The 123,934-nt window shown below is 39.5% G+C and overlaps 1 protein-coding gene and 1 pseudogene across 2 annotated transcripts; one reads left to right on the top strand and one right to left on the bottom strand.

Annotated features, from left to right (window-relative positions):
- Nucleotides 1-16,156: 16,156 nt before the first annotated feature.
- LOC124101594 (small ribosomal subunit protein eS27-like) lies at nucleotides 16,157-24,600 on the bottom strand (annotated as a pseudogene).
- Gpat3 (glycerol-3-phosphate acyltransferase 3) lies at nucleotides 23,677-91,459 on the top strand. 2 transcript variants are annotated; one of them, XM_046457689.2, is made up of 13 exons: nucleotides 23,677-23,873; nucleotides 24,443-24,739; nucleotides 34,394-34,460; nucleotides 68,563-68,833; nucleotides 73,409-73,483; nucleotides 73,912-74,001; nucleotides 75,337-75,430; nucleotides 81,280-81,395; nucleotides 84,749-84,804; nucleotides 85,770-85,855; nucleotides 86,614-86,742; nucleotides 87,485-87,564; nucleotides 90,246-91,459. In XM_046457689.2, exons 2-13 carry the CDS (start codon nucleotides 24,599-24,601, stop codon nucleotides 90,355-90,357), a joined length of 1,317 nt encoding a protein of 438 aa, XP_046313645.1. In that variant the 5' UTR covers nucleotides 23,677-23,873; nucleotides 24,443-24,598; the 3' UTR covers nucleotides 90,358-91,459. The 2 variants fall into 2 exon arrangements, with proteins under 2 accessions (XP_046313645.1, XP_046313644.1); XM_046457688.2 differs by lacking the exon at nucleotides 23,677-23,873 and adding an exon at nucleotides 24,004-24,151.
- Nucleotides 91,460-123,934: the final 32,475 nt, after the last annotated feature.

Below are 123,934 nucleotides of genomic sequence, written 5' to 3'. Positions count from 1 at the left end.
TGTTGTATTTTTCTATGTATGAAAAAAGAATAAATAATAAGGTTAAAAAGTCTGAGGTTTGGGGTTGTGGCTAGAGCACTTGCCTAGCATGTGTGAGGCCCTGGGTTTGAGTCTCAGCACCACATATAAATAAATAAAATAAAGATTCATTTACAACTAAAATAAATATATATATATTTTAAAAAGTCTGTGGTATGACCATTCCTAAGGTTATAGACACAAAGATGACTCTCTGAAATTCCAGGGAAATTTTTAGATGTATCATTATGATGGCATTCATATTTGATATTATTTTATTTCATCTGTTCAATAAATTCAAGGAAAATTGCATGTTTGTGATATACTCCCTGAGGATGCACCTCTGCTTAGTGACCTGCAGGGGGCACTGTGATAGTAGCTGTGAAAGAAAAGGTCTTTGGATGGAGACTGTAAAGGTTATTATTATGTAAAATCAGTTAATAGACCGGAATCTGCTATAATGTACCAAAAAAAGCCTGCTTTGAAAAATCCATTGTGACTGAGTAAAAATGCCTACAAATGATGTAGCTTATCCTGAATAAGTATCACTGGCTTAAAAAAAATAGCCTTGTACATCCACAAATACAAGAAGAATAGAACTCAGGCAAATAAGATAAAATAAATGCAGAAGTAGAGGTGCTGACTAGTGCTTTAAGAATCATTACAAACAGGGTTAATAAACTAATTTGAACTCTAACAGAGTACTGCTTTAGATCAATTCCAAGAGAAAGGGTGTTAGTTTAGTGGTGTTAGTTCAGCTAACCCATTTGGATCCAGAATTCTGAGAGCTATTAGTGTGATCTGAGCCAGTATTAATGACTGTAGGTAAAGGTTGTTTCTAATAGAAAATTCAAAGATGAATTTTCTATTAGAAACAACCTTTACCTATGAATTTCTATAGCTTCAGTGAATGATTTAAGCTATGTTAAATAATAAAAAAAATCATTAGCCTGGGTTAATTAAAAAAAGACTGCATATTCCAATCTTACCCACCAAATCACTTTTGGCAATTCATTGACTCTCTTTTTAGGAACAGCAACCTGTGCAATTGCATGATACCATCTTTGAGAAGGGCTCCATACTTTAATTCTCTGCTGCCCTTTCTTGAAATTCTTAGTAATTTTGAATAGAAGTTTTATATTTTCAGTCTGCTGTAGGGGCTGCAAGTTACACAGCTGGTTCTGTTTTTTTTTTTTTTTGAGCACTTCCTTATTTGATACAAATGGGCTGTATCAGAACTGCAAGGAAGCTTGTGTTGTCAAACCAATCTCAATGTCATGTCAAGGTCTGCCTGCGACATTGTTAGGAAGGATTGTGAGGTCTTATCTGAGAAAGTGTTTTGGCTAATTAGCACGTCAGCTGTAAACTGGAAAGAGGATCCTCATGGGACACATGTGCCATCTCTGAACACATGACCTCTAAAGCCCTTCTAGTCTGAAATTCTATATGATTGTTTAGCAAAGATCACAATAATTTTAAGAAAATGGGAAATTTTGCTCCAATATAATAAGGAAGTGATATAGAGAATTCCTAACTGAATATACATCATGACTGTCACACAGGTGAGGATGTAGAATATAGTACAATATAGAAATAGAGTTAGAAAATACCTTAACTGTGAAATCACAAAATATTTTTATTTCATTTCCTCTTCCTATAAGGACACAATTCATGTGACGTTAGGGTTCATCCTAGTATCCTCATTTGATCTACATTACCTCTTGAAAGGCTCTATCTCCAAATACAGTCACATTTTGAGATACTAGGGGTTAGTATTTCAACATAAGAATTAGAAAAGACATAATTCGGCTCATAGAATTTACTTGAAGTTACCCAAACATCCAGAATGCTTGCTTCTGATGTTATCAAAACTCAAGTGGTAAGCCAGGCATAGTGGCACTGGCCTCTAGTTCCAGCTACTCAAGAGGTTGGGGCAGGAGTATTGCTTGAGCCCAGGAGTTCAAATCCAGCCTGGACAACGTAGATCCTAGTTTGAAAACAAAAACAAAACAAACAACTACAATAAAACCCCAAATTTAAATATTCAGTTCCAGGATGGGATTTAAAAAGCATAATTGAGAACTTTCTTCAGAATTGTTTATACATGTATATGTATTCTTTTGATTTACATTTACTATTACTATGAAAGATTTTTTCATCTTATTTTATGTTTTTATTTTAAATATGTTTTTGCTATTTCCTTTGTTTCACATTTTTCTCTTTTTTAGTTACTTAAGCGAAGCATGAATTAATTCTTGTAAAGTATTGAAGCAAATCATTTAAATATGTAGAATACAATGCAAAAATTCCTTCCTCACTCTTCCTGGCTCCCACTCTTCTTACATTGTTAGTGGTTTGATATATGCCTTCTGGCTCCTTTCCTATGCATATATAATAAAAATCATTAATAAATGTATCATGAAATACAGGTAAGTGCTTCTTAGTAGGCAGTATATCAGTCTCATAAGGAAACACATAAATAAATGGGTTTTGTTTTTGCACAGATGTATATCATAAGTAAGAGTAAATACCTTTGGTGATGGCCACAGTTGATGGGCCCTGCTAGAGACTAATTAGACATACTTGAAACCGCCTCCAGGTCAAGTCTGAAATCAGCATCTCCTAAAGGACATGCTATTTCTTTGAAATTTTGTTGCATTATGTCTAATTTTATGTTTAGCACAGGTCATCCACATAGAAAATGTCTTTCTTTTGGTTAAGTTGCAATGAGATTTTATTTTTACACCTATCTACATCATTGTCATAATAATTTAGATGAATATATAATTTTATAAAGATATTTCAATTCATTTATGTTGAATAAAAAGTTTGTTTTCAGACATTTGCTGGTCTAGATGTAGGAATTAGAGTGTATGTCAAAAGGTATAAACATTATTAATCATAAAATCCTTTTTAAGTGTTTCAATAAAATAAAATATGAGATTAAATGATACCACTAAAAGTCTTTTTCCAAAGGCAGAAAGCACATTTTTTTTTCTTTTACTCTGAGTAAATGCAATTTAACAAGAAATTATTTTAGTTTTCTAAACTTTCCTTGCACACATTGGCTACTAGAAAATTTTATTTGAAAACAAATCACTATCTTCACAAAGTTGTGATAGTTAATTACATTTAGATTGGACAATTAAGAGATATGAAAATACTGATAAATAGAAAATTCAAAATAAAAAACATAAAGCAAAGATATAACAATTTAAGTGAGTAGGTCAAATTTGAAATAGCCCACTCTTATGCAAATAGAGGGGATGATGAAAATAACAAACTTTTGATAGCCTATTAAAGAGATAAAGAGAAAAAATATAAATATATATTATATACATAACGTGATATATATATATATATATATATATATATATATATATATATATATATATATATATATATATTGTTGTTTGGAAACATGGTAACCAACAATTTACTTCACACTATGTATTTATGCAGTTCTCCCATCAACAAATAGAGTATATTAGCTCTTACTTTGAAAGTTGCCTGAACTTTTGGTTTCTTTCAGTCAATAAAATCATCATAAATGATTCAGTGCATTTCATACTGTATTAGTCCATTTTTCATTATGGTAACAAAGTACCTGAGATATGCTACTTAATAAAGTGGTTTATTTTGGTTCTGGAGGTATCAGGTCTAGGGGCTATATCTGTTGATGTCCTACTTCCTGGCAGGGTCCTCAAATGGTACAGGACAACACATGACAAGAGCCAGCCAGTGCATATGTACATGTGTATATGTCTGGTCTCTCTCTTCTTGTAAAGTCATCATGATTCAATTGTGGGTACTCCATTCTAAAGGCCTTGTTTAATCCTAATCAATTCCCAAAGGTCTTACCTCTAAACACCATGGTCAGATTAAGTTTTCATTTCTTAATACCTCCCAATGGGGATTAGATTTCAACACGTGTAGTTTTGGGAGACATTTAGACTTTATCCAAACTGTAGCATACACCTAAGCTTTAAGCCTCCTGACAGCCCCACTTTCCCCATCTTGGGAGTCAGGTACAATGCTGAAGAGTTCAGGCTTGACCACTCAATGATGAGAAGACACGAGGAGGATGAGCTCATCTGGGATGTTTCAGCTGCAGGTATACTTCTGACTGAACACAGCATCACATGTAGCTTCAGATACAATGCCTGCAGCAGAAGAAACATCCAACTGAGTTCAGTTAAGAAACAGTACCATGAGAAATAACAAATCATTTTAATTTAAACCACTAAATTTTAATGTGATTTTTTAAACTAAGCAAGTAATAACTAAAATTTCTTATTTAAATGTTTACATATTAATATTATTTGACTGTCTCATTTAAAAATCAATTGAAATTGCACCAGTGTTAAGAAATGAGACCTCAGAAATGTATTGATGTCCTAACTATGGGAGTGTGTTTGCTATAAAAGTGAGTTGGGAGCCAAATGCAGTGGTGCATGCCTGTATTCCCAGCAGCTCAGGAGGCTGAGGCAGGAGGATTGTGAGTTCAAAGTCAGCCTCGGCAACTTAGTAGGCCCTAAGTAACTACAGAACACCCTGTCTCTAAATAAAATATTATAAAAAGGGCTGGGGATGTGGCTCAGTGGTTAAGCCCTGGTACCTAAAAAAAAACACCAACCAAACAAACAAAAAAGTAACTTGGGTCCTCTCTTGATTACTGTGTCATGCATGCTCACCTGCCCTTCTGCCATGCCAGAGGTAGCATGGTGGCCCTCACCAAGTGCCAGCACCATGCTCTTGGACTTTAGAGCATGAACCAGCCTTTAGAACCGTGAACCAAATTAATTCTGTTATTTAAAAATTAGTCTGTGACATTCTGTTATAGCAGCAGAAAATGGACTAAAACACATATTTTTAAATGAAAAATAAACTTAAGAATATTTTCTTTATTTTGGTCAAATGGGGGATTGAACTCAGGAGCTCATAGTAAGTAAGCAAATGCTCTAACACTGAACTACATCCCCATAGTTTTTTTTTTTTTTTTTTTTTTTGGTACAGAGGATTGAAACCAGGGTGCTTTTACCCCTGAGCCACATCCCAGCCCCTTTTCATTTATTTAAATTATTTTGAGACAAGGTTGTTGCTGAGGTTGGCCTCCAACTAAGGATCTTTCTGCTCTACCTCCTGTGTCTTTGGGATTGTAGGCATGTGCCACCATGTTGACTGTATATGTTTTTCTTTGCTTGTATATTTGCCCTGAAGAGAAAATTTCAGGGAAATAAAATCATAAGAAATTTAATTAATTTGTTTTCTTTATTCTACAAGTACTGTTTCCATTTCATTTCTTGGCATGATTTACAGAGGAAGATAATGCGTTAAATACTCTCATTTTGTTATTATGCAAATGTTCTTTTTTGTAAATCTTTGACTGCAGCATGAAATTTAATTATATCTCTATATGTGACTTTTATTCTGCTACCATACAAAAGCAAAAAATATATATATTTTTTCAGTTCTGGGGATTGAACCCAGGGCCTTGGACATGCTAGGCAAATGCTCTACCATTGAGCTATACCCCTGGCCTTACAAAATCAAATTTAAAAATAGACTTTAAAAATTTAGCTCAAATCTTTGTGGTTTATTAATGTTTTTTCTCTTATTGTTATTATTATTGTTATTTTGCAGTACTGGGAATTGAACTCAGGGCTTTACATATGCTAGTCATATGTACCACTGAGCTACATCCCAAGTCCTTTGTGATGTTTTTAAAAAATGTTTTAACTTCCTATTTTTATGTATAAGAATACAAAAACCTCTATCTAAATAATGATAAAGCAGTTCGGAGTTACAAGAATAGATCTTTCTTTGGAGTTCAGAGCTACTTAAACAGGCAGAAGGCCCCCTGGAGGACATGAAGGTTTAAGTGGCTAAAATTGGAGGATCCTAAATTAAATGACTTTCCCTTTTAATGGTAGTGCTAGAACTGGAGTTCTGGCTCCTTCTCAATCCAGCTACTCTTCCATACTATTGAAGCAATCTAATTTATACATAATCATCCCCCAAGCTAATAGGGTTTTTTGTATATCTCTAGAAAACTTGGTTAAAAATACAATGAAGAAAGCAGAATTACAAATGATTAATGATTTCACAAAGAATTTATGAGAGTAGCTGAAAATACATATGCCACAACTGTTATCTTAATCCGTAGGACTGTGATAATATTTTGGGACACATGGCTTCCACAAGGAGAAAGCTATAGAGCATGGCTCACAGCCTGGCAATTGATACAGTTTTGCTGAAGATTTACAGATATGGAAAGCAGAGAGTAATGTAGAACTACAAAGGCCTAACTGGCCCCAAACCAACACTGCTAGAACTCAAGTCTTAGTCCCCTTATTGTGATGTGTACTTCAAAAAAGTAAAACCCTCAGAGTCTAAGCCTAATGACAGAAGACAAGACATGAAAGATTTTCCTTCTTCCTTGTAATGAAAGGTAATCTTCCCTTTCCTTATTTCCTGTTCCAGTATCTGTCTTATCTCAGGGTGACTGATGGGAGAACATACACATTTTTAAGAGAAAATCTGCATACATCTCTTACATAGAGGGTTTAGTCTTGCTCTCCACAAAGCCTTTAGACCAATGGCTTCAAAACCCATAGAACGTTTTTCTTAAATCATTGGCACTCTTGAAAAAGGTAATAGCATTTGATACCCATTTAAAATAAATTAATAACAAGCTTATACCCAAACTAAAAATAATGTACAAGTGAATGTTGATTTTGTGTAAGCAGCTGAGGAAGAATAGTGGGATTAAGAAGTTGTATAAATAGGAATTGGAAAATTGAGTTTTAGTAGACCAGTAATTCATCTGCTTACAGAAGAATATTATGAGACTTGGCTAAACAGCATGAAATCATTTAGGCATTCCCAGGCAGTGAATGTGCCTGAAGGATAGAGCCTGAGACTATGAATTTAAAAAATATTTAAAGTAGAAAATAAATCAGAATTTCTAGATTTTAAAAAATCTGCCTCTTTACCAAAACTCATTTTCTTCATCCATAATAGAAATATGTCCAGTGGTATATTAGTGGACAAGCTTTTAAGGTTGTGTATGTGCTGTAATATTCTGTCATTCAGTTGGACCTTCCACGATTTTTTCTTAAGAGGGTATAGTTTTCTCCAGTAATGTATTTATTTTCACTCTAATTTCATGCTACTTATCTAGGTTTTTAATTTATGTTTGTTCATTGTTTTATTTATTATTATTATTTTGATACCAAGGATTGAACCCAGGGGCACTCAACCACTGTGACATATTTCCAGCCCTTTTTTTGTATTTTATTTAGAGACAGGGTCTCACTGAATTGCTTAAGGCCTTGCTAAGTTTCTAAGGCTGACTATAAACTTGTGATCTTCTTGCCTCATCTTCCTGAGCTGCTGGGATTACAGGTGTGCACCACCACACCTGGCCTCATTGTTTTATTTTTATTTTATTTATTTATTTTGTGGTGTTGGGGAATCCAACTTGGGTCCTCCCACACATTAGGCAAACCCTCTTCCACTGAACTACATCCCCAACCCCACTCATTGTTTTCACCGTGGTGAATTGCTGTTATGGTTTAGATATTAGGTGTGCCCCAAAACTTATGTGTAAGAAATACAAGAATGTTTAGCCAGGTGAGGTGGCACACACCTGTAATCCCAGTAGCTCGGGAGGCTAAGACAGGAGGATTGCAAGTTCAAAGTCAGCCTCAGCAAAAAGTAAGGCGTTAAGCAACTCAGTGAGACCCTTTCTCTAAATAAAATACAAAAAAATAGGGCTGGGAAAGTGGTCCAATTGTCAAGTGCCCCTGAGTTAAATTCCCGGTATCCCCCCACCAAAAAAAAGAAGAAGAAGAAGAAGAAAAAAGAAATACCAGAATGTTTAAAGATGAGATGATTGGATTATGAGAACTTTAATTTATTTAATTGGTGCCTTAACCTATTGATATGGATTAACCCAATGGTAACTATAGACAGGTGGGAAGTAGTTGGAGGAGATGGACCACTGGAGGTGTGTCTTTAGGGTTTATATATTTTTTTTAAATTTTTTTCTAGTTATAGACAGACACAATACCTTTATTTTATTTATTTGTTTTTATGTGGTCCTGAGACTCGAACCCAGTGCCTCACATGTGCAAGACAAATGCTCTACCAACTGAGCTACAACCCCAGCCCTAGGGTTTATTTTTTGTCCCTGGTGAGCAGAGCTTTTTCTGCTTCCTGATTGCCATGCCCTGAGCTGATTTTCTTCTCCACATCCTTCCACCATGATGTTTTGACTTATTTTGGGCACAGAGCAATGTAGTCAGCTGTTTATAGACTGAGACCTCTAAAACTGTGAACCCCAAATAAAATTTTCCACTTCTAAAATTGTTCTTGTCTTGTCTTTTAGTCATAGTGGTGGAAAAGCTGATTAAAACAATTGCTCTTCAGAGGATTTTGTGAGGGAATTATTATTATTATTATTATTATTATTATTATTATTATTATTATTATTATTATTGGTAGTAGTAGCAGTAGTAGTAGTAGTATTTTTTGTAGCATGAAAATTGTGATTGCCTGGCAGGAAACAAGATGGGAAGTGGGAAACTTCTGCATATGTTGTGTTTGTGAGTTCTTTTATTTTATAACAAGCCACTAGGTAGATTTATATTACATAAAGTCATCCGAGGAAAAAGTTGAGGCTCATAGAAGTTAAATAATTTGCCAAATACCATGCTTACTTTGGATCAGATCCTTTGTATTACACAATTTAATGTTATTAATCCTGTAAGGTACTGTATTTATTCTGTTTAGGGGGAAACCAAGGCTCAATGCTTTTTGTAATTCAAACTCACTGCTACTTAATTTAAGGTCCAGGGCTTCACCTGAACACACTGTGGACAAACTTGTAGACTTGGAGCTGAGATCTTACATAAGTTGGGGACTATACAGACCACTTCCCAATTTAGAGAAGCTCCATTTGTAGCTTTCCACCTTAACACTGCTCTAATGGTAGATTTTAGGTGTCAACTTCATTGAATTAAGGAATACTTAGAAACCTGTTAAGCATTGTTTGTGGTGTATTTGAGGCTGTTGCCAGAGAAGATTAGCATGTGAGTCTAAGTAGACCAGGTAGGAAAGTCTGATAGGCACCATGTAATTGGCTGGGGAGTCGGAGGAAAGAAAAAACAAACCATTAAAAGGTGAATGTTTGCCTACCTATCTGGTAGCTGAGTGCATTCTTTCCGTCTGTCCTTGGATATTAGAACTGTAGGCTCTGGCCTTTTACATGAGGTCTTAGGCCTTTGGCCCCAGACTGAGAGTTGTACCACCAGTTTCCTTTGTTTTGATGTCTTCAAACTTGAACTTAGCCATGCTCCTAGGGTCTCCAGTTTATAGACAAGCTGTCAGGGGACCTCTCAGCCTCCCAAATCATGTGAGCCAATTCCCCTAATAAACCCCCTTTCATATCTGTGCCCCCACCTCTCTTCCATCTCTTTTTAGAACTGTGACTAATACCAACCTCTTACTGCAAGTAAGACTTCTGCAGTAGTGAATACAATGACTCACACCTGTAATCCCAGCTACTCAGGAGGCTGACAAGAGGATTGTAAATTTGAGGCCAGCCTGAGCAACTTAGAGAGACTGTGGTTCAAAATTAAAAAGAGAAAAGGGCGGGCTGGGGATGTGGCTCAAGTGGTAGCACGCTTGCCTCGCATGTGTGAGGCACTGGGTTAGATTCTCAGCACCACATAAAAATAAAATAAAGATGTTGTGTCCACCTAAAAACTAAAAAATAATTATTAAAAAAAGAAAGAAAAGGGCTATAGCTAAATGTAGAACACTTGCCTAGCATACCCACAGCTCTGGGATCAATAGCAAGTACAGAGAGATAGACACACACATACTAACTTCTGCAGTGATAACAAAAATTGGAGAAAGGTTGCCTGAGCTGAGAGAGAAAACTAAAAGTATATATGGAATGTCTTTTTGAGTCGACCATAAACTTCTGGGAAATTAGATGAATGGATCCTTTATACAATGTAAAGCAACTTACCCTTTCTTTTTAGGAGAATCCATGAATAACAAGAATATAGAAGTCTTGCCAGGAGTAGTGATACACATCCTGTAATCCCTGCACCTCAGTAGGCTAAGGAAGGAGGATCACAAGTTTGAGGCCAGTCTTAGCAACTTAGTGAGACCTTGTCTTAAAACAAAAAAATAAAAAAAGGCTGGAAATATAGCTCAGCAGTAAGCATCCCTGGGTTCAATCTCCAATACCACACGCACACATACAAAGATATATATGTATTTGTGTGTGCTTGTGTGTGTGTGTGTGTGTGTGTGTATTGAGGTTGAACCTAATATACATATATTAGACATAAAACATAATCAACATTAAGTTCACTATGCTTAGAGTCTAAATTGTTGTATATGGTTGAATCATTACTAACGCTACCCTGAGACTCATTTGCTTCTATGGTAAATGGATTTCTTGACTTTATTTATACCTAGAATGTGTGTAAGCCAAGAAGACTTACTCTTGCAGAGATGGGAGTTGGTTTATTCAAGAACTGCTTGCAAGGGTTTTTGTAATTCAAACTCACTGCTACTTAATTTAAGGTCCAGGGCTTCACCTGAACACACTGTGGACAGCTTTTGTCCCAGAGCCACAGGAAGGACCCAGAGTCTTCACCTTATGTGAGAAAAGCAGTAAGGATGGGGCTGGGCTTGGCACAACCCACCCTGTATTGGATTGTTTCTACCTTACACGTGACTGCAAACTGAATAACCCAACATACTCTATTTTTTTAAAAAATGACTACCTCAATAGTGGAAAATGGATTGGAAGGGGTAGAAGTGGATTCATTTTAGGTTATTCTGTATTTATGGGCCCTCTTAGTTGATATCTTTACCATGCACTGGATCATTTTACTCTTCTTTAATCCTTAAGATTTATCATAATGTCTGGCACATAAAGAATATGCTTGCCGGGTGCAGTGGCACACACCTGTAATCTCAGCGTCTTGGGAGGCTGAGACAAGAGAATCGTGAATTCAAAGCCAGCCTCAGCATCTTTGAGGCACTAAACAACTCAGTGAGACCCTGTCTCTAAATAAAATACAAAATAGGGCTGGGGATGTGGCTCAGTGGTTGAATACCCCTAAGTACAATTCCTAGCACAAGAAAAAAAAAAGAATATGCTTTATACATTTGCTCACTGAAAATTTGACTTTTCCATTAGAAGGTTAGTAATATAGTCATTATACATAATGTGAAGTAAGACATCCCTTGATCATGAGAGTTTTGACATAAGAACATTCTCTGAGAATGAAAAAATATTTTTCCTTGCTCATCATTTCCCCTCAGTTACTTATTCTGATTTAAGAGGATGAATAAAACTATGCACAATGTGACATTTGTAGCAACGAACTCCATAAGGGGGGAATAAAACACTTGGTAGATGTGTTGCTGCTGAAGAGATCTGAGGAACACCCATGAGGGTGACTCCTATATACTCCCAAAGGAATGACTATAATGTGATTGACACTAATGGAACTTGTTATCTTGCTGACTATCATAACCTGCTTAAAGAAGGAAAGAAGAAAGTCCAGGAAACCAGAGAAGCCAGCTTGAGTGTTGTCCACATAGCTTGGCCAGGAGAGGCACTGGAACGTGGTCATTATCTTTCAGATACCCAGCAGTGGTCCTGCTTCAGGCTTCTCCTCACCTGATGAGGACTGTATATGGGACTTGCTCTCATTTCTTCTGATTGAGAATTTGTCCTTCCATCTCTTTGACACAGTGAAGGAAGAGGTACTATATTTTGAAGATTTTCTGTGCCGCAGTCCGGCTGCAGCAAAATAACCGGGGGGTGACGAACAACTTGTGTACATTGATACAGCAGGAGTGGGAGCCCTTTATTGTAGGACAGGAGGGGTATATATACATTACACACAGCTTATCTTAAAACATAAACTAGATACAGCAGTCAACCAATAAGGAATCTCCACACTTAATGGCTCGCTGGCATTACTTCACAAACCACTCCCTCTGGCAAAATGCCAGGCGCCATCTTGACTTGTTTACAGACCCTAACATTTCCCCCTTTTGTTTAATTTAAATAACAACCATAGTGGTTTTTACACAAAGACCACAAACAATCCGCTAGAAGGGGAGGATACAAAATGTCACAATACCAAGCCAATTGATGGCTCCATGCAAGAAGCCCTTGGAAAAATTATACCAGTGATGACACCCTTAGCAAAGATACCGAGTTACAATTTGTTGTAGATTACAGTTTGTTGTCTCAGTCCAGGTAGAGCAGTGTCTCAATAGATTAACTCACAGTCCAGGTAAATCACAGTCCAGATAAGTTCTGCAGGCAGCTAGCCTAAGCTGTAGCAGCAGGCGCCATCTTGACTTGTTTACAGACCCTAACAGTTCTGGTTACTAGAAAAATACTCATACAGCACCATACATGACTCTTGGCATTCTGAGTAACAGCTCAGTCTCCTGTGAATTTGAAATATGAAATCAAACTCATTATTATGAAGCTGCAAAAACTTGACCAATACAAGGTCAATAGTGACACCAAGGGCTATTGTAGCCTATATGAAATGGAGGTGATTACCCTGAGGTAGTATTGGACTCCTGTTTTTGGTATTATGTCTTGTCAAGTTTATTATGGGTTCATGGTTTCAGTCCATGGTTGACAGACTCCATTGCCCTGGGCCTGAGGTAAGGAGAGCATCATGGAAGAGGGACATAGTGGAGTGCTGCAGGTGGCCAGGAAGGTGGGGTGGGGGGATAGAAAGAGAGAGAGGGAGGAATGGAATGGAGGCAAGGGCCCACAGAGATGATGAATCTTTCCAGAGTATACCCCCAGTAATCTGCCTCTCCAGCCATACCCCCACCTGCCTACGGTTACCGCCCAGTCAGCCATTCCACGGTTATCACCCAGTCAGCCATTCAAACTAGGATGGACTGATTAGGCTACAGCCCTCATAATCTAATAATTTTAACTCTGAATATTCCTGCATTAACAGGAGCTTTTGTGGAACACCTCATATCCAGATCATAACAGTGAATTACTTGCTTTTTAAGATCTTTACTGATCGTTCCATGGGCTGAAGCTAAACTTTGGTGATTCCCAAGGATACCTCCTGTAGCTTCAAGTTCTTCAGGTTCAGAACCCTATCACCCTCCTCCTGGAAAGCTCAAACCAGAGACTTTTTAGATCCAAAAGAAGATATTTACATATTATAATTTAAGGAAAACTGAATTTAAAAAGTAGATTATCACTACTTATTGTCACTTAAGTTCTATGTGCAAATGTGGGAATGCATAGCTGTAAGTGGTTATCCATGTAGCAGGTGCTAAATGGAGGCCACCCTATTGATGAAAACCAAGACAGAAAACTCTCACAGGGGACTATGGACCTGTGAGTGTCTACCTATATCCCCTGTGGGTTGTAGGTACTTCATTTTGAGAAGCACAGGGAGATGATTATCTTCACCTAATTGTTTACTCATGGTCAAAGATGGGTTACCAGTTTTATTTATGTTGAGGCCCTGTCCAAAATGTCATTAGTCTTCTAGTAGAATTTAAATTTTTTGTTAAGATAACTGTTTTAATCAAGTTTTCATCACTGTAACCAAAATACCTGACAAGAACAACTTATAGGAGGAAAGATTTTATTTTGGCTAAGAGTTGCAGAGGTTTTGGTCCATGGTTGGCTGACTGTATCATTCTGCTCTGTGTTCACTCCCCAGTACCATAAATAAATGAATAAATAGACACGTAAATAATGATGAATAGTGGAAGTAACTGAAGCATAGAAGTCATGACAAGAAATTAGGGTCCTTGACACTACTACCTATTTCAAACTTTGTTCTACTGAACTCTGGTTTAAAAAGGATCGCATTTTTCCTTCAGGACGCCAGTTAGATGATACCAGAATGGGACAAATAAAGATTAATGGTTGCAACATTGTAAATAATAGCCGTGTGCTATAACAGTCATGGTGAGTTGAAAAGATTTTATTTTTAACAGAGGCCAGAGTACATTGAAGCTACTACTTAGTCAGCAAGTTGTTTTCTTTTTTAATTGTTGCTATTAGCTAGTTGCTCTCTACTTAAAATGAAGAAGTGAACTTTAGCACAATATATTACAGGGTGGTGACAGCAGTCCATTAGTTAAAGGCAACTGTCATGGCCTGAACATGTTTTTAACTTAGGAACTCTCAGAATGAAAGACTCCAAGACTAATTATGGAGTAAACTTGGTGTCTTTAACTATCAACCCACTTATTTTTATTTTGCTTTTGAAAAGAAAGGGGATGTCCCTAAACAACATTTAAAATGCCAGTTTCCAGTTATTACTACCTTTACAAATATATAATTCAGAGTTTCACTTGGTCTTTTTATTTTTTATTTCTAGTGCTGGGGGCTGCAGCTCAGTAGTAGAAGTACTTAGCATGCATAAGGCCCTGAATCTTATTTTTAACACCACATAATAAATAGATAAGAGTAAATAAAATAAAATAAAATTTTTATTTCTAAAAGTTTTTATTTGCCTTGAACTGGGAATCCTTTAAAGACAGAAGATAGAAAAAAATCAATTTCTATGACAACTTATACAATCATGAATGAATAATTATAAATCACACCAGGCATGTTGGAGCACACCTGTAATCCCAGCTACTCAGGAAGCTGAGGCAGGAACATCACAAGTTCCATGCCAGCTTCAGCATCTTAGCAAGGACCTATGTAATTTAGTGAAACCCTGTTTCAATGAAATAAAAAATAAAAAGAGCTGGGGATGTAGTTCAGAGCATGGTGATTTATTTCTCCATCCTTGTGTGTAAATGCCCAGGATTAGACAAGTATCCCAGCACAGAAACAGAAGTATACAGTAAGGCAGATAGATAGCATTTAAGGCAGGTTTATTGTAAGGCAAGAGAAAGACAAGAAAAAGGGAGATATATCCAGGAGAGAGTCAGAGGTGTGCAGATCACTTAGTGCCTGAACTGCCCTAAAATGATTAAACTTTGGGCTTTTGTTAGGATAGGGGTGGGAATTTGTATTAGTGCAAAACCTTGGCTTTGCCTCTTTGGACCAATGTTTTGTGTATCTGTTGCCATTTAGGGAAGTCATACACTGGCAACAAGGTAAAGTTAAGGGCATACGCCTGCATACTTGGGTCATTTTTATCTTTATGGCTTAGTACCACTGGCAGAAGGTCATATAATGGTCACTGACCCTTGGAGAAGCTTGTGGGTGCATGTGTGACCTTAGGAACATGATATGTGGCCTTAAATTGGGGGAACAAGGACCCGATCCTGATTTCCAAGACAAGTATCATTATGGCCCAGCAAGAAAGCCCTCACGAGGGGGGCCTTCCACATTGGACAATTCCACAATTGTGAGACAAATAAATTTCTGTTCATTATAAATGATCAAGTCTGTGGTTTTCTATTATAGAAGCTAAAACAGACTAAGAAAATTGGTAACAACTGTGGGGTTGTTGCTATAAGAAATACATAAAAAGGTTAAAGAAGCTTTGCAACTGAGTGATGGATAGGGGTTAGAATAGTTTGGAAGAACACATTTAAAAATGTTTATTTTTTTAGTTGTTATTGGACACAATACCTTTAGTTCACTATTAACTTTTATGTGGTGCTGAGGATTGAACCAGGGTTTCACACGTGTGAGGCGAGCACTCTACCACTGAGTCACAACCTCAGCTCCCCATTTGGAACACCTTTTTAAAAAGTCTAGATTTCCATGAACTCAGCATTAAAGGGCAATTCTGATGAGGGCTGAATAAAGGAGAAGATGTATAGGTAATATTTGGATCTTGTTAAACATCACTTGAGTGTTTTGACCAGAACGTTGGTAGAAATATGGGTAGTAAAGGCCATTCTGATGAGGTCTCAGACGGAAATGAGGAATGAAGTATTGGAAACAAGAGGAAAGGCTATCCCTGTCTCAAAGTGGTGATGTCTGAGTTGTATGTTTAACCTTGTGATGAAGTAGAACATCTGGCAGAAGAAATTTCTAAACAAAATGTTTAAAAAGTTATGTGGCAACTTTTTAAAAATATAAAATATGTTTATTGGGTTGCTTTTCCACTCATCTTGATTTGGATTGCTTTTAGTGCTGCTTCCTCCTGAAGGTACATCCTTCTGTAAGCCTTGCTTTTCCTCCTACAGGCAAGGACAGTGGAGCAATCAACACATAAAACTGGTGATTTTTATAGCATCCTGGGCATTTACATCCATAAAATAGGAAGTGGGGCTCTGTACCAGGTACTTCTTGTGTTTCCACTTCTCTTCTGGAGAGGGATGAAGGAGATCTTTTGTGAGTAGCCTATTCTCTTGGGGAGGTCATCACCTCCAGAAAGGTGAGTGTAGCTACTTTAAAACTGCTTATAAAAAGATAGGAGAGGAACAGATTATTTTAAAATTGAATTTATAATTAAAAAGAAGCAGAGTAGAAATGTTTGGAGTATTCACATTCTGACCTTCTACAGAAAAAAAAAAAAAGCATGCAGAGCTTTTGATAAAGGAGTTAACACTGGTAGAAGCCAGCCAGGTGCTATTCACAGAGATAATAGGAGAAACACCCAAAGGCATTTCAGAAATCTTGCAGGCAAGCCAGGGCTTTGAGGGCAAGGACTGTGGAGGTGGACTAAATTGACTTCTGTTCATTATAAATTACTGAGTCTGGGCTAGCATGGCAGTACATTCCTATAATCCCAGCTACTTGGAAGGCTTGTTGCTGAAACCTCAGTACTTGTCCTTGATGCTAATCCAATAATGAGGACACAGTTTTGAGAAAAAGGGGAAAAACAGGTTTATTTCTTTGCTAGCAAAGGAGAAACACAGCGAACTCCTGTCCCAGAGGCTATGATTCTGCCCATCAGAATAGGGAACTTTTAAAGAGATGATTCAAAGGCTATATCCCACCTGTTCTCTGTCTGGAGCTGTAATTCACTTGTTAATTTGAGAGGTAATCATTTCTGTGATCTTCTGGTACCATCCCCAAAGTCCAAATTACTTCTGTCCTATGGTATGTGTGTACTCAAAGACAGATAAATCTGTCTAAAATGGGGGGAAAAGATAATCCTGTTTCCCCTGAGATTAGGGAGGGAAAGAGATTACGTAGGAGCAGGGAGAGAGGAAGAGAAAGAAACATGTTCACCTGAGGCCCTCAGGTTTATGACTGCTGATTTACATGTAACCAGTGTATAAATGGGTTGGGGAGAGGAGAGCCTGGGCTTTCTGGTCAGAATCTTCCCTTTCCCCATACATATGCACTTTGTCAAACTGTATACTCACCCCTTTGAGACATTCCATTCAATTGAGGAGGCATGTACTAAGTATGTCAATGTATGTAAGTTTGCTCTTGGATAAAAATTATTCTCACCACTAGTTCTCAATACTACTTTGAAACTTTTTTTCCCCTTGATGATGTCGGGGATTGAATCCAGGGCCTCATACATGGTAAATATGTGCTCTACCACTGAGCTATACCCTCAGCCTCTCATTACTACTTTGGAAACTTGACACAATAGATTCAGACATCAGATCTTATGCCAGTGGTTCCAATAGGACTGTAGATTAGAATCTGTGAGGTCACATTCTAGATCCAAGGGTGAGGCTCTAAGCCCACCCATGAGGAAAAATTGGATGTGTCATAATTATTCTTGAAAAATTCCCTAGGAATTCTCTGTCATGGAGACCATCAGACCACCTCCCACCAGGTCAGTTTATCTTCCAATAATAGAATAGATTCATTGTTTCTTGGACTGATCACAGAGGAAATAGTTGCCTGACTTTTAGGGCTGAATAGTTTGAAAACACACATGATAGCTTTAAACACTAGACTCACACTCAGTGGAGGAAATGTTCACATTTTGAGAGAATCCCAGGAACTGAAACCTTCAGAAAGAAAAGCAGATTTAGGTTCCCCATCTCAAAATGCGAGCTCAAGGAAATGGTTGCTATTTTAATTCTTACTCTTTCCATTTTTTTGTCATATAATTTAATTTTCTTACATTAAATAAGGCATGGGTCATGATATCTGAGGTACTGGGCAATTCCATATATACAATATGCCCACAGGTACTATTTTTGTTGTTGTTGGACACATATATTTGTCCTTTGGTATCCACAGGGGATTTCATTCCAGGACCCCTGAGGATACCCAAATCTATGGATGCTCTAGTACCTTATATAAAATGAAATAGAATTTATATATATTTTAAATTTATATATACTTTAAATAATTTGTAGACTAATTATAATACCTTAAACAATGTAAATGATATGTAAATAGTTGTTATACTGTATTGTTTAGGGAATAATGATGAAAAAGTCTGAATATGTTCAGAACAGACACAATTTTTTGGTGGGACATTTTCCATCTGGTTGGCTCAACATGCAGATGTGGAGGCTGACTATAGTTTTACATAGGTGAGTAATTCTCTAAGTATGGCCTAGGGATTCCTGGAGGTCCTTCAGAACTTTCAAGGGGCCCACAAAGTCAAAACCATCTTTTAAATAATACTACTTTTTATACTTTTTTTCTCTGACACTTATAATTAATGATCTTTTTTGATGTTAGACCAGTCAGGCCACAGTTGCTAATTATTGAATCAAACACTAATCTAGGTGTTGCTGTGAGATTGTTTTGTAGATACATTGACTCTTGGAGACCCCAAATGTTATCTTGGCTCACAGAGAAAGTAGGAGCTTATGGAGGTCAGGTGATCGATGGACTTTTAGCTCAGCTGCATCTCATATTGCACCTCACAATTCCTTGCACCTGTCCTGTGGTTATTTCTTCAATTCTGGAATGCGTAATTGAAGTGGTTTACTCAGCAACTGGCAGGCCCCCCATGTTGGTTTGCTGACCTGGCGAGTGAGTGAATGAGTAAAAAGGAGACAAGTATATGTGCATATTGGAGGAGGGAGAACTGTGATGTGATCAAAGACCCAGAGAAGAAGAAACCCTAAATAATCCAGGGGAAAGCAAGAAAGGCTTTGTTGGAATGTGTTGGAAGTTATGAAGGGCTCCAGGAGATGTCAACCTAAAATATGCCCCGTGGGCATGCTATTATCTTAATTTCTTTTTCTATAATGTTGAGGATTGAGCTCAGGGCCTTGCACAGGCTAAGCTGTTTTCTTCCACTGAGCAGCACTTCCAGTCCTAATTATTGTCAATTGCAGTTGTTTGGAAATTAGCAGATGCTAGAGGAGGCTTTTCTCTGATGTTTCCTTACTTACCTAAAGACCAGCTCTCTCAAAAGGAAATACAATTGCCTTTTATCCCCTCCTGGTTATTATATTCACCAAGGAAGTTTAAAGGATTAAAACTCATATCACAGAAGAGACTGAAAGTCAAAATATCACACCCAGAACCCAGAGGAACTTTATTCTGAACTGTTGTCTGTTGTTAAGGGTCAGGGAATGAGACCCTTAAAATAGAGGTTTTTTTTTTTTTGGCATGCTGGGCTTCCTTTTTGCAGTACCAGGGATGAAACCCAGGGCCTCGGACATGCCAGATAGACAAACACTTTACTACTGAGCTACATCCCCAGCCTACAGGCATGCTGAGTTTTTGACCTAAAGGAAAACCTTGTACTGCTTCTATCCACCCAAGTATTGGAGAGAATTTCTCTGGAATCCCATTATCTGCATTAAGACCAGACCGCAAAAGGGTACACAACTGTCTTCCCTCTGATCCTTAATTCTCATTGTCCACCAAGAAGACTAAGGGATGGACTTCCCTTTCAAGATGATGTCTATCACTTTGTTTTATTTGAATTCCAAAGAGAATCTTTTTTGCACCATTAATCACCTTTGCTTCCTCCCTTCCCCTATAGAAAAAGGGCTATATAAGCTGCTGGATGATTCAGGACTAGTGGGTAACCACAATAATTATTTCCCTCTTTTGCATGTTAAGAAATGTGTATGCTGTGTGTCCTATTTAATCTTTGTCCATTTATTCCAGCAAGGCTTCAGAGGGCAGAGGAGAATTTTGCCTTTGATTCTATAGTGTTTTTCAGGTCCATTTAACACTCCTAAAATCATTATTCCTCTAAAATTGCCTACAGCTTATACATCCTTACCCCTGTGAAGAAGGACATAGAAGCTTCTAGATCTCATTGGGTTACTGGGAACTCTCCTTCTTGTGATTCCCTGTGTGTGTATGTGTGTGTGATAAATTTGTGTGCCTTTTCTCCTTTTAAACTGTCTATTGTCTCTTTCCTTCCTTCCTTCTTTCTTTCTTTTTTCATACTGGAGATTGAACCTGGGGAGCTCAACCACTAAGCCATATCCCTAGCATTCCCAGCCTTTAAAAAAAATATTTTATGGGCTGGAGTTGTGGCTCAGTGGTAGAGCGCTTGCCTAGCATGTGTGAGGCACTGGGTTCGATTCTCAGCACCAGGTAAACAAATTAAATAAACAAAATAAAGTTATAAAAAATATTTTATTTTGAGACAAAGTCTCACTGAATTGCTTAGGGGTCACTAAATTGCTAAGGCTGGCTTTGAACTTGCCATCCTCCTGCCTCAGCCTCCCAAGCTGCTGGGGTTACAGGCATGTGCCACCACATCTGGCTGTTAGTTCATTTTTAAACTCAACAGAGGGGGGAGAAAGAGTTCTTTTGCCCCTAAAAGTGCTTCAAGATCTAACCTAAAGTGGTCCGTATTTGGCATTTTAACTTGTGGCTATTTGGGAGTTATTGCTGGCTTTGAAAAAGAGTGTGGCATGAAGTGAAACTGTGCAGGTGCAGAAGGGGTGGAACACAGGCAGAAAGGTAGAGAGGAATGATGCAGGTCTGGATACTGAACAGTTCATTATGGGATGACTAAGCAAATATACAAATCAAGGTCAGTTATCATGAAAGCCCAAGAAAGGTATAAAATGAAATCAGAGGAAAAGAAAGTTCTCATAAAGAGACTGGAGACAAGGAATGCAAAACTTGTCTGGTAAATAAAATACTTCAACAATCTGATTTGCCTCCACATGTTTCAGTTTTGTGCTATAATTTGGATCTTGAATATTCCCCAAGACCCATATGTTGAAGGCTTTGTCCTTGTGGCACTACTGGAAAGTGGTAGAACCTTTAGGAGGTAGGCCTGGTGGAAGGAAGTTAAGAAGTTAGGTTTTTGATGCTGGGGATTGAACCCAGGTGTTCTCTACTGCTAAGCTACACCCCTGTCCCCCTTTTATTTTTTATTTTGAGACAGGATCTCACTAAATTGATGAAGCTGGTCTCAAACTCCTCCTGCCTCAGCCTCCCTAGTCACTGGGATTATAGGCATGCACCACCAGCACCTGGTGGATGCAGCAAAATTTAAATATACAGGCCCTGCGTTTGTGGTGCACACCTGTAATCTCAGTGGATCAGGAGGCTGAGGTAGGAGGACTATGAGTTCAAAACCAGCCTCAGCAACATAGTGAGGCCCTAAGCAACTCAGCAAGATCCTATCTCTAAATAAAATATAAAAAAAGAGCTGGGGATATGGCTCAGTGGTTAAGCAACTCTGAGTTCAATCCCTGGTACAAAACAAAACAAAACAAAACACCAAACAATAGCTCTAATCCCAATAACAACCTCTCCAGGGAGGCATTATTATCCCCGTTTTACAGAGATAGAAAGTATGTTGGGTTGAATTCAGACTTCCAAAAGGTATGTCCAAGCCCTAACTCCTAAATTTATGAATGTGAAACTCTTATTTGAAAAAAAGGGTTTTTGAAGATGTGTAATTAAGTGAAGGATCTTGAGATAGCATCATCCTGGGTTAGGACAGGCCTTAAATCCATGATTTATAAAGATTTTATAAAAGATTTATAAAAATTCATCTTTATAAAAGAAGAGAAGAAGGGCAGGGATGTAGCCAGTCATGTAGGGCTTGCCTAGCATGCCCATGTTCAAGGTCCCTAAGTTCAACCTCCATCTACCCCACACTTTAGGGGGTTCTGGAGGGGGAATGCCATGTGAAGATGGGGGCAGAGACAGAGTTGTGTCAAACTAGGAACTCTGGGAGCCACCAGGAGCTAGAAGAGTCAAGGAAAAATTCTCCTCTAGAGCCTTTGGAGGGAACCTGGTCCTGTGAGTTCACACTTCTGTCCTCCATTAAGTGACTAAATCTGTGGCAATTTGTTAATGCACCTCTAAGAAATAAAACACAGTTTATGCAGGATCCTGACTGCAGGAAGGGAGGGAGGTTCCTATGAATGAAAGGGACATAAGGGGAGGGGCAGGTAAGAATCCTCTCCTTCCTTATCATTGCAAGGATGAGCCTTTGTTACCTTTGGGAGCCAGTTGTAGATCCTTTGCATTTTAGGAGAGAAGGAGAACTTTTGTACTTGACCAGGTCACCTTCTGATCTCTGCATAGAGTTTTACTGTAGACACAGAAGTTTCAAAACAAAACCCCAAACCAAAACCGGTTCACAGTGTTGGTTATGAGCAATAAAAATTACACAAGAGCGTGTGCGCTCAGTGCCAGCATATGGCTAAGCTGAAACATAAAGTTACCTGTACTGTTTCCTTTGTTGAGTGGACTTTGGTACAGTTATTCATCATTCCTTAGTCATTTTGGTTTGAGGAAATAAAAGAGGGAAAGAATTTTGCCTGAACATAGCATTAAAATGAGCCAATATAATCTTTGAGATTTTATGTAAAATATGAGGTATATGTATATATACACATATACATGGTATGTATATTATGTGGTGTAGTGCGTATATTATGTGGTAATATATAGACACACACATAATCATTTTCAGCAGGTACCAGACAGCTCTGACAGTTGTGTTTTCCTTGTTTCTGTACTCTGGCAGATGATAGCTGTTTAATTTTGAGAAACCAAGCTCCTGCCACTTTTTCAATCATAACTTGATTTCCCTCCCTTCTCAGTAGCAGAGAGTCTGTGACACCTATCTGGCAGGAGGCACAGAGGACATTTACATTCTTTGCAGAGGCGCTTATCATTCCCTGGCTCTGCACTTCTTCTACACTCTTGGCAGGATCAGTTTTTTTTTTTTTCCTTACAATATTTGTAAGAAGAGAAGAAGGGCAGGGATGTAGCCAGTCATGTAGTGCTTGCCTAGCATGCCCATGTTCAAGGCCCCTAAGTTCAACCTCCAACTAACCCGCACTTTAGGGGGTGGGGGTGGGGGAAGGCCATGTGAAGATGGAGGCAGAGACAGTATTAACACTGACTCAATTCAGTTTGCTGGTCCTCACAGCTTTTCCACCTTAAAACAACACCCTAATGTTACCCGTAAAAGATTTTGTCCCATTAAGAGAGTTAGATCTGATTTCAGTGGTAATCTGTCCCCTGGGCAGCTTGATTTTCTTAGGTACTACGGTAGTGTTCAATATGCCTTCTCATGCTCCTTCTTAAAACCAGTTGGACTGCAGGGGAGTAAATACCATAGCAGTGCGGGGACGGAACCCCGAGGAGACTCTTGTCAGCTTGGTGGAGGCTGGCTCCTGCCTGGCATTTTCTGCAGCGTCGGTGGTGGATGGGTGGGAAGGAAGGTGGGTTGGAATCTTCCCCACCGAGGGAGTGACAGATACTCAGCCGTGGGTGGGGTTTCTGTGCTCCGGAGCAGGCAGCGGAATTAGGCGACTCAAGGAGAAAGCTTTCTACTCTTCGGTTAAGCAAGATTTAGCCCCTCAACTCTGTAGGGAGGGACACGTAAAAGGAGGTGGTGGGGCAAACCCAGAAGCGGCATGTGTGGCTGCTCATCCATACGCTGCCTTTTCCTCTCCTTGAAAACCCTTCCCAAGAGGTCGTTTTACACGAACCCAGACAAGACCTTCGCAAGCGTCCGGGATAGTCAATAGTAGGTTCTGTGTTACAGATGGAAACTCTCCTCCAGAAAGGACCTTTGCTGAGAGCGCTGGGGGAGGTGGGGCGCGGGGGAAGGAGGGAGGCCGCCCTAGAGGCTGCGGCGCTGGGAGCTCATCCTGCCAGGGAGCTCCCCGTTGGGTGGCAGAGGAGGTGGGGCAAGGGCAGCGTGCAGAAATAGGGCTCAGGACGCCCGAGCATAGCCAGGCTCCAGCCAGCTTGTGTGCAGAGGTGTAGGTCGCCCGCAGGGATCCTCGCTCTGGGAGGGCCTCGGTGAGTCACCGCTGAGTTGTCGCAATCGCAACATAGAGGAAATCAGGCACCGGGTGGGGCGCGTTCCTGGCTGCACTCCTGTGCTCTGACCGCACGGCGGTGTCGCTTAGCTAGCCCCAGCTCTCGTCTTCCAGCCTGCGCTACCCGGGTCTGCGCTTGCTACCCGTGGCTTCAGGGTTCGCCCCGGCCTTTAGTGGAGAGTGAACCAGTCGGGACAAGGAGGAGCCGAGGAGGAAGGAAATTACCGACGTTCTCAAAGTTTTTTTTTTCCTTCCTCTCTTTGCCCCGCAGAGGTGAGTGGCAGGAGGCGGCAGCGCTGACCCACCGGAGCCCAGCTCAGGGTTCTGTGCTCTGCTCCCGGAGCTCTGGCCCAATTGCCCGGGGACAAGGACAGCTGTCGCGCCCGAACCTCCTCTGCAGACCTCTTCCGAGTGGGTGCGCTGAGCCATGGAAGGCGCAGACCTGGCAGGGAAGATCCTGTCCACCTGGCTGACGCTGGTGCTGGGCCTCATCCTGCTGCCTTCGGCCTTCGGAGTGTCTCTGGGCATCTCCGAGATCTACATGAAGATCCTGGTGAAAACTTTAGAGGTGAGTGCCAGGAAGGATGCTGTGGCCTCACTGCTCTGAAGACTCTAGAGGGGACCCGGGGCTGTGGGGACTGAGCTTAGGGCTATGAAAGCCAGAGCCAAAATGACTCAGAGTCCAGTCCCCAAGGCCAGTAGTCGGAAATTGTATATTTTCTTTTTTCTTTTTGGTCCTTAGCAGCGTGGAAAACAGTATCTTTGCATCTCCTGCAGAGCTGGAGGAATTCAGGCTGAGATCACTGGACCATCTTATTTTCCCCCTGCTTGAAGATAGAAACACTTTACCTCAGTTCTATCAGTTATTATTTCATAGATTAGAATAACCATGGGGCAGTCTTTTGTATCAGTGAATTTGTGTATGGATATTATTCTGTGCGGCTCTCGCTTCACTCTCAGTTTTTACAGCCTAGTTCCAGAGGTCCTTTGGTGCTCAAAGATATCTTGTCCACAAAGACATTGTGTTCTACTTTATTTCCAAGATAAGAAACCAATTGCTGGATGGCAGAAAGAAATCTGATTTTATTTCCGTGGAGTCATGGAAATTTTATCTAACCAATAGCACTTGAAATGCCATTGCAAAGGTCTATTCTTTGACCTCAGTTCTGCCTACCTAAGGTTTTGTTTCCAAATTTTGCAGAGAAAGGTGTTAGATGCATGTGAGTCCAGTAGGGAATAACAGCAGATTACCCTTATTCAGGGATTTTTTGAGTTTCAAGGGTCTTATCAGGTAGGGAGGACAGGTATATCCACTTTTACAGATAAGGGAACCGAGACTCAGAGTTCAGTGGTTTGTCTGAACTAAGTATTGAAAACAGGAGTCTTACCTGAAGAGAGGCCCTGTAGGCTGTTCAGGTTTGTTTACATTTGGTACCAAAAACCTATTCCGTTTTTTTTTTTTTTTTTTTTTTTAAATAACTTGTATTGAACCCAGGGCCTGCATACTAAGCAAGTACTCTACTACTGAGCTACATCCCTAGTCTCCCAGCTCTGTTTTTCTATATGTGACCTTAGGAAGTCACATACATCTTGTACCTTGTTTAACTCACCTATAAAATAGGAGTAAAAATTGTACCTATTTTGGTACTGTTGCTTTAATGAGTTAAAATATGTCAAGCCCTTAGAAATGTGTCTGCATGTGTTCATTGCTATGTATGTGTGTTGTTATTAAAACAATAATATGATTACTTAGATTCTGTCATCTTTGTTTCTCTAGCTTCTACATTACCTTATAATACGTGTTCCCATTTTTCTGCCTTTATTTTCTGTCCACTGGTAGGACATGGCTTTATTGCTCTTCTTCCTCAGTAAGGATGTGACTCCCAGATATACTATATAACCCATGGGACAGTGACTTATGCATGTTAATATTCTGTTTTACTCCAGGTTTTGGTCTTTATGGCTATTTCTTTGCTGAGCCCTTAAAGTTATATTTGATTACTCATGTCCAGTCCTCATATTTTTATTTACTTATATATTTAGCAGTACTGGGTCTTGAGCTCAGAGGCGCTCTATACCACTGACTCTCACCCTTGGACCTTTTTATTTTTGAGACAGGGCCTCACTAAATAGCCAAGGCTGGCCTGGAACTTTAGATCTTCCTGCCACAGCCTTGCAAGTTGCTGTGATTATAGGTGTGGGCTGCTGGCCTGGCAGCCCTCAATGGTTTTGAAGTTCTACTGTTTCTACTTGGGAGACATTTCTCATTATTGAGCTTTTCTCATTGCCATTACATTCTGAGTGTGGTTGCACTATGCCATGATTTTCCTGGCTGCTTCTTTCTGTTAGAACTTCTTCAGAATTCTCTCCCCACAGAGGATACTCCTTTTCAGCTGTTATTCCCTCATCTTCAGCACTCCGGAATGATTGAACTCTTCTCTTGTACAACAATATCATTTGGAACTCATACCCCAAGTGGGAACTGAGTGAAGGTTTATCATACATGCTGGCTTCCAGTTGCTTACTCCTGTCTATTTTACCTTTGTGTTTTAGGGAATGCTAAAGAGATATCTAAGGGCGAGGCCAGCTACTTGTTCTTAGCTAGGCAAATTTACTATCTTGATGGAATTTTCTCCAATCCAGGGTCTGGCTTTCAGTTTGCGGAGGCCTTGAGTTTTAAGGGAGTGGGGTGGGGTGGGGTGGGTACCAAGGATGGAACTCAGGGCCACTCGACCACTGAGCCACATCCTCAACCCTATTTTGTGTTTTATTTAGAGACAGGGTCTCACTGAGTTGCTTAGTCACCTCCCTTTCCTGATGCTGGCTTTGAACTCTCCATCCTCCTGTCTCAGCCCCCGGAGCCGATGGGATTACAGATGTGCGCCACCATGCTTGGCCTGAGTTTTGATATTTGTCTCTCTGGAGTTGAGAAGACTCTCAGAGATGAACTCCTTGACAACCAAGAACTTTAGTTTTTTCCAGAATGCCAATTTTCTATTCTAGAGTGAGATACACCAAGTAGCTTGGAAACCAGGTAGGTGGCACCACAAGAAACAACCTTTGTTACTAACACCAACTTATTAGGCCAGAGGGATGCTTGGAATTGAACAGAAATTCCTTTTGTAAGTCCACTGATTTGCTGGATATGCTGCCTGAAGCTCCAATGTTGGGGAGCAGTTGGGCTCATTAGGGAAGAGAGGTATGATAGTGATTTCTGCTTCAGGCTCAGAAAGGAAAATAGCAACCCTGGATTTTCCATCCTTTACCTAGAATAGTGTTAGATATTTCAGAGACATTTCTGTTAGGCTGGGGTTAGTATAGTGGATTGCTTTTCCCCACTGTAGGAATAATTCCTTTAAAAATTGTGCCAATTGCTAGCATTAGAACATTATGAGTCCTGGACAATATGCTGCCTTTTTGTAGATTCCACTCAAGACCCAGCCCTTCTGTCACTCATTATTGCTTAGTAAGTTCTCAATTAATTTGATTCTTGTTTTTGTCCCCATCTTTACATTCCAGTCCCAAAAATATTCTTTGGGCTTTTTTGATCAGAATTGGATAGTTCTCTACTCAGCATTATAAGAGAATAAAATTATGGCATTTGAAGATAAATGGATGGAGTTGGAGAATATCATGTGAAGTGAAGTTAGCCAGTCCCAAAAAACCAAAGGCCAAATGTTCTCTCTGATAAGTGGATGCTGATCCATAATGGGGGGGGGGCATGGAAAAAACAAGGAACTTTAGTGGGGCAAATGGGGGGTATGGGGGCAGGAAAGATGGTGGAATGAGATGGACATCATTACCCTAGATACATGTGTGACTGCACATATGGTGTGATGCTATATCATATACAACCAGAGAAATGAAGTTGAGCTGCAATTGTGTACAATGAATCAAAATGCATTCTGTTGTCATATATATCCAATTAAAATAAATAAATTAATTAATTAAAGGAAGAATTGGATAGTTCTCAAGTTTATTGGTTACAATTTACATACTATTTAAAAAGTTCATTTAGTTTTGTCCATATGTATTTACTTCTAGAAATTTAATTAGTAGTGGAGTGTTTTTTATATGACCTTCAACTCAAATTCTGTAGGTTGAATTGTATGTGGAGAACATTCTGAATGTGAAGGTATCCACTGAGCTATATGACTCTTTTCTGACCCCTTCTTAGTTTGCCAATTCATTTAATGTCATTTATTGAGCACCTGCTGCATGCTGCCTTCTGCATTGCTGGTTGTCTCTAGATGTGTGTATAAGTCTCTGACATGGAAAACTATTTGAGGACAAGGCTTGAATGCTTGGCTTAGTATGAGTTTAAAGAGTCCTTAACCAATGATTTCCAAGGGATATATAATAATTTATTGGTCAATATATGTCAATACAATAACTTTATATTGGGGAAAATTCTTTTATTTATTTATTTATTTATTTTTCTGGGTACTGGGGATCGAACTTGGGGCACTTGACCACTGAGCCACATCCCCAACCCTATTTTGCATTTTATTTAGAAACAGGGTTTCACTGAGTTGCTTAGTGCCTCACTTTTTGCTGAGGCTAGCTTCGAACTCACGATCCTCCTGCTCAGCCTCCCAGCTACTGGGATTACAGGTGTGCTCCACCGCACCCAGCAGGGGGAAATTATTTTAGGAATAAGAACTGTGAAAAGTAAAACTTTTATCTGAGAGGATGTGTAGAGGGAAATTGATCCAGATGGTAGTGTGTATGTGTCAGAGTCTGTGGAAGGGTGAGTGTGAAGTTGTATTTATTTAACAGGAGCACGGATTAAACATTGAAATGTGCTGCTCTCAACCGTGAAAGTAAATTGTAAGGTTAATGATTGGGGTGAGAGTGAGGATGGATTGCTACTCATTGACTTAAGGTTCATGTTTAGAGAGAAATAAAGAATGGAAAGAGAATATAGAGTTGATAGAAAGGGAATGATACGTACGATCTAAATTATCTAATCAGATATACAGGCAATGGACATACAATAGGACTAATTTTTCTTCGTGTGTGTGTGTGTGTGTGTGTGTGTCTGGTGCTGGGGATTGAACCCAGGCCCTTGTGCTTGCTAGGTAAGCACTCTAGCATTGAGCTACACCCCTAGCCTTCTTTTTCATTTGGTTTTGAGACAGGGTCTTGCAAAGTTGCCTAAGCTAGTCTCAAACTTGAAATCCTCCCACTTCAGTCTCCCAAGTGGCTGGGATTGCAAGTTTGTGCTACTGTGTTCAGCTTTTCTCCATTTTTCAGGAATAAGATGGAAGTATGAATGAGTTGCTCCAAATTTCTGACTTTGTGGCCTTAGGTCACTTAACATCTCAAGCTTAGTTTGTACATGTGTATGGACAAATATGATGGATTGGATTATTCTGCAAATTAAAGGAGAATAAATTAAAGCATTTGATATACAGTAGATGCTGAACATTTCATGGAGTTTGGATTAGGACATTCTTTGATACTGTTTTAATTCATCTAAAATTAATTAATTATGTACCTATATGAAGCTAAGATTTAATGTATCTTCAGATCTTTGGTGAGTCAACATGTACTCAGAGCAGATTATTCCTTTTTTTTTTGTATATTATTTTTACTCTCTCCTCTCTCCACCAATTAGTTCTACATTTAAAAAAATTATAACTGAAGTTGTAGATAGACACAATATCTTTATTAATTTTTTTATGGTGCTGAGGATTAAACCCAGTCCCTCACATATTCTTGGCAAGTACTTTACCACTGAGCTATATACCCCAGCCCTCTCCATCTTTTTTCTTTTCTTTTTTTGGGGGGGGGTGAGTGGGTACTGGGAATTGAACTCAGGCACTCAACAACTGAGTCACATCCCCAGCCCTATTTTGTGTTTTATTTAGAGACAGGGTCTCACTGAGTTGCTTAGCAACTCACTTTTTCTGAGGCTGGCTTTGAACTCAAGATCCTTCTGCCTCAGCCTCCCAAGCCACTGGGTTTACAGGTATATGCCACTGATCGCGGCTTCTCCGTCGTTTTAAAAAGGCATGTCAAGCTGGGCACAGTGGTACACAGCTGTCATCCCAATGACTCTAGAGCTTGAGGCAGGAGGATTACAAGTTGTGGGCCAGCCTCATAACTTATTGAAACCCTCAGGACTTTAGTGAGATCCAGTCTCAAGCCTAAATGTAAAAGGGGCTGGGAATGTAGCTCAGTGAATTGTTAAAGTTTCCTTGGGTTCAATCTTTAATATTGGGGGTGAAAAAAAAGTACATCAATAATTATCAGATGTTTATTAACACCTGTATAATAGATATTATATCTGATGTTGGAACTTAATAAATGTGCTAGAAGGCCCCGATGTTGATGATAGAAAGTAATATTAAATAAAAGCTGGCCAAGTATTGTGCTTTGCATTTATCTTAATTCCACACAACTCTATCATTACTCTCACTGATAGATCTGAAGGTGGAGGTTCAGAGAGAAAATATGTCTGGGCAGCAACATACAGCTGACAGTGACAGAATGGGATTTTAATTTGGAGGCTGCATTCTTAGTCTATCAAGATGACAGCCTCTGTCAAGAAACTTTCATTTGGCTATAGATGGCAGCCAGCTGTTACTTGAGTGAGCTTCATAATTTGAATTTTTATTCAATTTTATGCACTTTTCTTCTTCCTTTTCCATATCTTTAGTCAATCCCTAAATGTCTTGATAGTTGAAAAATTGGAAGTTGTAATTGTCTAGGTGACAGTGTCACAATATTGCAAGCTTTGGGCTTAAGTTTTAAAGTTAGACTTGAAACTGCTTCTTACTGGTGAATTTTGGATAGCTGCCATTTTTCTCTTAGAAGGTGTGGAAATTAATTGGAGAGAAAGCCTGATTGATAAGTGTCTTAGCTTTCCTTGGGGTGAGACTGAGGTGGGGAACAATAAAGGGTGTTGTTAGATGCCACTTCTTACCTTCAGAAACCTCTTGCCTACAGAGCTGCCTTCTCCTGAAGCTTGGAGGTAGATTTGTTCTGAGATCCTTTAGAAGAGATTCAGAACCTCTAGTAGAGATATTCTGCCTTTATATTTGGGCTTACTCAATTGGTGGAAGAAGCTGGCATGGTGAAAGAAAAATGGGTATCTATTGGGAGACACACTGATAGTTTGAGAAAAAACTGGTCATCTTTGGTAACTTAATAAGGTGTGGGGTGTGGGGAGGAAGAGGAAGCCATTGCTATTCTTTATGGCCTACTATGGCAACAGATATATTGCTCCTTTAATTTTCACAACCACCCTTGGTATTGTCCCCATTTTAGGGATGATGAAATGGATGCTCCAAGGTTAAAGGCTCTTCTCTGAAATAGCTGGAGCCAAGAAATGACAGGACTAAAATTCCAGCATATAGCTGGCTGGCTGCAAAGCACAGGCAGGATTTTACTTTCACTGGAGAGTAAACCTATGGAAGAAAATGGTTTTCTAATACAAATTCTTTTTAGCGTTAAATAGCTGCTTCTCCAACATAACATTTACATGTGTGTGTGTGTGTGTGTGTGTTTGTGTATTACCAGGGATTGAATCCAGGAGTGCTGTACCACTGAGCTATAATCTCCAGCCCTTTCATTTTATTTTGAGACAAAGTCTCTCTCAGTTGTCCAGGCTAACCTTGAATTTGTGATCCTTCTTGCCTCGGCCTCCTGAATAGCTGGGATTATAAGAGCCTGGTCTAACATTTGTTTACATTGAGCACAGTCACTGCAGTTCTTTGGCATTCTGAAACTCTTTCTTGCTCTTTAAGGAATGTCACTCAGTGTTTGAAAAATGTCATTGTATAGTTTGCTAGGGCTGACACAACCAAATACCACAGACTGGGTGGCTTAAACAGCACAAATTTATTTTCTCATGGTTCAGGAAACGAAAAGTCCAAGATCAAGGTGTCGGCAGGCGTGGTTTTGATCTGGGGCCTCTCCTAGTCTTGCAGGGGTTCACCTTCTCACTATGCCCTCACGTGATCTTTTTTCCGTGCACACACATGCTTGGAATTTCTTTGGCTGTCCAATTTCTTCTTATGACACCAGTCAGATAGGAATATGGCCCACTCTAAGGGCTTCATTTTAACTTCATCATCTCTTAAAGACCTCTCTCAGTCACATTCCGAAGTATGGGGTTCGAGCTTCACCATATGAATTTGGGGGCTATAACTCAGCCCTTAACTGCCACAAAATACCAATATTTTCCATCATATGAGCATGGGGTAATTATTCCAACCTATGGAACTACATTTATATAAAATATAAAATCATCTGCATACAATTAAAAAGTCAGTTCTGAGGTTAATAATGCTGGATTGTAAAAAAGTAAACTATTATAAAAACAATATTCTATTTTATCATATCTTTGGCTTATTTTCAAATGATAATGGGGTCCAAAGCTTTAAGTAAGAAACTATGGAAATTAACCTTTATCTCAGTTGAGAAAAGGTAGGAGTCCAGAGTTTGAGAAACCCTGTGCCAAATAAGCAATATCTAAAATGATGTAGCCAGACTAAGACCAAGTCTAATTGTCATCAGTGACTTGCCACTTGAAGCTGGAAGATCAGGCTTCTATTTATAGGTGTTTCCTGAGCGTGCTGGCATGTGCCTTCTTAGCTTTTTAAGTTGTTGTGCAGGGGTCCTGGTGGTCTGTGCCAGAATCCTTGACCTTTGTACTTATGCTTGGGCTATTTATTCTGTCAGTTATTTTCTAATTTATTTTTTTTAAAAAAACTTTCAGTTTCTCTGCTTTACACACCTGTTGAGCCTAGTAATAGGTTTTTGGAAATACTAATAGTAAAGGTTTTTGCCTTTATGGGTACTTATATTCAATTATAATTTTTACATAGCTTTTTGCCTCTTATTTCCCCCCCACTTTGAAATCAAATTGTAATCTTTTAGATGTCATTTGAATTTGCTTTTCTTCTTTTTATTCTGTGTTCTGGGGATTGAACTCAGGGCCTTGCTCATGCTAGACAAGAGCTTTACTGCTGAACTATACCACCAGCCCCTAATTAACTATTTTTATTATTTATTTATTTATTCATTTGTGGTACTGGCGATTGAATCTAGAGGGGCTTTACCACTGAGCCACATCCTTACTCCTTTTTCATTTTTTATTTTGAAACAGGTTCTCACTAGTTTGCTGAGGCTAGCCTTAAACTTGCAATCTTCCTGTCTCTGTTAAATGGGACTGTAGGTATATACCACTGCTCCTGGCTAATTGGCTATTTTAAACTAAAAGACAGCATTTGAGGATTCTCTAGAATACTGAGTTGAAAAAATTCCCTTGTGCTTTTTAAACTATGATATTAAAAGGTAAATTTTAGAAATACATAAGAAATGTATAAAGAAAAAAATTAAAAACACATCTCAGTATATTTAAATAAAGTGAGAGTTGTTTTTCCAATTCTTAAATTCTCCTAAGCCTGTAGATCCTTATAATCATAACATTTTTTTCCTATGCATCTTAATAGGTCAGTAATTAGGTGGACAGATTGTTTTTTATTTAGTTAGTGATTTCACTTACTCTTTGTAGCTTTCCGAGTCTGTGCTGCTTCTTTCTGTAAGCTGTTTTTTTTTTTTCCTCCCTTTTTCTTTTCTCTTTTTTTTTAGTACCAAGGATTGAACCTGGGGCACATAACAACTGAGCCACATCCCCAACCCTTTTTACTGTTTATTTTGAGACAGGGTCTTGCTAAGTTGCTCCAAGCCTTGCTAAGTTTCTGAGGCTGGCTTTGAATTTTCAGTTAAGCCCCCTGGATTACAGGCGAGCACCATCATGCCTAACCTTATTATTATTATGATGATGGTGAACTGGGGATGAACTCAGTGATGCTTTACCAGTGAACTACATCCCTTTTTATTTTGAGGAAGCATCTTGCTAAGTTGCTCAGGGCTTTGTTAAGTTGCTCAGCCTGTCCTTGAACTTATGATCTTCCTATTTAAACCTCCTGAGAAGCCACTGAGCCTGGCTCTGCAAGTTTTTCTGATTCCTCTTTGAACATGTCTTGTACCTGAATGCCTAGTTTATTATGAAAAGAATCATTATACTTTGTGCCCCGTGTTTAGGTCTTTATGCATGTAATGTCAATTAATCTTGACAGCAATCTTATGGGATGGGAATGATAATTCTCATTTTATAATAAGGAAACTGAGGGCTAGAATGAAGGTTTGAGTAGTTTACATTGTGTCTACAGAAGAGTTTACATTAATACTTCTTGTTTTTGAACAGTGGGCCACATTACGAATTGAAAAAGGAGCTGAGAAGGAGTCCGTTCTTAAAAATTCAGCTTCTGTTGGTAAGTCTTTCTTTTCATTATGATCATTAAAATATTCACATTGGGTAGGTTTATATTTTCCCAATTTGAATGTGAAATATACAGAGAGCAGTGCTTTCCTTAGGCCTTGGATTACTTAAAATTCTGTCCTTAATGCAAAACAGCAGATGCCTGAGTTTGGGTTGACTTTATTTAATTTAATTTAATTTATTCTAATTTGTTATATAACTTTTTATCATGAAGGTGGTGATAAGTGTTATAGTTCATTTATATGTTCTTATTACAGGTATTGTATAGGTGGTGTCTTAGTTTCTAAGGGTGTGCATTTGAAGATGGATTCCTATGGTTATAAAGATAGAGTCAATGGTTTAAAAGTGTTGGTGGGGCAGTAGTAGTCAGTTTTCATCACTATTACAAAAGAAATGAGGCAGGCCACTCATGAAAAAAAGAGATTTATTTAACTCACAGTTCTGGAGGCTCAAGGGCATGGCATGGGAAGATCACCTGGTCTCTAATGAGGAACTCATGGTGGATGGTGGAGCTCATGTGGGTAGAAGGATCACATGGTAAGACAGGAAGAAGGGAGAGTGACTCAGGGGTAGGCTTCAAGCTTTTATAACAACTCATACTTGTAAGAAGTATCATGGGGGCGGGGTGCCATGGTGCATGCCTAAAATCCTAGTGACTTGGGAGGTTGGAGCAGAAGGATCCGCAGGTTTGAGGTCAGCCTCAACAATTTATTGAAAAGGAAGGGGAAAAAAAGAACTACTATGGAGTTGCAGAGGATTATCTTAATCTCTTCTGAGGGCAGCACCCTCAGTTGACCTAGGATCTTATAAAGTTATATACCATCTTAGCACTGCCACACTAATGACCAAGTCTCCTGTACATGAAACTTTGAGGGAACACACTTAAGCCGTATCCAAACATAGCAGGGCTTACTGAAGTACCAGGGAGTTAACACTTATAATTGAGGCTTTATTAGCATCTTATTCTAACTTGAGTTCCTCAAAGTACGTTCCTCAAAATAATGCTTTATTGCTAAAGGCTAATGGTAATAGTGTACATGAAATAAATAACTCTCAGCTGCTGGTGTAACTCAGTGGTAAAGTGTGTTTTTAGAATATGCTAAGGCCTTGGGTTCCATCCCCATCACCAAAAAACCCCAAACATGACCTGCCTCATTTCTTTTGTAATAGTGATGAAAACTGACTACTACTGCCCCACCAAAAAACCCCAAACAACAACCAACTCTCCAGAGGGATAAGCTTACTGTCCCTTCCTTTTGGAGAGTACTAGTGCGTAGTGATAAAGGCTCAGAAAAGTCCTGTAATAAAGAAAAGTGTTTAATTTTATTTAACATACCATTTATTAAACTTTTTTGACATGATATCCTTTTCCCCTATATGACTCCTGTTAGCTTCTGGTAGGAGTTAACTAGCAAATCAACTGGGCCAGGCAGTCCCTGTCTTTACCTTTGTCCAAAGAAACCCTTTCATGCAGGGTAAGAATTTTAAGAATTGTTAAAGACACTTGGATCAGAGTGTTACTGGCACAAAGGGAGGGGTTTTTAGGGGGTCCCCAGTACAGGTTCATGGCCTCCTGAGCAAAGAACTGAGCAGGACACAAAAGGTTGGCAGGCAAGGCAGAGGGTTACTGAAAGTGAAGAAAACACTTTGAGAGAGCAGTGTGGGCAGAGCTGTGAAGTAGCTCAAGGCTGTGTGTGTGTGTGTGTGTGTGTGTGTGTGTGTGTGTGTGTGGTCTACACAGTGGAGCTCTCTTTTATTGGGCTTTTCTAGCTCTCCCCTCTCCCCTGGGTGGATCTGGGATTCATGGATACCTTGTTTGACAGCTGAACCTGACATACTTTCTTCTCTCCTGCGCATGTGTAAGTTTCTTTTTCCCCTGGACAGAGGGGTGGAAACTGAAATGCTAATGATATGTTAACTAGCAACAAGTTAACTTTGGGTCAGTACTTGTGGCATTCCCAAGATTCATGACTTTCCCTTTCTGGTCTTGAATTCCCTTTCAAGTCATCTTGCTTCCTCTCTTTAACTGCAAGATGGCCCAGTTTCCCCTCAGGGAAGGGGCTTCAGGTGAAGTGTCATGAGGGCCCCAGGTAGTCTGGAGAGCCCTAAGGGATAGCCCTTTCCCCATGCCTTGCTTCCTACCTAACAATAGTTAAGCAATAAGAAAGAAACAAATCCCCAGATTTAATTATAAAAAGAAGTAAGCCTTTATGTGTTTATAAAAAGTAATGTAGAAAAGTTTGTGCCTCACTGATTTAGGATTAAAAATTATCATGCTTTGTCAGACATTTCACTAGAAGGAATTTATCTTCTGGAGGCTTGGCTAAAAGGAATTGTAGAAAATTGTTGTAACTTGTGGAAATGGCAAAGTATTTGAAAACATTTGAGCCTTTTTTGTGTAATTATTATTCAGATGACTGAAGCAGCTAGTAGAGCTTTAGGAGGGTGTATGCTTAAACACCAAACATTTTATCAACCTGGATCTTTTTGACTATATGTGATCCTCCTTTGGTTCCGTATCTAGTAGTTCTACTGCTAGTCTGTGGGAACACTTTTAAATGTGCATCCTTACTAATAAGGAAAGAACAGCCAGGTGTGGCGGTGTATACCTGTTATCCCAGTGACTCAGTAGGCTGAGGCAGGAGGATTGCAAGTTTGAGGCCAGCCTCAGAACTTAGCAAGGCCCTCAGCAATTTGTCAAGACTCTTTCTCAAAATAAAAAATAAAAAGGACTAGGGATGTATCTCAGTGTTAAAGCATCCCTTGTGTTCAATCCCCAGTACAGGGGAAAAAAAATGTTTAAGGAAAGAACAAACTTTGTTGCTGGTTTTCTGTTGTATTTACTGAGACTTTGGGCCATTATTGATCTTGTGAAATTTTATGGGCCCTATACTTTGGGGTGGTTGTGGTGTATGACTTAGGCCATGAATTTAAAAAGGCACATGGTATTTCAATTTAGTAGGTTAAATGGATTAAAAAAATAACTAGGTGCAGGTATCCAGAAGCATAGGTTTAGAGGTTTTTTTTTTTTTTTTTTTTTGGTTTGTTTGTTTTTTTAATACTAGGGATTGAGCCCAGGGTACTTTACCACTGAGCTATATCTCCAGATCTATTTTTTTTAAATTTTTTATTTTGAGGCAGGGTCTCACTAAGTTGATGAGGCTGAACTTGTACTTGCAATCTTCTTGTCTCAGCCTCTTAAGTTGCTGGGATTATAGGTGTGTGCCACAATGCACACCTGTATTTTTTTTTTTAAAGGCTATGTGGAGGTGAGGACTTCATTCGGACTTTCATCTACTGTGTTATTATTATTCTTATAGTCATACATCTGCCTTATCTATTTTTGGTCTTTGTGTTTTCCAGGAAAGAGTGGACGTGAACAGGAAGAGAAAATATAAATTATAATAAAATATAATGGTTCAGAGTAAGGCCAGTGTCTACAAAATTTGTTATATTTCATTCAGAGTAGCTGCCCTTCTTGTTAGCTGATAAAATTGGGAATTGATTCCCAGTTATTGAGCATCTGGGATATCTAAGGTTGTCACAGGATTCAAAGCCAATTAAGGTAAAGTCCCTGTGGGAAGACAGGCATCTGACCATCCATTGTGATAATGCTAAAATAGGTACATAAACAAAGGACAATGAGATCTAATTTAGGCTCTGATCTGTGCTTCATCCATTTCTGTTAATCCAAGAGCCATTCATGCCATGCATCTCGGCTCCCATGCTGACTCCACACTTGGCCAGCCAGGACTTGTGCCTGTTGATAGCCTGGTATTTAGAGTCAACGGAAAAGTAGTGTCACAATCCTAGACAGACCAATAGAGGGTGATGAAATACTGCACATTTGTGTGCTTGGCTGGTGCAATCTTCCCTCTTGGGAGCATCATGTCTCTGCACCACAGCCAATGATAACACAAGTCAGTGTTGAGCCAGTCAGTTTAGGCAAGGGTCACAGGCTGGCTAGGGGACCCAGGAGCTCAGGGTGTGATTTTGAATGATACAGTCCCAATAATAGTTTCTGAGAGGTAGATCTTGTCTAGACAGGGAAAATCGTTATTTTTATTTTCTACATACACATAAAACATTCCTTCTGCTGCTATTTTACTTAATGAAGCACATATTTTGAAATACATTTCGAGCTTCCCTCCCAAGTCAAATCCCTCTAGCACTATATTTCTTCTGGGCTTATCTGAAGCCAGGCTTGGTGGCACACACCTGTGTTGTACCCTAGATGTGCAAAAGAGCAGCATGGTAAGCTAAGGCAAGGAAAGAGAATGCTGGTGGTTTCTTTGCTGCTTTTCTCGCAACTTTTATTTTAGTCTGCTGTAAATGCTGCAAGAGACTTTTAAGAGCTGCCAGCCTCACTTTTTGGGCACCTAATTCCCAGGATACCAATAAGCTTGAATCAGCACTTTTGATTAAAATTGGAATTAATATAATGAATTATGAAATTTTAGTTAACTTGAATTACTCAGAGAGTCCATCATAATTGTATTATACCAGAACGTTGGAGTTATGACCAACCCAAAGTCAACAAGCATGAATAGGCCTGCATTTTACCCAAGAGTGATTCATAAGAATAGAAATACTGTACATAGGCTGGTGGTGCAGTCATGTTGGCCTTGCTCCCTGGAGTGTGACTCTGGCTCGAGTGGGCACTGTTGGCAATGGGAGGGGCAGGCAGCCTCCAGGAACCCTCCTCCAGCTGCCACTGCTTGTGAAGATTTGGGGTCATGTGGACTGCTGTTAATTTAGCCCTTGTGCTAAATTTCTCCTTCACCTTGTACTTCATGCCTTCAGGCTCTCCCCTTTGCCTACCCAAACACTCAGAAGGAATGAAATACTGAGATGAAACGCTGTTGTTATACCCAAATGTTGTCTAACATTTCCTTCTAATTTTATGTTTGGAATTCTTTCTGTGAGGCATTTTACTAACTCATAGCTAACTGATAGCTTAAATACATTGGTTACAATAACATTAATAAGCTATTTTAGATTCACAGAAAATGTGGGATAATATTTTGGTAATAGACGTTTGAGAGATGTTGTGTTTTTGGTACTAGGGATTGTACCCAGGTGGCTTAACCACTTAGCCACATCCCCATTCCTTTTTATTTTTTTGAGACAGGGCCTCGCTAAGTTACTGAGGCTGGCATGGAACTCAAAATCCTCCAGCCTGAGCCTCCCAAGTCGCTGGGATTACAGGCCTGTAATACTGTGCCTGATATGAGTTGTTTTTTAAAAACACTGTACAGCAGCCAAAATGATTTAATTGAATTTACATGGAGAGAACAAAGTAGATAAATTTAAAACAGTGTTAAAACAGCATAAAAGGAATAATATAACATTTATTTAAAATTTACTACCACAGGATTAGGGGTGTGGCTCAATGGTAGTATGCGTGTCTAAAATGTGTGAGACCCTGGGTTCTATCCCCAGACCACTCCCTTCAAAAATTAAAAATTTACTACCAGAAATGGATTATGCAAATTTTTAGGTAGGTACAGACTATGTATGGAAGTGATATGTGCTACATGAGAGTGGTTATCTTCTAGGAGGAAGAGGAAGAGGTGACAGGGTGGGCTTTAACTGTGTCTATAATTTTTTTCTTTAAAATGACCTAAGCAAACATAGCAATGGGTATCTTTTTTGTTACATTCTTATTCTTTTTTGGTTAATCTTACACTTTAACCATAAAATTAAAAACTCGGCCAAATAAAGTATCAATAATTATTTAAATAGAATATTTAATCTGACAAATGGAACTAGTTTTATATGAGTGGAAAATAGGTGCCTGTCTCAGGGGAATGATTTGATTCTTTTTTTTTTAAATTTTTTTAATTTTTTATTGTTGGCTGTTCAAAACATTACATAGTTCTTGATATGTCATATTTCACACTTTGATTCAAGTGGGTTATGAGCTCCCATTTTTACCCCATATACAGATTGCAGAATCACATCAGTTACACATCCATTGATTTACATATTGCCATACTAGTGTCTGTTGTGTTCTGCTGCCTTTCCTATCCTCTACTATCCCCCCTCCCCTCCCCTCCCCTCCCCTCTTCTCTCTCTGCCCCCTCTACTGACATTCATTTGTCCCCCTTGTATTATTTTTCCCTTTCCCATCACTTCCTCTTGTATGTACTTTTGTATAACTCTGAGGGTCTCCTTCCATTTCCATGCAATTTCCCTTTTCTATCCCTTTCCCTCCCACCTCATGTGTCTGTTTAATGTTAATCTTTTCCTCCTGCTCCTCCTCCCTGCTCTGTTCTTAGTTGCTCTCATTATATCAAAGAAGACATTTGGCATTTGTTTTTTAGGGATTGGCTAGCTTCACTTAGCATAATCTGCTCTAATGCCATCCATTTCCCTGCAAATTCCATGATTTTGTCATTTTTTAGTGCAGAGTAATACTCCATTGTGTATAAATGCCACATTTTTTATCCATTCATCTATTGAAGGGCATCTGGGTTGGTTCCACAGTCTAGCTATTGTGAATTGTGCTGCTATGAACATTGATGTAGCAGTGTCCCTGTAGCATGCTCTTTTTAGGTCTTTAGGGAATAGACCAAGAAGGGGAATAGCTGGGTCAAATGGTGGCTCCATTCCCAGCTTTCCAAGAAATCTCCATACTGCTTTCCAAATTGGCTGCACCAATTTGCAGTCCCACCAGCAATGTACAAGTGTACCCTTTTCCCCACATCCTCGCCAGCACTTGTTGTTGTTTGACTTCATAATGGCTGCCAATCTAACTGGAGTGAGATGGTATCTTAGGGTGGTTTTGATTTGCATTTCTCTGACTGCTAGAGATAGTGAGCATTTTTTCATGTACTTGTTGATTGACTGTATGTCCTCCTCTGAGAAGTGTCTGTTCAGGTCCTTGGCCCATTTGTTGATTGGGTTGTTTGTTCTCTTATTGTCTAATTTTTTTGAGTTCTTTGTATACTCTGGATATTAGGGCTCTATCTGAAGTGTGAGGAGTAAAGATTTGTTCCCAGGATGTAGGCTCTCTATTTACCTCTCTTATTGTTTCTTTTGCTGAGAAAAAACTTTTTAGTTTGAGTAAGTCCCATTTGTTGATTCAAGTTATTAACTCTTGTGCTATGGGTGTCCTATTGAGGAATTTGGAGCCCGACCCTACAGTATGTAGATCGTAGCCAACTTTTTCTTCTATCAGACGGCGTGTCTCTGATTTGATATCAAGCTCCTTGATCCATTTTGAATTCACTTTTGTGCATGGCGAGAGAAAGGGATTCAGTTTCATTTTGTTGCATATGGATTTCCAGTTTTCCAGCACCATTTGTTGAAGATGCTATCCTTCCTCCATTGCATGCTTTTAGCCCCTTTATCAAATATAAGGTAGTTGTAGTTTTGTGGATTGGTTTCTGTGTCCTCTATTCTGTACCATTGGTCCACCCGCCTGTTTTGGTACCAGTACCATGCTGTTTTTGTTACTATTGCTCTGTAGTATAGTTTGAAGTCTGGTATCGCTATACCGCCTGATTCACACTTCCTGCTTAGCATTGTTTTTGCTATTCTGGGTCGTTTATTTTTCCATATGAATTTCATGATTGCTTTCTCTATTTCTACAAGAAATGCCGTTGGGATTTTGATTGGCATTGCATTAAACCTATAGAGAACTTTTGGTAATATCGCCATTTTGATGATGTTAGTTCTGCCTATCCATGAACAGGGTATATTTTTCCATCTTCTAAGATCTTCTTCTATTTCTCTCTTTAGGGTTCTGTAGTTTTCATTGTATAAGTCTTTCACCTCTTTTGTTAGGTGGATTCCCAAGTATTTTATTTTTTTTGAAGATATTGTGAATGGAGTGGTTGTCCTCATTTCCATTTCAGAGGATTTGTTGCTGATATACAGGAATGCCTTTGATTTATGCGTGTTGATTTTATATCCTGCCACTTTGCTGAATTCATTTATTAGCTCTAATAGTTTCTTTGTAGACCCTTTTGGGTCTGCTAGGTATAGAATCATGTCATCTGCAAATAGTGATAATTTAAGTTCTTCTTTTCCTATTTTGATGCCTTTAATTTCTTTCGTCTGTCTAATTGCTCTGGCCAGTGTTTCGAGAACTATGTTGAACGGAAGTGGAGAGAGAGGGCATCCCTGTCTTGTTCCAGATTTTAGAGGGAATGCCTTCAGTTTTTCTCCATTCAGAATGATGCTAGCCTGAGGCTTAGCATAGATTGCTTTTACAATATTGAGGTATGTTCCTGTTATCCCTAGTTTTTCTAGAGTTTTGAACATAAAGGGATGCTGTACTTTGTCGAATGCTTTTTCCGCATCTATCGAGATGATCATATGGTTCTTATTTTTAAGTCTATTGATGTGGTGAATAACATTTATTGATTTCTGTATATTGAACCAGCCTTGCATCCCAGGGATGAATCCTACTTGATCATGGTGCACAATTTTTTTGATATGTTTTTGTATCCGATTCGCCAGAATTTTATTGAGGATTTTTGCATCTAGGTTCATTAGAGATATTGGTCTGTAGTTTTCTTTCTTTGAAGTGTCTTTGTCTGGTTTAGGTATCAGGGTGATGTTGGCCTCGTAGAATGAATTTGGAAGTTCTCCCTCTTTTTCTATTTCCTGAAGTAGCTTGAAAAGTATTGGTATTAGTTCCTCTTTAAAGGTTTTGTAAAACTCTGCTGTATACCCATTTGGTCCTGGGCTTTTCTTAGTTGGTAGTGTTTTGATGGTTTCTTCTATTTCCTCAATTGATATTGGTCTGTTTAGGTTGTCTATATCCTCCTGACTCAATCTGGGCAGATCATATGACTTAAGAAATTTATCGATGCCTTCACTATCTTCTAATTTATTGGAGTATAAGGATTCAAAATAATTTTTGATTATCTTCTGTATATCTGAAGTGTCTGTTGTGATATTGCCTTTTTCATCCCGTATGCTAGTAATTTGAGTTCTCTCTCTCCTTCTCTTCGCTAGCATGGCTAAGGGTCTGTCGATTTTGTTTATTTTTTCAAAGAACCAACTTTTAGTTTTGTCAATTTTTTCAATTGTTTCTTTTGTTTCAATTTCATTAATTTCAGCTCTGATTTTAATTATTTCTTGCCTTCTACTTCTTTTGCTGTTGTTTTGCTCTTCTTTTTCTAGGATTTTGAGATGAAGTATGAGATCATTTATTTGTTGGTTTTTTCTTTTTTTAAGGAATGAACTCCAAGCAATGAATTTTCCTCTTAGAACTGCTTTCAATGTGTCCCATAGATTCCGATATGTTGTGTCTGTGTTTTCATTTATCTCTAAGAATTTTTTAATTTCCTCCTTGATGTCTTCTATAACCCATTGATCATTCAGTAACCTATTGTTCATTCTCCAAGTGATGTATGCTTTTTCCTTCCTTCTTTTATCGTTGATTTTCAGTTCCATTCCATTATGATCAGATAGGATGCATGGTATTATCTCTACTCCTTTATATTGTCTAAGAGTTGCCCTGTGACATAATATATGATCTATTTTTGAGAAGCATCCATGTGCTGCTGAGAAAAAAGTGTAACTGCTTGATGTTGGGTGGTATATTCTATATATGTCAATTAAGTCTAGGTTATTAATTGTGTTATTGAGTTCTATAGTTTCCTTATTCAACTTTTGTTTGGAAGATCTGTCCAGTGGCGAGAGAGGTGTGTTGAAGTCTCCCATGATTATTGTATGGTGGTCTATTAGACTCTTGAACTTGAGAAGAGTTTGTTTGAGGAACATAGCTGCACCATTGTTTGGGGCATAAATATTTATGATTGTTATGTCTTGTTGGTGTATGGTTCCCTTAAGCAGTATGTAGTGTCCCTCTTTATCCCTTTTGATTAACTTTGGCTTGAAATCTATTTTATTTGATATGAGTATGGACACTCCTGCTTGTTTCCGAAGTCCATATGAGTGATATGATTTTTCCCAACCTTTCACCTTCAGCCTATGTATGTCTTTTCCTATCAAATGCGTCTCCTGTAGGCAGCATATTGTTGGGTCTTGTTTTGTGATCCATTCTACTAGCCTGTGTCTCTTGATTGGTGAGTTTAAGCCATTAACATTTAGGGTTATTATTGAGATATGGGTTGTTCTTCCAGCCATATTTGTTTATTTATGTTACTAAACATGGTTTGTGTTCCTCTCTGATTATTTTCCCCCCTTTACTGTCCTACCTCCCACTGTTGGTTTTCATTGTTATTTTCCATTTCCTCTTCCTGTAATGTTTTGCCAAGGATGTTTTGAAGAGATGGTTTTCTAGCTGCAAATTCTTTTAACTTTTGTTTATCGTGGAAGGTTTTAATTTCATCTTCCATCCTGAAGCTTAATTTCGCTGGAAACACAATTCTTGGTTGGAACCCATTTTCTTTCAGTGTTTGAAATATGTTATTCCAGGATCTTCTAGCTTTCAGAGTCTGTGTTGAAAGATCAGCTGTTATCCTGATTGGCTTACCCCTAAATGTGATCTGCTTCCTTTCTCTTGTAGCTTTTAAAATTCTCTCCTTATTCTGTATGTTGGGCATCTTCATTATAATGTGTCTAGGTGTGGGTCTCTTATGATTTTGCACATTTGGCATCCTGTAGGCTTCTAGAATTTGGGATTCTGTCTCATTCTTCATGTCTGGGAAGTTTTCTCGTATTATTTCATTGAATAGATTGCTCATTCCTTTGGTTTGGAACTCTGTCCCTTCCTGTATCCCAATGACTCTTAAATTTGGTCTCTTGATGTTATCCCATTTTTCTTGGATGTTCTGCTCATGGTTTCTTAACAGTCTTGCTGAGCTGTCTATGTTCTTTTCAAGTTGAAATACTTTATCTTCATTGTCTGATGTTCTATCTTCTAAGTGTTCTACTCTGCTGGTAGTATTCTCCATTGAGTTTTTAAGTTGGTTTATTGCTTCCTGCATTTCTAGGATTTCTTGTTTGTTTGTTTTTTATAACCTCTATCTCCCTGTATAGTTGATCTTTTGCTTCTTGGATTTGTTTATGTAATTCATTGTTGAAGTGATCTTTCATTGTCTGATTTTGCTGTCTGATGTCTTCCTTGAGACTCCAGACCATCTGAAGCATGTATATCCTGAATTCTTTATCTGACATTCCATCTGCTGCAGCTGTTACCTCTTCTAAAGTTGCGTTGACCTGCATTGCTTGTGGTCCTTTCTTTCCTTGTCTCTTCATACTGTTCGCGTTCCTTTCTACTTGGTGAAACTGTTGTGCTATTGAATTTTCCCCCTATATATTTATATTGGTCTTGTATAGTTGCAAAGTCTCCCACGCAGGCGCGGGCGGCGGCTCTGCCCCTCCTCCAATTGGGGCAATGTGCCTACCACGCCGGCAGGCTGCTGGGCCTGCTCTGCCGGTCGGTAGCAGGTCCGCCTACCTTGCAGGCGCGGGCAGCGGCTCTGTCCCTCTTCGGCCCGCTAGGCTTGTTCTGTCGGTGGTCGCAGTTCTGCCTACTTTGCAGGCGCAGGCAGCGGCACTGCCCCTCTGCAGGCCTCTGGGGCTGCTCTGCCAGTGGGTCGCAGGTCCGCCTACCTTGCAGGCGCGGGGGGGGGGGGGCGGCTCTACCCTTCCTCAGGCCACTGGGCCTGTTCTGTCTGTCGGTTGCAGGTGTGGCCTGTTCTGATGGTGGTCACAGTTCTGTCTACCTTGCAGGCGCGGGGGGAGGTGGCGGCTCTGCCTCTCAGCAGGCCGCTGCTCCTCTTCTGCCGGTGGGTCGCAGGCCTGCCTACCTTGCAGGAGTGATTGGAAGCTCTGCCCCTCCGCAGGCCACTGGGCCTTTTCTGTTGGTGGTCACAGTTCCGCCTACCTTGCAGGCGCGGGGGGTGGGGGGCGGCTCTGCCCCTCAGCAGGCCGCTGGGCCTGCTCTGTGGGTGGTCACAGTTCTGTCTACCTTACCGGCGCAGGTGGAGGGGGCGGCTCTGCCTCTCAGCAGGCCGCTGCTCCTCTTCTGCCAGGTGGGTCGCATGCCCGCCTACCTTGCAGGAGTGATTGGAAGCTCTCATGATTTGATTCTTACCTGCTCCAAAAACATACCTTATTCAGTCTTGGCAGTGCCTGGAATTTAAACCTAAAGAACAAAGCAGTTCTTAGTGGAAATATATTACCTCTTAGAACTAGATGTTTCTACCTCAACACTACAGACATTTTGGACTGGAGGGTTCCTGGTTGTAGGGAGAAATCCTCTATGTTGTAAGGTGTTTAGCAATATTCCTGGCCTCTGCCCACTTGATGACAGTAGCACTGCCACTATGACCCCCTGGGGTCCAATCTTCCTCTCTGTTCTTCACCCACCTTTCATACAGATGTGAGCTACTCCTCTTAGAATACATATTTATCAAGTGGTGCCCACTATAATTTTAGGATGATTCATTTTCTCTTTTTTATTATTATTTTATTGAGAGACAGAGCTCGCTGAGTTGCTTAGGGCCTTGCTAAGTTGCTGAGGCTGGCTTTGAACTTGATCTTCGGCTCAGCCTCCTGAGCTGCTGGGATCACAGGTGTGGGCCACTTCACCCAGCTCTAATATGATTCATTTTCTAGCAGAATGGGATTTCTGGTTTTTGGTGGCTGGTTTGGGGAAGGAAGGAAGTTGTGGGTGGAGGGGCTGTGTGAATAGCAGGTAAGCAGAGAATGCTAGACAGTATACAGGAGGTGTGTTCCTTAAGGACCTGAAAAGCTTGGGTGGAGGTTCTAGCAGGGGAGTCAGCTCTCAATATCCTTGATGGAAGAACAGTCCTCCTCTGTTGGGGAAGGTCATCCTCTTTGACCTGGTGCGCAGCCTCTGGAGGGATGTAATGGAGTAGTGACAGAGGGAGGGAACACTCACCTAGCCAGCCAGATCAACCCTGGCGGTCAATGGGGTGACGGGCATCACAGCCAGATCACCTTCACATTCGGTATGTTCCTTAAGAAAAGGTGGAGACAGGCAAAGAAATCTTTCAAACTGTACCTCCTAATCCATTAAGAATATATCATCTGTGTCTAGGTCACATCCTCATCCAAGAGACTTTCTTTACTTATATGTACTCTGTGCTTGTTATGGACTAAAATCTGTGCCCCTCCCCCACCCCAACTGGATATATCTGAAATCTTTACTCCCAACATAATGGTATTAGATGTTGGGTCCTTTGGGAGGAAATTAAACCATGAAAATGAAGCCCTAGTAAATGAGGTTAGCCCTTATAAATAGAGCCCAGAGAATTTTCTAGCTCCTTTTTTTCTCCACTATGTGAGAGCAGTGACAATACTCAGAGCTATGAGAAATAAGTGTCTACTCTTTATAAGCCACTCAGTCTATGTCTCTTTATTATAGCAGCCTGAACTAAGATGCTGCTCTAAGCCTTGGTTAAGTAAGTGGTAGCATTTGCCTCTGACCAATGATGAGTAAGCAGGATGGAGTGGTTCCAGTAGGAAAGAAGGTGAAAGGTCAGGTCAGTGTAATGGTATTACAGCTGCATTGTGAAGGGATGGGTAGGAAGAGAGTGAATGAAGCCCTAAATCACAGAATGGAAGTCTCCCATCCTGGAAGAACAATTAGGAAGTCCATAAAAGGTACTCTGTATTATTTTTTAGATTGTTTAACCTTTCATAGAAGAGCAACATGGATGGCATACCCTCTCCTCATCCCTATTTTCAATGAAATTAATTAAATAAATATAACTAATATAAGCAGGTTTTAAATCTTTGGTCTATAAGGGGGCCCATTTAAAATCAGAAGGCCACAAATGTTTTCTATTCTGATTCCTGCTGGCTTGTTAAGCTATTTCCTCCACTCCAGCTTCCTACAAGTCATCATCTCATGCTGATAATGGAAGGTGAAACTGCCACCAAAGGCCTGGAGCCAAAAATCAGAGAACCAGAACTGTGACATCTCCAGCTAGCACAGCTTGGCTTAATCTACCCATGTATTTCCTCACCTTTTGTTCCTGTGAATTGCAACATTTCTCTAGGATGGGTGAAGGCAGATTAGTTATCCTCCCAGTTTTGGCCAAATGGTGATTACATTCATGTTTTTTGTATATAATGTTGTCTTATTTCTGATGTAGGTGGATGGCCAAATCCAATTAGTTAGGATCCCAGCAGCCTCTGGTCTGGGCCCTGATGACTTGTCCCCAGCACTGGTGATCTGGAAAACTAGATGATGATTTAGCTCCCTCAATCTCAGACCCCTTAGTAGTTTGGAAAAGAGTACTTACATCTCAGAGTGGGAGTCTTGGAGGTTTGAACAAATGGTGAGAATAGAGGGCTTAGAGATTAATTGACAGTGGGAAGACAGTAGGATCAGATGGTGGTTTTGATAGTCCACTCAGGAGTACAATCGCTGTTTGAGAAGTTCTCTTTGCTGTTGAGAGGAGCAGTCATCTCAACAACTGTTCACCCAGTTGAAAATCCAAGCTGGGCACCATGGCACACACCTGTAATCCCTGTAGCTCAGGAGGCTGAGGCAGGAGGATGGCAAATTCAAAGCCTTCCTCAGCAACTTAGTGAGGGCCTAAGAAACTTAATGAGACCCTGTATCAAAATAAAAAATAAAAAGGGCTAGGGATGTGGCTCAGTTGTTGAGGGCACCAGAGTTTAATCCCTGCTAGCCAAAAAGAAAGAAAGAAAGAAACTCCAGTTGGTCATTTTAGAGGTATGGGTATTCCCCAAATAATCCCCCTCCATCCCTTATGATCATTGTCCCCCCAGCCTTGAAAAAATGCTAACCCAAAATTCAAAGCTTCTCCATTTTGTTGCTATCTTGAAGCAAGAACCTATTACAGGAGTCCTAGGCCAGATGCCTGATTTGGGGGATCCCCAAAAGCCAGGTCTGCCTACTTACCCCCAAAACCAAGCAGAAAGGTAATGGTGAAAAGCAGTATGGCCCCTCTGGGGAGGCAGAGTTAGGTCCAGTGTCAGTACTGTTTTCTGAGTGCTGACAGGAGCTTTAGGTTTAAATAGAGGAAGAATTGGTGGAGGAGGCTGGGGGCATGGGTTGGTCATTCTACAGTCTGGTTCTGGAGTTCTTATCACCTGTGAGTGTTCCTGGAGTTCTGGGCCAGGGATCTGACTCCAGGGATCCAACAAATCAGGTCTGGCCACTTACCCCAAAACCAAATGGAAAAGGTAATAATGGAAAGCATAAAGTCAGTGTAGCTGCACCAGGAAGAGGAGGGGACTCATGTTCTTAGGGAGGATGACATGAGTGAGGGGAATGTGGGGCAAGGGTTGGAAGCTTATGTAGTTGTAGGCTTTTTGCAGCTGGCAGCGCAAGTGATCTTGAGCAGGTGTGGTCTGCTCCATCGTGACCTCTGGATTGGTCAGGCTGGCCTGTTCTCTGAGAAAGTCGCTGTTGCCTGGGGGCTAGCTTCTGTTCTTTGCTAGGTATTCATTCATCAGACTCCATGTTTCTGTAATCCAGGGTGACTCAGAGCAAAGGGGTCAGGTGCAAAATGGAGGCAGATGGCAAGATGACAAGCCTTTATCCCTTTTTTAGTCACCCATTAACATTTGCAGGCAAAAGTGAAGTCTCTGTCTTGTTATGAGGGAACTTTGCAGGATGTGATCCTAGAAGCCGGTAATTCAGTTCCCATGAGATGATATCTCCTGCTGTTCCTGGAAGGTATAAGAGAACCCTGCAGAGTTCTAGGTGCCAGTCCAGGCATCAGAGACAGGATGTTGCAAATCTTGCCTCTCAGTCTTCTTATTTTTCTTTTTGATCTTAGAGATTGAACCCAGGGGCATTTACCATTAAGCTACATCCTCAGCCCTTTTTATTTTAAAACAGAGTCTTGCTCAATTGCCGAGGCTGGCCTTGAACTTGTGACCCTCCTGCCTCAACCTCCTGAATTTCTGGGGCTATAGGTGTGCGCCACCATTCCAGGCTTGCCTCAGTCTTGAAGGGGAACAAGATAGGCTAGGTAAATTTAGAGCTAATAACCTTGTATTACCAGTTTTTAGGTGAACATTCCTTAAATGATTAATATGCCTGTGTGCAGAGTTTAGCAGGCACCTGAAGGTAAATACAGAATGAAGGCAGAGACGTTAAGCTTTATCCTGCTTTTAGTCACCCATTGGGCATCTTCAGGCTCAAGTAAAGGGTCACTGCTTTTAGCAAAAGTAGCTTCCCTAAGTCCCTGTTGTAAACCTAGTATTACTACTAGTAGTTATTACCACCCTTTGTTGAACATTGGCCCCACTGTGCAAAATTATTTACAAGAAATAAATCTTATTAATCCTCATTTTACTGATGAAGAAACAGGATGTGGAAGTTCATACCAGATCACACTACTAGTCAAGTAAAGCCTTCTTCACTTGTTTGTCTGGTCAGTGCCTTCTCATTCTCCCATATATCATTGAGGTGATTCTTCTATCAATGGAATATCCTTGGCTGAATGTGGCTTTGTTTCTGTGACCTAAGAAGAAATATGTGTTTGACACATATCCCCGCATTGTTTTCCTGGCACTTAGCTCTTAAAACCCTTGGAATCTCTAAAGTACCGTGTGTCTTGATATATGCTAGTGAGATGACTTGGGGACTGGGGCTCCTTGCGAGAGGAGCAAGCCCACTGGTCTTGTGCTTAGACAGACTCCTGTCTTGAGGTAGGTGGGAAGAGGCCAGTGATGTCTGGATGTCCTGGGGTGGGTAAAACCTTAGGCAGTGGCCTTCTCTTTTCTTTGGTGGCCTCAGAGCAATGTCATGGGAGTTCCACTACATACCTTCTTCACTCACTTTTCCAGGTCAGGTACCTGGTTTTCCAGCCTCTCTTCCTCAAAACTGTTTTCTCCAGAACTTGGAATAATAAAGAAGAAGGTCCCCACCCCACACCTCGCCCCCAGGATTGAACCCAAGGGGTACTTAATTACTGAGCCACATACCTATATATATATTTTTGGTACCGGGATTGAACTCGGGGACACTCCACCACTGAGCCACATCCCTAGTCCTTTTTGTATTTTATTTAGAGACAGGGTCTTGCTGAGTTGCTTAGGACCTCAACAAATTGCTAAGAGTTGGCTTTGAACTCTTGATCCTCCTGCCTCAGCCTCCTGAGTCATTGGGATTACAGGTGTGTGCCACCAAGGCTCCCGGCTTAAAGAAGAGCTTCGATTGCCTGGATTATTCAGTTTCCAAAAGATTCTCCTAAGGGGATAGTAGACCTTAAAAGTCTCTTGTGACTTCTGGGGGAGGGTTTCTTGGGAAGGATGAGTGCAAAAGATCTAGAGGAGAGTGGGGCAACTCATCCTTTCGAACCTGGGTGTTTCTCTCTGAGATGGATTGGCCTCCTCTGGGCCTCTCTAGCACTCAACACTAGAGAAGTACCTGCTTGTTTTACGTGGGAAATAGGAGTGGACCTTACAGCATGAGGATGCAGGGGACAACAGGCAAATTTTGTGGGTGGGATACTTTGGCCCTTTATATTTACATTCACAGAGAAATGTATTATATGCAGTGGACAGTAAAGTTGGAAGAACATTGGCTACATGTCTTAATTATTTTTTATATTTTAAGTATTTTTGGAGATTACACACACATACACACACACACACACACACACACACACACATATATATATATAGAGAGAGAGAGCGAGCGAGCAAATTACACCCTTCTTCAAGTTATTAGAAAAAACAGCATTATAGGCAATGATGTTGTCTCTTTATGACCAATAGCATTTTCTTGGCGCTCTCTCTCTCTCTCTCTCTCTCTCTCTCTCTCTCTCTGTGGGTGTGGGTGTTTCTGAGGATTAATGAGTTCCAGAGACCATTTCTGGGTTTTTTTTTTTTCTAATTTTTTGGGTGTTTTTTTTTTTTCATTTCTGTTTTTTTTTTTTTTTTTTTTTTTTTTTAAGGAGGTAAATCCCAGTGGCCCTGGAGGCTGAGGTAGGAGGATTACAAGTTCAAAGCCAGCCTCAGCAATGGCAAGGTGCTAAGCAATTCAGGGAGACCCTGTCTCTAAATAAAATTCAAAATAGGGCTAGGGATGTGGCTCAGTAGTCAAAAGGAGGTCAAGACTGGACAGTAAGTACAGGATTTTGCTATATGTAATTAATGATATCCACCTACTTAATAAATCACACAAAGCACTTACAATCTTTAAAGGGGCAAGTGCATGTTTCTCTTTTCTGAACTTAATGTTCCTTTTGTTGAGTAGGTTGTGTCTATCAGTGTATCATTTATATCCATTCTTTCTGCTTCTGCAATGACGTTAGCACGAATGTGCTCAAAGACATTAACTTCCTCATTTTAAGTGACACATGTGTCCAAATCAGTGAGTGCATTTCAGTGGGTGACCTCACATGACCCCCCCAGCATGGGTGTGTGATGCTGGAAGGCATTGCAAAATCTCAGCGTGTGGGTGGCCATGGTCAGTTTCCAGTGCCAGGCTGGCTTCCTATGCAATGTGCACAAGATCTCTAGCTGATAGAGGAGTATGTGTAGCAGGGGTTTTGTGCAAAGAAAGGGGAAAAAAAACCTTGGTATTTTGTAATCAGTGAAGATTAAATAACTAATATACTTTTGGGTTCTCTTTTTTCCTTTTTTTGGGCAAAAATAAGGAAATAAATAAATGAGGGCATTGCTTGCCACTACACTCTTAAACTCAGAGGGCAAGCCAACCTTTATGTCCTTTAGTTAAGCCTGGCAATTTTAGAAACTGTGAAATGATTTTCTGTAAGTTTGATGTAACTTGGTCAATATTTTGGTCTTTGCTTATAATCTGTTAGAACAGTCTCTCCATCGAATAATGAATGGAATTGGTAATTCATAGGCTCAAGGAGAATAAGAAAGAGGGGAAAGGCATTCTTCTGATTGAAAACAGATTAATTTTAGGGACATTAGACAGAAAAAATAATAAGCAAAGGCAGGAAGAAGGAGAGTTTAGGAAACATTAGGTGCCTAATAACTGATTGAATTTGGCAGGAGCTAGGGTGAGTGAATGAATTGGAGATGGGATATTCAGGTTTTTCTTGCATCCTGAAAACCTTTGAATGAATGCAGGCTAAGAAATGAACTCCTGTGCTGGGATGTGGCTCGGGGTGGAGTGCTTGCCTAGGATGTGTGTAGGCTTTGGGTTTAGTCCCCAGTCCCAGGGGAAAAAGAAGAAAAAAAACTAAATTAATTTCTTAGATCAGGGGATTTCAAAGCTTTGAGAAGATGAATCTGGAAATTTTGTGGAAGTGAGATTAGACTGGAAGAGGATAGGGGTAGTGGCTAAAGGAAGGATGGTAGACAGGAAGCTGTTCTGGAAGGGAATGGGAGCTTGAACCTGAGCAATGGGATTGTTGCAGAGATAGATAGAGTTTCCCAGCTGCCAAATAAATGTAGGAGCCTTGAGGAAGAAGTCAGGACCTTAGATGCACATCTGGGAGTTGTTTGCAGTAGGTGAAATTTGAAATGATAGATTGATTTATTTGTTTACAGTGCTCAAATTCAGGGCCTTGGGGCACGCTGGGAAAGCACTCTCCCATTGAACTACATCCTCAGCTAGAAAGGGTGGATCTCATGAACTCACAGAGGATGAAATGTTGTGGGCCCAAAGAGGCAAGCCACCAAAGATAGCAGGAAACAGTTTTATTGACTGCAGCCAGGCTCAGAGGGCACAGCTTTTGCTGTAATCAATTAATCCCCTGAGCCCCAAGTTCAGGTGGTTTTGGAGTTTTATACCCAGCATGTAAGGAGAGGGGCGCAGAAGTTCTCAGTCTGCAGAAATTCACATAAAAGCAGCTTTTTCTTTCACTGTTTTGGGCAAGTTAACCCTTCAAGGACAACACCTGAGTAAGGAGAGCTTCTTTTCCCCATTTTTCCTCTCCCTGCCAGCTGTTACCGCAGAGCCCAGTTGGTAACATAAATGAAAAATGTAGACATCTCTGTGAAGCCCAGGTCAAGGTCAGAGGCCTTGTTTGCACATTTCTACAAACTACTATACTGGATATGTTTGTGAAAAACTAGTAAGGGGGTGTCCAGCACCTGGAGTGCTGGTATCTTTCCTGCCAGTGGCCAAGTAAACAGGGCGACACGAAAATGGGAAGTTTATCTACATTTTTGAACTCTTTTGCAGAGACTCTTTTGCTGACAGTCCCAAAATCAGCCATGGTAAAGATTTCTGGAGAAGCCCAGTTAAGACTTTTCTGCTGAGAAAGGGGTGCCACCATAGAAAGACCTTTACAAAAGCTGGGAAAAAGTTATAGAAGGGAGCAGGAAAAGATAAATAAAGCAGACAAAGATCGACCATGAAAAATTAAGAGTAAAGGGAAACAAAGAAGGATAAAGTTCTGGGTATTTTCTCTCTCCTCATTCTTTTGTCCATTGACATTTTTTGTGTGTGTGTGTGTGTGTGCTATATTTTTCTCCCCCAAATAAGGGATTTTGTTTGTCCTCTTCAGGAAAACACTGAATGCCTTATCTGAGGTAGAGGGTTTAATAATAGAGGGACTTTTAAAGCTCACCTGGAAATTGTTGTATTTTTAGTTAAGATTGGAAATGAAAGGGTGACTGGTTATGTGGAAAGTGATGATAATAGAGTTTGACTTGTTCCATTTTTACCATTCTGACGACATGCTGAGCCATCAGACTGTGTGGTTCTGAGAGAGTGAACAGATAAACACAAAGGATATGTGTGTGCAAGTTCTTGTGTTAACTATTTAAAGTGAGGCTTATAATCCTTTTAAACATTTTTTTGTATAAATAATAAATTAACTTGGTTCAGAATTTAAAAATCTATGATGACTGTTGCTTCCCCCTGTTACTACCTCTACCTGATGCTAGCTTCTTACATCTTTCTGGAGTTTCTTTGTGCTATTCCATACAGGCTGTTACAATGCAAATGTCTATTATTTTCTTAACTTCCCATCAATGAGCATGACAAACAATAAACACTGTTCTGGCTAGGTGCAGTGGCACATGACTGTAATCCTAGCAGGAGGCCGAGGCAGGAGGATCTCAAGTTGGAGGCCAGCCTCAGCAATTTAGTGAGATCCTACCTTAAAATAAAAATAAAAGGGCTGGGGATGTAGCTCAGTGGTAGTGCACCCCTGGGCTCAGTCCCATGCACACACAAAATAATAATAAAAATAAGTGTGAAAAATTCTTGTGCTGTGTCTTTCCATGATATTTTTTTTCTTTTCTAATACATACTTACATATTTTATCTGTAGATATTGATAGTTTTGCCACTTTGTATCTAGCTTGGTTTAATTTTATTTGTTTTTCAATTCATACTTTCTTTCTTTCACTTGTGTGGACTAATACTGTGGCACAGTGTGGAATAGCATAGTGATAATTGATGTTCCTGCTAGGGAAGAATTTCCTTGTCCTCTCTTCCCAGTAAGATTCCTATTGGCTTTGGTCTGTTTTCCTTCTTCTTCTTTTTTTTAAATATTTATTTATTTTTATTTATTTTTTTTAGGTGGACACAATATCTTTATTTCATTTTTATGTGGTGCTGAGAATCGAACCCAGTGCCCCACGCATGCTAGGCAAGCGTGCTACCACTTGAGCCACATCCCCAGCCCTGTTCTGTTTTCCTTCTTAACTAAGCATTTCTTGATTCTTGTTTTGTTATTTTAAACCAAGAAAGAATGCTAAATCGGGCTCCTGGTGGTGGTGGTGGTAATGGAGGTACATAAGCCTGTAATCCTAGGGATTCAGGAGGCTGAGGCAGAAGGATCCCAAGTTCCCAAGTTCAAGGCCAGCCTCAGCAATTTAGCAAGGCCCTGAGCAACTTAGCAAGACTCTGTCTCAAAATAAAAAATAAAAAGAAATAAAAAAAGAGCTGGGTATGTGGCTCAGTGGTTAAGATTCTGGGTTCAATCCCTGATACAAAAAAAAAAAAAAAAGTTGAATTTTGTATGCTTTTTAAGTATCTCTGATGATTAATAGATATTATTAGCTTTAGGTTAAGATCCAGTATGGTGAATTATATGAATATCTTCTTAAATATTTGAATAATTTTACATTTATGGGATAAACCATGTCTCACCATGATATGATGCTGGAAATTATCTGCCAAAATTGGAGTAAGGATTCTTGTAGTGATCTTTTTACTTGAGATTAGTTTGTTGTTTACCTATCTATCTTCCTTCTCAGTTCAAAGTTTTGATAGGGTTCCCTATAAAAGAGTCTGGGTCCAGTGTTTATTGGTTGGTTGGGGTAGGAATGTAATTTTTTTTTTGCCCCCACAACATCATTTCATCTGTGTAAATGATTCTCTTTAGAGTGTTCATCTCTTGGTGTCAGGATTAGTAAAATGTCTTCGGTGGAAAGTTATCCATTTGCCCAGATTTTAGTTAAATTTATTTGCATAGAATGTTGTGCAGTTGTTTCTTTTGATTTCTATAATTTTCTGCTCACTTTTTTCTTTATGCATTTTTACTTTGTGTTATATGTGGGCTTTCTCTGCTGCACTTTATCCTTAATTGAATTAAGTAGTAAATAAAATAAAGTGATTAAAATAAACTTTGCCCCTTTTCATGTAGATACAAAAGTTGTAACTGAGGAATGTGCCAACTGGGCCAACATTCCTGGGGGGAGCACAAATAGTTTCATAACTATAATGCTTTTTTAAAAAATCAGCAATTATGGTTGAGCCATCATGATGGAGAAGCACCCAGACAGACCAAGGGAGACACATGTATTTTGAGCGTATTTCATGTATGAGACGGTCATGATAATTGTACCATTTTTTTCTCCCCTTTTCATTGTATGGATCTATCATAAAGTAAGTCATGGTTCCGTTCTTCTACAGCAGCATTCCTACTACATGAGACCTATGAATCTTTTATGTATTAATTTTTTTTTCATTGCACATTGTCTTCACATTGTCACTTTGTCATCCTTTCTACTCCTCCTGCTTTCAAGATTAGAGAAACTTCAAACTTTAAAATAACACTAAAAACACCTAACTGGCAGCAATCCTTTTAAAAAATGCATGCTCTTTTTAAATTTTTGGCAGTGCTGGGGATCAAACCCAGGGCCTTGTACATGCTCCACCATGAGCTATACCCACTGCCTCTAATACACAGTAGTACATTGCTAATAAGATATCAAGTAGATAAAAGATCATTAATAATAGGTGAAATAAGCAAAAAGATGTTTAATGTGTGTTTATGACTTTCTAATGTCTAATACTTATTATTATTCAGATGGTTCTCTTATTTTAAGTATTTTTCTGGAATTATCTGAATTTGTAGGGTGAATGGTTTAACAGATCTTTTTTTGTATCAAGAAAATGACAATGTGATTCAGAAGTAGGGGCAAATCTGAGTTTTGCAAGACCCTGAAGTGGATGTAATTTGGATACCTTCCTTAAATTACGACACAAAATTAGGAATAGCACCTTGGTGGGGGCCTATGCAGGTTAGAACCCTGAAGTTTACCCTGGCTAGATTCATGGTCAACCTGTCTTTGGCAGAAGACCTTATACTCAAACCTGGAGTCATGGCTGAGGATATAACAAAGTTACTTAATCTCCTTGGACCAAAAACCATAGGGGCTATTGTTTTTCTTTTTCTTTTTCTGTTTTTTTTTTTTTTTTTTTTTTTTTTGGTATGGGGGATTGAACTCAGGGGCATTTGACCACTGCATCACATTCCCCATCCCTATTTTGCATTTTATTTAGAGACAAGGTCTCCCTGAATTGCCTAGCACCCCCATGTTGCTGAGGTTGGGTTTGAACTCATGATCCTTCTGTCTCATCCTCCTGAGCTGCTGGGATTACAGGTGTGCACCTCTGTGCCTGGCAATAGGGGCTATTTTTTTTTTTTTTTATAATCCTTGACTGAGTGATAGGGAGTGAGAAGGTTTGAGTAGATACCACAATAAGAACACCAACAAAATTAAGGGTGATTATCCTTTCTAAACCTTGACTATTCTGCAGATACAAAGGGAAGCCACTACTGGTTTGGAGAAGATTTAAAGAGAAAGATACTGGTAGGACATTTGTGTACTAATGTTACAGAGTCCTAACTTGGTCAGAACAGCTTCCTCAAACTAAGACCTGAACTACAGAATTTAGGGCCTTTGGACCACCCACTGCCCAGGAACTGTCTCCACCCCCATTATTGCCCTCTCCCCGCAGCTCATCAGAGACCTAAAGGAAATGAAATCAAGTATGTTCTAGACTATGAGAGGTTCCTTCCCCAGCTGGGCACAGTGATGTATTCCAGCTATTTTGGAGGCTTAGGCAGAAGGATCACATGTTCAAAGACAGCTTTGGTGATTAGAGGTGATGTGACTCTGTCTTAAAATAAGAAGGGCTGGGGAATGAGACTCAGTGGTAGAGCACAGTTGGATTCAACCGCCAATAATGCAGGGGGTGGGGGGTCAAGAAAAGAAAAATTCTTCCCCAGCAAAATAAAATTTAAAAAGGTGTCTTGAGTTATAGTTTTCTGGGATAGATAATTAAATGTTCAAGTGAATTGGTAACAATGCATATCCAAATTAATATTATATACAGGCCACATACAAGCTTGCCTGTATTAAAGTTTTCCTTCTTTACTTTTTTTAAAAAATATTTTTATTAGTTATTGATGGTTATTATTTTACTTAATTGCTTATATGTGGTGCTGAGAATCGAACCCAGTGCCTCACACATGCTAGGCAAGTGCTCTACCACTGAGCTACAACCGCAGCCCCTCCTTCTTTCTTTAATAGTAGATGAATACTGTGAAGAACTGTTACTCAGAGCTTTCTATTTGGCAAGGAAGATATGGGGATGATATGGATTTCATGGGAAAGATTTTAAATATTTGGAGTTTGTCAGAGGGCAAATGTTGACCAGCTTGATGTGGAACTTAAAGGTGTAAAATATAAGGAAGCCAAGTGCAGTGGCTCATGCCTGTAATCCCAGCAATTTGAGAGACTGAGGCAGGAGGATCTGAAGTTTGAGGCCAGTCTCAGCAATTTAGGATACCCCTATCTCAAAGAATAAAAAAGGACTGGGGTTGTAGTTTAGTGGTAAAGCACCCCCAGGTTCAATCTTCAGTCCAAAACCCAAAAACCAGAAAGTTGAGGAAGCATTTGGTTTTGTAGTCACAGAGTTGGTTTCAGATCCTGGTTCTGTTTTGCTCCAGGCACATTAATTAACTTCCCTGAACCTTAGTTTCCTCATGTATAAAATGGGGATAATCGTAGGATTATGAGAATTACTTTTGTGCATGTGTCAAGGGCTGAACATACAGCTTGACATCTGGAAACTTGTGTAAATGTCAGTTGCCTTCTAGTTTAGGAAGGAAGGTATTAAAGTATATGTGGGGAGGATAAGTATGATTGGCTAGGGTCTCTGAGATTATAGCCAGAAATTTGGAAGACTCTCAAAGTAACATTTCCCCCCTGATTTTATGTATAACTTGCATACCTTAAAATGCACATGTTAATGTTCAGCTAGGTGGATATTTACATATTTATAGACATATGTGATTACCGCCCAGATCAAAGATAGAAAGAAAGCACTGATCTCAAAGTTCTCTTAGTTCTCTTTGAGATCACAGTGTATATCCATGATCCTTCAGTCCTAGCGCTCATCTCTTTTCTGATCTCTGTTATCGGTCTATCATCAAATTTTTGAAATTTAAATAAACGTAATCATACAGTATGTACTTTTTGTGTCTTTTTCTCCCCTTCAGTATAATATTTTTGAGATTTTTCCATATTGTTGCATGATTAGTATGTTTTTAAAAAATTGCTATGGAGTATTCCTTTAAACAAATACTAATAATTTGTTTATCCATTATTAGATTGATTGGAATTGTTATTTTAACTTTTAGACGTTAGGAATAATAAAGTTTCTATGAACATTGTTGTATAGATACTCTTCTGAATATCTGGGCCATATTGTGAACTTAACTTTAATAGTGCAAAATGGTATTCCAAAATGTTTGTAATATCTCAGCAGGGATGTAGACCCCATCACTCAAATAAAAATTACCAAGAAATTGCACCTGGTCTGGTGGTCCACATGTGTAATCCCAGCAGCTTCAGAGACTGAGACAGGAGGATTACAAGTTCAAAGCCAGCCTTAGCAACTTAGCAAGGCCCTATCTCTTAATAAAAAATAAAAAGGGGTGGGGATGTGGCTCAGTGGTGAAGCACTCCTGGGTTCAATTCCTGGTACCAAAATAATAATAATAGTAATAATAATAATAATAATAATAATAATAATAATAATGTAAAAATGAAGAAAAGAATTTGATCTATTTGCTTCATTTTCCTTCCCAAGATTTCCTTTGTGCAAGTATATTTTTTCATTTAAACAATTACAGATGCAATATATAAGCAATGTAGAAAGTTATAGAATGAATAAGCAATTATAACTATGTTCTCATCTTAGTGTATATCCTATTATGGAAGTGTTTTAAAGCTAATCCTAAATATTATACCCATTTACATTCTTCAGGATACATCCCCCAAAATGGACATTTAGCCTGGGGTGATGTCCAGTGTCTCAGGAAGCTGAGGCAGGAGAATTAACAATTCAAGGCTGGCCTGGACAACTTATCGAGACCATGTATCCAAAAAAAAAGAATAAAAAGGACTGGGGATGTGGTTCAGTGGTAAAATACCACCAAAGGAAGAAAAAGGGACATTTAAAAAAATATTCTACTATTATACTTAACTAAAGTATTAACAATAAAATAGATTTTTAAAGAAAGCAGTGATAATAATGCAAAGGAATCAGTTTAAGAAAAGCATAGCCAAATTACCCAACTTATGTAACTTGACTAATGGCTCAGGGAATGGTTTGGACATAATATATAGAGAGTTTAGCTTTGCAGTTTAGCTAAATTTTGAAAAAAGGTAACAGAAAGTGTAGGGGAAACCCATGCAGTTGTGTTGACTGTGTAGTTGATGCAGTGTAAATTACCATATTAATGTCTGTAGCAAGTAATGAATTGGAGAAGAGGAGACTGAGATCCGTGGTATGTTTCAGGGATCTGTCCTTGGTTCTGAGTTGTTAGGATGGCATAAAGATCTTTCCCATCTTACTGCAGCTTAGTATTGCTTGAACATTGGCTATGTCTGTCCTTTGGCATGGACTATTTTTGTTCTTTTTCTACAGCATGATTGGTGTGTCTCACTCCCCAACTTTAATATATAGTTGGTTATTATACCAACCAGACGAGTTCCCAGAGAGGGGAACCTTTATTCAGGACACTTGGATCCTTGGCATTCATGATGGCAAAGAATTTTAGTATGTGCCAGTTAGAGATGGATTTATTTAGAAAAGCAGACATGCATTCAAGGGAAAAGTGTTACTGATAGCTGGGTCCTTGTCCCTGATGCCAATTCAATAAAAAGGACATGGTTTTGCGAATAAAGGAAAAAGAAGTTTTATTGCTTTGCTTGCAAAGGAGAAACACAGGGACTTTTTTTCCCCAGAGATTGTGATCCTCCTCATCAGAGAAAACAAGAGTTTTTTTTTTGTTGTTGTTGTTACTGGGGATTGAACTCAGGGATACTCCGTCTCTGGGCCACATCCCCAGCCCGATTTTGTATTTTACTTAGAGACAGGGTCTCATTAAGTTCTTTAGTGCCTCGCTTTTTGCTGAAGCTAGCTTTAAACTCCTGATCCTCCTGTCTCAGCCTCCCAAACTGCTGGGATTACAAGAATGCACCACCGCTCCTGGCAGAGGGTTTTTAAAGAAGTGATTCATTCCAGGTGTTGGGGTATGTGTATGTGTGTGTTGTGATTCACTTGTTAATTTGGGAGATAGTCATTTCTTATATCTTCTGGTGGCATCTCTGAAGTCTGAATTACTTGGTTCCTGTGGTGGGTGAGTGCTCAAAGAGATAAAAGATAATCCTGCTTCCCACGACCAGGTTAGGGAAAGGGAGAAGGAAAAGAGGAAAAGAAAACATGTCCATTTTAAAATAAGCCTCAGTAGCAGAGCAGCAAGGGCTGTATTCAAAGCATGAAGTGGACCACTGTTACAAATGCAGACTATCTCAAGAGAGAGATGTCTTTGGGGAAAAAGTACATTCAGCAGAGAATGTTGGCCATCCTCAGAGGGAGCGAAAGTAAGTCTCTGTGTGAGGGGTTAGTATGTAGAGAGGAGCAGTGGTTGGGGGCTGGACTAGCGGTGGAGCCAGGGTGGAGTTACTCAATTTCATACCCATTTTTCTAGGCCTTGCTTTTTGCAGGCTAGGACACCTTGCGGGGGTGTGGTCTAAGGACATGGGCCTTGTTGCTCAGGAATGCTTGTTTTGCATTTCAAAGTTCGTGGGTGTCTCTTGCGTGCCAAGAGCTTATAGGCATTTCTCTTTTGAGACTCCATACATCTTTCCTTTTCTGTACCCCCAAATTCCTTCTCAATTATGACTTTTATACTGGGCTCTTTTTAAGTTAGGCCAACTACATTTATGGACCAGGAAGGAAGTTGGGGATGGTCGGGTAGGATCTAGATCTTACTTCCTTGCCAAGGACCAGAGGGGTCTCAGAGGAACTTTTCATGCAAGGAAAAGGGCACCATTACTTACAATACTTGATGCCGAGATAGGTGAACTTCTCCCTGCCTACTCGATTAATAACCAGGGAGGGGAACAGAGGTATAACATACATAGAAAAGACTCTAAAATCATAAAGGCACAACATTGTGCATTTTCCAAAGTGATCTTATTTATTTAGATCTAGAAAGGGAACATTACTCATATCCTGAAATGTTCCCCGAATGTCTGCTTCCAATCAGTGTGGGAGTGAGGGGGTATTTTTTTATCAATTCCAAACCAGAATTAATTTAATAATTTTTTTCAGAGTGATATTGTTAGGAGAGATTGTGAATTCGTGCTACTACTACTATATGCTTGCTTATGTTCTTGAGACTGGCTTATGATTGAGTAGTGCTCTTGTAAAAATATACCAGTTTAAGGTTTCCATGAGTGTTTCAAACCATGAACTTTTGACTTTTGGAACCTTGGTAGGTTAAGAGTCTACTTCTGCATATAAGCTACAGACCTCTTTTGATCTGTAGTAGACCTAATTTTTATAAATTGCTTGTTTAAAAGGCTTGCTTTACATCTAGAAAAACCTAGTGTAATTTATAAATGGGAAATTATTCCAAGAGTTCACTCAGCCAATTTAGAGTTAATTATGTTTGAGATGATTTTAACTTCTGCCTCCATTTCCATGGTCCTTTCATATCTGGTATTATTTATGTACAAGTGACTTGCTAAAGTCACAGGGGCATAGGGCAACTTGTGCAATTAATCTCTCGCAATTAGATAGAAAGTGAGTTTTAATTTTCTTTTCATCCAAGCATGGACTATGTTGACTTGGCCAAAACGTTTGGTGTAAGGACAAAGTTCAAATGCTTATGGCTTTACTTTTTTAAACTGACTTGTGAAATAGAAGGACATTTTTTTCCTAGAATCTGTGTTTGATCAGTAAGGAAATATGGATTTCTCTGAAGGATCAGGATGAATTTTTAAAAATAACTGTGTGGTCTTAATGATAACAAAACTAATATGACAATGTATCTGGGATAGTTAAAATGTTTTCATATGTATATGCATACACACATGCACTTGTTCTGCTCATGCACATTTCTTGATAAATTGTTTATCAGTAATTGTGACCTTCAATAGTGAATATATCTCCAGGAAGGAAGGAACATTGTTGTTTTTAGCAGTGCTTCTTTTGATACCTAATTTAGTAATAGTCTTCGTTTCCAGACACTGGCCTAGTACCAGAGAGCTCTTAAGCTGGTACCTGCTCTCTTACAATACAGATATTTACCTTAAGAACAACTTCAGTTCCATGTGAGCCCACCACCTCATGTGCACAGCTGAGGTGCACACCTGAGGCAGGAGGATCACAAGTTCAAAGCCAGCCTCAACATCTTAGCAAGACCCTAGGCAACTTAGCAAGACCCTGTCTCTAAATAAAATATAAAAAAAGGTCTGGGGCTGTGGCTCAGTGGTTAAGTGCCCCTGGGTTCAATCACTGGTACAGAAAAAGAAAAAAAAAAAAAGACAAGGAGCCTTGCTATATTTAAAGAGTCTAAGAGACTTGACATATAAATATAAGGTCTGATCTTGGGTTGAATCCTGGATGAGAAAAAAAATTGTAGATTAGATAATTTTTATTGCATTAATGACAACCTCCTTGATTTTGATAATTGTACTATAATTAAATAAGTGAATCTCTGTATCCTGAGGAAAAGTATGCTGAAATATCTAGGGGAAAAGAGCATGATGATTTCTGCAATTTATTCTAAGCGATTCAGAAAAAAATTATCTTTTTATGCATACAGACATAGAATAATAGAGCAAATGTGGCAAAATGAAAGCAATTAGTGAATTTGGGTGAAGTGCCCTATAGTTGCAAAATTTGTATATTCAATGTTTAAAAAAAAAAAGAAATCAATCTTCCATAAGGTATACCTAGGAATAGAACTGCTAAGTCATAGGGTCTGATTTTTTTTGATTTACTACACAGCATCAAATTGTTTTCCAGTATGGTTGTGTTACAGAGCTGAGGGCTTTCAGGAAACTGAGTCAGCATGCAGACTCCCCCAACCCTAATTCTTGCAATCAAATCAGAAAAATTTCAGACGTATAACTCAGAGTAACAGGGATGAGTTTATTGAAGGGATAGGAAAAGGGAAAGGGGACATTCTCAAGGGCAGAGAGTGGGTCCTTTCAGAGAGGAGAGGGACAGTGTGCCTTTCCTGCACTTTAGTTTTATTGGGGGATCCCAGAGAAGTTTCCAGAGAGTCCTGCCCAGGTCTACTTCTTGACTTTTAACTGACAGCAGGATGCATCAGAGTTTGAAGTCCCCACTGCCATGGCAACTCTAGGTCACCTTGGTCCAGGCTGACAGGTTCTGATTGGAATTTTAAGCATAAATTCCTACAGCTTTTATGGTTAATAGGAATTATCCTTATCTCCCTGAGCTTCAGAATCTTGTCTATGAAAAGGGTCATAAAGTTCTCCCCCTTCAGGGTAACTTGGGTTTCTCTTATCAATATTCGTTCAGGCCTGTAGTTGTTCTACAGATAACAGGTAGTTTGCTGAGGAATGTGACATATCCTCTCCACTTAAGCCAGGCAAGGCTGCAGGTAAATTGCTTCTTGGAAACGAAAGCATGTGGAGATTAGCATAGTGGGCCCATTTTCTAGAACTATTACCTTGAATTTGTGTTCCCACAATTTGCATCTGTCTGTCCCCTGTCAGTTGTACTAATTACATTCCTGTCATCTACATCTTCATCAACACTTGATATTATCAGGTTTAAAATTTTTATCAACCTTATGGGTATGAAATTGTATCTCATTGTGGTTTAGTTTGCATTCTTCTGATTATAATGAGGATGAACATCTTTTCAAATGTTTGGTCAATAAGGTTTAGTCTTTCTTTCTTTCTTTTTTTTTTTTAGTTTTAGATGGACACAACAACTTTACTTTATTTATTTATCTTCTTACATGATGCTGAGGATGGAACCCAGTGTCCCACTCATGCTAGGCAAGTGCTCCATCACTGAGCCACAACCCCAGCCCATTAAGGTTTAGTTTTATCTGAATCGTTTGACATATTCTTAGTCTTTTTTTTTTTAACTGAGTTCTCTGATTTTCTTTCTACTAACTTTTTATATGTCTTATTGTATTCTGGAAATTTGTCTTTTATCAGTTAGATGCATTATTGTTGTTCATGTGAATGTGTATTTTATGGTCTAGGGTTCAATTCCAGGTGGGCAAGTACTCTGCCCCTGAGCTAGATCCCCAGCCTTCCATATATTTTTGAAAAATGCTAAACTAAAATATAAAAGTGAGTTACATGTATTTGAGTTACACAGAATAAACTAGGTCAGGGGGCAGAGAAAATATTGCACATCAAGTGTGTGGAGGCCTGGGGACTGGCTTTTGTTTATAGATCTGTTCTCTTGTAACTCAGGTAAATAATGTGAAGCAACTTGAAGTTGCATTCTTATCTCTGACTCTTCTAAAGAAGAATATGTTTAGAAAGTCTGTCCTCTGTCCCTAATGTATTTCATTCAGACTTAATAAAAAACTTGTTCTTCTCTCCTACTTGTAGATATTTTTAAAAATTGATATATTTCTAAATAATGAAACTTTTGCACTATTAGGTATTGGTCAGTACTTGGATTGAATAATCTACTCTGAGTAGTACTGCAATGTCCATAAAGTAAGAGGGTAATTCATCAGGAACACTATCTTTGTCCACCCTCTAATACTAATTAAAGATGAAGAAAGGTTAGAACTGACTCCTGAAAACGATAGCCTAATGATCATTGAAGAATTTATTATTCTAAATCTTAAAATGATTAGATGTTAGCTTTGCATGTGGGGCAACAACCCCTCTCTCTCCAAGAAAACCCCAAACCTAAAATCACAAAATGTCAACCCTATTAGGAAACTAAAAAAATTTCCCACTCCTTTATTTTTAAAAAAAGGCACCCATGATGGAGCTGGTCCAAGTCCTCTGTCCTTTTTCCTCCAGTGCATCATGCTGCCATTTCATAGGAAAAAAAAAGAAAGAAATTTTCCAATTCTTTCTATTGATGCATATATCAGATCAGTCTCCAGGGGCTTGATAATACAGGGCTCTCAGTTCTGCTCATTGATTTCCTGGTGAACTGGAAAATGAGAAAATCAAAGGGGATCTCATTTCAGGGATTTAATATCTTCATCTCCACTTCAAAAGGAAAGATTTTTCTTTGTAGCATAATGTAGGGAGTAAATTCCTCTGTGACACACCCCAGAGGAACAAAGGGGTAGTCATGATAGGTTCTGTGTACATAGTGACTCTTTCTTCTTTGAAGGTCTTCTCACTTATATTCATATTGAATCCTTAGAACTGGATGGCAGTAGTCATTTTTTAATTTACAAAACACTAATGCTGCTTTAAAAATCTTTGAATTGTGTTCTTTTTTGGGGGGGAGGGTGATGACCAGAGATTGAACTCAGGGGAAGGGGCAGTCGGCCACTGAGCCACTGCCCAGCCCTATTTTGTATTTTATTTAGAGACTGGGTCTCACTGAGTTGCTTAGGGCCTCATTTTTGCTGAGGCTGGCTTTGAACTCAGGATCCTCCTGTCTCAGCCCCTGGAGCCACTGGGACTACAGGTGTGCGCCACTGCACCCAGCTGAATTGTGTTTTTTATGGAAAATACAATATCACTGTGGAGAAGAGAATCTAATGCCATTGCCCAAAGATAGCCACTTAATGTTTTTTTTTTTTTTCTTGGTGCTTTTCCTATGTTTATATGTTTCATGGGGTTAAACTATAGTTTAAGATTCCACTTCTTTTTACTTAGCATGAGAGGATTTATTAATAGCTGCATTAGATATCATTGCCTGGATTGATTATAATGAAGAGTACCACAAAGGACACTCTTTCCTACATTTCTTATGATTAATTCCTAGAATTAGAATTACTGATCATCAGCAAAACTATTTTTAGTTTTTCATGACAAGCCAACTTTGAAACTAGTTGCTAATAGTTTTATACTCATGTGGAATATATGTGTACCTGTATCATTTGACATTGAACTTCATCATGAAACAAAACATATTGCTGATTTGGTAATGTAAATCAGTCAGTTGCTGTCTAATTCAAATGTCTTTCAAAGAGTTTTGATTTATTTATTCGTGATTTATGTTGCTTCTATTAAATCAGTTCATGAACTTTGCTTACTTTTCTGCAGGATCCTGGGCTTTTCTTATTAAATACTTTTTATATATTAAAAACATCTATCTTTGCCATTTGTGGTAAACACCTTTTGCCATTTTACTTGGTTTTTGACTTTATGGCTTTTATCGGGGAGACATAAGTCTTTATTTTTACACTGTTGAGATCTTTATCTGAGCAGACTATTTCTGTGAGTTCTTTTGCCAATCGTGTAGAGAGGAAGATCAAGAGGAGAGGGTTATGGAGAACAAAAATTCCTTCATAGTTAATTGAAGTCATTGGGTAAGGATCATTTCATGCAGATACTGATTTCACCTCTCTTTCCACTGCAATCGCTGGTCTCATTTTTGCAATCTTCATGTCACCCATTAAACTTGTTTTCCTTATTCTATACAGTTAACATTGCCTCTTTGGTTGGTTGTTCTTTTGTCCTACGGCATTTTCTCATATCCTGATGCTTTCTTTTAAGGTATTATCCAAAGAGATGAGTCACCCATGGAAAAAGGGCTCTCTGGTCTGCGAGGAAGGGACTTTGAGCTGTCTGATGTGTTTTATTTCTCCAAGAAGGGATTGGAAGCCATTGTAGAAGATGAAGTGACCCAGAGGTTCTCCTCAGAGGAGCTAGTGTCATGGAATCTCCTCACAAGAACCAATATAAATTTCCAGTACATCAGTCCTCGGCTCACTATGGTGTGGGTGTTGGGCGTCATAGTACGCTATTGTGTCCTACTACCTCTGAGGTAAGTCACCTGCCTGATAATTTATTGATATAATCAGTTCACCTTTCTCTTTTCATCACTTATGAATATTGTGGTACTAATTCCACCTCTTCCCACTTAGAAACGCCACAGAATGTGGCCTCTGCACATTTTTTTCTCTAGATGAAGGTGTGTGTTCAGAATTCAATATGTAGCTTACAATCTGGATCCACTTTGTTTTTGCAGTCATAGATAATTTGAGGCTGGCTAGAAAAGGAAGGTGGGAAGTTAGAATGAAGAGAGATGATTTGTAGTTCAATATTTACCAGAGTGTCAACCAAAATATAACATTTACCCAGAGCCACTGCCTTTCTTTGCTAGTCTGTAGTACTTCAAAGCTACCTAGGAAAGAAAAAAGTCAAGAGTGGTTATCACAGAGCCATTGGGAAGAGTTGAGTCCATTCATCCAATTCCATTATGATCATTCATTTCCCTTATTGGCAATTTCCCTACCTGGATACCCTTCTGCTTCTAGGCTTGAGTTCTTCCTGATGAGGAGGTAACCTCAAACCTGCTTACTGGATTCACAGTGTGGAACACAAGAGTAGAAGACCCTGGGCAGTGGGGTGAAGCAGCAATGGCCAAGAATCTGTTTAGCATGATGATGGCAAGAGTAGGCATGCATACCAGCCACAGCCTTGCAGCTGATGGTCTTGCTTCATTTTCTGGGACATGGCCTTGGCATCCTCTCAACAGAGCTTTCCAGGCAGTTGCTGTCAGCCAACTAACATTGGCACAAGAGTTGAAACCTCTTTACCATCCCTAGGGTGTCTTATACTTGCCTCATTCAGATTTATTACAGCGGAAGGCTTGCTTAAGTATAGACAAGTGCTGATCTCCAAGAAGTTCTTTCTGTTTTCTTTTGTTCATATTCTCAGTGTCTCAACACTGGAGCACAGTAGTCTCTGGGAATCACTTCAGCTGTAATAACAAAGTGAACTTCAGGGATTTGCAGACACTTTTCATTTTGGTGGTACTAGGGATTGAACACAGGAGTGCTACACTGAACCACTGAGTCCACATCCTTGGCCTTTTTAATTTTTTGAGACAGAGTACCTAAGTTGCTTAGGTCCTCACTAAATTGCTGGAACTTGCAATCCTCCTGCCTCAACCTCCCTAGTCACTGGGATTACAAGTGTGCACCATAATGCTTGACTTGTCACATACAAGTATGCCTAAACCTTTTTTTAAAATTTTTTTTGCAGGGGGGTACCAGGGAATGAACTAGGGGCACTTGACCACTCAATCATATCCCCAGCCCTATTTTGCATTTTATTTAGAGACAGGGTCTCACTGAGTTGCTTAGGACCTCACTTTTGCTGAGGCTGTCTTTGAACTTGTGATCTTCCTGCCTCAGCCTCCCAAGCTGCCAGGATTACAGGTGTGTGCCACCGTGCCCAGCCAATTTTACTTAAAACTTAAGCTAGTGCTTCCTGTGAGGGGTTCATGTGCTCTGAGAATGCACATGACAATTCATTGTCACACAGGAAGGAAACACTAGAATTTTTGTTAGAAGCTTCTATTCTTTTTATAATTAGAACTACCATTTTATTCTTAAAGAAGTGAAAGTTCAGTAAAGTTTAATATATGAATTAGTTCTTGCATATTCTGGTTCATAGATCAGGCAGTGTATCCGAGGTAACCTTGGGGAAGGGTGAGAAATTTTATAACATGGAGTGCTTAAGATGCCTCATTTGTTGTTCGTTGGACTTCACTATGCTGTGAAGGCCCAGCAAATGTGGTTTTGATTCTGTTATCTAGTTTAGACTAAACTAGTGCTCACAAAAGAGATGATTGACATGAAAACTTTTGTAAATAAACCACAGATTTTAGATAGTCCTATAATGTAAATATACAGGAACAAAAGGAAAATGGCAGAATTGGTACCTACTCGAGTACAAATCATTGTAAATGATTTGTAGAAGAAGCAAATGTGACAAATTGAGCATTTAAAAAACAGATTATACTAAAATTAATTGTGACGGTTGCACGTCTCTGTGACTATGCCCCAAATTGTTGAATTGGATACTTAAAAGTGTGACTCATATGTATGTGATCTGTATCTCAATAAAGCTCTTAAACAGATTGTAACTGAAAATTTGTGTCTGATCTCACTGGAAGATAACTTATCTGAACTTATCCAGGAGAATGCTCATGTTGGCTTACGTTAGGAATTTTCTGGCTTGTTAATCTAGGAAAAAATAATTCAATTTCAATTATTTTGAACTCAATTGCTAGACAACATTATAATACAACCCTTTCTGATTTAATATGTAAAAAGGAGTGATTCTTATTAGGGAAAGATGAAAAACATTATTTGAAAAGTTTTGCATAATTAAACAATGGTTTCATTACTGTGTTAGTGACTAACATGAAAATATGGCATCTGGTTATGACCTTCAAACTGTTATGTCAAAAGATGTTAAACCATGATTTCAGAAGATTTAACACCTTAACGAGTTATAGCTTAACATTCAAAAAGGTTATAGGTTAACACTCAAAATATAATTGATAACATTTATTATTTATAATTAATATTTTGAGTGAGAGAAAAAATTTTCTACATTAATATTTATATATAATTTTTAAATACTATGTTTAAAAAAATAAAAAATATCTCTAAACTGGGCTTGGTGGCACACACCTGTAGCATCAGTGACCAGATGGGTTGAGGTAGGAGGATCTCAAGTTTAAAGCTAGCTAAGGCAACTTGTTGAGACACTGACTGAAAATAAAACTTTTAAAAATTTATATATTTTTTTACATTCTTCATATTTGCAGGTATTTTATAATGGCATTGATGTCAGTACAGTGGAATATATTGTCATTCTTAAATATACTAGGGGTACATGCTCAGATGTGTTGATAGAGTGTTTCCCCAACCAGGTTGATATTACTGCCTTAAGCTAATTTTCTATATTAAATAATCCTAAACTGATTTGTTAAATAATAAAAATGATAAGCTAGTGAGAGACAGTAACATAATTGTTAGGAGCATGAATTATGGAGCCAAACTGCTGGGGTTGAAATTCTGGCTTTGCTGTCCATTGGCTCTATAACCTTAGGTAAGTTATTTAACCTTTCTTTGTCTCAGTTTCTTCATCTGTTGAGTAGAGATGTTGATAATGTTATTGCCTCATGGAGTTTTTGGGATGGATAAATGTGTTAAGTACTTAGAATATTGCCTGGCACATAGTGTTAGCTGTTATTTTATCATCATCTAATGTAAGATCTGAGATGGGTTAAGATAAACTATTTTGTGCTCTCAACATCTGGTCAGGAGGTATAGATATATACAAATAAGGAGCAAACCACCTTGACCCTGGAGAGATTTGCTATTGCTGACCCTGGACCTCAGGTAGATCCCAGACCCACAGGGTCCTTCTGACTGCAATGGCGTTTCCTTCCATCAGGTTATTGATACCTTATATATTCGGCAAAACATGGGAAGGCTCTCTTGAGAACTAGAAGATACAAACAGACCTCTGGTTCAATTTGAGAGGCCAGTGAGATAATCTAAAGTTCCTGCTTTCTCATCTGACAAAGTAAAATGGTTTAAGGAATCTTATTAATAAAATACCATTAAGCTATTGATTCTTACTTTTAATCTAAATCCTATTTGCTTTAGAAGGATTTTAAATCTCAACCTCATCTTTTTGAGTAATTCTATTTGCATTTCTAGAAATAACTATTTCCTTTGTTAAAGTGATCAGAATGTACATAATAAGCACTTTTCAAAAATGAGAAAATGTCTACATGGAGATTAGAGGTATTATCTGTCACCTTGTTTTCTAATTCTAAGTCATCTTGAGCCATGCAAAGGGACAATAGTTAGCTTTGCATTAAAAGATTCCTACCTAGTGGCATGTTTTGGTGTTAGTATGAGAAAGGCTTCATAACTATCTTAGCCCTTTAATGATTACATAGATTGAACTTTAGTTTTGTTAAGAAATTTTCAGGCCCCCCTCTCTCTATATATAAAAGCTAATATTCTATATTAAATAATACTATATATATATATATATATATATATATATAGAGAGAGAGAGAGAGAGAGAGAGAGAGAGAGAGAGAAAGAGAGAGAAAGAAAGACTAGTTACACATATATGCTTATTACTTTGAAAGTGGTATTATATGCCACACAATTATTTCAAAACTTTGCTCTTCTCTATTCAAAATGTATCACACAACACTCAATAGAATCATGTCATAATCTTTAGCTTTATCAACTTTTTTTTGGTACTGGGGATTGAGCCCAGGGGCACGTAATCATTGAACTGTATCCCCATTCCTTTTTATTTTTTTTATTTTGAGACAAGACCTCAGTAAATTGCTGAGGTTGGCCTCAAACTTGCAACCCTTCCACCTCAGCCTCCCAAGTGACTGGGATTGCTGGTGTGCAACACCATGCCCGGCCTGATATATCATATTCCATAATGAGGATGCTGTACAATTCATTTACACTTTATTTATGAATCTTTAGATTATTTCCCCTTAGGTTATTTACCTACTATTTGACAAATTTTGCATTAATTTTTCTTTTATTTTCTTTTTCAGGGTTACTCTGGCTTTTATTGGGATCAGTTTGCTGGTTATAGGAACTACACTGGTTGGGCAGTTGCCAGACAGCAGGTGAAATGTTTCCTTCCATCCAGTCATAAAATAAAATTCTTTTTCCTAGCTGTGTCTACAAAGACAGTATTTGCTTAGTGCCTACATATTGCATTGAATTCATCATATCAACCCACTTATTAGAATTCTGCTCACTTCATCTTCATACTCATTCTTTGATTTTTTTCCATTGTGCTTCCGTATAAATCAAAAGAAGTTTCTTCAAAGGAGAGAGGGAGCTATTTTCCACTGGGGTTTCTATCTATTTTCTTGGTAAACTTTTGCCATCTAATACCAGATGTATCAATGAGATTGTAAGAATTGTACTGTGCTTTTTCAATGGAATAGAACACAGGATGCTGTTGTGAATGAGCACATTAAAGATTTTCTTGTATTGTTTCTTAGGAGAGCCCATTACTGCACAATAAAATGATTTTTTATTCTTTCAGACTCAAAAACTGGCTGAGTGAACTGGTACATCTGACTTGCTGTCGGATCTGTGTGAGATCTCTCTCTGGCACCATCCATTATCATAACAAGTGAGTGTCCTAACTGTGCAGTTAGGAAGTTCCGACCAGGCCCTGTGCTTCTCACAGGTCAACGCTATGGGATGGGCATGTTACCCCATTTTACATGGAAGAAATGGGAGCTCTGAGACTGGTTGTGTATATATAATAAGTTTATTATATAATAAGTTTCCAGTTTTGAGCCAGTTCTGTCTGATTTAGAAAATGAAATTCACAGGCTTATGATGTTGTTGGAATCCAGGGGGTCTTTAGTTTTGCCACTTCTAAAATTCCATAACTGATCCTTAAAAGAAAATACTACATTCTCCTTCCCTCACCCCCCAAAAAAGAGTATAAAGGTAGCTAAGGAAGGCTATTAGCTAAATGATAATTATTCTAATTGCTCTTAAATTATATTTCTGTGAATTCAATTTTAGTTAATTAAAAAATCATTGTTTTAAAAGTTTTAGAGCAAACATCTCATTTTGGCTGACGGTGTCTTTCTGACTCATTTGTAGAAGGGAAACATTCAGAAAACCAATTGATTTTTACCATGTGTTACCAACATAAAGGCCCCTTAAAAATTTTTAAATTATGTGATTTATCTATTGGGCTATGAGTTTTAAGGTAAGAAATAGAAGAAAATCTCTGACAGAAGTATGATCAGAGGAGACATCTTCTACAGAAAAGGTGCTTTAATGACGTAGATAGAATAAGTGCTCCTAATTTTAAGGAAAATATGCTAAAGTCATTATGTGTTTGTTTCCCTCTTCTATGAATAAGCCTGACAAAAATACTTTACTTTGTTGGTGTCAACTCTCATTTAACTCTAGGGCAGAGATAGGCAAACAAAACTATGGGCCTACAGGCCATATCTGACACTCTTTCTGTCTTTTGTAAATAAAGCTTTATTGGAACCCAGACATGCTCATTTATTTGCATATTATCTGATGTGGGCTTTGTGCCACAACAGTAGAGCTGAGTAATTGTGGCAGGGATTGTTTGGCCTGTGCAATCTGAAGTATTTACTCTTTGTCTCTTATCAAAAAAGTTTGCTGACCTCTGCTGTAGTGGGAGAAGAGGGAGGAAGCCATGGTAAAGATTTACTCTCTGAATCACCATGAAGCCAGTAAAAGTGGTATTTATGAAGATCAAAATCATATGAAAATACTTTCAATTAAGTAAGCAAAAATTTAGGAATTATAAAGGGAAAGTCATAGGCCTCCTTACCCTATTTCCTATAAATAATCTTTTAAGATAGTCTCCTGTACCCCCAAATATACTTTAAAAAATGAGCCTCTCCATGCTTTTCTGCAAAACAATGGCTGTTTTCTGAGGGTTAGTACTTACCATTGTTTGTAATTGCAGGCAGTACAGACCCCAAAAGGGAGGCATTTGTGTTGCCAACCACACCTCTCCAATAGACGTTTTGATCTTGACCACAGATGGATGTTATGCTATGGTAAGAGCAGTCCATTGGTAATTCTGGTGGTTGTGTCTTTTATGATTTGCTCAAATTTGTTATCCTTTTTGATAAATTTGAAAGTTAGTCTCTTATTAGAAATTTGGGTTATATTATGGCAGTTGTATAAAGCATTCTAGATTTACATGAGGAAGAGATGGTGCAAGAAAAAGAAAATAGATTGGACATAGTGGTGTCCACTTATAATCCCAGTGATTTGGGGAGGTTGAGGAGGATCACAAGGTTGAGGCCAGCCTCAGCAACTCAATGAGACCCTGTGTCAAAATAAACAATAAAAGGAGCTGGGGATGTAGCTCAGTGGTAAAGCACCCCAGGGTTCAATCCCCTGAAGAAAGAAATGAAAGAAAGGGAGGGAAGGAGGAAGGAAGGAAGGAAAGAAGGAGAATAGCCATTAATATTTAAAGTAGTGAATAATTAACTTACTGAAATGTAGACATACTTCAACTTGGTAGGACTTGGTAAAGTTGATTCCATTTTGCTTCTAAAATCCCTGCCAATATTTAATAACACTTTGCAACATTAGAGTCTTCCTTCTTCGAGTTGTACAAATCCCCTAGACTGTCAATTAGTTCTTTCTTCCTTCAGGGATGTATATGCAATTAAAAAAAATCTGACTCTTTAATGAGGCTCTAGCAAGAAAGGCAAATATTTATACTATGCCATCTTTCTGAGATCTTATCCACAGACTCAAAAGAAAAGAAAGGTAAAGAAAACAGAACAACCCTACTAACAAACCACAAAGCACATAGTAAAACCAAGCTTTAAAATACCCTTTCATGGGGATGCACAAAACCACATTCTGGCATTTTTTTCAAATATTTGTTTTCTATTGCCATGAAATATTTGTCAAGAGTTCCTGCATCTCTTCAGATGCATTCTAGACAATAATGGAAGATGTACTTTTCTTCTTGTAATTCATATCAGATGAATTCTAGACAATAATGGAAGATGTACTTTTCTTCATGGTAGTTAACCATGACCTGAGGTGGAGTGTGGAACAGAATGCTTGCACAAAGGTCCTGGCGGATCTGTTCATATTCTCTTGCTGGTGGGTTGGACTTCAGAGAGAACAGATGGGTTATATTTCACCAATGTTATCACATGGTAGAAGTGGAAGAGCCAAGATGTAACAGACTGCTCTTGAGAGCCCTTTTTATAATGGCATTAATTTATTTTATTATTTATTTTATCTAGACACTCCCATTTAAGCCCCATCTCTTAGTACAGTCACATTGGCAATTAAATTTCCAATATTGATTTCTGGGAGACATATCACACTAGCACTGCTTAATCATAATTTTGTGTTTCTGAGACTATATTTCTTCTATTTCCTGATCAACAAAGTTGAGAATAATGCATTCATGACTCAGGGCCTCAGAATTTTGTTGGTACCATCCATACTTTTTGATCATAAATAACTGTAATTCCATTAATAGTCAAGGTTTAAAAACGCGTTGTAACTACAGGGTACACACCTGTGATCTCGGCATCTTGGGAGGCTAAGACAGGAGGATTGAAAGTTTGAGGCAAACCTCAGCAATTTAGTGAAATGCTGTCTCAAAATAAAAAAACAAAAAGGGCTGGAGATATATGTAACTCAGTGGTAGAGCATCCCCTGGGTTTAATCCTCAGTACTGGGGTTGGGGGTGAGGTTTAAGCAAAGCAAAGATTTGCAACTGCAAATTGTCTAGGGGGTCAAGTGATAGAAATATAAGACCAATGGTACTTAATTGGAGGTGGTACAAGTCAGAAGTTGAAGGAAATTGTATTGCTGACCTGAGGAAGTCATAACTGGCTAAATAAACTACTTATCAGAGCAACATTAAAGATTTTTCTCTCAATGATTTATTGTTTTTTAAATTAACTTATTTATTTATTTATTTATTTACTTTTTTGGTACCAGGGATTGAACTCAGGGACACTCGACCACTGAGCCACATCCCCAGACTTATTTTGTACTTTATTTAGAGACAGGGTCTTGCCGAGTTGCTTAGGGCCTTGCTTTTTGCTGAGGCTGGTTTTGAACTTGCGATCTTCCTGCCTTAGCCTCCTGAATCGCTGGGATTACAGGAGTGTGCCACTGAGTCTGGACTAAATTAACTTATTTTAATTGACAAAAACTATATAAATTTATTGTGTACAGAATGATGTTTGGTACGCATATACTTTGGAATCTTTAAATCAACCTAATTAACATATCCATTATTTCACTCAATGACTTTTCTAAACTATTTTTCCTTCTAAAAAAATTATAAATATTTTTAAGCATACAGAAAAGTTGTTATAATAAAGGATATTACATATACCTTTTATATACATTTACGTATTCATATTCGTAATGCCTCATTTACTTTATCACTTGAGTTCTTGTGTTCTAGCCCTCTCACTGTAAGGTGAAAAATATTTGTCTTTTTTCCTAATTGATTTTTAGTTGTTGATAGATCTTTATTTATTTACTTATATGTGGTGCTGAGAATTGAACCCAGTGCCTCACACATGCCAGGCAAGTGCGCTACCACTGAGCCCCAGCCCCAGCCCCTTGTCTTGATTTAATATCATAGAAATTTTTTTCATTTTTTTATGGCATTTGCTGGTAAATGGATGGGACTGAAGAGTGTCATGCTAAGTAAAATAAGCCAATCTCCCAAAAACCAAAGGCTGAATGTTCTGTTTGATATGAGGATGCTAACACACAATGAGAGGGGATGGGGAAGAATAGAAGTATTTTGGATTAAGGAGAATGAAAGGATGGGAAAGGGGATGACAATAGGAAAGACAATAGAATGAATCAGATATAACTCTCCTGTGTTCATATAGAGTATACTACCAGTGTTAACTGTACATCATGTACAACCACAAGAATGGGAAGTTATACTCCATGCACATACAATGTGTCAAAATACATTCTACTGTCATGTATAACTAAAAAGAACAAATAATTTTTTAAAAAATTTTCACTTTTTAAAATAGAAGACAGTTTTTGTTTGTTTTTTGATTTGTTTTCAGTGCTAGGGTTTGAACCCAGGGCCTCCTGTGTGCTAGGCAAGTGCCTACCACTGAGCCACAGCTCCCCCCAGTCCTACTTTTGATTTGATTTTTAGTTGTAGATGGACACAATACCTTTATTTTATTTGTTTATTTATTTATTTTTTATGTAGTGCCGGGGATTGAACCAAATGCCTCATGCATTGTAGGCAAATGCTTTACCACTGAGCCACAACCCTGGCCCCAAGTCCTGCTTTTTATTAATTTATTTTTTATTTTTGAGACAAGGTCTTACCAAGTTGCCCAGGATGGCCTTTCCATCTTCTTGCCTCAGCTTCCCAAAGAGCTAGAGTGACGAGTATGTGCTCCTGTGCCTTGCACAAATATATTTATATTTAATATTTGTTTCTAAATTTAAATTGGAAATCTGAGTCTATACCAATACATTTAGTTTATATGGTTCTATCTTGCTTTCCCTTTTTTTAATAGTGAAAACTCTAATTCCTTACAAAATCAACATATTTACTCATTTTCATAATCTTGTAATCCATTTAAAATAGTTTCAGAATTGCTTTATCTGTTTTACTACAATAAACCAAAAAATAAATAAATAAATAAGAAGAAGAAGAAGAGTTTAGGATGTTTTGCATTTCTTTCTATGCCTTCCAAGATAGAGGGTACAAAGATACAATCTTTGCAAGTGTCTTGGATTGTTCCTCTTCCTTCAGTGCTGTTCTTTCATTCATTTGACACATTATTGAGTTAATTTCCTTCAACTTGCTTTCAGTTTGTTATCCCAATCCTTATTGGTTTATTTATTTATTTATTTTTGGAACATGTAGGCTATTAACATGCCTCCATAAAAAAAGGTATACTCAGAGACATGTCACCCCCTCCATGTCCATCTCTCCCATTCCTTCCTTCCTCCCCCACACCCTGCCCCAACTTAATTTATTTGTATAGTTTGAAAATGATGCATTCACATGTTTGGAAAATCAGAAAATGTAGAAAGATTTTATTAACTTGTTCATACTATGCCTCCATATACCTAGTTTCTGTCAAAACCAGTAACAACTCTTCCAGTTTCTTCTTATTCTTACAGAATGATGATGGTGATACATCATACTACTTATATTATTATATTCCATTTTAAATTCTGTTATTTCACATTGCTTTTCTTTCATTAATTTAAATCCCTGGACACCTTTCTTCCTTTTAAGTTCCCAATTTCATTGGTCTTGGTTATCCTTTCTGTATTTCTTTTTGTCGAGATAAGTAAAAGCATATGTATCATTTCCTCTTTGGTCTTAGTCCAAAGGTTACTTACTTGTTCTTTTGCTTTTTCACTTATCTCTTGGAAATCACTTTTTATCAGTTATAGAGATCAACTTTGCTGTTTTTCTACTGTATGTATAGACCATTGTTTATTCATCAATTTCCTATATTTAGATAGTTTCCAATGTTTTAAAATAATAAGTAATACTGTGATTAATTGTATATGTATTTTCTTTTTCTTTTTTCCCTTTTTTAAATTTTTTTTTGGTGGTGCTGGGGATTATAGCCACAGCCTTGTGCATGTAAGACAAACCCTCTACCAATTGAGCTATATCACCAGTCCTTTTTCCATATTTTTATTAGTGCATTAAAGTTGTACATAATGGTGGGATTTATTGTTACATACTTATACATGCACATAAAATAATAAAATAATTTGGTCAGTATCATTCCCCAGTATTCCCTCTTGCCTGCCCCAGTCCTTTTCTTCTTTCTAACTGATTTCCCTTTATTTTTCATGAGATTTCCCATGCCACAAACTTTTCTTACCCTTTTTCCTCTTTAATCTCCACATATGAGAGAAAACATACAACACTTAACCTTCTAAGTTTGGCTTATTTTGCTTAATGTAATGTTCTCAAGTTCCATTTATTTTCCTCCAAATGACATAATTTCTTTTTTTCTTTTTTGGTACTGGGGATTGAACCACTGAGCCACATCCCAAGCCCTTTTTCATATTTAATTTAGAGACAGGGTCTCACTGAGTTGCTTAGTGCCTGGCTCAATTGCTGAGCCTGGCTTTGAACTTGCAATCCTTCTGCCTCAGCCTCCTGAGTCGCTGGGATTACAGGTGCGCACCATCACGCCTGGCATAATTTCATTCTTTTTGACAGAATAAAACCTAATTGTATATATGTGCCGAATATTCTTCTTTATCCATTCCTCTATTGATAGACATAGGCTGGTTCCATAGTTTGGTAATTGTGAACTATGCTGCTGTCAACATGGGTAGTGCATATGTGTTTTCATTTATTTGAATGTGTATCTTCAGGTTGAATTCCTAGAAGAGGAATTATTAACACGAAGGATAAATGAATATGTGATCTCAGTAGATGTTGCCACATTTCTTCCATTGGTGCTATAATCCTCTCTCCTTTCCCTGGGCAGTGTGAGTGCCTGTTTCCCATAGCCTTGCATCAGAGTGAACTGTTAAGCTGTTAAATCTTTGTCAGTTTGAGGGGCTTAAAATGGTATTTCAGAAAAGTTTTAATTTGTATTTCTCTAACCTTGACTAAGTTGAAGCACCTCTGTTTTTGAAAACTAGAGAATATCTAGGGTGTAGCAACATGACTTATAATTAAAAGCTGCTAATAAAGAATATTTTTGCTTACATATGGCCTTACAAATGCTTTGATCACACTAAAAATTTCAGTCAGTAGAAGGCAACTAATCTTGCCTCTGAGCAGGAAATAGAAATGTATTGGTAGTTAACTAAATAAATAAGTAAATAAAGCTTTCTTTGGAGAGCTTTGACTTTATTATTATTTTTTTTCTCATGGTACTTCTAGGTTGGCCAGGTTCATGGTGGACTGATGGGAATTATTCAGAGAGCTATGGTAAAGGCTTGTCCACATGTCTGGTTTGAACGCTCAGAAATGAAGGATCGACACCTGGTTACTAAGAGGTAAGTAGTGAGATGACTCAGTATTCATTTGGGTAGCATAAAACAGATGAATTTGGGTCTTTTGGCCAAAGAAGACAGAGCTCACTATGGGTCAAAACTAAAACACATAGAGCCCTATCTGAGTTTTTTTTTTTTTTTCCTGGTGAGTTACTTACCATGATTAAAAAAAAAAAAATTCTGAAGAGACGATGAGATATAGGATGGTATTAGAAAGCTCTTATGTCTATTTTGCCATGACTTAGGTATAGTCACTATACTGATGTTGACAACAGTCCAGTTACTGAATTTTTGAAAATTCAAAATTACTTCCTTGAAATTAAAATAATTGATCCCTATTTGCTGAATAAACAGATAATTGATTGTTAGCTGAATGACTGCTAGGACTTAAATCCAGCTATAGAAGGAGCTAATGATCTTTTGTTAATTCATTATGGCAAAACCCCTGAGATAATCAACTTAATAAAGAAAAGATTTATTTTGGTTCATGGTTTCTGAGGTTTCTGGCCTTGTTGCTTTGGGTCTGTGGCAGCACAGTACATCATGGCAGAAGCACATGGCGGAAGAAACCTGTTCACTTCATGGCAACTGGGAATCAAAAGGGAGTGGAGAGTCCAGGGTCCCAGTATCTCTTTCAAGAGCGGGACCCCAATGACCTAACTTCCTCCTGCTAAGTCCCACCTCCTAAAAGTTCCTCTACCCAATAGTGCCACAGACTGGCAACCGACTTTCATATGTGAGTCTTTAGGGGCACTTATCCAAACTACAGAAGATCGTTATGGAAAGGCAGAAGAAAGAATCTCTGGGGTTAGGGCTGGAAAGGAGCTACCAGAAACTTTGGCTGGGAAACAGCTTTTTGCCCAAGGGTTTTAACTGAAGGCTTTCTGGTCATTGCTCCCGTAAACACAAAGGTGGCCCATGCTCTTAAATGAAAAGTACTTGTTGAAATCTGCTTCAGGTTGGAAAGTGTTCCCTATCTTGAGATTATTTAGCAATGGGACTCTCTGGCAGCTGGATCTCTGTACCTCAGCCTTTCCCAACTTCTGATGAGTAGAGTTGGGAATACAGGGCCAACTGCAAGGAGGACAGGCTTTAAGCCTGGAAGGATGTCAATCTCTCTCAGCTTTATGGTATGAATTTCATAGAAAAGTTCAGCCTGACTCATTTAAGGAGTCTCTTGCTTAAGAGCCATAATGTAGATAGTTATCAATATTTCCATTTTCAGATGAAGAAATGTAAGTACATGGAGAACAACAGAAAGCTATGACATGGTGACCCCCTGTCACATGACTGTCTAGAGTTCACTACCTTCCCACCCCCTGCAACACTGGGGATTGAACCCAGGACCTAACACTTGCTAGGCAAGTGCTCTACCTCTAAGCTACCTCCCCAGCCCCTAGAGTTGCTTTTTAATAGTGGGCAAAAGGCATTGAAAATCATTCACTTTGAAATTAGAGAAATTGAAATAGTGTAGATCTTCATACACTTTTAAAGAAAGGGAACAACTTGAGCTTGTTTCCTTTCCTAATTTCTTATTTCCTTTCTCCTTTTTGCTTTACATTTTTTTTCACACTAATAGAGTGTGAAGAATACCAAAAAGGACTCCGTTTTTAAAGACAGAATTTTTTTTTTTAAATTTTTTATTGTGGATTGTTCAAAACATTACAAATTTCTTGACATATCATATTCCACACTTTGATTCAAGTGGGTTATGAACTCCCACCTTCACCCCATACACAGATTGCAGAATCACATCAGTTACACATCCATTGATTTACATATTGCCATACTAGTGTCTGTTGTGCTCCGCTGCCTTTCCCATCCTCCACCCTCCCCCCTCCCCACCTCTCCCCTCCCCTCCCCTCCTCTCTCTCTACCCCCTCCACTGTATAACCCTGAGGGTCTCCTTCCATTACCATGCAATTTCCCTTCTCTCTCCCTTTCCCTCCCACCTCTCATCCCTGTTAAATGTTAATCTTCTTCTCCTGCTCTTCGTCCCTACTCTGATCTTAGTTACTCTCCTTATATCAAAGAAGACATTTGGCATTTGTTTTTTAGGGATTGGCTAGCTTCACTTAGCATAATCTGCTCTAATGCCATCCATTTCCCTGTAAATTCTATGATTTTGTCATTTTTTAATGCAGAGTAATACTCCATTGCGTATAAATGCCACATTTTTTTTGTCCATTCGTCTATTGAAGGGCATCTAGGTTGGTTCCACAGTCTTGCTATTGTGAACTGTGCTGCTATGAACATCGATGTAGCAGTGTCCCTGTAGCATGCTCTTTTTAGGTCTTTAGGGAATAGACCAAGAAGGGGAATAGCTGGGTCAAATGGTGGCTCCATTCCCAGCTTTCCAAGAAATCTCCATACTGCTTTCCAAATTGGCTGCACCAATCTGCAGTCCCACCAGCAATGTACAAGTGTACCCTTTTCCCCACATCCTCGCCAGCACTTGTTGTTGTTTGACTTCCTAATGGCTGCCAATCTAACTGGAGTGAGATGGTATCTTAGGGTGGTTTTGACTTGCATTTCTCTGACAGCTAGAGATGTTGAGCATTTTTTCATGTACTTGTTGATTGACTGTATGTCCTCCTCTGAGAAGTGTCTGTTCAGGTCCTTGGCCCATTTGTTGATTGGGTTGTTTGTTCTCTTATTGTCTAATTTTTTGAGTTCTTTGTATACTCTGGATATTAGGGCTCTATCTGAAGTGTGAGGAGTAAAGATTTGTTCCCAGGGTGTAGGCTCCCTATTTACCTCTCTTATTGTTTCTTTTGCTGAGAAAAAAACTTTTTAGTTTGAGTAAGTCCCATTTGTTGATTCTAGTTATTAACTTTTGTGCTATGGGTGTCCTATTGAGGAATTTGGAGCCCGACCCCACCGACTGTAGATCGTAGCCAACCTTTTCTTCTATCAGACGGCGCGTCTCTGATTTGATATCAAGTTCCTTGATCCATTTTGAATTCACTTTTGTGCATGGCGAGAGAAAGGGATTCAGTTTCATTTTGTTGCATATGGATTTCCAGTTTTCCCAGCACCATTTGTTGAAGATGCTATCCTTCCTCCATTGCATGCTTTTAGCCCCTTTATCAAATATAAGATAGTTGTAGTTTTGTGGATTGGTTTCTGTGTCCTCTATTCTGTACCATTGGTCCACCCGCCTGTTTTGGTACCAGTACCATGCTGTTTTTGTTACTATTGCTCTGTAGTATAGTTTGAAGTCTGGTATCGCTATACCGCCTGATTCACACTTCCTGCTTAGCATTGTTTTTGCTATTCTGGGTCTTTTATTTTTCCATATGAATTTCATGATTGCTTTTAAAGACAGAATTTTGATTCCTTGTTTTTCTCTGCAGACTAAAAGAACACATTGCTGATAAGAAAAAACTACCCATATTAATCTTTCCTGAAGGTAAGAGCAGAGACTGCCTGCCAAACTATCATTGATAACAACAAACGATCAGGAGTGTGAGGAATAGTTACTCTGGGATTGGCGTTCTCAGTCTAGGATGGGATGACCTTTGGAGCTATTCATTTTCTGCTTTCTTTTGAGTTGATAGGAGTCATGCTACTTTTTTTTTTTTTTTACTTTATTGTATTTATATTTTGTGCTGCTGGGGATCCCTTTTTTATTTTAAAAATATTTCTGGGTCATAAACTTAGAAAGGTATTATCTGTCATTTTAAGGGTAGTATTTTATATCAAAGTTGTCACCTGTTGCAGAGAAGTTGTACTTATAAATATTTAATAGTAAAGTAAAAGTTTGTTATTATGAATCTGCTTAGAACTATTAGCGTTTAAGTTTATTTACTCCTTTAAGCAGGGATGGATTTGTGAAATGGTATTAGAATGCCTGTCATTTGCTATTTTAAAGTATTTTATATAAAAGTAATTCCTTGGCACTGGGGTTGTGGCTCAGTGGTAGAGTGTTTGCCCAGCACATATGAGACACTGGGTTTGATCCTCAGCTCCACATAAAAAACAAATAAATGAATAAAATAAAGGTATTGTGTCCATGTGTCCATCTACAACACACACACACACACACACACACACATATATATATTTAATATTTAATATTTTGTGGGGGTGGATACCAGGGATCGAATTCAGGGGGCAGGGGCACTCGATCACTGAGCCATATCTCCAGGCCTAATCTGTATTTTATTTAGAGACAGAGTCTCACTAAGTTGCTTAGCATCTCACTTTTGCTGAGACTGGCTTTGAACTCACTGCCCTCCTGCTTCACCCTTCCAAGACGCTGTGATTACAGGTGTGCACCACTGCACCCAGCTTAAAACAATTTTTTAAAAGTAATTCATTTTAAAATTTATTTAAAAAGATGACTAACCTCCCCACTCCTATCCACCCTTGCAGGAACCTGCATCAATAATACTTCAGTCATGATGTTTAAAAAGGGAAGTTTTGAAATTGGAGGAACCATACATCCAGTTGCAATTAAGGTAAAACATATTTTTTCTTTTTTTAGTACCAGGGATTAAACCCAGGGGTGCTTAGCCACTGAGCAAAATCTCCAACCCTTTTTATATTTTATTTAGGGACAGATTCTTACAAAATTGCTTAGGGCCTCACTAAGTTGCTGAGGCTGGCTTTGAGCTTGTGATCTTCCTGCCTCAGCCTCCAGAGCCGCTGGGATTATAGGTGTGCACCACTGTGCCTGGCTAAAACAGATTTCTTAAAAAAGCCTTAGATGGATGACTTTATTGATATAATTACAAATTTTAAAATTTCAAGAATGAGGAAACTGGCATACTCTACTCAGATTCATCAGTTCTTTACTCTCTGCCCCATTTACTGTCACGTGCTCTGTCTCTGTGTTCCTATATATGTGTGTGTGTGTGTGTGTGTGTGTTTGTGTGTGTGTGTAGCTATGTTAAGTGCTAAGGATTTAGTGCTAATCAGAACAGACACTGCCTCTGCTTTCAATGACCTTCCAGTTACATATGGAGACAGATATTTAATAGGCACATAAATAACCCTCTTTTTGCCATGTTCTGGTACTCTATTTAGAAAATTAGTCTGCTTTAGTCGGTGTTAGATGGCCTGGTAAAGTTTTTGTGATCAGTTCTATCAAAAAGAATTGAAGGAAAGTGGGGTTCTGATAGAGTTGTTTGGCCTGCCCTTAAAAACGTTGAGTTGAATAAGAGAAGCCACTGCTTGGTTTGTAATTGGGATATGTTTTCTTTTCTTTTTTTCTCAGTATAACCCTCAATTTGGGGATGCATTTTGGAACAGCAGTAAGTACAACATGGTGAGCTACTTACTTCGCATGATGACCAGTTGGGCCATCGTCTGTGATGTGTGGTACATGCCCCCCATGACTAAAGAGGTATTTCTTAGATAACACTTGGTCTTGGTGCTTTGTCTAATCAGATAAAGGCAAAAAAAAACCCCAGGTGTCTTCATCGTTCTCATCATGCCTTTCTGCTTTCTCAGCAATTAGTTTTTCTTTCTTTCCCCTCCCTCCCTCCCTCCCTCCCTTCTTCCTTCCTTCTTTCCTTCCTTCCTTCCTTCAGGGGAGTAATGGGGACTGAACCTAGGGGTGCTGTACCCTGAGCCACAATCCCCAGCCCTTTTTGTGTTTTATTTTGAGACAGTGTTTCACTAAGTTGCTTAGGGCCTAGCAAAGTTGCTGAGGCTGGCCTCCAACTTGCAATCCTCCCACCACAGTCGCTGGGACCATAGGTGTGCACCAATGCACCTAGCTGTTTTTTAAAATACTGTGTTTAGTGCTCTTTAATTCAAGCCAGTTTATATTGAGAGACTCTTTTCCGTAAAAGTTTTACAATTGTTTTTGGTTTATTGAGCCTACAGATAATATGGAATGTTATATTTTGGGTAAAAGTAATAAAAAAATATTAAAGATATACTCATGATTCAAAAATTAATAAAACACTGTATTTTCTTGATAGAATAAATGATACTTGTTATGCTTGACTCAGAATAGAAAGTATTTGAGCTGAAATATGAATCTTATATTTTAAAACAAATATAAATGATTATGAGACATTTTAAGGTGTTATTTAAAAATTCTATACCCTAAATGTGTACATATTTTTTTTTCCAACCAGGAAGGAGAAGATGCAGTCCAGTTTGCTAACAGGGTTAAGTCTGCTATTGCAGTACAAGGAGGACTGACTGAACTTCCCTGGTAAGAAATTTTTCAAGAGTTTTATTATTATTATTATTATCATTATTATTATTATTATTTTTAAATTTTAAAAATCACTGTTAATGTTACTTATTTAGCTACAGGCTAAGCCAAAAGTGAGTGTGGTTTATACAAAATAACAATGGCTTAACTAATATAGAAGTTTATCTTTCTCACTTAAATGTGGACAGTCCTGGGGGGTACAACAGCTCAATCTGTGTTGCTCCACCATCTTCAAGAAGTGCTTCTAATTTATGGTCTAAGATGACTGCTCCGAATCTACCTAGTGAATACTCAAATGGCCAGCAGGAAGAAATTTGAAAACAGGGATTCACCCATCTTTAAGAGCACACACTGCAAGTTGGACCTGCTACTTACACTTGTATCAGTAGGCTAGGGCTCAAGTTGTATGCCTATATATGCTGCAAAGGAAGTTGGGGAATGTAGTCTTTGTTGTAGGTGGCCATGTCCTTAGCTAGAATGTAGGGTTCTTTTATTGAAGAAGAAATGTAGAATGGATTTGAGGGTGAGGCAAGGAGCTACAGACAAGCTTGCTCATACTTAATTCCATTTATAACTATATTAAAGAAAACCTTAAAAACTTGAAAGAAAGGAAATGAGTGAGATATTTTAGTTAGGGTGACTATATGGCTTTCATTTTTTGTTTGTTTGAGAATGACTGAATACAGTTGAGTATATTAGTTAGCTTGGGCTGCCATAACAAAATACCATAGACTGAGTGTCTTAAATAGCAGAGATTTATTTTCTCACAGTTATAGATGCTGCCATGTGGCCATTTCTGGTGAGGGTCTCCTTTTGTGGTGCAAAGGGCTGCTTTCTCCCCTCATTGACATGACCTCTTTGTGCAATCAGAGAGAGAGAGCGAGAGCGAGAGAGAGATGAAAGGAGCACACAAGCTCTGTCTAGTGGGGTCTTTTTTTTTTTTTTTTTTTTTTTTGGTAGCAGGGATTGAACTGAGGAGCACTCACTGAGCAATATCCCCAGCCCTTTTTATTTTTTGTTTTGAGACAGGGCCTCACGATGTTGCTTAGGGCCTTGCTAAATTGCTGAGACTGGCCTCAAACCTATGATCCTCCTGCCTCAGCTTCCCAAGTTGTTGGGATTACAGTTGTGCATGTAATCATGCCTGGCTAAATTGACATTTTTTTTTGTAGATTGAATGAAAACTGTTGTGTGATCTTAAACTGGTTCTTACATATAGCTATTGCTTTTTTTTTTTCTTAAGAACTAATTTCCTGCCATTTTAAAGGGGAATAGAGGAAGACTGAAGTCTCTAGAGGTAACACCTCACGGTTGGGGTACTTAGAGCAGCGTGAGGTTTACTGGGTGTTTGGGTGTTTGGAAGGAGAGGTATACAAAAATAATGTCAGGCTTCTCATAGACAAACATCTCTAACTTCAAATTTTTGCTCATTTTTATCCTGGACCTCACAGAAGGAGAAAGGTCCTTCTGACTCTCCTTCCCTTCCTTAGCTCACACTGTTCAGAATTCATGCAAATGCTATGAATTAGCTAGAGGCAATTCATTTGGATAAAAAAGGCTTTATGGACAATCCTGGGGACCTAAAGATGTTTTTCATTTCATGGAAACTTCCCACAACTGACCCCTCTGCGCAGTTTGTGGACTGTGGTCTACATTTAAATTGAGGGCTTGCTAGTGGCTGTCCCTTAGGTTTGACTTTACAAGCCAGAACTTTGTGCTGGTCTCAGGCAGTCGTCTGCATGGAGGTCAAGTTCTGTTCTCATGGCATCGAGTTCATTAGCTAACCTGTGATCACTCATCACCATCAGAAAGCCCTTGGTAAACACTGGTGCTAACGGGGTGAAAAATTAAACATTCACAGTATAAAGTAAGCGCCTCTCAGTCTGCACTGCGCCTAACAGTTAAAATCTAAGAATTAGAACTGTAGAGAGAGGGTGGCCCCCTGTTTCTTCCCAGCTCTTCAGTTTGTTGTTTCTTTGAGTAGTCCAGAGAAGGAAAGGCAGGAAGAGTCCTCTTAACCCAGGCGATTCACCACTCTGGGGAGATTCACAGGCTCTGAATGAGGGGATGATGCTTTCTTAGAGACTAACTGCTGGTGGGATGCAATTTATGATTTCGTTGTTTTTAGCCCAAGTCTGTTTGGAACATGGTAAATTGCAGATACTAGAAATATAGTGTTTGTCTAGGAACAAATCTTAATAAACATGGGATTAGATTTAAATAATGATTAACTTGTGTATCTGCACACATATACACATCATTCTTACCATTTCTTGTGGGTATATTTTAAAACGTTTGTATAGTTTTCCAGTAAGACACAGGTGGATGAAAAAACAATATTTGTTTTCCTTAAGGAAAAAAAAATAGAGAAATAAATCCTGGTTTTCATAATCCAGGTTTTAATTCAAATATTGAATGCAGCAGCCCTAACTTCTAAAAAGAAACTAAGTAGAGGACGTATCTTTCTTTGCTTTAACCAAACATTAGGGAGGTCGTCCTTCCTTAAAATAATGTGTATTGGTAGATTGAGGTTGAAATGTGGTCTGCCTGCTTCCAGATCCAGGGCCCTTTGCCCCCTTGCTGACCAGTTGCCTAAGTGCCATGATACAATATTAACACGTGACCCTTCTACATCATTACCAGAGAATATCTTTTATAATTTACCTTTCTTCTCCCAGGGATGGAGGGCTGAAGAGAGCAAAGGTGAAGGACACCTTTAAGGAAGAGCAGCAGAAGAATTATAGCAAAATGATTGTGGGCAACGGATCTCCCAACTTGGAATCAGACTGAGGCCACCCCTGATGCTACCCTGTAGATAAACTTGGCTTCCCAGAACTACCTTAGAAGTGAAGTGTTTTTTGGGGAGGGGGGTTTGTTTCATTTTATTATTTTGTTTTGTTTATTGTTAATATTTTCTACAGGATGATTGTCTCTACCTCTTTATGCCAGAGGCAGAACCAATAGGTGACCTGTTGTGGCTTTCCTGAGGCTGTTGGAGCACTAGCCTCATGAATTGTAAGGTAGTTGACTGAGGCAAAACAGATTCTGCCTTTTGTAAAATGATGGTGTCATTGGTGATTGAATGAAATATTTTTATAGGGACAAGTGCTTCTAGGGAGTATTTGAACCTCGTTCATAGGGTAAATTCTTGGAAACTATCCCAACTATCTGTGTCCACAATTTGCTTTTTCTCACTTACACAATGGGGATCACACAACAATGTGAGGTTACCATTGGGGTTCTGTGTTACCGCAAAGTTGAAAAGAAAAATGGAACATTGTATTTTAGGGTGAAGGACAACTTTGTGGTGACCTGACCAGAAAGCCAAAAGGAAGTATAAATTATTTTTTCACTAGTGTGTTGGGACAGGAATACTATTTGGTAAGCTTCACCAAAGAAAAATTGAGTGGAAGTAAAGGTGTGTGTGTATTTATGTAAAGGAGACTCACAACACATTTCAACCAGCAATGGTGATTAATAGCTTAGTTAGTTTTTCTTGTGTGTATGCTAAAGATCCCCTTCCATCTACCAACTTGTTTGTTTTTGTAACCAAACACATTTTCAAATATAAGGAACCTTAAAAAAAAGTCACATTGGGTATCTTCAGTATGAATGAGTGAAAGCCGCCCTTCACCCTCCCACCCTTAGTGGTTTATTCTCAGATCTTCCTGGTCTTTTAAGCAGAAAAACAAGTGGTATCATTACCTTTTGGAAACTGAGCCTTAAATATTTTTAAAGGGGGGAAATAAGCATTCCCTAACTCAAATAGCATAAGCAATGTTGGAAAGCAATATAATACCACTGTAAACTCTTGAGTATTATCTCTCCTGGTAACCTTGTACAGAATGTGAACTGTCTTACCATGAACATAAATAAATTTTATATTTTTAAACATATGTTGCATTATTTCCTCCTCCCCTCTACCTTCTGGTTTTGAGTGAATTAAATTCCTTCTTCTTATAAACAAGGATTGTTTTCATTTCAGTGACATACTCAGATTTTATTGGAGTGGAACACTTAGGAAACTAGAACATCAGCCACTAGTCTTTTTTTCCCCTTTTAATTATTTGGAGTCTGGCCCTGTGGACTCTGCCCTTGAACAAAGTCCCAGACTTAAGATATTTTGCAGGTGAACCCAGACAATTACACCTAAAAGACTAGCCAGGCAGGCCTGGCATGGCCCCATCAGTGTGTACTCTTCTCATCTAGCTAGTAGGATTTGATCCCAAAGAAAAATTTGTAAACAGGTTTTCCTCATGGTCAGCACCTTTCTGTTCTCATATCCCCACTCTCTTTCTCTGTTGCCTCTTCTTCACACTGTTGGGGTGATCTTGACCAGGAATCATCAAATTCAAATATGTTGAGATGACCCTTTGTTTTATTTGTTTTTTTCCCTCAGAAAAGTTCCTTTTTCTTCTTTTCATATTCAATATAGCTTGAATTAAGAGATCTATTTTATTAGCTCACTTCTCAGAAAAGCTAATAAAATAGCTAATGGTATTTTGTTTGGACACGGATGTGTCTAAGCACCATGAAAACAACAAAGCTGTTGTGTATTCATTGGGCAGTCTGATGCTAGCTTGGTCGGAACTTTCTCTTCCTGTAGGTCTTTGATGTACACAGTGAATTTTCAAGTTGCTTGCATTTGTCATTTTATTGAAAACATGTTTCTGGAAAGCAAGTCTTGATCAGATTTAGCTCAAGATTCCCACTTTGGAAGTCTTGTGTCTATAGAGTTTAGTACTCTTGAGTTTTCAGGACAATGATTGTAGTGAGATATCAAGGGTAGACAGGATTTGGTAGAAAAATCTCATCAGCATCATTCCATCTAATCCTTGCATAGATTGATGAACTGAGCCTTGAGATTACCCTCCCGCGCCCCGACTTCTTTCTGACTCTTTGTCCTGGCTGTAGGCCGTAAGTACACACAACAAGGTTTAGGAGTGCCAGTGGCTTCTGAAATGCCATGGCACATGCTGGGGTTAGATGAGCAGTCATGTGTGAAGCAGTAAATACACTCAAGAGCACAGGGAAATGGTTCTGAATGGCAGTTGGGTGCAAAGGACAGTCTCCAGGAAGGTTTTCCTGTATAAACAACTTCCCAAGCCATAGTCAACATCATCTTCGTGGCCTGACCACCCTCTCCATGTGCATGTGGCACTTTGCGCATTCTGTTGATACCTTAACATATAATGTTTGTTGGTTTCTTGTAATCACAGATAGTATGTGATCATGAGGACTACCTTTTGGGGTCACAGCTGCTCTCAGTCTTTGTTTCTGAAACATCTTATTATTGACCTAAACCACCTCCTGATTGGACAGAGTAGGTTGTGATGGGAGGTAGGGGCAAGGCTGGGGTATGGGATTGGTACTGTAGATTGGCGTCCCTAATAATAATGTTGACAAAAGTGTGCTCTTTTTATTTGCGGTATGAGTGAAGAGGCTTTGACAGGGGTGCTCTGGGTTACATCCCCAGCACCCCCCTCCTTTTTTTAGAGACAAATTCTGGCTAAGTTGCTGCGGGGGCTGGCCTTGAACTTCTTCAGCCTCCCTAGTAGTTGGGATTACAGGCTTGCAGCATTATACCTGATTTGCTTTTGGTTTTTAACACATGTTCCTAGTGGATTCTATTAGTATTTGGTATTATCATTTTCTCAATGATGATAAAGGTAATAGGATAGTCAAAACATGCTGTAGTTGTGGCTCTGGTACTTATTGGCTTCTCAGCTTTTACACTTATCTGATTTTCCCTTGTCTTTTTATTGATGGTAAAAAAGAAAATAGAAAATACAAAAGTGTATGTGAAAGTAAGCAGGTCCACTTTAAGGGCAATGTAACAACAAATACCTGTGTACTCATTACCCAGACTAATAAGTAGAACTTGACTGTATCCCCAAAGGCAGGAAAAGTCATTTTCTTATTCTAATTATCTTGACAGATGTTAGGATTTTTTTTCAAACTGTTTTGTAAACATGCTTCTGTATGTTTCTTGATGGACGCTCACAAGAGTTTCTCTAGTCTATTGTTTAGTGGCATTAGGATAGCTGCATGGTAGGGTATCAGCATACCCAATTTTAACATAGACACCATCGAACCATTTTCAAAACTGATGTGCCATTTTATACAACCCATCAGTTGTGAGAGAGCAACATTGAAGTCTAATATAAGAACATATTTGGATTTATTTTATCATCTTATTTTGTGCTTTCTCTTCTATTTTTTTCTTCTTCCCTTTTGAATTTATTACTACTTCCACTTATTTTATCTATGTGAATTGGAGATTAATAGCCTTATTTTTATCATGCTGCTACTTTAAAAATTTCGACTTGCATGCTTGTTGTAGTCTAAAGTCAATCATTTTCCTAACTCTCCTGAAAAATATAAGGATCTTAGAACTTGAATTTCAGCCATCTCCCCTCAATGTACGTGATATTATGATATCATGAATTGTAATCCCACGAATTGACACTGCCCCTGTTGACGTCATCAGCCTTGTCATTGGGTATGGTCTATGTTTACCCAGAATTTCACTACTTCCTCTTTGGTTCTTCCCCTTTTATCGTCTTATTTTGTGCCTTTTTTCTGTTGCTTCTTGGTCATGGAGTCTTATTTATTTGTGTGTTTAGAGTATTTTCATGATGCTCAGTTTTTTTTTTTTTGGAATTTTATCTTCTTCTCTCAGGATTCTACAATAAGGATTGGTAAACTACAGCCCATGGGCCCAATCCTGCCCTCCACCTGTTTTGTAAATAAACTTTTGTTGGAAGACAGCTGCACCCATTTGTCAATGTAGATCTCTATCTGCTTTTGCCTTACAATAGCAAAGTTGTGCAGTTGCCCTTTGGCCCACAAAACCGCAAATATTTACTCTCTGGCCCTTCACCCTGTATAGTTCACCCATGTGAGCACAAGGTCAGTATCCATCCAGGATTACTTTAAACTAAATTATTGGCTTGAAGTTTATTTGGCCATGTAAATGTGAGAGACCTTACTTAGCCTGCAAACCCAAACAAAGGCTGTCTTGTGGTTTTGAATTCTCTGCATAATGTTTTTGAGGTTAATCCATGTTGTGTTTATAAGTAGTTCATTCTTTTTAATTGCCAAGTGGTTTTAAATCCTTAGAGGAAAATTATTTTTCCCTTTCACTCAGCACTAAGGTCTGACAAGCCATTTACTGTGCTCATGTCTGAAGTGGGGGATGGATGATCTTCTCTCGTAGTCCTTTGAGAGTCCCCCTTCAAAGGAAGTGTCTTGGGCTTCCCACCTCAAACTGGCCTTTCAGTCTGTCTTTTTTGCCTTAGGCCCTTAATGATCTAGAAACTCAAGTTTGCCTGGTTTGGCCAGTTGTGGTAAGGTAAAAGCCAAGTGCTGGCCCCTTACTCTGCTTTCCTCTCTGGGACCTCATCTCCCTCAGACCCTGGCTTGAGCAGTCCTAACTCTTTCTAGTTTGTAGAAGTACACAGAATTTTCTTTTATCCATTGTAAATTTTTAAAAAGCCTCTCTGATTGTTTTTAGATTAAAGCCATTTTGTTGTGGTGGTGGTGGTGGTGGTGGTACCAGGGATTGAACCCAGGGATGTTTAACCACTGAGCCACATCCCAGCCCTTTTTGTGTTTTATTTAAGAGACAGGGTCTTACTGAGTTGCTTAGGGCCTAGTTAAGTTGCTAAGGCTGGCTTTGAACTTGAGATTCCCCATGCCTCAGCCTCCTGAGCCGCTGGGATTACAGGCATGCACCACTGTGCCTGGTTTAAAGGCATTCTATTAATATAAAAAGTAATGCTTTTGCTCTCATATATTGTTATTACTATTTGTAATTTAAATATTTCTCTGGATTTTTAAAAATTAAATGAATTTTTTTTCAAAAAAGAAAATTTTGATCGCACTAGGGATTGAATTCAGGAGCGATTTGCCATGGGAACTACATACTAGTCTTTTTAAAAATTTTATTTTGAGACAGGTTCGTGCTAAGTTGCTAAAGGACTCACCAAATTGCTGAGGCTGGCCTTGAACTTGTGGTCCTCCTGCCTCAGCCTCCCTATTCATGGGATTATAGGTGTGTGCCACTGTACTGGCAGATGAAGTGATTTATAAGGAAGATATGGACCAAGCAAGGAAAAGCTGTGAGGTTTTTAGCATTGATAGAGAATACCTGACTCCATAGCAAGAAGGCAGCTTATGGATTCTGAGGGTGAGTGCCTTTTTTGGCATTCTGGGTAAGTGGTAAGTTTTCTGGCAGCTCATGTTATAGCCCTGGGGTGAGGATCCCATCAAGGTCTTTTATGACCCTTAAATGGGGCTGGGTGGGGGGACGTATCCTAAATCCCTGTAATAGGTGCCCCCTGCTGTTGTAAGTGGAATATAGCAATTCTGACTACTTGCTGGCCTAGGCCCTATCTGGAAAAGATGCTCAAGAGAGCTCTTTTGAGGCCCTAGGTTTGATCCTCAGCACCACATATAAATAAGTAAATACATAAATAAAGGTATTGTGTCCAACTACAAACTCCAAAAAATAAAATTAAATTAAATCAAACCAAAAAATGAGAGGATAGCATATGTGTATCCTATTTTGGTGAGGTAAAATATTTCAGATCCCTCTGAGCTCCAGACTATACAAAGTCAACAATGACAAAGAAATGACAAAGTATGGACACAACAATGTCAAAAATAGACAAAGCCCTTAGACTTGTGGAAATACCCTGCAGCAGATTGGAAAATAAGAAAAATCAAGGGAATCAATCATGTTTAGATGAAACAGTTTATGGAGGATTTTAAAATTTTTCCTGTAAGCCTGGGGTAGTAAAAGGCCTAGGCACACTTTCTGAAGAGTTAGCTGAAGAGTATATTCCCCTTACAGCTAGAATGAGTGTGAATGGATCAAAATGTGTGAATAAGAGCAGGGAGGGAATCTAATCTCTCTGAAGGCTTCTGTGCCCAGTGAAAGCCTGTTTATTATAGCAACTATCTTTTGATACAGGCAGCCCTGACATTGGGTTCTTGCTCAGTCAGGCACAAGTGAACTCTGCCAAACTTCCGAACTGGAAGGAATTTTCAGCACTGATTGTGAGCAGGTTTGAAAATTGTTCCTTCAGAATTAGAATCTTGTTTGGGTCCTGCAGAGAAATGACCCTGGAAATGTTGTCTTATCTAATAGGTTCTGCAGAAATTTGGTAGCCAATAGAGTGACAAATATTTGAGATAACATACCTTCACCCAGTAAACTCCTTGGTCTAATACCTGTCTTTGAAAAATGCTTACATCTAACAATTACCTGGTTAGACATTCACCCGTTTTATGCAATGCACACCACGATTCTGGCTCTGTCAGTGTTAAGATTTTATGTTGACCAAGACAGGAATCTGCCCTTTGGGGAGCTTGGAATCTGGAAGTAGAAAATAAACAGCAATAACTGTACGAGGAAGCCTGCAGCCTTCATTTGGTCCAGGGACAAAGTGCTGTGTGTGTGCAGAAGTGGTTGACGTGGGGTTGGAAGTGTCAAGGAAGGGAGGCCCCACAGGTGCTTTGTAGACAAGTGCTCTTTTTGTTTTCCACTTTTAAAATTTGTTCATTTTATATATACCTGACAGTAGAGTGTATTTTGACATATGTACACACATGGAGTATAACTTTTTCTAATTAGGATCCCATCCTTGTGGTTGTACATGATGTGGAGTTACACTGGTTGCATATTCATCTATGAACACAGGAAAGCTATGTCCAACTCGTTCTACTGTCTTTCCTATTCCCATCCCCTCTCTCTTCCTTCATTCCCCTTTGTCTGATCCACTGAGCTTCTATTCTTTCTCTCCCCTCTTGTTGTATGTTAGCATACACACATCAGAGAGAACATTCGACTTTTGGTTTTTCAGAATTGGCTTATTTCAGTTAGCATGGTAATCGCCAGATCCATCCAGCTACTGGCAAATGTCATAAAGTCATTCTTCTTCATGGCTGAGCAATATGACAAGAGCTCTTTGATAGTGAGGGAGAGTGCAGGTGAGTGGATTCTCTGTTCTGTGTATGCATTGTCCTCCTCTCAGCCCTCAGACAAAAATACGAATAGGAGAGCGTTGTTTATAGTCACAGACCTTTTGCCTCTGAATTCTCTGATCATGTTTTTGGAGCCATTTCCTCCCCCTCTACCATTACCACCCCTATCATTTCTCATCCGGGCCACACTAAACCTCCCTGGGCTAATCTTCCTGCCTCCACTTATGCTGCCAAAAAAGTTTATTTGGTAAGCAGCAGCTAATGTGATAATTTAAAATCATAAATTGAATCATGTCACTTCCACTTTCAAAACTCTCCAGTGGCTTCCTATGACATTCAAGGTCAAGATTAAATTCCTTACCCTGATATTCAAAGTCTTAATACAAGCCGACTGTAGGTCATTCCTTCACCCTTCTTTCTTTTTAAAATATTTATTTTTTAGTTGTAGTTGGACACGATATCTTTATTTTATTATTTATTTATTTATTTTGTGGTGCTGAGGACCGAACCCAGGGCACTGTACCACTGAGCCACAACCCCAGCCCCCTTCAGCCTGATTTCTATCATGCTTTCCCTGGCTCACTTTCTGTCGTCATTGTGAACTTTTTGCTCATTTTTCAAACCAATAAATATATTCTTGTCTCAGGACCTTGACACTTGCTGCTTCATCTGGGAATGATCTTCTAGATACTTGCAAAATTCCCTTTTCGTTCATTTCTCTACTCAAATATTCCCTTCTCAGAGGCCTTCCCTGGTCATCTGACCTAAAACAGCAGCCCCTTTCACTCCCTAAACCCTTATTCTGCTTCTCTTCCATTAGCATTTATTTCTAAATTTAGATATACATATACCTAAATGTTTATATATTTGCTGTATGTATCTCCTATGACACTATAAGTTTGATCAACATTTGTCAAAGAACAGGTATATTTGTGATTATTTCTCAGTCCTTCTTTGACCTTCATGAACTTGAGGATTTTAAGAATTACAGGGCAGTTATTTTTAGCAGTTTCTTTAATTTGGATGTTCCTGTGTGTTCTCCTGGTTAGAGTCAGGCTGTGCATCTTTGGCAGGAATAACAAGAAGTGCTGTTACTGGATTTGCTCTTGGATTTGCCTACCACTGAGGATGTTCACTCTGAGTATTTGATTAAGGTTGGGTATTGGTCAGCTCGGGCTGCCGTAATAAAATACCACAGGCTGGCTGGCTTCAACATCAAAACTTATTTCCTCAAAGTCCTGGAGGCCGGACGTCTGAGATCTAGGTGTTGGCAGAGCTGGTTCCTCTTAGGCCTTCCTCCTTGGCTCTTAAATGAATGTCTCCTAGCTCACATGCTTTTCCCCTGGTCTGTGTTTCCTGATGTCCTTTCTTGTAAGGACACAGTTCATATTGGATGAGAGCCCACTTTTATCGTTTTACCCTGATCAGCTCTTTAAAGGCCCTGTCTCCAAATATCATGGCAGTCTGAGGTACTAGGGGTTAGGACTTTAACATATGAATTCTAGGGGACACAATTCAGCTTATAATAGGTGGTGACTACTGAGCTATGCCACTGAAACTTTTTCTTTTTCACTTGTTAATGAGTCATTTGGAAGGAGATACTTGAAACTATGGAAGCATACCATCAAATTTTTATTTTGCCTGGCACAGTGTTGCATGCTTGTAATCCCAGAGACTCAAGGCTTGAGGCAGGAGGATCGTGAGTTCAAACCCAGCCTCACCAACTTATGGAGGCCCTAAGCAACTCAGTGAGACCATCTCTTAAAAAAAACATATCTATCTATCGAGAGAAAGAAATAGAGGGTGGGGGCAGGTTGGGGATATGGCTCCATGGTTAAGCACTCCTGGGTTCAAATCCTTGGTACCAAGAAAAGGAAACTTTTAATTTATTAATTTATTTTATTTTATAACAGTATGGACTTATGGTTTTAAAAATTTTATTTAATGGATTTAAATCCGTTACCACCAAGTGAGGTGCTGTGGCGCACACCTATAATCCCAGTGGCTCCAGAGGCTGAGGTAGGAGGATTGCAAGTTCAAAGCCAGCCTCAGAAACTTATCAAGATGCTAAGCAACTCAGTGAGACCCTCTCTGTAAATGAAATATAAAAAGGACTGGTGAGGGCTGGGGAGGGCTGGGGCTGTAGCTCAGTGGCAGAGTGCTTGCTTAGCATGTGTGAGGCACTGGATTTGATCCTTAGCCCAGTATAAAAAAATAAACAAATAAAATAAAGGCATGCTGTCCATCAACAACTACAAAAATTTCTTTTAAAGGGCTGGGAATGTGGCTCAGGGATTAGGCATGCCTGGGTTCAATCGCTGGTTACCTCCCCCTCAAAATCCATTACCACTGTTATTTATTTTGTTAAATTTGCCCCAGTTTGGCTTATGGAGCCCCCCGTGGACTGGTTTCTGTGTCCTTGTGACATATCCCCATTATTTTAGGTCTTTTCTTTTATGCACAAGATGTTCCATGCTCTGAAAATTGAAGGCATCAAGAGAATAGAGGAGGTACCAAGGGCTGGGGGAGGAGGGAAGAAAATGGTTAAATACTGGGAAATGATACTGGCCAATATATTGTTATATTGTGTGCCTGTAAGAATATGTAACAACAAATTCCACCATTATGTATGATTACAATGCACCAATATAAAAATATGGGGAAAAATGTGTTTCATGCTTGTCTTGTACTTTCTTTGCCCCAGCCCCCAAATTGATTGTTGCCTCAGGGACCCCTGTTTCTTTCAGTGGGGAATGTCGTTAGAAGCCAAGATTTGAATACTAGTGTGTGTATTGCTTCTGGGGTATTCCTACTTCCGCATACTATCAGTGGGCAGAGTTTGGAAATATATGTGCATGTGTGTATACACACACACACACACACAAACACAAACACATATCTATTTTGTCTACTTATCTATCATCTATCAACAATGTTTATTTACTTATTATCTATACCTGTTGTGCATATCTGTCTCTTTAACATTAATCTCTCTCTTTTTTTTTTTTTCTGGTATTGAGGCTGGAACCTTTGGTGCTCTACTACTGAGCTACATCCCCAGTCCTTCTTTCATTTTTGTTTTTAAATTTTAAGACAGGATCTTGCTAAGTTTCCAATACGGGCTTCAAATTTGTGATCGTCCCCCTCAGCTTCCCAAGTTGCTGGGATTGCAGGTGTGTGCCACTGTGCCGGCTGTCACTGTGATCTCTAGCTTGTCAGTCATTTCTATTTGCATCTATCTATTGTTGTCAACATCTCTTTCTGATCTGTCATCTATGTCTGTGTTTATTAATGGTTATCATCTCTATATTAGCATCTGTTTTTAAAACCATGAGTGTTCTCATGGTTCTCTCCCTTTGTAAGTCCCTTATCAGTCAGTGAGGAACCCAGTTCCTCATCTTTGATATGGTTACTTATTTACAAACAACGTCCTTGCCTGGGGCCACCCTCCTTCCCTCGGGCACCTGCTTCATCTCACTCAGTGTCTGCACATGCTGAACCACCTCTTCCATGAATGTTTTTCTTACTCTGATCAGGAAAGACCAGTCCCCATGTCAGGCTGTGCCCTCCCAATAAAGATGCCCTCATCACTCAGTGCAGATTCTCTTGCTTCACCTGCTTGGGCTCTGGTGCTCTGCACTGGGCAGCCTTCCTCCACGGAGATCTCTGCACAGGCCCTGACACTGCTCTGGCTCATGATGGCCTTCCTACCACCATGTGGAGCTCACCTTAGCTTTGCCCCAATAAGAGGTTGTTATTCTTCTGAGATTCTATGTGCTAAGAACTATGCAGATACAAAGATCCTGAGGGTCACCTTTGCTGCCATAGGAAAAGCACCTTCTGAGGATGAGACCAACACTGAGGAAAGGGGAGAGATAATGAGAGTCTCCTGGTGATAGTCTCACAATGCCTGAAATCTGAAAACCCTCTGACTTTCAAGACAGAATAATCAATACAGTCTTTTCTCCCATTAAGCTAGATGGTAAGTTGGGTTTGAAATTAATAAATTGAGTTTACAGATACAGTCAGTTACAAATGAAAAAGTCCTAAAATAGATGGTTTTGCAAATTTACATGTACAGTATATATGTGATATGTATGTCTGTAGTATGCATATTTGTATACCTACACATACATATATCTATGCACATATGTACACACACACAACTATTTTTTTAGCTATAGTTTTTTTTTTGTGTTGTTGTTTTGGGGATTGAACTCAGGCATTGGGTCACTGAGCCACATCCCCAGCCTTTTTTTGTATTTTATTTAGAGACAGGGTCTCACTAAGTTGCTTAGCATCTTGCTTTTGCTGAGGCTGGCTTTGAACTCATGATCTTCCTGCCTCAGCCTCCTGAACTGCTGGGATGACAGGCATGTGCCACTGTGCTGGCTCTAATTTTAATGGTTTAAATACAAAACACCCACAACAGACTTTGTAGAATGTTTATAGAATCTAAATATGTGAGGGTAATTTGTTGAAGAACATCCACTATTAAATGAAACTGAATATTAATTAAGGTCGAGTCTAGTTGAGGTAGGTAATTGTGCCCAGGAGCTTCTGGGAGTTTCCTCTCAGGTACAGAGAAGCCAGTGTGGGGGTGTCGTCTCTTCCAAAGGAGGCTGCAGTGATGCAGGGGTTATTCCAACAGCTGTACAGTACCCATCCTCTGGTCCATCCCAGGGCAGACAGCCAGGGAGGGTTACTGCAAATTCGTAGAGAGTGGAGGATGACTTTCTAGAACTTTCCCCGAACCCAGGATGAATGACAGAACAACAGAACTTTTGAGTTCCTGAATATGTTCTGCTGCTAAAGTATAGCTTCTTCTTCCTCTGGTAGGCTGAGGGAAATCCCCACACTCACCATTAGAGGTACAAATTCGTCTAATGCTATGGAGTAGCTGTTTTGGCATCAATCCACATGAGCACATGTTTGCCACAGATCCATAAGTAGCCAGGAAATGTGGTTGGCATTTCAAGAATTCTGATTTCAAATGAGGAAGACTGGGTCCTCTTTGCTCATTCTTCAATACTGGATTTTCTGTTAAGGCGAAGAGATTCACACCACTCTCACAGCTGAATCTGAAAGGGGAAACTAACTCTTCCAGAAACTCAAAGGGATTTATCAGTATTGGGCATTGAAGGTTCCACAATGCTGAAGACCAAATTCTGCAGAAAAGACTAGAAGGCAAAAGTGGCATTATGCATTTCCTCTGTGAACCTACCCTGTTGTTAGAGGGAATGCTGCTTACTAAAAAATTGCTCTCAGAACCCAGCAGGTATAAACCATGGCAGCCCCCAGCCAAACAATGCAAGAAGCAATGGTTTTGTTACTCTGCCCTGGGAAAGACACTCTTACCCTCTTGGTCTGAATTGAAGAGCAGTGTTTTGGTTGTTTCTTTGACCTTGTTTTCTCTTGATCCTCCTTTTTTTCTATTTATAGTGTGACTCCTTTAGCACATGTCTGGCTCAGGTTGCTTGTGCTTAGTTCCTTTCGGTTTGCTATTTTAAAGACTGTGTGAAGGTAATTTTGGATTAATGTCATGTGTCTTGGCAGCATAAGTCACTCAGCTCTTGTAGCTCTTGTAGCATAATAATCACTGAAGTATATTCCAAATTAGAATTTTTTTTTTAAGCGCTGATTTTCCAAGTAGATCTGTGAATTCTTTTCTTCTCTTTTTTGGTACTGGGGATTGAACCCAGAAGTGCTTTACCACTGAGCCACATTGTAAGTCCTTTGTATTTTTATTATTTTTTAAAAAACTTGAGACAGGGTCTCAATAAGTTGCTAAGCCTTGCTAAGTTGCTGAGGGTAGCCTGAGCCTCCTGTGTTGTTGAGATTACAGGTGTGCACTGTCACAACTGGAAGATCTATGAATTCTTATCAGTTTTGCTTTAGTGCAAGAAATATTTATTTCCTAGGACTGATTTTATTTCCTCCTAAAATGGTCTCATTGAATAGTTGGTTACATCATTAGAAGAAAATTCAGTTTGATAGACATAGCTGAAGTCTTCGGTCAAAAGTTCAGCTTCTACTAAGAAAGTAAATCATGTCATAATAGCAGTTTTTCTTTATAGTATAGTAGGCAATTACAAACCACTGCTACATGGTCTTACCTTTAAGTTTCTCCTGTCTACACTTTAGTTTTCTTCTGAGGCAGGGTCTTTCTATGTTGCCCAGTCTGGCCTTGAATTCTTAGGCTCAAATGATCCTCCTGCCTCAGTTTCCAGACTAGTTGGGACTACAGGTGTGTACAACTGCACTTGGCTTATACATTCTAATAAATTCCAATTCAGGAGTTCTGTTCTACTATTGTCACATTGTATTTATTGACGAAATTAAGAGAGTGAATTTTCAACATACTTCATGGATCACTTACGTTGGGTGCAGAGCAGGCTGAACTGTGTTGTCTGCAGGGCAGGCTGAACAGATGTTGGCTGCAAGATAGCCCACGCACTCAAACCCCCCTCTATCTGGTCCTTTATCACCTGTTTGCCTCAAGTCTGAACATTCAACCCTGCTTAAGGCTGAACACTTAAACCCCCCTTGGGCCAACAAGGCAGCTTGCAGACCCAGAGGCCCCATTAGATTTGGGCTATAAAAACTCCCTCCTGCCAGGCCCCCCTCTCTCTCCCTCTCTCTCTTGCTCTCTCTCTCTTGCTCTTTATCTTTCTTATGCTCTCTCTCTCTCTCTCTCTCTCTCTCTTGTTCTTGCTCTCTCCCTGTTCATCTCTTCTCTTTTCTCTCTCTCTCTTTCCTTCTTTCCTTTCTCTTTGTTGCACTGCTGCAATAAAGATCTTTTGGTTGCTCTGAGTGTTGTGGTCACTTTCCTTTCACTGAGAGCCATTGCCAAGTAGGAATGACACATGGCAATTTCTTTGTCAGCCTACCCAATGTTGCTTAGAGGAAGGACTCTCCATATTGACCCAGGACATTTGCAGTGACATTGCATGTAAGGTGACCTTGCTCAAGGACCAGGGCGGATCCAGGTTTAGGGCGGATCAGGGTTTAGGGCTCTCCTTGGGCTTAGGGCGGTTCCAGGTTTAAGGCGTACCCTGCTGGGAATGCGGCCTATCCTGCTGCCTCAGGCGGCCTGCTCCTTGAGTTCCCATTGAGTTCTCACGGGATTCAGAGAGTATTTGGGATCCAGAACGTGGATTTGGCCCAGAATGTGGATTTCCCCAGAACGTGTTTGTAGAGTGCCGGTGTGAGTTCGGGAATAAAGAATTGCTGTTTGAATCTACAAGGCTGTGAGTGGCTCGTGATTTTGTGCCCAGCCAGACTGGGGCAGTATACCAGTTGTGAACCCATTTCTAACTTTGTCTCTATAGACCTCACTTTTCCTCACCTGAAATGATTTTTACTTTGCAGGATAAGAGCTGACAGTACAAAGAATTAACAGTAGCAATTACACTTAATTTTGCATCTGAAAAGAAGAGGAAAGTTATACCCAGCAGTTGGCTGCCTGCCCACCTGTTGGCTCTACAGATTCACCTGTTCAAGTAACAGCAGGTGGAGTGTTTTTCTCTTCCAGGAAATTACATGAATCTATTAGCCTTAACAGAAAACCCAGTACTGAAAAATAAGCAAAGAGAACCCGTCTCCCTCATTTGAAATCAGAACTCTTGAAATGCCAACCACCTTTCCTAGCCACCTACAGAACTGTGACATATATGAGCTCATAGCAGGGACCTCATCCAATGTTCCCTGAAGAGCACTAGTAGCCAGCCATAGAAGCCTTGGCTCAAAACCTGACTCACCCAGTTATGTCCCTGGCCTGGCCCTATCTCAAGAGCTGAGTTCATCCAGGTCAAGACCAGAAAAAAAGTATGCAAACAACCATAGCTACTGCCCAAGGTCACACCAGCAGACAACCTGAGGTTGCCCATGATAGAGAACCAGACAGGTGAGGTGCTCAACAAAAACAAACATTTATATCTGCCCAGTCATAGGGTTGACAGGAAAATTGCTTCCTTGGTGACCACGGGATGAGTAAATGAATGAATGAATGAATATCCCCAAAGGTTTTGTTCAGAAAAATGGGCTATAGGACAGGTAAGTTGAAAGAATTCCCCACGCAAAGACACTTCGCCGGGAGAATTCCAATTTTATTGCAAAAAGCTGTGTGCTTATATAGAACTAAGGGGGAGATGGTAGGGCTTAGATAAATGGCAGGCAACCCGTTTATTGGCAAGTTCTTTCAGATATCAGCTCTGGAGCCCAGGAATTAGTTCTCATTGGGGCTAAGGTTCCCCGACAGCGAGATTTGAAATTGGCGCCGGCGGGAGAGTTCACACGGGCGGGAACTTTTCGCGCCACTGCAGAAAAGAAGAAGGTAGGAAGAAGAGGTGCTTAGGCGCCATGTTGGGGTTTTTTCTCTGGGGTATGGCTGCCGTTTATACTTTTCCCAACACTCAGCAGTATACATTTATTTCCTTGTTGTAGTTTCTGAATTTCATGCTACTCTGCATTGTTATTCTTCTTTATCTCAAGTGGTCTGTGCAGAGTTCTAGTTGCACCTTCACTTTATTGCTACTCTATCTCTTTAGGTTCTTCTGATCACTTCTGTCTGTCAACATGGCTGGCAACATCTGAGTCTTCCTTGCCCTCTCTCCTGCCCTCTACATGATTGGATTCTTCCATTAAAATCTCTTTTTCACTCTATTCTTCTCTGTCGTCCTGAAACAGTTAGTATTAAGATCTTTTCATTTCTTACAGATTATTACAGTTTTAGAACTATTATTTTCTAAGCCTGAAGCTGCCATTAACTACAACTTTGTGAGACTCTGAAGCAGAGAACCCAGCTAGCTCATCCATGTCCAGACACTGGATCCAGAGTAACTATGAGAAAACAAATGAATGCCATTTTAAGTGAGTGCACTTATGATAATTTGCTATGCAGAAATGGATGACTAAAACCTTTATCTACTAGTTTTGTAACCTTGAGGTAATGGCATAACCACTGTGTCATGGCAGAGACAATGAGCTGTTCATTAGAAAGTTATGCTTCCTTTTCGATGACGCAGTAGTGTTGTCACTGGGAAGCACCTGCCCAGCCAGGGGCTACATTTCCCAATGCCCCTTTGTGGTCTGGATGGAGTCATTGAATGGTTCTTACCAGAAAGTTGTGATTGGAAGACATTTTAGATCACTTCCAGTCAGAGGAGATAAAGAGTTAGGTGTGTTTTTTTTTTTTCCTATCCTCTCTTCCTGTCTTCCAGCTGGAGGCTGAAGGCTCCAGGGCTTAAGGGCTTTGTGGAGCCACAAGATAGCAAGAACTTGGGCTCATTCATTACCTCACAAAAATGTCACCCACTCACCTGGAGCATGTGCGTCACATTGTTACATGAGTGAGAACTAAGCCTTATTGTGTTAAGCCACGGATGTCTTGGGGTTTGTTTATTGTAGTAACTACCAATTCTCTAGCACAGTATGTATTTTCTTATTTCTAAAATGGGGATAAAATTGTGATTGAATGAAACAATCTACTCAAAACAAATTGTCACACTGTAAACTATTATCCTAATATGAGGTGTTAATGGAATTTTCACAAAAACATGGCCATGTTAACTAGAAGGAGTTATTTCTTCATTTTATAGGTGATAATACTAAACAGAATGGTTATCTGGCTTGTTTGAGGCCACTCTGTGAATTAGTGACAGGGGCAGCACTAGAACTTTCCACCTCCTCCCTAATTCTCTTCCAGGACATCTTTCACAATGTCATGCCAAGGCTTCAGGAGGGTGATATTATGGTTTGGATGTGAGGTATCTACCAAAAGCTCACATATAAGAAAATGCAACAAGGTTCAGAGGAGAAACAATTGGATTGTGAGAATCTTGATCTGATCAGGAACAGAGCCAGCCTTCTATGGACTAAACCCTCTGAAACCCTGAGCCCTTAAATAAACTTTTCCTCCTCTATAATTGTTCTGGTTGGGTCTTTTAGTCACTGCGGTGAAACAGGTGACTAAAACAAGTGGGAAGAGAGCAAAGGTAGGAGAGCTGCAGGGAGACGCACTTCTTTAAACGTGAGCAGATGAATGCTGCAGTTTCAAGGTTGTCCCTGTGGAATTGAACCAAATGCTTCTCCCTGCAGAGGCTGCATATTTAGTTGCCAGTACATGGGGGGAGGGAGACATAGCTACACCTTACATATGTTTCAGTTAAGTTAAAAGATTGATGTGTATTTATTTTGAGGCGATTGTTGAAATACCTTCCTTGTGTGTAATGGAATTTTCTCCTTTTGGCAATGCCAAAGGCAGTTCACTGGGTTACATATGTTGTCAGTGAAATTTCCCACATGCTTCTATGAAACATTTGTCTTTTCCAGATGGCCTGTGTAAGCCCAGTTGTTCCTTCAAACAAATTTACAGTTATGACAAATGTGCTCTCTCTCTCTAGACTAGATCAGAGTTCTTTTTTTGGAAAAAGAAATGGTTTCCAACTAATCTAAAGGGGACAGATTTTTCAATGGAAATCAGATACTAAACTCTGTTCTCAGGTTGAAATTTGCTGAGATTTGGGTGTAGAGGAATCAATAGGTTAATATGTTTTATCCCCATCTCTACACATAATATATGCGTGGTTTCATGTTTTCTTCCATTAAAAAAAAAATCCCAAACACAAAAGTTACCTTGAAGAAAGTGCACATTTAAACTCTTGCTTTATGGATGTTTTTCTGTAGTAATACCTTCCTTTATTAAATAATGCAAACGTTTACTATTTAATATGTAAGAAGAATATTTATAGCCCAGTTGTCGAGAAGCATACTAATAAATTGAACATGCATGGAACTGCACTGTTGCCTTGATCTCTTTCCTTTTCTTTCCATAGTTCCCTTCCCATGCAGAGCCACAATTACACCTTACTTTCTTAAATTTTCGTGAACTGATTATAATTATTTATGAATAGGTTTGAAAACCATAGTGGGAGAAAACTCAAGGTGACTTCAGATTGGCATTAACAATAACCTTTAACCTTAATTTGACAGTGTTCAAGTCTATGGTTTTCAAATCTATAAAATTTATAGTAGCCTGATGAGCTAACCAGGCATTATATTTTATCCTTCAGATAGGAAATAGAAAGCAACACTGGACTGACAACTAATAGATAAACAAATAAACTTCTATTATTTATAAATTATCCAGCAAGTTTGAGGCTAGAACGAGTCTTGAATTCAATGATCTTTGCACTAAACAACTTGTGAATGAGTGACTGGTTATCAAGTAGATTAATCCTAGTACCTAGCCTGACAAAACAATCCCTGTAGGCTACCTGTGCAGCCTGGTAGTGATTTGTATTGTTAGTGGACTTGGCAACTCAAGACCAAGTGTTGTATCTTACTTTTTATCATTTATTTTGTCCTTTGTCCTGGGCTCCAGCATCAAGCAGCATGGGGTTGAAAACTGGCCTTTCATTTAACAGCTGTATGACTGTGGGCAAATAAATCAACCTCTGTAAGGCCTTCTTACTTTTCTGTAAAATGAACCCCATCCAATGAATTCTCAGGCATGGGGAGGAGTAAGTGAGACAATGACGGTGCAGTGATTGGCAGAGGGCTTGACATAGAGCAAGTGCTGAATGAGAGAGTGAACCTTTCTGAGTTGGCCAAGAGCCCGATTTCTGATGGAAAACCAGATTAGTTTTGATCCATCCTGTAGTTTGAATGTGTCCCCCAAAATTCATGTGTTGGACACTTAATCCCCAATGCAACAGTGTTGGGAGATAGAGCTTGGTGAGAGGTGATTAGATCATGAGGGCTCTGCTTTCATGAAAGGTTAATGTTAAGGAAACGCATTGGTAATCTTAAGAGTGGATTTGTTATTAAAGTGGATTCAGCCCTTTCTTTCCTCCCTCACTCCTGCCCTCTCTTACCCTTTCTCCTTTCCCCTTGAAATGACGCAGCACCAAAGACCCTTACTGAATTCAGGCACCCTGACAGGACTTCTCAGTCTCCAGAACCATGAACCAAATAAACTTCTATTATTTATAAATTATTCAGCCTATGGCACTCTGTTGTAGTAGCACAAAATGGACGAAGATAATCCACGTATGGCCATGTCAGTTTAGGGAGAACTCTCCCTAGGACAGTAATAGATAGAACCTCTGCCTCTTCACTAGGTAGAGGAGAGGATGTGCTGGAAATGGGTTGGATATCAGAGATTAGTATAGAACCTATGCTCTCAGAGTAAGGCTTTTCTTCCAACCTGAGCAGGAGTGGACTCTGGAACTGATTTGAGTCCTACTGTTGTTTGCCAGGACACAGATTGTATTGTGATGCATAATTTCACCTTGTTAAGGTTTAGATATGAGGCATTCCCCAAAAGCTTATGTGTAAAACAATGCAAGAAAGCTTGGAGGTGAAATGATTGGGTTATGAGAGCCTTAACCTAACTGTAGGCAGTTAGGCAGTGGCTGGAGGAGGTGGGTGGTTGGGGATGTGCCTCTGGGGTATACATTTTGTCTGTGGTGAGGAGAGGTCTTTCTCTACTTCCTGATCATCATATTCTGGGTGGCTTTCCTTCACCACATCTGTCTGCCTTGTTGTTCTGCCTCATCTTAGGCCCCGAGGAATGGAACTGGCCATCTATAGACTGAGACCTCTGAAACCATGAGACCCCAAATAAATTTCTTCCTCTAAAATTGTTCTTGTCATGTCTGTTGGTCACAGCAATGAAAAAACTGATTAAAGCACACCTGTTTTATAATAACTTTGTATTCAGGAAGTTGACATATTTGTGACACTCCTTTGTATATTCATTCAATCAATATTTATTAATGACCTACATAAATACTTAGTGAGTGCCGGTCAATGTTATAGGTGTCAACTACATAGTGGTACAAAACAGATATAGTTGCTTCCTTATAGAGATAGATAAGTGTAGAGAAAGAAGAAAATATTAAACCAAAAATTAAATGAACTGTATAATTACAAATTGTGTCCAGTAGTCAAAAGGAAAATAATAGGTTGTGACCAGATTGTAACAGACAATGATGTTTTGCTACCAAAGATGGGATAAGAGGTGAGAGATTTTTCCACATAAAGAATTCACAAAAGTTTTATTATGGTAGCGGGAACTGTGTTTTATCTAAGAGGCTTTGCCCTTCCATTTTTATAAACTTACATTAAAACACAATTCAGAGATAGAATCCATAAGGTGTTGCATATTTTGGTGTTGATTTTATGTGCAGTAGCTTGTAACGCAGTTCAAAGCAAGCTTTGAGGAGACTTTCCAGGCCAGCTGATGAACACGAAGTCTGGTTTAGAGACAGGGACATAAACTTGCGACTTCAAGTTGTCAACAGGGAGAACAACTTAAAAAATAACTTAAAATTGACCATGAAGCGAGGAGAGCTAATCAGGCTAATTGAGTGGGTGCATCATAGGAGCTTGGTGATTCCAGCCAGCAAAGAACATTTTAAGATGACAAAATTTCCTGAACATTTTTTTGCAGGTTGATTTGTTTTCCTGAAATAATTGACCAAGACTTTTCCACATTTGTTTGTTTTGGCATTTGATCATAAACTGAAAACCATCATATCCAAGATGCTCTGGGAGGCACATTGTCACTACCAGAGTGCATACAGACTCATCTAGAATTGAAGGATTTTGCAGCCCAGACGAATAGGATCTGTGTGGGGCATAAATAAGCTATTAGAACGTGGCAGATTGACTTTTTAAGAAGTCTTTGAAAGAATGCTTGCGGCTCCATCTTGTGGTCAGCATCACGAAAGCATCAAATTCAACCTGTTAGCTTACTGGAGAGATGGTGCTTAATGTTTATGAGGGCTTTTGGACTGTTGGGACTTGAAAACAAAACCTGCTTCAAACTAGTTTCAGCAAGAGGGGTTATCTCGTAGGACTGAAGGGATTGATTTTTTTTCTCTTTTATTGGCACATTATCATTATATATGACAGTGGGGTTCATGGTTACATATTTGTACATAAACACAACATAACAGTATAATTTGGCCAATTTCATCCACACCACCTCTCCTTTACCTCCTCTCCTCCTTCCCTCAACCCCTTCCTTTACTCCATAGATCTCCCTGAAGGGATTGATAGAGGGACAAAGGCTTGGCAGCCACATCCAGGTCTCTGTCACCAGGACCCACCCTCTCTGTTTTTCACTTTTTTGGGAGGGGGGGTGAATGGGGATTGAACCCAGGGTCACTCAACCACTAAGCCACATCCCCAGTCCTTTTTGTATCTTATTTAGAGATAGGATCTCACTGAGTTGCTTAGGGTCTTGCTAACTTGCTGAGATTGGCTTTGTACTCGAAATCCTCCTGCCTCAGTCTTCTGAGCCACTGGGATTACAGGTGTGCACCACTGTGCCGGACTCTGTTTGTTTTTATTCTCTCTTGCTTCATGGAAGATTGTTGCTAAAAAATTCATATTTAAAATAATTATTCATATTATGTCTCATCGACAGTTAGAAGAATCTCCAAGAAAGACTTCCACCTGACTGGGTTATATGCCAAACCTTGTCCCAATCATGTGGTAAGGGAAATGAGGCACCATGGACAGCCAGCTTGAGTTCCAAGATCATCTCCTATGGTTAGGGGTGAAGAAGAAAGGACAGAATGTCATTTTAGGAAGGGGTGAAGGCAGGGGACATGCTTGCTGGACAAATGAACACCCTTCATATCCTACAACCCTGCCACCAGGCATCCATACCCTTCTCCTCAAGCATGCAGCTCATAGAGTGCCTAAATACTATAGCTTTCCTGAGTACCACACAACCACAAAAGCACATCCCCTCCCCAGGAGGAGATGACTCAAGAACACACTGAGTGGATGTACTTAGCACAGAGTCCAGGATTGCTGGGTGGCACACTTTCCTTCTAAGTGCAGATGTAGTATCTATTCTTGGTTTTATAATCTACTTCCATTAAGAAAAAACAAAACAAAATGAACACCAAAACCTTGGATACAAAGTAGGTAGGCTTGAATCAGTCTATCTTTAGAAGAGACAAGTTCTCTAAGTCCTATTTAGTGAGTCAGATCCTTCTCATGCATTCATTCAGTTGATTCATTACTTCAAATAAACTCTCATTTGAGTTCCTATTTTTTTTTCAGGTATCTATTTAGGTTTTAGGAATATGTCTCTGACTTCTCTGAATTTAAAACACAAGAAAATAATCATAATACTCAGCATTAAGGAGCTGTGATTGCAGTATGAATTGCAAGTATGCTCTGTAGCATTTATACAGAGTTGAACATAGTTCACAAGTGGTACTTATGGAAAATTAAAATCGTGGAAATAAGACAATCTGAGATGCAGGGTGGTGGTGCATATTATAATCCCAGCCGCTCAGGAGGCTGAGGCAGGAGGATCACCCATGAAGCCCTGTCTCAAAATAAAATATGGAAAGGGTTGGGGATTTATCTTAGTGGTGGAGCCCCCCCTCCCCCGGGGGTTCAATCTCCAGTACTGAAAAATAAAAATAAAAATAATAAGAAAAAGAAAAAGTGATGGTCAGGGGAGGTAAAAAAATCTTATTAATACAGAGAATATGTATAAATAGAACCTCAAAGAGTTAGGTATTACTAGGATTAATTTCAGATAGGAAGATACTTAGTAAAGTTTTATCTAAAAAATGGAAACTTTTTTCTTTGGTTTTTCCGAACTTTTGTTCCAAGTAAAATTTGGTTTAGGCACTTGAAGGCTAATTAATCATGAAGGAGAATATTTAAATCAATTTGCATTATTCATTAATTGGTTTCAGAGCTCATTATCCTATTGACATCTCTAATTCAAAGCATTGAATGACTTATTTTTTTTAAATATTTATTTTTTAGTTGTAGTTGTCAATACCTTTATTTATTTATTTATTTATTTATTTATTTATTAATTATGTGGTGCTGAGGATCAAACCAGGGCTCGCACATGCGAGTGCTCTACCGATGAGCCACAACCCCAGGACCTGAATGACTTATTTTAAGACATCCATTTAGCTAAATGATTAGAGGGTTAGGATTGGATAGGGCTTAAGAGTATGATCTTTTGCAGTACTCAGGATTGAATTTAAGACCTCTTACATGCTAGGTAAGGGCTCTATCATTGAGCTACATCATCAGCCTCCTTTTAAAACATTTGAGATGATGGCTCTCCTGTGAGAAGATGGCGGCGAGGGGAGTGCATTGCCCCCGTGTGCTGCTTCACTGTGTGGGAGTATGACAAGTCAGGACGGCTAAAGGATATCTTGTTAGGCATTTCCAGCAATAGTGGGGTGCTCCAGAACCTGGAGGAAGGATTTCCATCGCACGAGGATCTGCTACGGGGACTCAAACGCGAGAGGTTTGTCGCACGGAGGGTAACACTGCTTATTCAGCAAACCGCCCCGCGGCTAGAGTCTGCAGCACACGCTGGGAAACGAGGAGATAGCGACGCAGGGATACAGCGCTGCAGTTTCTGCCAGCCGTGCAAGCACCGTACTCAGGGCTGAATTCTGGGTTCGAGACGGGGGAAGGAAGCGGTCCATCTCGGTTCTCCACACCGGTCAGACCACAGAGGAGGCCAGCAGCGACCATGTTGGAAAGCTGACGTCACCATCCCTGTTTTCGACTGACCGCAGTGCATTCAGCCATAGAACAGGTAATTTCAGGCTGCAATTCGCCTGCGGCTTGCAGACAGATTGCTAGGGTTCAGTGCCTGGGTGCTTCTTAGAACCTGATCTTATCGGAGCAAACACCGAGCGGAGCGCAGGGCGGCCGAGTTCCGGCTCCTGGAACCATCCCGGAACCGCCCTGGCCCAGGGCTGCGGAGCCTGCGGAGGCTGCTTCTTGGACCCTGCTCCTATCAGAGCATACACCAAGCACTAAGCGGCTGAATTCCGGCTCCCGGAACTGAGCCCGCGGGGACTGCTTCTTGGAGCCTACACTTATAGGAGCTTACACTGAGCACGGAGCGGCCGAGTTCCGGCTCCCGGAACTGCCCTGGCCCAGGGCTAGGAGCCTGCGGAAACTGCTTCTCGGTCCGGGTCCTGCTGAGGGCCGGTCAGGACTCACCCGTTGCTTTGGTTGCCCGGCAAGGGGAACGAAATGCTGCCATTCGCATAGGATACCAACATGGCAGAGATCTGATGTCATCAGAAAGCGGCGGAGGAGAGAACTTCATCAATACCAGCGACGACAGAAATAGTTGGTCTCCTGGTAGGGGGGTGAGGCACAGACACCCGAGTCTCCTCAATTTGTAGTCGAGCCAGAGGGGAGGAGCCGGGCCGCCGCCAGCGCCCGGAGCAGGCCCAGCGGCTCGCCAGCATGGTGACCGCATGACCCCAATTGGAGAGGGGGCGGAGCGGAGCCGCCACCCGCACCCGCAAGGTGGGCAGACCCGCGACCCAGTGGTACATGGGCGTGGTAGGAGGGCAGGGCAGAGCCGCCGTTCGCGCTTGCAAGGTAAACAGACCTGTGACAGCCTGGCGGGTCAGGCCCAGTGGCCTGCCAGTGTGGTACACACGTCACCCCAACTGGAGTAGGGGCAGAGCAGATCCTTCTCCCACGCCCGGATCAGGCCCTGCCGGTGTGGTGGTCACGTGACCCCAATTGGAGTGGGGGCAGAGCGGAACTGCCACCCGTGCCCGCAGGGTGAGCAGACCTGTGACCAACCTGCAGATCAGGCCCAGGGGTCCGCAGGCGTGGTAGAAGGGGCAGGGCAGATCCGCCGCCCGCGCCTCCAAGGTAGGCAGACCTACAACAGACCGGCGGATCAGGCCCAGGAGCCTGCCGGCGTGGTACACACACCACCCTAATTGGAGTAGGGGCAGAGCAGAGTCGCCGCCCGTGCCAGGAACAGGCCCAGCGTCCTGCAGGCGGGGTAGTCACGACACCCCAATTGGAGTAGGGGCAGAGCAGAGCCTCCACCCGTGCCCGAAAGGTGGGCAGATCTGCGACCGACCAGCGGGACAGGCCCAGTGGCCTGCCGGTACGACAGACACGTCACCCCATTTGGAGTAGGGGCAGAGTAGAGCCGCCGCCCGCGCCTGCAGGGTAGGCAAACCTGCAACCGACCGGCGGATCAGGCCCGGTGGCCTGCCGGCGTGGTACACTCGTCACCCCAATTGGAGTAGGGGCAGAACAGAGCCGCCGCCAGCGCCCAGAACAGGCCCAGTGACCTGCCGGCGTGGTAGCCACGACACCCCAGTTGGAATAAGGAGAGAGCAGAGCCGCCGCCCACGCCTGCAGGAAAGATAGGAAGCAGTATGAAAAGACAAGGAAAGAAAGGACCACAAGCAATGCAGGTCAACTCAACTTTAGAAGAGGTAACAGCTGCAGCAGATGGAATGTCAGATAAAGAATTCAGGATATACATGCTTCAGATGATCTGGAGTATCAAGGAAGACATTAAACAGCAAAATCAGACAATGAAAGTTCACTTCGACAATGAATTACGCAAACAAATTCAGGAAGCAAAGGATCAACTATACAGGGAGATAGAGGTTATAAAAAACAAACAAACAGAAATCCTAGAAATGCAGGAAGCAATAAACCAACTTAAAAACTCAATGGAGAATACTACCAGCAGAGTAGAACACTTAGAAGATAGAACATCAGACAATGAAGACAAAGTATTTCAACTGGAAAAGAACATAGACAGCTCAGCAAGACTGTTAAGAAACCATGAGCAGAACATCCAAGAAATATGGGATAACATTAAGAGACCAAACTTAAGAGTCATTGGGATACAGGAAGGTACAGAGCTCCAAACCAAAGGAATGAGCAGTCTATTCAATGAAATAATACGAGAAAACTTCCCAGACTTGAAGAATGAGACAGAATCCCAAATTCTAGAAGCCTACAGGACGCCGAATGTGCAAAATCATAAGAGATCCACACCTAGACACATTATAATGAAGATGCCCAACATACAGAATAAGGAGAGAATTTTAAAAGCTACAAGAGAAAGGAAGCAGATTACATTTAGGGGTAAGCCAATCAGGATAACAGGTGATCTTTCAACACAGACTCTGAAAGCTAGAAGATCCTGGAATAACATATTTCAAACACTGAAAGAAAATGGGTTCCAACCAAGAATTGTGTATCCAGCGAAATTAAGCTTCAGGATGGAAGATGAAATTAAAACCTTCCACGATAAACAAAAGTTTAAAGAATTCGCAGCTAGAAAACCATCTCTTCAAAACATCCTCGCCAAAGCATTACAGGAAGAGGAAATGGAAAATAACAATGAAAACCAACAGTGGGAGGTAGGACAGTAAAGGGGGGGAAAATAATCAAAGAGGAAAACAAACCATGTTTAGTAACAGAAATAAACAAATATGGCTGGAAGAACAACCCATATCTCAATAATAACCCTAAATGTTAATGGCTTAAACTCACCAATTAAGAGACACAGGCTAGTAGAATGGATCACAAAACAAGACCCAACAATATGCTGCCTACAGGAGATGCATTTGATAGGAAAAGACATACATAGGCTGAAGGTGAAAGGTTGGGAAAAATCATATCACTCATATGGACTTCGGAAACAAGCAGGAGTGTCCATACTCATATCAAATAAAATAGATTTCAAGCCAAAGTTAATCAAAAGGGATAAAGAGGGACACTACATACTGCTTAAGGGAACCATACACCAACAAGACATAACAATCATAAATATTTATGCCCCAAACAATGGTGCAGCTATGTTCGTCAAACAAACTCTTCTCAAGTTCGAGAGTCTAATAGACCACCATACAATAATCATGGGAGACTTCAATACACCTCTCTCGCCACTGGACAGATCTTCCAAACAAAAGTTGAATAAGGAAACTATAGAACTCAATAACACTATTAATAATCTAGACCTAATTGACATATATAGAGTATACCACCCAACATCAAGCAGTTACACTTTTTTCTCAGCAGCACATGGATCCTTCTCAAAAATAGATCATATATTATGTCACAGGGCAACTCTTAGACAATATAAAGGAGTAGAGATAATACCATGCATCCTATCTGATCATAATGGAATGAAACTGAAAATCAACGATAAAAGAAGGAAGGAAAAAGCATACATCACTTGGAGAATGAACAATAGGTTACTGAATGATCAATGGGTTATAGAAGACATCAAGGAGGAAATTAAAAAATTCTTAGAGATAAATGAAAACACAGACACAACATATCGGAATCTATGGGACACATTGAAAGCAGTTCTAAGAGGAAAATTCATTGCTTGGAGTTCATTCCTTAAAAAAAGAAAAAAACCAACAAATAAATGATCTCATACTTCATCTCAAAATCCTTGAAAAAGAAGAGCAAAACAACAGCAAAAGAAGTAGAAGGCAAGAAATAATGAAAATCAGAGTTGAAATTAATGAAATCGAAACAAAAGAAACAATTGAAAAAATTGACAAAACTAAAAGTTGGTTCTTTGAAAAAATAAACAAAATCGACAGACCCTTAGCGATGCTAGCGAACAGAAGAAGAGAGAGAACTCAAATTACTAGCATACGGGATGAAAAAGGCAATATCACAACAGACATTTCAGAAATACAGAAGATACTCAAAAACTATTTTGAATCCTTATACTCCAATAAATTAGAAGATAGTGAAGGCATAGATAAATTTCTTAAGTCATATGATCTGCCCAGATTAAGTCAGGAGGATATAGACAACCTAAACAGACCAATATCAATTGAGGAAATAGAAGAAACCGTAAAAAGACTACCAACTAAGAAAAGCCCAGGACCGGATGGGTATACAGCAGAATTTTACAAAACCTTCAAAGAAGAACTAATACCAATACTTTTCAAGCTACTTCAGGAAATAGAAAAAGAGGGAGAACTTCCAAATTCATTCTATGAGGCCAACATCACCCTGATACCTAAACCAGACAAAGACACTTCAAAGAAAGAAAACTACAGACCAATATCTCTAATGAACCTAGATGCAAAAATCCTCAATAAAATTCTGGCCACTCGGATACAAAAACATATCAAAAAAATTGTGCACCATGATCAAGTAGGATTCATCCCTGGGATGCAAGGCTGGTTCAATATACGGAAATCAATAAATGTTATTCACCACATCAATAGACTTAAAAATAAGAACCATATGATCATCTCGATAGATGCGGAAAAAGCATTCGACAAAGTACAGCATCCCTTTATGTTCAAAACTCTAGAAAAACTAGGGATAACAGGAACATACCTCAATATTGTAAAAGCAATCTATGCTAAGCCTCAGGCTAGCATCATTCTGAATGGAGAAAAACTGAAGGCATTCCCTCTAAAATCTGGAACAAGACAGGGATGCCCTCTCTCTCCACTTCTGTTCAACATAGTTCTCGAAACACTGGCCAGAGCAATTAGACAGACGAAAGAAATTAAAGGCATCAAAATAGGAAAAGAAGAACTTAAATTATCACTATTTGCAGATGATATGATTCTATACCTAGCAGACCCAAAAGGGTCTACAAAGAAACTATTAGAGCTAATAAATGAATTCAGCAAAGTGGCAGGATATAAAATCAACACGCATAAATCAAAGGCATTCCTGTATATCAGCAACAAATCCTCTGAAATGGAAATGAGGACAACCACTCCATTCACAATATCTTCAAAAAAAATAAAATACTTGGGAATCAACCTAACAAAAGAGGTGAAAGACTTATACAATGAAAACTACAGAACCCTAAAGAGAGAAATAGAAGAAGATCTTAGAAGATGGAAAAATATACCCTGTTCATGGATAGGCAGAACCAACATCATCAAAATGGCGATATTACCAAAAGTTCTCTATAGGTTTAATGCAATGCCAATCAAAATCCCAACGGCATTTCTTGTAGAAATAGAGAAAGCAATCATGAAATTCATATGGAAAAATAAACGACCCAGAATAGCAAAAACAATGCTAAGCAGGAAGTGTGAATCAGGCGGTATAGCGATACCAGACTTCAAACTATACTACAGAGCAATAGTAACAAAAACAGCATGGTACTGGTACCAAAACAGGCGGGTGGACCAATGGTACAGAATAGAGGACACAGAAAACAATCCACAAAACTACAACTATCTTATATTTGATAAAGGGGCTAAAAGCTTGCAACGGAGGAAGGATAGCATCTTCAACAAATGGTGCTGGAGAACTGGAAATCCATATGCAACAAAATGAAACTGAATCCCTTTCTCTCGCCATGCACAAAAGTGAATTCAAAATGGATCAAGGAGCTTGATATCAAATCAGAGACACGCCGTCTGATAGAAGAAAAAGTTGGCTACGATCTACAGTCGGTGGGGTCGGGCTCCAAATTCCTCAATAGGACACCCATAGCACAAAAGTTAATAACTAGAATCAACAAATGGGACTTACTCAAACTAAGAAGTTTTTTCTCAGCAAAAGAAACAATAAGAGAGGTAAATAGGGAGCCTACACCCTGGGAACAAATCTTTACTCCTCACACTTCAGATAGAGCCCTAATATCCAGAGTATACAAAGAACTCAAAAAATTAGACAATAAGAGAACAAACAACCCAATCAACAAATGGGCCAAGGACCTGAACAGACACTTCTCAGAGGAGGACATACAGTCAATCAACAAGTACATGAAAAAATGCTCAACATCTCTAGCTGTCAGAGAAATGCAAATCAAAACCACCCTAAGATACCATCTCACTCCAGTAAGATTGGCAGCCATTATGAAGTCAAACAACAACAAGTGCTGGCGAGGATGTGGGGAAAAGGGTACACTTGTACATTGCTGGTGGGACTGCAGATTGGTGCAGCCAATTTGGAAAGCAGTATGGAGATTTCTTGGAAAGCTGGGAATGGAGCCACCATTTGACCCAGCTATTCCCCTTCTTGGTCTATTCCCTAAAGACCTAAAAAGAGCATGCTACAGGGACACTGCTACATCGATGTTCATAGAAGCACAGTTCACAATAGCAAGACTGTGGAACCAACCTAGATGCCCTTCAATAGACGAATGGATAAAAAAATGTGGCATTTATACACAATGGAGTATTACTCTGCATTAAAAAATGACAAAATCATGGCATTTGCAGGGAAATGGATGGCATTAGAGCAGATTATGCTAAGTGAAGCTAGCCAATCCCTAAAAAACAAATGCCAAATGTCTTCTTTGATATAAGGAGAGTAACTAAGATCAGAGTAGGGACGAAGAGCAGGAGAAGAAGATTAACATTTAACAGGGATGAGAGGTGGGAGGGAAAGGGAGAGAGAAGGGAAATTGCATGGTAATGGAAGGAGACCCTCAGGGTTATACAGTGGAGGGGGTAGAGAGAGAGGAGGGGAGGGGAGGGGAGAGGTGGGGAGGGGGGAGGGTGGAGGATGGGAAAGGCAGCGGAGCACAACAGACACTAGTATGGCAATATGTAAATCAATGGATGTGTAACTGATGTGATTCTGCAATCTGTGTATGGGGTGAAGGTGGGAGTTCATAACCCACTTGAATCAAAGTGTGGAATATGATATGTGAAGAAATTTGTAATGTTTTGAACAACCCAAAATAAAAAATTAAAAAAAACCAAAAACATTTGAGACAGGGTCTCACTACATTGCCCAGATTTTTAAACTTGAGAATCCTCCTGCTTCAGCCTCCTGTGTAGCTGGGATTACAGGTGTGTACCACCATACTCAGCAAGAGCATGACTTTAGGCAAAAGATTGACCAAGGCTTGAGTGTTGGCTTCACTCTCTCTCTCTATATATATATTTTTTGGTGTGACCTTCATTAAGTTTCTTAATCTGAGTCTGTTTTCTCATCTGAGTAGTAGGGATAATATGGTACTCATGTCAAAGTTATTGTGGGGGTTAAATAAATGTGTAAGGTATTAGTACATAGCAAGGATTCAACAAACATTAAAAGCAAAATCATGAAAAGACAAAGCTTTTCTTAAATGCCTTTGGTAGTAGACGGGTACTACATGGTTAAAATTCACTTATTAATATACAAATTATTGTTAGAATGATCATTCTCGGTTCTGATAATTGATTACTATGGTCTTAACAGAGGACCAGTTGGGATGAATGTTGAGAGCATTAAGAAGCTGTAATTGTGGTAAGAACTGCATGTATGCTCTGTGGAAATTAAAAGATTTTATTTTCACTTATTACATTGAGTGATGGTGTGAGGAATCACTGGCCTAGAAAAACCCTCCTTTTCTAGTGTTTTCCTAGAGAAACCCTCCTTTCTGGTAACAGACTGGTGGTGGTGGTGGGGGGGGCACTTCTTCCCACTGTTGAGGTTACAGTCCACATGGAAGGACCACACTCATCTAATATTTTTGGCCTTCTTACACCCCTTCTTTGCTTCTCTATGGAGGAGGAATCACTTATCTGCCTGAAGAATGTGGAAGTACTAACTGTGACTGTTTTCTCTTGGAAGCCTATGGGAAGCTTGCATTCAACTCCAACCTTCCATGATGTAAGAACCCTGGACACGCCCTGTTTTTCAGAGGCTTGCTCACATTTAGTGATACTTTTTACTCAAAAGACAAATGTTTTGACTCTTGGGTTGAATGTAATGTGATCCACTTGCCTAAAGTCATAAATCATATTCTTTAATATTAACAAAGTGACATTTAGTCTCTTGTCTTTCTTATTCTTTGGCCTTAATTCTTAATTGCTTCACAATATTTGTGGGAAAGACAGATGTCTTTCCCACAAATGGTCCTGTCAACATACATTGTGTGCATTCCACAGGGGCCTTTTAAGAGCCTCAGTGGGAAACACTTCAGAATTATCTACTGAGGGGCAGGAAAGCTGGGGCATTCATCCTCCAGCTCCATCTCTCCCCGCTGAAGGTTGCTTTGGGGGTGTTAATTCCCTGGAACTTCTAGCTTCTGCATTTTGTGGCTGGAAAGTGTCATCCCACAGAGAAATGCAGGTGCTTCATGTAGGAAACCATGAGTGTGTCTAGAACTATCTAGTGAAGTTACAAATGACTTTCAGTGTGTTGAGGGGACCTGGGTGGGGCACCGAGATGGCCTGCTATAAGGTTGTCCTTGAGTCACCCTTGAGTATGTTGGGTGTGCTTGTTCCACAGCTCCTTGTTTTTTCCACCATAAAACTCATGACTCTGTGTGTGTTGTGTATTCTTTTCCAGGCAGGGCCAGGATCTAGGTGGCTCACTGTGGTATCCCCAAGCCTTGTTACTATTTATTGAATGAATATTTTGATCAGTAATAAATAAATGTTCACAGTAGAAAAATACCCAATTATTTAAAGCTTGTTTTGGTGTTTTGTGAACAAATACTTTTACTACATGTAGAATGATATTTCTGAGCCCACATAACCCAAAACATGAAATGCTTAGTGGAGACCCACTGGACACTGGTGTTAGACTTGAAGGAAACTGTTGCCTCTTGAAACTTTTTGGTCCAAGAAAAAAGGTGGAGGTCATATATTTTCTTTCATAAGCAACAAATGTGAGTGAGGAGTGGTACAGTGGTCTTGCTGATGGCAAAATATATTAAGAAATTTAGGGTGTAGTTCAGGGGTACGACACTTGCTCAGCATGTAGGAGGCCATGAGTTCAATTCCCAATACAGAAAATATTGCATTTGAAATCTTTCTAGTCTGTTGTGTTTGTGAAGTTACTTGGGAAAGTTTCTGAGCAGGAGAGAGTTCAGGCAGGGATATTGGGCTGATTTCAGGGCAAAGAACATGACAGTGTAATGTGACAATGTTGCCAGTAGGTGGTGCTATTTCACACAGCACTGGCAACTGGGTTTGGATGCTATTTAAATGGAGTTCATAACATTATTCTCAAAATAAATTAGATAAATTTCTGAAAGACTGGTAGATTTTTAGCAAAGCCATAAGCGGAGAAATCCAGCTAACATTTTTGTGAGCAAAAAAGTTAGAGAAAGATGAAGTTTTTGCAATTGCAGCCAATAATGTGGGGAGGAAAAAAATACACAAAATGATGTGTAATTCTAAGACGGTTATACTCCTTGGCGTGGCCTGGATAATCCCAGTTTGGAAAGACTATTATGGATAGACACAGATTGTGTGAATAATTCTGATAGAATAAATATTGTATGGTTTTTCCTACAAAATCAGAGTTGCTTGAGTAAATAACTTTAAGATGAACTGGGAAGTTCTGGCCTAAGCTTTGTGAATCACCACATATGAAACACAATTATGCTCACAAATTAGCATATTTAAAAATGGCTCACAAGGTAGTTCTCAATTCTCTGATATTTATAACTTGACAGATGGCTGAGATCTTTTAATATTTCAGTTGAATCTAATAAACACTCACTGGGGTCTATGTATATCAGGTGGTTTGCCAAGCACTGAGAATCCACAGGTTGGTAAAACAGAACCCTTCCTTCTATGTTGACCATTAGCTCAGGTTTTTTAGGCCTTAAGGAGACTCTGCTACTTCTCCATCACAGTCC

This window comes from Marmota monax, unplaced genomic scaffold (genome assembly GCF_021218885.2).
Source record: "Marmota monax isolate L192 unplaced genomic scaffold, Marmota_monax_Labrador192_F-V1.1 WCK01_AAM20220418_F8-fsc00128, whole genome shotgun sequence".
In the NCBI taxonomy this organism is placed as follows: domain Eukaryota; kingdom Metazoa; phylum Chordata; class Mammalia; order Rodentia; family Sciuridae; genus Marmota; species Marmota monax.
Note: the sequence above shows the minus strand (reverse complement) of the source record. Positions and strands in the feature narration are given on the sequence as shown.

What these genes read in the sequence shown, in the direction of transcription:
- Gpat3 (XM_046457689.2), top strand. Translation starts at nt 24,599, where the DNA reads ATGGAAGGCGCAGACCTGGCAGGGAAGATCCTGTCCACCTGGCTGACG. An exon ending in CAGATGGATGTTATGCTATG is followed by an intron (nt 75,431 to 81,279) that starts GTAAGAGCAGTC and finishes TGGTACTTCTAG; the next exon opens with GTTGGCCAGGTTCATGGTGG. An exon ending in TACATCCAGTTGCAATTAAG is followed by an intron (nt 85,856 to 86,613) that starts GTAAAACATATT and finishes TTTTTTTCTCAG; the next exon opens with TATAACCCTCAATTTGGGGA.